Below are 121,896 nucleotides of genomic sequence, written 5' to 3'. Positions count from 1 at the left end.
TTTACTTCCTGTATTTATTTATTGGCATAACATTATAATTATTTTATCCATTTATATTATGTGTTAGTATTTATCTTGGCAGTTTCAGTCCTCCATACCCTAGGCTCTTTGTTACACAAAATAATCAAACCATTCCAACTTTGACTATCACAATATAAGATTTGTTCGTCAAATGGATGATAAAAACAAAATTTGGAGTGAACTGATGAATTTGATCATTTTGGCAAAAATGTATTTGCACAAGTAATTTTAAAATCAATCGGATTTTCCAGAATAGCGAAACACCTTCATTCCTGACTGATCGTTTGTTTGTACTTACTTATTCAATGATTTGTGGTTAGCTAATCTTTAATGTCTGCTTTCTTTTATAATATTTGAATGGGACGTTCAGTTAAAAAACATGCATCTGCTATTTGTTTCCGTTTCTTCCACGTGTGTCCCTGTTTGCAGTGAACGCATTTCCTTAGCAACGCGTATCTGAACCAGGAAGTACTTGCACGTATGCTTTAGCTAACAAACTGTGGAGAGCACAGAGCAGCGAGAGTGTAGGACAGCAAAGTTTTTGGAGTTTAAATCATAGGTACAGCTCCTGTTCAGGGTTATTAGACACGTGTCAGGGAACGTGTTGGTCAGCAGGCAGCTCTGTCGCTGAAAGGAAGGGAGGGCGAGCTGTAAGTTGGGATGGTTTTCTTGTTGTGTCAGTGAGCTTTTGGCTAACTTGCTAACGACAACACAACTAGCTGCACTTGAAATAACATATTTTTTTGCGCTGCCTTTTTAATTAATCAAACAGACTTTAACCCAAAGTAACAAACGCCGGTTTGGTAACGCATACCATTAGCTGACGTGCGTAATTATTCATTTACAAGAGTAACTATTTGGATAGTTACTAATAATGTAAACTGTGCTATTTGTGTAGATCTGTGAAGATTGAAACTACATTTAATGCACAACATTGACTACACCGTAGATGTTAATTGCAATATAGCTAAGCTGTTTTTGAGATAAAGTGAACTCAACGTTACTCCTCCACTTCCTTTACTATTGCTAATTTTCTGAAAGCGTGATGTGTGGCCTCAGCGGTACACAGAGATGAGGGCTACAGTTCATCAGAACCGTTAACTCATTGCGCTGTATTATGCCTAGTTGATAATGATCGTATTTCTTCTTCTGCCATAGGTGTACCAGGAAAATGATTTTCTTACTACTGTTTGACAGGCAGTGACAGGCTTGTCAAGTTATGTAGGGGTTATGGAAAGCCTAATGAATTGTACAGAAGAGCAGCAACCCTCCTCCCTTCTGACCAACTCGTGGTCCAAAAAACAAGAAGCGAGCAAGACTCAAGAGCCAAAAAGTGTTGGTGGATTTGTTTTAGTGCATGCAGGTGAGTGCACACTTCTTAACCAACATAAAGAGATGAACAAACACAGTTTAAAATAGTGCACAGTTATATTGGTCCAGCCACCATGCCCTGAAACAATAAGGCCAGAGGAGTCACTTTATAAAAGAATTAGATAAAAATAATATAATATTCAGATATTGTTTACCATATATTTAATTGGATACAGTGCAAAGATAGCTTAGAAGTACTGGAAACGGGATTTTTGATTGATAACATATATCACATATTCTTATCTTAAACTTGATACCTATAATACGGTGCATTTGGAATACATTTGATAAAAGTAATTGGGGCCTGTCATCACTGTGGTTTCGGTGGCTTAACAGTTCAGGGCCACCTTTGTCTCATTTCTTGTTTCATGATTCACCAGATGCCTTCACTGGGTTTCAGGTCTGGATTTCAAGCCGACCCCCTTTAGCACAGGGACTGTTATTACAGAGTTTTTCCAAAAATAACAACATTTCCGAGCATTTCCGTTATCTCCATTTAATTTAGGGTTAATGAAGATTTGTGAGTGAATTTAGTTTTATTTACATGTTACATAGCATCCCAACATTGTCTGGAGCAGTCAACAATCACCTTTCCATTACTGGTCCATTTTAATTTTTTTTTCTCTGTTATTTGCTTTCAGGAGCAGGATACCACGCTGAATCTAAAGCCAAGGAGTACAAGCATGCTTGTAAAAGAGCCTGCCAGCGAGTGAGTTTGATTGTTTTTTGGTTTTCACATTTTTTTGTGTACAACCCTCTTTTTCCGAGGGTAGTGTTTATAGATGAACTGTTGATTCACACTTGACCGTGTTTACATTTACTATAAAGTAGAGCATTTAAACACTCACCTGAAAGAATGAAAGAATTTTGTTTATCTTTACAAAAAACCCCATCTTGGTCTATAAGAGTTATGCTGAGACCCCTGTAAGGATCTAATAATACATGTTTTCTGTGTATCTACATATATATATATATATATGTGTGTGTGTGTGTGTACTGTATGTTTTTTTTTCTCATCCATAAAATAAAGTGGATATAATTCACTCATCTTATTTATCTAATCTAATAGTTTTAGTTTGCTCTGATTCACTTTGGTTCAACAACAAATTATCTAGATAACTTAAAAGAAAAGATCTCTTAACTAAATATCTGCACAGTGTGGCACTCTGCCCTTGTCTTATTAATGTTTTCATAAAGTATTTGAATTTTCCCTTTTTTTTTTCTCTCTAACAGTCTTGTTTGGTACACAGAAAGTTTTGCAAACCTGTATCTTTTTGGATTTAGTTTGAAATATGACGACACTATTATTTTCTTGAGGTTTTCTCAGGTCACAAAGGTTAGAAAGGAGCATCTGTGGATAGCTGTCATTCCATATATTTTCAGTGGTATTCCAGTTTGTGTTTTTGGCTGTATTACTCCAGCACTTTCATGTTTTTCTTTTGAGGTTATTCCAGTTTTTATTTGGCTGTATCGGATTCATTTTCTCAAAGAAGAGAAGTCTTGATTTTCTGGCATTCTCTTGCAGGGTATTTGGTTTCAGTTATTGTTCCTTCCATCCTCACAATTTTAAAAAACAAACACGGTGCTGCCATCATTATGGCTTTACAGAAGAGCAGTGTTATAAGAGCGGTGTTGTATTATATATAATTAACTGCGTCTGTGTCCACCAGATGCCCTACTGTGCATTTCAGACAAAAAGTATGTGTGTATGTATGTAATTTCAAGTGTTTATTCTTAAGTGTACATGGTTTGTCTAGATAATCAGGATTTATATAATCAAAGTCAGGATGTAAGAAAAATGAAAAAAACACATCTTGTATCACCTGGTGACTAACTGATGAAGAAAGATAGTGACATAATTTGACCAAAGCTGCTGTTGCTTTGACTCGGGAGCTCTTACTTTCTTGACTGTATCTTTTTTTTTTCCTAGGCTGTGGACCAACTCAAAGCTGGGGCACATGCAGTGGAAGCAGTAACTGCAGCACTGGTTGAACTAGAGGTTGGTCGGTCATAAATCATGTATGATGATATAAAGTCAGAGTTTGAGCCATGAGCTGACACAAAGTCTTAATGGGCTGATTTTCTAATAATGTTTGACTTATTCAGCCGTCTGACAAAAGGACCTGTAAAATACGTGAATGAGTGCAGCTTCATGAGGAAACCAGCTGTATTTATATATGCACTTAACTTTCGCTTTTTTAAAAAAAAGATGGAACTTGTCTGTAACATTATCTGTCAGTTTTAAGATGCTCGATTCTGTACAGTTTTGTTTGGACTAACACGTCTACATGTATTTTAAAAGTTCAGTTTTGGTTTGACAAACGCTAAAATGAATCTTTTTCTAAATCCATGAAACTTGACTAATAGTACTGCAGTGGTATTCTATAGCCAGCTTTTATTATCCTGAAATCAAAGAAAGACAACATTAACAATATCTGCAATCTTGCAGACTGACAACATTGTATATGTTCCAGGGTCTGATTACTATTATTTTACTGATTATGTTACCACAGCTGAGATTTTTACCATATAAAGTTGTAACATAGTAATGTCTTCTTTTTTTTTTTAGCCTCTTCCTACATTTGGTCTTTAGATAATGAAAGGTTTTGCTTGAATAAAATAGTTTCAAAGAGCCGGTTTTGTCCTATATACATGAACACATCGTCCTCAACTAAAGGGTCACAAGTGTTCAAAGATAAAGAGGGCATATTAGCTCTATCGGTGGATGAAATTCCATAATGCTACTACTTCAGAGCGTATTAGAAAGTCACCCTTTCTGACATGGCTTCACTGAAGAGATTCATTTCCTTCACTTAAAACTGACAGTGTGGCTCATCACAAATATTGTTTAATTCTCGACTTGTATGTTTTAATTGTTTCCAGGACTCTGCTTTTACAAATGCTGGTCTGGGCTCCAACCTTAATTTGTCTGGGGAAATTGAATGTGATGCAAGTATCATGGATGGAAAGTCGCTTCATTTTGGTTCAGTAGGAGCTCTAAGTGGTGAGTCACTACATAAGTGCTAACAAAAAGGAACTACCCTTCTCTTTTTTCTTTTCCTTTGTTTCGTACCTTGAGTAGAATTAAGAAGTGCGATTTTTAAGTATGATCACTGAATTCTTGTAGAGGTTTCAGCAAAAGTATTTTCTTTGTAGGGCTCAGTAATGATATATAATTATATTATTATTCATTTATTTAAGGTGTCTTGATTTGATTACAGTGTATTATTATGACTTGGAAATAGCTGTTGGCTCTGATAATTCTGACTTTATCCTCAGGTATTAAGAACCCAGTGTTGGTTGCAAACCATCTGCTGAGTGAGGCACAGAAAGGGAAGCTATCAGCTGGCAGAATACCACCCTGGTGATTATCACGGTTCATAATCATATACTAATAATAATCATAATCAATAATTATAAACCTGTTGTTAATTTGTTTCTTTATTCATTTATTTTTTAGCTTTTTAGTGGGGCGAGGGGCACATGATTGGGCAGTCAGCCATGGAATACCCCCATGCCCTTCAGAGAAGATGACCACAAGTGAGTGTTGTTGCACTAACTTTCAAACATACGGTATCTGGGAAATGTATGGTGAAACCAACCAAAATGCTGTGGTGAAAAAATAATAATATTATATACATATGTTCGGTAGACATGCTTTACTTTATGTGGATGCAGTAGGACAAGATTATTTTGTCACACCCAGAGTTCAGTTTATCCGCATACAAGAGGAACAAGCGAAAGATGGAGCTGGCAGAGAGAATGGACACAGGACATAGTCAGGCAAAGAAAAGACGACAATCAAGTGAAAATGTGAGTTCTATGTTATCAGTTCCAAAATGAATGATTAATTAAATGGCAATCAGTGTACTCCTTCTCATTTGTGTCACATCAGTCAGAATTGATTCCTGCTGATTTTAGGTGTATTCCTTTCAGCAAAGAAAGGAGAGAAAGGTTGAATTCTGACCTGAAGGATCTGTTGTGCTGCAAAAAAAAAAAAATGCTCTGTTGTTGGGGATGACTAATAAAGTCGTATGGATCAGATCTGATCCATAATCTAATATTGAGTCACTGAAATTAAATTAGAAATCTTTATCTTGCAAATCAGTTAAAAACCATGTAATTAACATTGGAATAAAGAGTACAGATTGTAATTAATACCTTATATGGTGAGCAAAGCATTACTCTAACTGCATATGTAACAGAAGTACTTCACTTTAAGTAAATAGCTCAAGTAGTCATAAATTGAAATGAGAATAATGCATTTTGTAATTTTTTTTCTTAACACTTGCTGTCAAATACTCTTGTATAGTCGTGGTCCGTTGAATACATTTTCACTGTGTAAAAAAGAAGTGAGCAAGCAGAAAGCTGTAAGTAAAGGGACAATGTGCTCGAGTGGCTGTAGTAAGAGCATGTAGTTTTGTCACATGCTTTACTGAGAATTCTACAAAGACCCATACTTTTAACAAAAAGACTTTGAATGTTCTAAACCAGTTGTCCTGCATAGTGTATTACAGTAGGGCATCAAACTGAGTTAAAAAGGCAGTGAACACTGAGCAGGATTAGGAGATTTTTACAAAGAAGTGTGTGAGCGGCTCTGAAACCAAGACATCAAATTATTTTCAGTCATTTATACTATCACAGGCTCTGAGGGCGATCAAAGGAGATTACATTACCTGGTTATGCAGAGTTCCTACAAAGAATTAGCGTTTCAAGAGTGTGAGGGCCCCATGCAGTGCAACTGTAGAGTGGCCTCATGATGAGCTGAGCTGAAAGCGTTTGAGAGCAGAGTTATTATTCTGCTCCAAACTCACTGGTAATGGAAGCAGCCCAGAAGAGGGTGGGAAAGTTTATGTTGGTTCAGTTGGGAATTTTGCTAAATAGAATTTAACAAGTCACCAGTCATACTTCATTTGACTGGTTTATGAATTGTATTTTGGTTTATTCAGTTCAACTCCATCAGTGCACAATATTAATGATATGTTAATCGAAAAAAAAGCAAACAACTCCGATGGACCGCTTGTTTATTCAAATGACTTATGTTTCGGTGATTGAATTTTGTGTCAAGTGGTTGTTTCACTTCATAACAGTGAAAGGTTGTTTACAAAAGTGCTCGACCTATGTTGAGATTAATATGGGACAATTTGGTCCAGTTAAGCTACCGCTGACTTGAACATAACTGATACTCTGACTGTAATTTGTTGTTAAAACTTTAAAGATATAATACCTTGTTCTTAAGTTTACCTTTGCAATTGAGATATTTGGTCGTTTATCAGGAAATAACATAATTTTGTATCAAGAATGACTATTAGAGACTGGGTTCATTTAAAAAAAAAAAAAAAGAATAGTATTTTTTTAATTCTCATCTACAATGCTACAATGTCCTTTTTATCCTTTTGTCTTTTTATCAGGCAATAATATCATCTCCATTCCTTTTTATGGTTAATGTAGGCACATGTTTCCTTATAGCTAAAATGTTTAGGGAGATCTAAAGCATATTAACATAATTCCAAAGATGCTTCCATGTTTTACAGTCATTACTTCTTGTGGATTTTTCATTGAAAGGGACTAATAATGAATGACACAATGATTTTTCATTTAAAAATATCTGGCTGTGGTTCTTTTTGGCCTCAGAAGCCTGGAGACGGGGCTGATTTAGAGGAGCAGAAGATGGATGAGAAACGCTCTTTCGTTGTTTTTTTCATTATTTTCCACTTTGCCTTTTTAGTCCAATGTTTAATCAGCGTCTTTAGTTTCTGGTAGGAGTGGAATCCTGATCATGCATCATAATGCCAATTTGCACATTCACTGTTATATTCATCATGCAGTCTGACTCATGATGGTTGACAAACAAATCACTTCCAACGCAAATTGCAATCAGGGAAGGAAACAGCCGATTGAAATGACAAGACTGATTTTTCTTTAAAACTTAATAAAAGATGAAGGGAAAGGAAGGGTGATTCATAATTTCATGCAGTGCTTGTTTATTTCTGTAAATATTCTCAGTCAGAGATCACAAATTTGGTTCAGAATGTGAATGATTGGATTGCTTCTTCTCTGTGCTGCCTAAATTCTCAAGTGATTCTTTTTTTTTTCCATTTGTATATGTTTTCAGCTCATGTGACTCTTTTCCTTACTGTGATGTAGGAAAATGGCTCAGGGTGCCTCGACACAGTTGGAGCTGTTGTGGTAGACTTGGAAGGGAATGTAGCTGCAGCGGTGTCCAGTGGAGGTCTAGCGATGAAACATCCCGGCAGGGTTGGCCAGGTAGTGAGGCTCACTTTTATTTCTTTTCTTTTCTTTGTCCATATCATCATCCTCCACATGAAAACTCCTTTGAATGATATTTTCTTTGTGTTTCTGTTGAACAGTTTAAACTGGGTCCTTTTTTTAAGAAGATACATATCAGCGCCATGCCACCTAATTTCCTTATGACCTGTTTCGTTCTCTTAGGCACCAAAAATGTGTCTAAAACTATGGAGCTCTGCTTTAGGGATACTTAGCACATGGCATGAAAAATTTGTAGTATTTTTTTTTTATGTATTTAATTGGATAAGCAAGTAACCTATTTATTTTTTTATTTTTCAGTGCAACAAAATTGAATTAAAATTCAAATGTGGGCTCTGACTTGGTCATTCCTTAAAACCCTTCCTTCTTTTTGAACAATCCTATGGTGGATGTGTGCTTTCGATCATTATTATGTCGTTACTTCCGTTTCACATTTAAAAAATTCAAAATCCAGAACAGGGATCTCAAACTCGGTGCTCGAGGGCCGCTGTCCTGCAGGTTTTAGATGTTTCCCCGCTTCATCACACCTGATTCAGATTAAATGCGCCTGTTCAAAAGATTGTTAAATTCTGCACAAACCAGCTAATGAGGTATCGATCTGAATCAGGTGTGTTGAGTTGTGTTTCAGGATGGGAGGGGGTGCAGCTGCACCCCTAGTTCCGACATCTATGCGTCACATGCAGCAAACACAACTTTCTCCGGTAAACAGTGTGAGAAAGATCCATATCTCAACAGTTCCATATCTGGGGTGCATATACGCTTCTTCTCCGTAACAAGTCTAGGTTTACACCATCTGTTGTTGACGAGCACTGCAGTCCCTCCTCCTTTCCTCTTGCTGCTCTGTCTGCCCGTATAGTCTCCAGAGGAGAAACGTTGGACTCTGCAGCCTTGTCTCGGTGAAACACATTGTAGTTCATTCAAGATGTCTCCGCTTGATCCTCGTAAGCACTCCAATCTCTTTAATTTCATTTGACAATGAAGGGCAGAAAAAACCCTTTGCACCTTCTCGTCATCCTAGAAATCTTCTGTTTAACATGTCTGGATTTGGCCAAAACTCAATCAGCTACTCCCGCATGTAACCAACTTACCTTTTGGCATTACCTGCAGAAATCTTTCAAGCAGCACATTATCCAAAGTATCGTGAACAAAAGCTGTGCTTTCATTTAAACAGAGCGAAGTAGAAAAAGATGGAGAAAAAAAATTTGGGGGAACTTTTACACTTCCTTTTTCATCAAAGATTTTCTGTGGATTTAAAAAAACAAAAACAAATCTAAATTAATGGGATTATTTAAAATACCGTACCGGACTCAAAGGCTTTCACAACCCTTTTCTATGAAGGTGTTTAATAACTCTAGAACGTTGCTTAATGACACCAAACACAACAAAGACGACTTCAGACCCAAAACTGAGAGGTTTAAATAAGACATGTTCCACCTTTCAATCCCTCCCCATGGTTGACTTTTTGAAATCTTTTTTTGCATCTTGTTTTGGTTTGCACAGCCCACACATTTTTAAGCATGTCAAGCCCCCCAAATAACTGTAATAACTTGAGGCCAAACAGCTGTTTAAATATCATAAGTATAACAAAGACACTGATCAAAAAGAAAGTGACCTCTTAATGACTCAAGGAAAATATGATTGACTTACAATCTAGTGAGAGAATAATTTTTACTTTTGGAGCCATCTCTTAATGATTCTCAGGGAATGATTCTGCAGTTCAAAGCACCTCCACATAGTAGACTTCACTTTTCAGAGTCTGTGGTTACGTCAGTCTTTTATACAGCCTCTGCCAGAAACACAATACTATTAGTTAGAATGTGTCTGCTACATGTGTAAATGGGTGATTTCTTGCCAATGCATTTGCCAAAATGTTCTCGGGGCGTAGTTTCAGAGCTTCAAGTCCCTTTTGTCGCCAAAAGCTGATTAATCAGTACACCTTAGGAAAGACTGAACACAGCAGCTTGGAGTTTTCAGCAAGCAGCTGTTACCACTGAAGCCCCCCCCCCAGCTTTCTGTTCTCCTCCTTTTTTATTCTCTCTTTACTATTTAAGTCTAGTATTTCCTTTGCTTGATACAATAAATACAGCGAAACCTTTTGTTCTTAATACAGATTTTATGAATTAATGAGGCATTCTACTACAGATATGTTTACACCTATACCAGACACTTGTTTTTATTGTAAATGCAAATGTCTGTGCAGAAAGTCTTTGTTGTTGGTTTCCCCTAATGGTAGCAGAACTGGGAAACAAGTACAATGTGGGTCTGAAGAGAATGAATCTGAAACATTCACTGCCTTAACCTAATTACCACTTTTCTTGTTAAGAAAACCTTTTGCTCGCGGCAATACAGCTGTGAGTCTAGCATGTTGTTCTAGTTTGGTTAAAGATATTGAAATGTAAGTTGGGCTGAAATTAAGTTTTTTTTTATTTTCTGTTCTTTAATTTGATCATTTGAGAATGTATGATACTTTAAATTTTATTCAAACCAAAAACCAAACTCTGTTTCAAACTCCTTTTTTTTTCTTTTTTTTTTGTAGGCTGCTCATTATGGATGTGGCTGCTGGGCTGAAAATGCCTGTAATATGAATCCTTACTCCACAGCAGTGAGTACCTCAGGTATACCACCACGTTTTCCAAACCACCACTTTACATTTGTGTGTGTTTTTCAGTTAAAGTCTGTGCCATGTTTTCTCCCACTGTTACAGTTTACCACCAGCCTGCCTTTTGTTTTTAGACTGAGTCAAGCTTAAAAGAAGCTTGATAATACTTTCCAATGACCTCCAACCAATCCTGCTGACTGATTCTCATCAGTCACTTCCTCAGCTGATTGAGTCATCATACTCCTCTCTTTGTTAGTCAGCTGCGTGCCAGGTGCATTGCAAAGCTCTTTGGATTTGCAGTGACATTTGACATGGGACACCTGCTGTAGATATTAAAGGAGAAACCCTCTGAGGGCAATGCAACCACAACAAATTTGCTATAGTTGTCTAGATTCAGACTGTTGCATCACAGAAATTAGAGCCTTAAAAACTTTACATTAAGATGATTGAACTCATTGTACTATTATGGATAAGATGGTTTACTATCTGGAAAAAAAAAAACGGCAACACATATGTGTTGCATTCACATATGCAACAACTGTACAACATATTGTTTTTTATTTTTTTATTTTTATCACTGATATGACACAAAATTAGAAAAAATATGGAATCGATAACTATTAGCCCTTGTTTCAACGCCTCTGACTTTAACGACAGCTTGAATTCGCATCACTAATTAAATCATTCATACGGTTTGAACTTTCTCATTTAGCAATTAACATAGTAATAGACCTTTATGTTTACCTCTTACGACCTTTCCAAATTTTTTTTTTACTCAAATTGTAGACACAGCTGACTGGGAACACCCAAAATCTTTTGCCTTGCTTCAAATTGAATTACCTTCTTGAAGGATTTTTATATTCTTTTGTCTTTGTTTCCACTGACAGCTCTATTGTTGGGGTCATGTTTTGGTCTGCAGGGGGGCCCTCTTTTAACTGCAGACTAATTTACTTATATAGACTTGCACAGGTATTTGTTTTAGATTCAAATTACAATATATAAAGTAATTGTAATAAATTACAATTACTTTGCCTGATCAGAAAGAAAGATTGCGAAACATAACGATTTCATTAAGACCATTTTAACTAAGCATTTTAAATGAAAGTAGCTTTTCATTTGTCTAATTTTGAATTTGAGGTAGAGAGTCCATATAAGCCTTCCGTTTTAAGATGTGTAGTCGTCTGCGATGTAGCTTCTGGGGGACATTGAAAAAGCCTTTGATGTGGATCTGTAGCCTAATGCATCTGTGCAGATGAGCTGATTTAATCAGACGGGCTGCATTTTACAAGCGGGAAAGCTTACTGGGATATATGATCCACAGCAACTGCTGAGACGTTTATGGAAATGTAACAACAAAAAACTAACCAAAGCTAATGTTTGCAATTGTATTAACATTTTACCGTGCTGATATCATAACTTGGGTTCTGTAGGCCCAATATGCTCTCTGATACCTGAGAAAACAAAGCATATGTACTTCTGTCTGGCAGAGCTGCAACAAACACTGAGAATAAATCACTTTTAGGTAGTATTAATAGCCTTATGGTTTTCATCTGAGTTTTGTTCAATATATTTGTATCTGTGACCAAATTGATCCCAAGTTGCCAGTTTTGTTGAAACAGAAGTTCTATTTGTTGGTTTGCAGGCTTAAAAGCGACAGTGATAAACCCATTTTAGCTGAATTATCTGTTACTTGTTGCATTAATCATGCAGCATAAGACCAATGTATTAATAATTGTCTGCTGTTCTTCTGTTATCCCAGGGAGATCATGTGGAGATGGTTGATCTGTATGCATTTCCACCTCACCCTGTCTTCCTATATTGTGGCTTTGTGCTTTGATGTTACCAACAAAAAGCAAGCCTTATGGGTTTGGAAAGCATAATGTGTGTGTTCCAGTGCAACACCTGTTTTTAATTTCCTAACATGAAAGGCGTTTCAATCAAAAGAAATGGAAAAAAAAAAAAAACAACAATAATTTTCACCCTGTCACCAGGAGTATGATCCTCACCCTTTGTCACCCTTTCTGCCTTTCACCTCACAAACAGCCACACACTTGTCCTCCCTCACACCCCTTCCATTATAGTCAGTTTCGTAATATGTGGGTCTTAGTTTTACTGTTTCATCTGTCCCTTACTTTGCTGTGGTCAGTGAGAGAGCAACTCTTCAACATCACTGTGTACTCTTCTTGCCCCTGATTGCCATGAACTGTGTCTACTTTTGTCTTTTGCATTTCTGTGAAAGATTCCAACAAATATTTTAGACTTTGGGTTTCTTCCTGCACTTCCAATTCAGCTCTGCTGAATATTCAGTCCCTCTTTGACAGAGCAGTTTATGGTAAATAGGGCAAAAGGCGTAGTGCATGGCCGGTCCAACCTTCTGCTTTCTTTTAGAAAGAACTTGAAATTACTCCAGGCATTTGGTCTCCACAGTTACCAACCTGCATTCAGCTCTGTTGTAGTTACCTGATGTTTTATAGGAACCTTCATTTGTGTTTACAGAAACAATGAGGCTATATTCCCCTGCCTTAATGGCTTTTCAAAAGAGCTTTGCCAGATGAGTTTTATTTTCACTTTACTTTCCCCTTGACTATGGGCAAACTTTACATTTCGGGAGGATTATTTTTGTTGGCATGCAGCAAGCATTCAGTACATGTATCTTTCTTAGAAACAACAAAGCACTGATTTTTATCTTAGCACTTGAAGCTCTAAGTGAGAAATAATAAAGTGCAACTCTTATATTTTTATGTGAAATTTAGTCATGGGTGAGGTTGGAGATTGTGAAAGCTGCTGCTTGATTTTTATGGTTCCTGGTTTGTTATATGCTAAATGCTATAAAAAAAAAAAGGCTTTGTTTCTCTCTTTGGAGCATCTACAACATGCAGTTTGAGTGAAGAATATGAGACAGATTCAGGTTTTGATTAGAGTCACCTAGAGCGAAACCTGCTGGGACTTTTCTTATCCCAACTTTCATACTCCATTAATACATCTGTGTAATCTAAGGACAATGAAAATGTTGATTTTACATTTGGCACTGAGTCCCTACCCAGCTCTACTGCTGTTTCATTTCTTAACTCTCCTGTGAGGCTGTAGTCTGATAAAGAATTATCTCCACTTATAAATAAATAAATTTTTTTGCTTGGCCATTTGAGCCTTAGTTGGTCAAATTCTGACCATTTTTTTCTTTAAATAGCATATTTGCACAATAGTGATATATGTTACATGCATGCACGCATTCCCTGTATGGCACCTGATAATAAAGAATTTACAGAAACGAGACAATCCTGTGTGGAGTCCCAGGCTAGCTGGGATCGAGACAGAGAAAGCTAAAACCCAAATGCTCCTTCAGCAAGGTTTGAGGAGTTTATTTTGACAAACGTTCAACTGCTGCCAGTGTTACCTGAATTGAAAAGCACTGGATTACACCTATAAGGATATGCCAGAATAACTACTGCAGCATTAGATTTTGCCAGTTAGCTGAAAAAAGAGAGTATTCATGGTAATTGGGAGATCTTTGTTGATACTGATTTCTCTATTGATAAACATCAAGTCAAAACTGCCACATACAGTTAATTTTTATTTGTCGATCTTTTATGCCTCTCGGATTCTTGGATGAAGGCCATATGAACCACATGCACTACAATTCTATTCAAGTTTAATTGACATATGTTTGTTTGGTACATGTATGCGTGTGTCTTTTTCTAGGGTGTGGGGAGCATCTGATTCGCACCATGCTGGCTCGGGAATGCTCTGCTGCCATGCAGTCTGAAGATGCCCACCAAGCACTGCTGGAGGCTATGCAAAACAAGTTCATCAGTGAGTCACCCACATACAGCCTGATCGCTGCTGCTTTCCATACACAGATTTTTGCTCGCCAAGAACGTGTTTGCATGTACTTTGAATTGCCTTGTGTACGAATTGTGCTCTACAAATAAACTTGCCTTGCCTTTGTGAGAAAAACAGTGAGAGAATTAAACAAGCAGATGTTGCTTGACATGAGAAACGAGTGAACAACTGGAAACACTGGAAATAAAAGAATCAGAAGAGACAACTTTTTGATTTATGGTTCCTTTTCACTGTTTAAACAAGACTTTCAGATGTTCCTCACATCATAGCTGACAGCCTAAGATAATTTTAGAAGGCAAAGTTGTTTTGTCGAATGTTTATTTTAGGATGTAATTTTGCTATATTCTCAGAAGTGGTCAGTTTTAGAAAGCCTTGTTAAGAATGTTTGCTGTGCCTGGGAATGACCAGTGGGATGGTTCAGAGAAGAGGAGGGTAGAACAAATGGAAACGTGGTGGTTTGCCTTGATCTGGCCTCTGGAAGTTCGTCCCAGTTCGGCTCTGTAATGGATATCTGTAACACTGAAGACAGGCTGAATGAAGTCACTTTGAAGTTATTTCTTCTGTTGTTTGATTTCAAGATGCACATCTAGTTCAGCAAAGCTCCATAAATCCTGCCTTAGCAGAACAAATGATGACAGTGTCTGTGACTTAATGGAAGTTCAGTGGGAGGCCCGCACTGTTGCGGCACTTTCAAGATTTGTCAGGTTCTCTTGAGAAAATGCCTTCAGTGACATCATCAGATTTCTTCAAAAATCTTTGATAAACTAAAATACACTAATATTGTCCACTAACTGTAGTAAGCTAAATAATGGTGAATATCACTGCAAACGTGTAACCACATACATGTTTACAACAAGATGGAAACATGTCAGAGTAATTGTCGACTGTTTAGCAAAAGAAAGTTCAGGACCTTTTTAAAATGAAACCAATAGCAGGATTTTGCATAAATGTTTTCAAACTATGCAAACAATAATTGTGTTAGGAACGCGGAAAGAAAATCCGTGTGAAATTTGAAAGAAAAACAATGGAATGCAGATACAATATTTTCGTGAAACGCACCATTTGGTCCTGTTTAATCTTCATTTGTTGCTGCGTGGAGATGTTGCAAGACATGTTCCAGCTGTTTGTAGTTTGTTCTTTTCCCAAACCAAGCCTATTTTATTTTATTGCACCACTCTAATCACCCAGTCCCACAGTTTCTGCATCCACAACACCTCACTCACATTGGAAATTTAATCAAAGAGCAGGAACAGTGCTTCCTGTACACTGAGGTTGTTTTAAGGTTGTTTGTATGTTTTTCATAACATTTTTTAGTGGAGGTTCAATACTTTCTTACTTCACTGATGATATTTTGTTACAGTAGTGCAATTAGTGTGGTGATTTGAAATAACACTACCTTATTATGTTGGCCACATAAATGTAGTCAAACATTTTTATTTAGGCTGACAGTCTGCTAATGAATATAAATAAATCGGGCCAGAATGATTACTTTCAGGTGTTTAACTTGGCTTTCAGGCTAATAACTTGAATGGATTTGTTCTTCTTGTAGATCACTTTGATTAGATTAAAGGGATAGTTCGCCTCTTTTGACATGAAGCTGTATGACATCCCATACTAGCAATATCGTTTATGAACATTGACTTACCCCCTCCTGCGTCCTGTGAGCCGAGTTCCAGCTGAGTTTTGGCGTTGACGAAAGTAGTCCGGCTAGTTGGCTGAGGCTTAAAAAAATATTTTCTCTCCCTTCGTATCACTGCATGCAGCCACCTGCTGATAGCCGCGCCTGTTACAGTGTTTGCTGCTCGGAAGCAGGGGACTGCTCGGTCTGCACTTCGGTCTGCACAGCACGCAGTGATACGAGGGGAGAGAAAATAGCGCCAAACGATTGTGAGGTCTAACTTTTTCCTGGAGAATGATTTTGTGATGCAAATGTATTACTCTTTTGAACGCATATTGTTTTGAGAAGCAAAACGCTTTATTTTTTTAAACCCCAGCCAACTAGCCGGACTACTTTCGTCAACGCCAAAACGAGGCTGGAACTCGGCTCACTGTACGCAGTGGGGGGTAAGAAAATGTTCATAAACGATATTGCTAGTATGGGATGTCATACAGCTTCATGTCAAAAGAGCCGAACTATCCCTTTAAGAGGGGTGTGTTTTTTCCCTATTTTTTTCCTTGTGCTGTTTTTGGTTTGATGTGTTTCGCGTGGAAAACCAAAAGTATATACTTTTAGTATAAAATATAATTAATTGATTAAGGAGACGCATGTTTAGTCAACCCAAGTGTGCTGCTTCTTTGTGTATCCAGGCTCACCGTTTCTGGCCAGTGAAGATCGTGTCTTGGGTGGAGTAATTGTCCTGAGGTGCTGCAGATGTTCGGAAGCTCAGCCATCTCAAAATATTCAGGGTTTATTGGGTAAGACGTTCATAAATTGAAGTCAAATCACACTCAAATCTCTACTGATGATTGTTGGCAAATATTTGGCTTTGTGAAAATCTGACGTTCTATCAGAAGATAAGTAGGAAGAGGGGAAAGAGGAACTGTGGCTCCCTTGGCAGGTGGTTTGTGTTTTAACCTCTGCAATCAGGCTCTGGTTTCACACCCTTCATCTGGTACTCAAAGAGAGACCTCACACTCCGGAATCAACTGCTAATCCTCAGACAAGTGTCTCCTACTGAATACTGCCCGCTTTGACTGATTGTATTGATGGATCTGGTTTCTCTACCTGAAGCTTAAGAAAAGGCTCCTTCTTTTTCCAAAGCTGCCGGCATGGAATTCAGCTCAGTCTGTCCAAAGTTTTAGTCACATGACTCACTTCTAAGATTTAAAGTTACTTTTGCTGTTCAGGTTAATTTCCCCATGTAAAATTCGGTCATTGACAAAAGTTGAGAAGATGTGTAATAAGGAGTGAATGAAGCATGCATTTTAATTTAAACATGGCAGCAGTAAAAGAGTTATTTGCATAATGTATTTTGTCTGATTATGTCAGTGATAAAATCTGACAAAGGGGCTCTTACTTATGAACATACTGGTCAAGTTTTATCATCCGTAGCCCTTTTGCACAGAGACTGTCAGACTTGACCGTCGATTTGAAAGATTAAACACTTTCTAATCACATCCTTTTTGTAATAGGGCCGCCAATCATCTCTCATGATCTTCTACCCTCCTCTTTGATGTCATATCTGCTTGTCATACACTTTCATGTTAATGGTAATCCTCACAGTTCATTACATTACCAAATGGGATTTTCTGGTGCATCTCGAGAACTCTTATTTCTGTCAGTCTGGGGAAATATTACTTTCAGTCCGTAACGTAGAGTTTTTAGTCCCTGAACTGTTCTGCCTGCTTTATGTTATAACTAAATCTTTTCATCTGTGTTTTGTCACAGTGGAGTTCCTATGGAGTCACACCACAGAGAGTATGTGCGTTGGCTACATGTCTGCACAAGATAGCAAAGCAAAGGTGAGGTACCCACTTAGCCAGAAGAAACAAATGTTTGCTCTTTAAATGTGTCATGATAATAATAAGTGTGCTTTTTTTTTATTTAGAATGTCAAAAAAAAGTCAATCTCATTATTGTTTTGACTCATATGCCAATAAATTGATATGTTGCTTGAGAAAAAGGAAATTTCCCAACATTTTTATGCCTCATTATCTACAGCAGTCGGGGCCGGAAACTTTAGGTTTTGGGGTGTCTGTGAGTCTGAACATTCACGTGTCCCATTGTCATGAAAAGGAATGCCATGAGAAAATATGTTGCAAACTTTTACTCTGACTGAAGGATTAAATGATTAGAATGTGGTGTTTTTCTTTCCAAGTTTTCAACCTTTACATGCATAAATAATCTAGGTAACACTGAACTGTGTTATGGCCTCTTTAAGACTTCACCATCTGTCCCGTAAGCAACTCAGATGACAAACAACTCTCAATAACTGGCACAATGGAGCTTATATAAATTGCAGCTGAAACATTTGGTGGATGCATGCAATCACCGTATGATCATTTTAGTAAAAATCTTAATCTAGTTTTTACATGCATCCTGTGAATTTAACCGCTCAGTATTGCTTCTTAAGCAAAAAGGCTTAATGATTTAGTTTCCCAGCTCCCAGTGGAGTGTCAGCTCGGTCTTATTTGTTTGGATAATGTTTCTCTGTCACTCTTTATGAAGAGAAGGCACTTACTGTTATTGAAGTCTGGTTCAGATTTCAAAGTGTTTGCCCTCCGTTTTCTGTCCCCCACCCTTCCTATTCTCTCACACATGGTCTGACTCTTTCATCAGCTCTTCTTTCTGGTCAATACCTTGTCCTAAAGTTTACTGAAAATTATGCACCAATGGTGACTTCAATATCAATCTGCGCATTAGTCAGACGTGCTTGGTGTTAGGGTGGAATGTAAGCGTGCAAGCTCTCCTGTCATACCTGTGCCAATGTCGAGAATTTCTTCCAACACAGTAAACTGTGTACTTTAAATGACCAAACATGGTTCTTGATTGTCTGTTTTTGTTTTGTTTACATTTTTACCTCATCTATTCATATTTGGAGGCTAAATAGTCACTGAACCAGTCATCCAGCAGCACTTGATCAAGATAAGTTGCAAAATATTTTTTGCAGTATGAATGTGCTCAGTGGGTCCAGATCCAGGAATATCATCTGTCAGCAGTGGTTTCTAGATCTCTGGGGGGAGGGTATCCACTTCCTCTTGAGGGGCCATTGGTGATAGTGATATTGAAGAGTGCAGCCAGGATCACAGCTGCTCCACCAAACCTCACACATCTCTATCACAGAGTGAGCAGCTTGTTGTGGGATTCGAGCTGTGAAGCTCTGATGCACCTCTGTGCTTTGGCCATCTGCACACCAGAGCAGCTGGCTGTTCTGTCCGTCATGCCTCCAGACTGGGTGCAAAACAAGACTTAACTCACTGATCCCCAGCTGGGACCAGAGCTGGTCTTTGCTCACTGCTTACCGCCGATTCTTGTCCACTAAGAGGGTGCCGTGTTTTTTCTCCAGTTGAGAAAAAGCTAGAGATCTGAGTGTTCAGGCTCCGGCCATGTCCGCTGTGCTATGTAAGCTATGGAGGCCCACAAAGTGCCACCTGTCTGGCCATAGCCTTGACAATAAACCTAAAGGGAAGTTCTGCTTCAAAGACAGAGAAGAAAACAATAGAAGAAGTGTCTTTGGGTTACTATAGTCCTCATGAGAATCACAGTCTTTATTATTTTGCCACACTAGAAACAGAACGGTAAGCATTGAGCAAAGTTTTCCACTTTTTTTCATAAATGTGTAAAACAAGTTTATAGAAAGTTTATGAAGAATGTACAGGATTATTTATTGCACTTTATTATTTTGCCTGAATAGTTTATATACATTTAAGCACATAGCGCATATAGAACCAAAGTCATTTACAGCCTCAGCTGCTATTCCTCAAACATTCCTCCCATTCCTGTTGGCTGGCTATTTCTACCCAGCCTGAGTTCATCTTCCACTGCTTTTCTGTGATAAGGACATGAAAGGGCTGATACACAGTAGCAAGAGTATTTAGGACAGAGGTCAGAGTGGATTTGTATCAACTCGTCCTCTTGTTAACAGTTTTAATTAACTGTTTTAATTCTCTGTTTTATGTTTATATGTTTTAGAGGAACCTGAAGAAAAGGGAGCTGTAGCTCAGTTGCTTTTCAAACCAATGTTGTTTTGTGGAAAATTGAGTGTGTATCCCATTCTTTTTGACATTACTCTGAAAGATAACAGTAGTGCTGCTGCTGAGGAAGAGCATCTGGTTTCATTCATACGCTCACCTGTGTTTACACTGGATCAGCATCAGAACATCAGGCTATGTTTTACAGACCGACACAGAGCTGCATGAACGAGCCAACAGTAGTGGAACTTCTGAGACAGACTATTGTTTTATGATTGTCATGATCAAACAAGAAAGACAGATGTAGGATTCACAATACCACCACCACAGCCCAGTTTCGTCCTCCTGGACATCATTAACACAATAAAGATTTTCTGCTCAAATTGTGTAAAGCCAGAAAAAAACAAATTGCATGCAATCCAGGCTTCCTGGTTATTGTCTGCTTTGTGCAACAATTGTCTTTTATGATCGTAGATCCTGTTTTTATTATTCATCTTGTGAGGAGCATAAATAGCATAGGATTGTCTTTTTTATGATTCTCAGAGAAGAATGTGAAAACCACAACAAAAACACAACTGCATAGTCATAGAGCTGCATTTATGCCTTTGGTCTACAGTGTGGTGTTAATGTGTGGTTTGTCTAGGTCCTAAACACATTCATATCACCAAAGAATGTTGTTTTCCTCAACAGATACAATGGAGCGTTGTTTTTTTTTTCATGTATGTTTTGACTCAGCCGTTGTCCTGTCATGTGGTTATTTCGGTCATCGGGTAACAAGTTGTCAACAAGCTCAGTGCAGGTTTGCGTGCCTTCAATTTTTTTCTGTCTATCCCAGCTGTTATATAACTCTGTATTACTTTGCACTTCTTTCAACTCTCTTGACTTTATGAGGAGTTGATGCTGCATCTTAAAAAAAAATAGACTGAGTCCATATTGGACCATTAGGTGAGTTATTGCACATCTTGAGTTAGATTTTGAGATGGACACCAGGACCCTAAATAGGAAATCAGAAAATTGGTAGAAAATTTGTATTTTAATACTAAGACTATGCTTTCAATTGAAATGATGATGCTATGTGTGTTTCATCTTCACTACCTGAAAAAAGCTGCCATTGAAATGAACTAAACTTCAGACATTAATTCACTTAAAAACAGCTGCTGACTAATATTAACACCACTGAGCCAAAATCATAGTCAAGTTGGAGTTTGACACCTTGTGTTCGATTTTTGAGTTGGTCCTTTTTGGACCGTTGTTGGAAGTTATGTTATTGTGTACAAAGCTGTTTTCACTTATGCACTGAAAATTTCCAGAAATGTTCCAGAGGGGTTGTATGGTTAAATGCACAGTCCACAACATTTACTCCTGGCTGAGATTTTTTTTTCAGCTTTCTGGGAAGAAGTCCCGAAAATCAATGGGGGGGACCCACGTGTCAATACAGTAGCAGATCCTCCAGAGCATTCACAGTGAACAAGCAGGCCAATACAAATTACTGTCCCATACATGCTAATGTGTATGTTGCTTTACAGTTACTCAAAGGTATTGTCTCCGTCTCCATGTAATTAGGTGTCAATTTCAAAATCAAAATACGAATCAATAAGCATAGTCTGCCTTTCTGAGCATACTACAAATGTCAATTTCCTCAGAGTATGCGCTGTGCCCTGCATCCCCAGTTCTCTACATAGATGCCTAGTAATAATGTTTCCAGCTTTCACAATTCATCTCGCCCTGTGATGGACGGGCGACCTGTCCAGGGTGTATCCCGCCTCTCGCCCAATGACGGCTGGGATAGGCTCCAGCCCCCCAGCGACCCCACAGTTGGATTAAGCGGATATAGAAAATGGATGGATGGATGGATAATTCGTCTCCAGTAGAGAATCTCCCACTGTGGAGTGTTCATTTAAAAATCAACTGCGGAAGAAGTCCAAACTTCATTCTCCACAGATACAGTGCATGTGTGAAAAGTGGATCGGTGTGTCCATAGTGTCTACATGACTGAATTCCATCACTTTATACACGCTGATTGACATTCATTTTGCATTTCTAGTCTGAAAAGTCTTCAGTGTGGTAGGGATTTTAGAGAACATTGCAAAGCTCTTACCATCTGGCATGCAGACATGAAAAGGAAAACATTTAGCATGTCTCCATAAGTTGATTATGACTCAGCTATGGACCTCATCTCAAGCAGCTTGAAGGTCTTTCCTTAACCTTATCCTTGGAAGATGAAGGGAAGAAGATGAACCCTGAGACATGTACTGGAGGCATAATGGCCCCCGAGAGTATTGCCATGTGTGTTTGGCCTTGTCTGGCTTATGTCCCATTGTAGTGACAGTTGCCCTCAGGGTGCTCAAGGCCATCGTCTGAGCCGACACAAAGGAGTACCAGTCAACTTCTGCATCTGGAGGAGTGATGTCAGGCTAAGCAGTTGCCTAGTTAATAAGTGGATGTACTCTTCCCCCATGAAGTCAATATTACCCTCTGGGGGGGGGGTGGGGGGGGGGGCATTAGAAGGAGGATGACGCAGGGCAACATTGTCACCTTTGATCCCCCTGTGGAAGTATCACTCCTGTCTTCACAGCTGTGTTTGTCCCTTCCCCCTCTTCTTGCTCCTTTCCATCTCTGCTCAAACAGAAAACATTAGCAATCTGTTCCTTTTCTCCATTTGCTCAGTCTCTACAGATACACTGACACGGCATCTTTGGACTTCAGGGGTAAAATCACATGATTCATCAATAAAAGTGTGTTACTTCTCTCTGTTTGCACTGATTTTTTTTTTTTTTTTTTTTTTTCATATTCCTTTTACACTCAGATTCATCCTTTATCTCCAGCTCACCTGTGTAGAACCTTGTGGGTTCTGGTGCCCCCTGTCTCCATGGGAAAAATCAAGGCGACTCTTTTCTGTAGTTTTTAAAGTGATAATTTTTTTTCTCCATTCTTGCTTGGTAGACGATAATATTCGAGCATAATTAAAGCTCGTATAGAGTTCATTAGGCCTTCACAAATTTGCAAAATCCCTACACCATGTGCGTTAAAGCCTTTCCATAATACTTATCTTCAACATTGAACTGTGCATTTATAATAAACATGATGACAGTCTTTAGTCTGAAGGATGCAGTGTCCATGATTTCCAAAAGAATTAAAAATTTTCAGTCATTAGACCACAGGACAGTTTTTCTCTCTGCCTAATTTTCTATGAACTGACCAAAGACACTGAAGAGGCAGTACTTTTATGTTGTTTTGACTTGCATTTGAGGATGCAGTTCTACTGTGTTCACGAACAAGGATTTTCAGAAGTACTCCTAAGTCCGTGCAGGGATTTCCACCACAGATTTGCGTCTGCTTTTAATGCACTGCTGCCTGAGGGACTGAAGATCAGGACCACTCAGTATCGGTTTTCAGCTTTGTTCCATGTCTAGTTCTGTGGATTCTCGGAAGTTTTTAATAAAAATGTCGGTCAGTGTATGTTTTGGTCATTGAATCTTCCGTTCAGAGATGAGTGTTAAAAAACAAAAAACAAGCTTTGATATGTTTCAACTACACCCCCCATCTTCATTCTTATATTTCGGTTTTGCCTTTTTATGTTCACTGTGGCATCACTTATTGGTTTTTCAGAGCAAGAAGTTAAAATACTTGCATCAGAGGGAGGAGCGTTGCCTGCCAATGCTAACTAGTTACCTAGCTTTGTTGAGAGGGTGCATTCATAATCACGTTAAGTATATTAATTGCGATGCTAGTTGTCTCCCCTTCTCTGTTTAAGAAAAAAAAGATATGACCAGTCAACTGAAGAACAAGTCCAAACTGGAATTAACCAAAAAATGATGTTTGAAAAGCTAAGGAACACAACAAAACTGTCTGTGGAAATGTATTCCTCACTCCACTGCCAAGAAGTAGTCATAAATCAACACAATTTGCTTGCAACTTGAATTTAATGTTGAATGAACCTCCTGTCCTGTCTACTTCGGGATCGGGGTCATGGAAATCTGAGGGGAGATTACTGGAAGGAACAGTCTGAACAGTGTTTTGATACTGGACCTTCTGTCTGGGACTATGGACTTATTACATGATGTTTCGTATTAAATTCGTTGACAAGTGCACCTCATTCCTGACTGCTCTTCACATTTTGGCAATTCTTGTATGTGTCTTTTGTTGCCTGCAGACACACATATCCAGATTACCACCTGGGACCGTTCCTGGACAGTCTTTGGCCATAGAGGGAGGGGTGTGTCGGCTGATGGGCGTAGTGGAGTGAACCCCATTCTCCCCAACCACTTTCCTTCCGTCTGTGCTTCTTCGGCAATACTCACATACAAACTCAACACATGCACACATGTTCACACACACATGCACAGCCCCCTCACCTTCCCACAGTCTGTATGATGCCAGAGGTAATAAGCTTTCATTGTTTTAACAGGTGTTCAGGAAGGAGTCAGAAGCGTTAGCTTCTACTTAGTGCACTTACAGGACTTCCCTTTGGGCACTGTCTGCCTCCAGCATGTACTCTATGCCAGTTTACCCACGAGCTCTCCAGTGTCACCTGGATTAAACTTGATGCAGCATTGCCTTGATGCACCATTTTTCTTTACGTTTTCCAGCTAAAAGTGGCGTCTTTTCTTTTGTACATAAGCTATAATTTAGGGAACCAGGGTGGATGTTCATGTTACTTTCTGTTACTGAACAGATGTGACAGTTTTAGATTTTTAGTAAGTTGAAATGCAGGAACTTATTTTGCTCTTAAAATGCTTTCCAATATTAAAAAAAAGATGTCAGATTGCACCTTGTGGAATGCCTACTACTTAAGCTTATTGTCATGAAGAATTTATAGCTGTGAGAGTTGAGCAGTGAGGATAAAAGTAATGCCAACATTACTAAATCAACCTCCACATCTCTGTATTCACATATTTGTCCTCCAGCATACTGTACAATGTAGCATAATGTGTGTATTAGATAATGAGACATTTCTATAACCATTGAATGCCATTGGATGCTTTGCTTCTTGTTTTAAAATGTGAATACATAGCTATAGCAAGATAACTTTTTCCCTGACAGTTGGCGAGTTGATTAAGGAGGGAGCTATGCACTTCCAGAATGATGTTTCTAAACGCATACACACACACACACTATCACATCTGCCACCAAAACTTGACTGTTACCCATCATGTAAAAATTGCAGTTTATATTTATATAGTCCCATTGACAGATGTATTTTCTCTATAAAGAGAAAAATCAAAAAACTAATGTATGCATCAAGCCCATGAAATGGTGCTGTTGAATTTTACTTGAAAAGGGTAATTATCTGAATTGATATTTCCGTTGGGATAATGATTTTGCTGATTTAACTTTTTCACTTGGTTACAAAGAATTCTTGTCCCAACAAAACCGCAGTAGAGCTCCTTTATTGTTTACATGAAATTGCAACTAACGTTAAATGGTATAAGCTATAGAAATCATACATGCACCAGTTTCTGCAGTGCTGAGAAACAAAATAAAGCTTATGTTGCTACATTTTTGTGTTTGTTTGAAATGATTTAACTATATGATATGAGATATATACATTTAGCTACACAGCAGTGCTTGAAAGTTTTTGAAGCCTTTTTTTCTGTGTTTGCAGTTTTCTTTATTCATATCATTTCATACCTACAAGTTCATAATGTATATATAACTATATATCTATATATAGATATATAGATATAGGGAAACTGTCCAATATCAGATAAATGTAAATAAAAATGCATTGTTCTCTCAGTATCAGGTGTGACTCCATTGTGCAGCAATAACTAACTAACCATTTTATTAACTCTTGATCAGCTCTGGTCTTCCGTATAGAACTTTTCCACCTCTGGGATGTTGGTGGGTTTCCTCACATGGACTGGCCACTTAAGCTACTAATCCTTGATTGAGATTAATGTCAGAACATGACCATTCCATATCATTAACCTTTTTCTTTTTCTAACAATCCTTTGGTGGTTACTTTCTCCAAATGTAATGCTCATGTTTATGACAAAAATTTAGTTTCATCTGTCTGGAAAAAAAACAAAACGTTTTGTTGACAGGAACCTCAGCAAACTGCAGACTTTGATAGATCCTGTTGATTAAGAACACTTTATTCTAAATTCACTCAGTTCAAGTAACAGCTTTCTCAGGGTTACATGTTGTGGTCACTTACAGATATATAATATTTGATAATTTTCTTCACTAAAAACTGACTTACCATAATGTTTTTGTTTTATTGGAATCAACTGATCTTTTCCAGAGAAAATTTTTTGAGTTTGGACAGACGTAAATCTACTACCAACAGTATGTAGTCAAGAAAGAAATAACATGACAGGTAACTTTTGAGTGAACTGTTGATTAGAGAAGGCTATAACGTCAGCTGTATCAGTCTTCTGGGCAAGACTTTGTCCAGCTTCTGACTCTGGACTGAGGCCACTGTGGTGTCTGACAGGAATGTACATATGAGCTGCAAAAAGATGAATGCTCACAGTTTGAAGGAAGAAATGCCTCCCTCTCAGTGCATTACGCCCGATTGTAAGATTGGACCACGTATTGATGATATCCTGCCTATCATATGTCACAGTTGTTTGACGTTTAATGTGCAAAACGTGTTTCACAGGTCAGGAGAATTGCATTTTTAGTTGAGAAGATGCTGTAAATGTTTTGGTATTTCACAGCCATCTGACCGTAGTTTGATCTTGGGAGCCCATTCGAAGAAAGGTTAATGTAGCCTTGTTTCTAATTTCACATACAGCCACCATTCTCCATTGGCATGATTATGTGTTATTATAGAGCACTCTCTTTTACCAGAGCTAATCTGTGCTGCTAGGAGACTCTGTCCCCTACTTGGCATAGAACTGACCACTTCAAACATCATCCCTCTCTGTTCTGGATCCCCTCATCTTTGAAAGAGGATCCTGGGTCTTTTAAAAAAATGCACCAGGTCCTGTGCCATTCAAGGTGTATCCATTGCCTTTCGCTCAGCAAAGCTCTTAAATGCAAAACAGACGGTGGAGCAAATAAAGATCAAAGGCAGCAGCCTTGCCTGTCTGCCCCGCTGTCCTCACATGCCAAGCGGTGCTGTCACCGTGAGTCATGGCTATGCAGCTTCCGTGCTCCTGTCAACTCCCCTCCCCTCCCCTCTCACTAACTCAGGGCCACCAGCCCCTCTACTCTGTCACACCAACGCACTCTGTAGCAGAGTCAACCAACAACATTCACACACACAGTTAAAAAGAGACAGTGTATGGAGCTCCCCTTTGGACACTAAGTGAAGCTTTTCCCTGGGCTTGTGTTTGCTTTGTTTGTGTACCTGAGTATATGTTTCCACCATGCACATAGTCACTCCAAATCAACATTTCTGTGTCATGATTTTATGGATTCTAAATAAAGGCTTCCTCTTTAAAGCTCTTTGTTTTTGATTTTCACTGACCTCTGTTGGCATGTGTTGCCAGCAGAGCATAGATTGGTTGTAAATTTGTCATAAAAGTAGTTGAATGAAACTGGAATTGAAAAATGATACAACTTTAATTGGGGCAAGAGGTTATATCCATCATTGTAGTACAACTGTTAATGTGAATTAAAACAGGTGCATGTTATTTTTGCTTTACTTTGAACTATAGAAGACATGAGCAAGCAGCAGGTGTCACTCAATCTAATAGATGCATCTAAAGGGGTAATGTTCTGTACAGTGGTATTATATGTCCAGGAGAAGCTGAGCATGCAGGTATTGAGTTTGTCTTTGTTCTGCTGTAGATGGTGTAGCTGCAGACCACTGCATCTCAGCAATGTCCTTGCAACAAGGGTTAAGTAAGGCACCGTGCCCTCTCGGATGTTCCAAATGTACTTGTCCTGTTTGTTCAGCTGTACACGCAGGCGTATTTGCCCCCCACCCCCACAACCTACTCCTCCCCTGTGTCGCTTTGCCAAAGATGCGAGCCTATGGCAGACAGAGTGCCACTGGCACAGCCCCCTGTTTTGTCAGTAAAGTGTAGGTGGTGGGCGGCTGCTAGATAAGCAAACTCCCTGTCCAGGTCAGCTCTTTAGAAGAATTAGAATTAGAAGCCGAAAGAAAAACCTTTTAATTAGGTTTACCATACAGTTATGGCCCTGCGGTATTGCGGGCCAGACACTTCCTGCATTGTGCTACACCACCCATAAAGTAGCAGTACGAAGGAGGGAGTGAAAGAAAGTGAGGGAAAGAGGCTAAAAATGGCTCTGCCACATCTGCACCACACCACAAAACAAGGAGATGTGTGATTGCCACTATGCAGCGTACTTATTTACTTACTGAAGCATTCACGGTGAGCTCCAGAAACAAACCACCTGAACTTGTTTTGATGTAAAGAATTTTTTTCCACATTAGCAGCTGTTCTCCAAAACCCTCTCAAATCTCGTTGTTGACACATCCAAAAGTCCATTGCTTTGTTCTTCTTTTAAATCTCACTTGTTTTCTTATTCCTACAGTTAGCTCTTTTGTGGATGTCTGCTTAGAAATCCCACAGCCAGCACTGTTAAACTCAGTCTAAAACCGTGTAAATACATTGGACATAATTTCCTTCTCATAACAAAAATAGAGGCAAAATACCAAAAATCATATCTTAGTGATGCTTAATGAGCCCTTTCGGATCCTTGACAATACACCACTAATATGGTGCTTTGCAGTCTTTGAAACATACCAGAATGGAGTCCTGGAAATAGTAACACAAAAGTGAGGCCCCGCAGTCAGCACAGCAGATTTTCTTCACACAAGCTGGTCTACACTTAGACTGCCCCTATTCTACATTTTCATGCCAAATACATTCTCCAACTTTGAATCTATCGGTCTTCCTAGCAGTGCCTCAGCAAAAGAATTGCAGTGCAAGTTGTACTAGTGCTGCTAGGGGAGGCAAAATGAGAGATGAAAAGGGAGGAGGGTGCAACAGTAATTGCCTGCGCTCAAGACACGTGGAGCCTGTCTGGAGAAGAGATACGTGGTGGGGGTAGGGTGTGGGGGAATGGAAGTATGTCATCAATTTGAGCTTGGCACTAATGTTTGAAAATAAAGAAGAACATCTCACTTTGATCTCCCTGGCCTGTTCAGCAGACACTCTGCTAAGATAACGATCCACGCCGGTTACTTTAATCTTCGCATTAAACCATGCTTTAACTCGGGGGGCAGAAGATCCAAAAAACAGAGCTTAACACAGTAAGGGCACTGTACAGACGGTGAAGTAGAAATATACTAAAAAAGAAAGTACCTGTGAGATATACAGTGGGTTGTTGAGGGTGCGATGTTGACAAAAGGCTGTGTTTGGGATAAATGGGTCGATAGATGCCCAAGAAGGAATTTTGTATGAATAGGGAGACAAATAGATGGTTGCAAGTAGCGCCTCAGGGGTGCGAAACGTGCTGGGGCCTGTTGCATTATAAAGACGAGCCCTGCACTTAGCCAGCTGTGCAGCACACAAGACTGCAGGAATGAGGGCACCATGAATGGTTTTCTCTGTGTGACAGTAACTGCAGCACTCAGTAAAGATGGAATGGTCAGAGGTCCCTGCTCTGGACAAACAGCAATGAGTGTGTGTGTGAGCACGTGTGTGCACTGAGAAATTACTCAGGAATGTGAGGACACATGCCAAAGACAAAGAATTTGAGTCACATTCAAGGGAACTTTACTCTCCTCACCCACTGAAGAAATATCACAACCCCATCAAAAGACCCGGGCCTGACGGTCACACGGCTGGGATCTAATGAAGTCTTATGGCTTTCCTGTGAAGATTGCAGAGATTTTTTTTTATTTCATAATCTGACACAATCATTGATTTTTAAAAAATTTATTTATAGATTTATATCTCAAAAACCCTTTCTTACAGTTGAATTCAAACATTCTTTATGCTCTATTGTAATTCATTCCTATCTTGAGACAGATATGCACAATAATGGCTAATCATGAACAAGAGAGGAATCTTATATCCCATACGCATGAATGTGACTGAGAAGCCCCAGTCATAGACACTCATCCTGGATACAGCTACAATTCAATAAATACTTTACAAAAATAATGCAGGCTTTTTACAGTGAAGAACTGCCTCAGAGACACAAGGGGCACAGTTAAATTACGATGGTAAAATAATGAAAATAAAAATGTGCATGCTAAATAAACATATCCACAGGCTTAGATGAAAACCTGGACATTATGACTGACAAACTGAGGAAAACCGGACAACCCTGTTCTCTGTCCCCCTTACCTCAAACACATTCCTAAGGGATCTCATTATTCTATTACCACAGGCCTCTCAGATTCACCAAACAAACAGGACATGATCTAAATGGACATTTCTACTAATTGTTTTCCCTTTTAAGAATATGAAGCCAGCTCTCCCTTTAGTGACTCAAATCTGAATTAAGCTATTCAGCGATATAAGTGGCAAAGATTCAGAGCCATATTTTGTTTTCAAAAATATATGATAAAGCAACATTTTGTGCTTGGTTATGGTGAAGTCAAGGAAAGCTGCATATGGGTAAGGAGATTTTTTTTCCCTTCTTTGTTCAAATATTTTAATTCTTAATTTTAAGTCTTTCATAAGAGCCTAAAGTTCATGTTATCTGACCTAAAAATCCATTTTTGAGGATTAGCTGAACATTTAAGCTGTGTATACTTTTTGTTGCTTCACTCTACATGGGACTAGAATTCTCTTGCTTCTTCAAATTGTTTGTAGTAGTCCTCATCCTGAGGATTGTCTGGACACTTCTGCCCATTGTTTGGTGGCCTGGCTTGGTTGTAGCGGCTCCAGTCTCCTTTGCAGATGATCCAGGGCAAGATGTCCACCTTATAGTGCAGGTCAGCGGAGAACTCTGTGCTGATGAGGTTGGGTGTGCCGGCACCTTTGCCGCGAGTGATAAGCTTCATGTTGTCATCATAGCAGCAGTGCTGCGCAGCCAGCGTAGTGGATTCGAGGGTCAGCATGGAGCGGATGCAATAGCGAGCTGTCGGCTTGTAGATTTCAAGCTTCTCTTTTGGCCCGCTGGCGTCTTTCCACCGGAAATCTCGGCGTGTGGGGGCATCATGTACATCTGCCATGCTGTACGCCACCTCGGTTGGATAAGAGCAAGGGCAGCTAGGAAGGTCGTTGGCCACCTTGGTCATGTACTTTTTCAAGAACTCGCTCTTGCAGTTCATCCATCGCTCGCAGCTGTCTGTGTCTGGAAGAAATGAAGATTTTATCAGATGCTTCATCTCCTCTCACTTTCAAACATTAGTGGAAGAAACCAGCAGCATGACGAGAACAAATATTGAACATGAAGATGTGTTTTCACTGAGGTTATTAAGAACAGGCAGAATAAGAGAGAGTGGGCAGCAGCGTACCATGCTCTTCCTGCCCTGCTGCAGATTTTCATTGCTGCACAGTAATGGAGCATAACGAGTGAGCATGAGGAAAGCTAAGCGCCTGCAAGAGCAGTACCACATGGATTAACCGCCTTTGATATAGTAAATACGTCTGAATGAAGGATAGCGTGGAGTACAACAAAAGCAGACAGAATCTTACCAACACCAAAGAGCTCTGTGGCATTGAACTCATTTGTTCCAGCTAATAGGCTCACTTCAGTAGCTGCTGTTTTGAAGGCATCTTCAATACCTTTAGGGAGATGAACGCACAGTGAAAGGTGAAACAAAATTAAGAAAGACTGCTATATCAAAAAATATTGACTTTACTGATGTGGATAAATTTGCATGCTGTATGCACAGAAAAACAAGATATTACCTGGGCAGTTGGGCATATCACAAGTTCTGGACTCTGTGGCTGTGCAGGCATAACCGCAAGACCTGGTTCTCTTCTGGTTGCCATTTCCACATGTGACACTGCATGCTGACCAGTTACTCCAGTCTCCCTCACCATCCATGTAGTCTTGGATTAGAGAGAAAGAAAGATCCTCAGCTCTGATGTAGACCACATGCTGAACTTACCTGGGCCTGTTAGCATGCCTCACTAATAATGAAAGGGGTTAGGACATGAAAAGAGAGGTGGTATAGCACACTTTGACTTTGCTACTCAAAGCAGATACCACCAAAGTTCAAAGTAAAGGGCATAGTATGAGTTCAGTTAGTGAAGAGGCTTATTCCAACAAAGCCAGAATGAATCCATGCTGCTTTTTACAAATAGAAATCTTTAGGACATTCCCGGCACAGGACACTACTAAGCTGCTCTATTTGTTATTCAGTCGTCTGACGATGCAGGTTTTAAATGACAAGAAGTCCTCTTGACTCCAATTATCACTGAACACATTACTGTACCATGTATACTGTACATTAAAAAATTTACAGAGGGTATCACCTTATTCCACCACCACCATCAATATCCCGCACGCATACATCTTGAAAGCAGCGCTCCATTGATGAAAAGAATCAATGTGGGCATTTTGGTATGGAAGAATTTTTGGCTGGGCTCCAAACCATCCTATACACCCCCTGCTGCCATCTGCCCCTCATTATGAGCATTTTGTATTGATACAAGCCACAAAGCACTCCCCCAACCCCTGTTTCTAGTGCATTTCAGGGAGGCGGTGGCAGTTCAGACAACAGAATTTAGAGAAACTTGTGCTCAGACCGCCAACTGAATGTACCATCAATGGCCTGTGATGGATGACTGCCTCTGTCTGTCCACAATTATGATTATTAAGTTTAAAGCTAAGACAGTTATGATGATGGAATATTTCCCTGTCCACTAGTGTGGTATAAAATAAGGGAATACTGAAAGCTGACCACAGTGATAAGCCAGAAACATTTAGCATGGGTTATGGTTTTACAAAATATATAAAATCTCCCTCTTAAGCGCTTGTTGTGCAAGTAAATAAAATGATATTTTTCATAGCACACACATTCCTGTTCAACCATGTTGGTTTGGGCATGCTTCAACATGGGCCACACTGTATGACAGTAGGTGTAAATTCTTTCACGGCAGATTTATCTGTAGGGTTACTTTTGACGAGAGTTGTGTGAATTGTTTGGAAGCGTAACAATGCTTCCGGCTCCATGACTGTGACTTAAGTTTGGTGTTGTGAGGCGCCTAAGCTGTGCAATGACGCGAGCTCCGCAACACAGAAGAATCCATCTCATAAAAGAGTGTTAAAGGCTCCCAAAGGTTTGCCTGGGATGACTGCACTTATTATGGTGACAGCCTAAATCAGCAAATCTGCAAATTACAGATTCCACATCAGACTGTGGCCATCTGTAGACTAGGGCTCAAATAAGAGCCTGTGGAGCCAGGGCAATATCCTGCAATGTGCATTCACTCCCCTCTTGTCACTCTCACCATATTCAGTTTGAGCTTTGCTTCCCCTCCTGTCCCAGTTTGGTGGTGGCCTGAGGAAGTTGCTATCCTCATTTTTTTTCCCATAGGAGCGATCATGGTCCTCTGTTTGATGAGTGGACGAAGAGGAGGAGGACGAAGAAGTGTGAGGCCACCAGTTTCTCCAGTTAGGAGAGGCCCAGTTGGGCTTGCTTTCCTTACGGAGGCCTTTCTCTGGTTCGTGACCCTCTAGTCCATCCACCACTTCAATGGTCACCTGTATTAAGAGAACACAAATCAAAGTCTATACTCCTCATTGAAGAGACATATACAGTTTTTAACAGAGACAGAGAATTGTATGTAGTAAGGTGGCACTTTCTGTTGGCCCTACACACAACATCTCCCCCTCCCCTTGCTGTCCTAACACATGTGCCTCCCAGATGAAGCGGGAACACCACCCCCACCCCACAGTCACCCACCCACCTCTTGGGCTCTCTCCACCTAAACACAAAGTTCAAAGGGCTACTCAGCCTCCTCCAGACCATGAAAGCCAGATGAATCCCAGGATCAAAGACACCCCCTCCCTCTCCTCCCCTGCTCCCACAGCCTCACGCCCTTGCTCAATTGGTTGCTTTGCTCTCTTCCCACATCTTGAGATGTTAATACACTTTGTTCGTGCTCAAATTTAGCAGTGATGCCCTAAGAAATGGAAAGACCCCCTTGCTGGATTAGAGAGGAGAATAATTTAAACATGGCAGCGGTCACTAAACTATCTGCATCACTGAGGGACTTTTGGGTAAGAGCTTTCCACACATTTACATAAACTGCCATCCATGTTCCTGCACACTGGTTAGTAACGAGGCCTTAGTGGTTAGTTTCTGCCTTTCAGCTGTCATTATGATTGACGTGGTGTCTATCCATTTAATCTGGGCTTTACAAAGAACCAGAAAGTGTGAAAAGGAACAAGAGGAGAAGTAAGAAGGAAGAGAGAGAGAAAAGGTGTAGTGATGTGCACCAAATTATTCCCCTTCTTCCTGTTTGCTCTTTCTGCCATGCAGGCTTGAGTAGCCATGTCTTAAGTTAGCAAAAGCATCAAAGTGTACTGGCAGGTGCTCAGACACACACGGTCACCTGTATGTTAGGATTCTGTCCATTGAGATCAGCTTTGGAGAGGTCTGGGAAATTGTGCAGATCTAGGAGGAAAGCTCCAGGGCCGTCCCTGTGTACATTGCTGCCTTGTGCCCAGGGGAGGGTTGCCGGCTGATGGGCCAACCGGTGCTCTGGACCAGACCTCCGGTCCTCAGGAACCAGTTGGGAAGAAGAGCTACTTCTGGCATTCACATTTTTGTGCTGAGGAGAGAAAGGCACATAATGTTAATTAATTGCTGATGTTTTTGTGTTTATGCTGTATGAAAGACTTTCTGTCAAGACTCTTTTATATTAACAGATCCCTGTTTGCCACTTGGCATCGAAAGAGTCTACACACTCAGCAGCATTAGATTGATTTCTCATGTTGACAGAGGTTCATGTGACCATGACCTCCGTCGTAAATCCTTCGGACAGTGGACTCTTGACTGAAAGCCCAGAAAGGAGCCAAGGAAGCAGTGGAACAATCATCACGCTGTGTTCTTTGTGTCCTTCTGCTTCCACTGAAACATTATCTTTCCACAAGCTGCATTCAGATCAATTGTCACAGCTGTACTATACTGTATATTATTCCATTTCTAACTAACAAAGTATACTGCTGCTCTACCATGGTATGTTGAGGACATATATAGCATGTTCTGGCGCTGGCTGGTAGAAAAGAGCTATGTAAGACTGATGGTTTTCCTGCACTGGGCTACATGGAGAAACCTAAGCAAACATTGCAAAATAACTGCATCCGCCTTCTTGAAGACAGAAAAACGTTTGGTCTTCTGACAGGAGTGTTGTAAATATATCCTAAAACGACAGTTGAGGCATATGTGCTCTATCAGGTATGCACAGAAGGAACAATTATTCCTAAATTGGACACACAGCCATAAGTAGTTTGCAATCATCCATTCTGGGGTGGTAGAAAATAAGATCAAACAAAGGCATCAATCATGTTCCTTGTTTTCTTTTTTCATGTCCCATTTCTTCCTCACCAGTGTTTTTGTGGCCAGGCTGAGGCCTGAGAATATGGAAGCAGTGCTGCAAGGTTGCGGTGGCCAGTCACAGACAAAGTGTCAGCTCAGCCACATTGTGGTGGGTATAAAAGCCCCCAGTGGAGCTGTTTGTGTCCAACCAAGGTGCACTCTGGGGCATTATAGGCGCTGTAAATGGAGCTGCACAGCATGGGAGGAAGCATTATAAATGTACATGTAACTTGTATTCAGCAGCTGAGGGAACAGCAGCTGCATTACTTCATTCTTCATTCACAACCAGAGACCAGATGGACTTCATATAATGATATGAGGATTTCGGATAACGTACAAACGTTCACATCACATTTTCTAATGTCAGAGTATGCTATAATTAAAATGATTATACACCCAGCCATAATTTTTGGGAAGAAGACTGGAGGATTCTGTAGCCACCAAATAAAAAGACAAAAAGGTTTCAGTGTAGACAAGACGATGAGTTCTTTATGAGAATTTATGTTCAGAATATAATATTTGAGGGAGAAAAAGATTCATAAAAACAAGATTCCAGTTAAAACCCACAAATGTCTTGTTTCTATAACCAAACACTTATGGCTGAGAGCTCAGAGAATGAAACATTTCAGAAGCACAGTTTGTGGATCAGCTATCTACTCTTTATGTGAACATCACAGGACTCTCTTTGGTTCTATCACAAGTACTTGGACTTTGAGATGCCCATGTGATAACCCTGCCTTTCAAGTTCCCAGTCTTCAGATTTCACTCAATGGTTGTAATTGAGCTCCGCTGAGGGAGCAACCCCAACAGAGCACTCACAGGTTTAATCACAATGAGAACCCAAACATACAACAGGTGTTTCATGTGGGTGCTTAATATTCTTAGGAATTGTAGTAACTTTTATCTCTAGATTGCAAAAGTTTTACTGTTTTTTAGATGATACGGTTTCACGTTTTCTTTTTAATCTGCCGTTTGAAAACATTGAACTATTGCAGATTTCAGGGTTGCAGAAGAAATCATGAGACTGGAAAGAGTTTGAATTCACAGAATCAGAATGCAGATCAAGAAAAGTGAAACAAATACCGTTGACTGATTTGACTTTTAAATATAAAGAGCGTGTATAAAAATTGTCAGGTAAAAAAAAATCCCACTAAAAGCAGGCAGATTAATCCTTCAGTATCCTCACACACTAATCCCATCTAAATCTACTCGCCTAACATATTTTGCAATATTATACATGGCAAATTATTTAATCCTGACACTAATCCTCGCATTTCAAAGCCTTCTGATTAAACTCGGACTGAAGCCTGCCTTTAAACAGTTTGTCAGTTTAAAGAAGCCATTCGTTCAGCAGCACTAATGTGGTTTACGTTAAGGCCATATAGTTATGTTGGAAATAGGATACAAATGCATGATATGAGAGAACTGCTGACACCCATATGAAGCCTCTAACCTTCCTCCTGTGAGTTCCATGCCTCAATGGTCGTACAAATCGTTGTTATCACCACAGCCGCTTTGAAACAATACAGCTGCCTGTCACAGTTATATCACTACATATTCTGTTTTCATGCTTATCATAGCAGCATCAAATCCATACACCAAATACGATACAATACAACAAAGAGTTGCTGCACCTATATGACTTAATAATGTCAGAATGTTCATTATTCTTACATGAAATAGCCACCATCTATTGGCCATTATCAGCCACCACAGATTTTGGCCACTTTATACTTAATTCTCTTAAAGTTCGCCATTTGTGGATGAAAATATATATATATATATATATATATATATATATATATATATATATATATATATTTAGCCTGTGAGCAAGTGTTGGGCACATTTTCTTTTCAAATAAAATATTAAAATCAGACAATGCCATCGATATCGAAACAGTATGTGTCAGATAACCTGTGCGTTTGGTGAGCTGCAGAGTGACCAGCAGTTTCTCCTCATTCTTGGCAACTTTGTCTGCATACTTACTAAAAGAAAACAATTTATAAACCATAGCTTCATTTGTTTTCTTCCCTGCACCTCTGCACGCTGCAGCTGTTGGCTGTGTGTGGACCATGAGTCATTTTACATGTAAACACATTGTGCATCTCTGTCGCCTTGAAAAACACCAACAGTAAGTGTAACTGTAACCAAAAACAAAGGGCTTTTGTAAATTCAAAAATTGATATAATTTGGTACATCAAAGCCTTCTGAGACTTTGTGGTGCATTCAAGTACACCTTACAAACTTAGTAATCTGCTTGATTAATGACTACGACGTTGTTTGAGACGAATGAAATTGCCTTTCTTTATCTTTTTCTTTTTTGCTCATTCTGCTCTTGTTCCTTCACTCGTACAGATGCCACATATTAAAGCGTTTAAACGGATAAGTTTAGACTTTCTTTTTACAACTGATGTTTTCACAAAACAGACAGTAAAATAACTTTAAAAAAGGGACCCTAATAAAAGTGGATATTTATAGAAGATACTAAGATATGTATATTGCTCTGCTTTCTGTCTCTAATACAGGGATATCATTTTTTGGCCATATTGCCCAGCACTAAGATGAACAGGCAAATCTTAGAAAATAAGGTTGAACCTGCTCAGCCAAAGAAGAACCAATGCTAATTTTCTATCTGTGAACACATCCAAGCTTTCTCTGTTTTAGGTGTTAGTAAAGCATTCAAATTAAATGCAACTATGAAAACATTCTGGGACTATACTGCTGAAAAAGGTCAGCAGTTAAAAGTTAATGTAAAGACTTTTTACGTTTTTTGTTTAAATAACAATTTCAGTAGAACCTTATCATGAAAATCAGAGGAATAGAAAATCACAGTCTGACATCAGATGGAAATTAAGTGATTATTAGTTATGTCAATTCTGTCAACTCCTCAAATCAGCATCTTCTTGTCTTTCCAAATAAATCCCAGTGGAGTTTGGAACACAAGTTGATGAGAAAAATATTGTGCGCGTACGTATGTGTCGCCACCCCAGTTACACAGTCATATTTTAACAGTGCACACGAGAAAACTAATTTGAATATTAGATAATCAACAGTGCTTTGCTTTGATGGCGGGCTGCTTTATAGTCCCTATCGCTCATCTAAGAGGAACGTGCTTTAATTTGGAGATCAAAAGTGACACACTAGTCCTCAATTCATTTGGGGCCTCCCAGGATGTCACCCCCCACTTCCAAAAGCCATGAAAGAACACTTGCAACCACAAGCAACCCCCTTTCCCTCCTCACAGTATCTGCCCTTCCTTTCCCGCTTCCCCCTTTTTCACTTTGTGAGGAGCCGCTTAAAGGGGCATGACTCTATTTTCAATTGGGACCAACACAGGGGTCCCCCCACTCCCCACCCCCCCACCAGGGAGGCTGGCAGGAAATGAATGCAGTCCACATTGTGCCAGATGCCTTTTAGCACAACACTTAATGTAAGTGGAGGACAAAATCATCCTTGCCCTGTCACACACTTCATACTGGGTATATGCAAATGTTTATGTACCTAATTAAAGTCATAAAAACATTCTAGAAAATATATTTCAAAAAGAAAAGAAATAAATAAGCACAATGGTAGAAAATCCTTAATTTTGTGCAGTTTCAGTAAAAATGTTGCACTGTCACAGTGACTGAATCTCCCATCTTTTTGTTGGCGGGATGATGCGTCTTGGACTTCCATCCACTTCAGGTGCACGGAGCCGCATCCTGATGTTTGCCATTTTGAAGATGACACTTTGGGAAAACAATACACGCCCTGGGCTGTGACAAGTATGGCTGAAAGATGAAATCACCGTCTTCAATAGAGCGTTAGTGAAGCATATCTGCACATAGACTGAGCATTTATGTGCAAAAAAAACCCATTTAAGGCTTGTCAAGAGAGCATCATTGGAAAGAATATCGATGCAAATTCGGACAAGTGACAAAGGGGATGTTGAAGTTGGGATGGTAGGCGTCTGTTTAGTTTTTCTACTTTGATTCTTCAGGCGAAATTCCCTGCTGCCCCTATACCTGCTCATCCAATTCAACATTTGGCTTGGGGACAAAAATTCAATGAATTCCTGGAATATTTCCTCAGCTTTGCAAGGCCTAACATCCAAAAAAACACAGGCTAGCATATACGCAGCCCAATCCACAGTGATGGCAATGATAGTGCAGATAAGAAAAATGACCCACTATTCTTTTTTGAGGTAAACATTATTTCCATTCATTTCATTCATTAATAAGGTATTTATGGGGGGACATAATTCCAGTGAGCATACATACCCATTTATCACCGGGAGAGGACAAGAGCTTCAGTAGTATGCTATATATACATCAAAAAGCAGCTGAAGGATGCTTAACATCTAAAAAAAATCTGTTGATCCCAGACCTGTCTTAACCCTGGGGGCAGGATTTGGCTTTCTGATGTTAAAATGGGCAGATAAATACGTGTAACTTATCTCAAGTGGTGTCACGTTGACAATAGTCTCCCTTATGAAATTTGCTGAGGCATGCTTCAACCTGGATCATAACTGAGTAACTGAATAAGTGAAAAAAAAGAGAGTAAATTACTAAATTGAAAATCATCAAACTCAATATGAATAAATTTAATCCAGTTGTGTGGCATCGAGAGTGTAGAATTAGATAAAACAATTTAAAGTTTAGGCTTGATCAGGAACTGACGGAAGTCAGTTTGCTGTCAGACTATTCTTCAAACACACTCCAGGAAATCTTGGCAGAAAAGGGGCACCTTCGGGGGCTCAGCTCTGACCCTCTGCTTTATCAAGTAAGCGCCCGGATGACAGAGGTGAGCCCATGATGACAGAGAAGTGCCTGAAGCTAGCATTTAACCCCAGACAATAGGGAGGTGTGTCTGGTGTGTGTGTGGGGGGGGGCTGATCTCTGACCCTGGATCATCTTCTCTCTCTCTGACGGCTCATCACCATTTCCAGGGGGGCACTTTTGGCACTCTACATCCATGCGTATGCCAAATCCCAAACACTCCCCATAAGCCCCAGGGGAATGGTGAGTTTAATTTAGCAAACCTGGGTTATTGCCTCTCAGGAGCATGTTATCCGTTACCAGAAGAGACTTCTTAGATATCACATTTTGCATCAAATTTCCCCCCAAGACATCTCCCTCAAAGTCAGCACCTCACGAGTGGCTGAGTTGTAAACTCACCTCTGTAAGCGTTGTGTCCTGATCCAGGCTCAGAGTTACATTTCCTTGAGGCAGCGGATTGCTCCGCAGCACTGTAATGTGCAAGGTAAGCAGCAGAAGTCCCAGGAGCAGCAGCAGTTCCGCAGCCAGTCGCACCATCCTTTTGATGCGACCGCTCTTTGGAGGTAGCGGTGAGGCCGGAGCTTCGACCCCGCCTCCACCCTGTGCAGAGACTCCAATCTCCGGATCCGCCGGGGAAGAGGAGCCGCAACACCACTTCGGAGCCACTTCGGGAATCAGAATTGCAAAATTGAAGGGAAAAGGATCGTAGGGAGGCTGTCAGACAATTTGGAAAAGTGTCGTAGGTTATTTTGGATCCAGACCTTTTTCTTTGTAAATGTTGATGTTGTCTTGAATATTGAATGTTCAAATAGTTTTATTCAAGCCTAATGAGATAGTAAAAAAGTCAATACTGAGGTGCCAATGGAAACAGCAGCCTATAGAGCTGATTCGGCGTGCAGTATTAACACTTTCCGCTCCTGTTGCGCCCTCGTCAAATCTCCAAGATCAGGAAACTTGCAGCTGCGTTGCCCCGTGGTGTCCCTGCCACATTCTCAGCCTCATGCCACAGGTTTCCTCACTTCCACTTTATCCGCTCTACACATTTCTTGATTTGTCCGCATTCTGCGAGACCTAATCTAGCGCATTACTCTGCAAAAACTTTAGAGTAAAAGCACAGGTATGGCTGCTTAAAAAGAAAACAAACTAGATCTTCCGAGTTAAAACTTCGCAGCAGGAGTTCAGTCTGGTTCAATATTCATCCATTGCTGCGGATTGTGGGCCCACAGGAATGAAGACACGGGGTGGCGTGCGCTGGAGGAAACAAGTCAAACCATATCAAACTACAGCTCACTCAGACACACGCTGCTCTTGTTGTGTGCTCTTGAGGTGGTTTTATACTAAACGCCCCTGTGCTGGCGCCCTCCCCCTGATTAACTCTTTCGTCCCTTTGAACCAGTCCTCACCACACTCAAGTGTGTCAAACACTGTGGGAGATGGAGAGGGCGAACACCGAGAAGTTATGCTGTGTTTGGCACTGCAGAAGAGATCCGCAAGTGCTTTCTGCGTAGCCTACAGGATTATCTGACATAAACGTACCTTTAAAGGTATAAAGTGGTGAGTTTATGTGAAACTTTATAACATTTGAGTTTCTCAAGAGCATGCCAACCAATTAAGCCTTACACAAATTAACATTAAAACATATAGTCTCGCAAAAAGGACTCCCGGATCAACTGGTTGTCCATTGAAGGCGCAGAGCACGGCAGTGCGTCGCAGCTCAGAGGAGACAGTTCGGAGCTTTGCACGAGATCTTCCTCACATGTTGACGTGAGTACAGCAGCAGTCTCTTCAGTCTGTGAGTAAAACGGAAATAAGCTGTAACACTTCACTTGAGCAAGACAAATGGTGCTTAATGTGATTAGTCCACGTGAGACTTTTCATTGTCCTCTTCAAAGGACAGGCCACTGTGTCAAATTATGCACCAAGCAGGGATGCTGCAGCCTCATCGCGGGTGAATGTTCACTGAGCCTCGAATCGTATCTCATCGGATTGAACCCTGTACATTCACTCAAGTGTGGAACAACTCTGGCTTTCAACAGCAGAAAGGGATGAGTAAAATGGAATAATGAAACACCTTTGATTACCCTACACAATAATGAGGAAAACTAACTTGATCATTAAAACACTTTTATTCCAAATACAGCAGTCCAATGGCGGACAAGGTCAAATGTCTCATTTGGACAAAAATACACTTCATTATGCTCTATGTTAGGTACAGTAGTTCCCACCACAAAGCTTTACAGCAATCTTTAGTTGTACTTACTCCACGCAGAGCATAGCTGTCCAAAGCATGTAAATCTGTGCTTTGTCTGCTGCACTTCAAAACTGCCTCTCTCGAAATTGAAAAAGCTCTTTGTAAATGGAAAACAGAGCAGCGAGAATGACTTTCCTGCTTTGGACACAGTGGTGGACATCAAAGGCGTAGCAGAGGATCCCCCTTCAGAATAGCAGCTACATGCCATTCCAATAAGTGCAGTGTATTTGGATCTGCAGTTCAAAAGAGGCTGGTGCAGGCAGGCAGGTCTCTAGGGGCCGTACCACCAGTAGTCTGCCTGCACAGATGTTTTGAATGCCAGCGCAGGCCATTTGCCACTTCTGCTGAAGCTGAAGGCAGTTGCAAGTGATTAGGAGGAAGTATAGCCAGGCTCGTGCTTCCCACCTTGCCTTACTGTCATGTGTACAAGTTAGTCATTTTGCCTAGCCCGAATGTTTCTGCCACTTGTACCTTTAATATCTGAATAATATGAATGAGTGAAAAACAAAAAATCAAAATGATGTTTAACAATAAAAATGATCATTTCTATGAAGGCTTGTCCCATGATGCTCCTCGTGTTATTATTACTTCATGTTTGTATTGCTGCGCTGTAGTAATACACTGATGAGGGCAAAGTTTAACTGCTAGTTGCACTTTTCCTTTAACGGTTACCAATAGAGGAGTCATACGGTTTGAGAAGTCACTGAGTTCCAGATAACTGTAACTACACAACCTAAGCAAAAACTCACCCGTATAAGATTTTCTTCCTCAAAATTAATTCTCATACATTCAAAAAATCTAGAACAAGTCATTTCCTGCTGTGCAGAAATGCTGCTGGTAAGTCCCAGCAAGTTTGAGTTTGCCTTTCTCAATAATCGCATTGGGGATTAGTATTTGAACACCTCGTGTCTGTGACAAACTCTCTCATGTTTGAGAATAAATTCAAGCTTTTCAGTTTCTCTTTACACACATCTGCTTTCTGCCGTAAACACACAACAAAGCTAACAATGTTCACATTTAGACTAAAGGTGAAAGTAAACAAAAATGAATAATAATAATTCATTATTAATAGCAGACATCCGGAGCACATTAGCGCACACTAATGCAACATATGAGGCCACCTTTCAGCTTCTCCTCCAGATCATTATGGAATGGTGCATTAGCATGATGTCACAGATTTGATGATTAAAGAAGCTGTTTCCTATTGTTTCTGTCTATAGGAGCCAGATGTGAAGTATTCACTTATAGAACAAAGTGATCCAGTATAGAGAGCAGTTTTTTCCTATTATTAGTTTTTTTTTGCTACATCTAAGTTTATAGTTTACGTACCAAGCTTTCCCAAGAGCTTCATACAGTAGTTTTTATTTCATCTTGTAAAATGCAGTCACTATGTTATTTATGGAGAAGCGAACACAAACATTGTCATGTCCTGAGGAAAAACAAGAATCAACTCGACCTAATCTGACACATTGTAAAAACACATATATCATCCATCTATAATCCTTCCTGTGTTAATCAAATGATTACCCCATACCATGAGAATTTAGAGTTCAGCACTAATTGCTAGGTTAGGTTTCTGTTGGCTCAGGTGCTGCATACTCTGCATGCTTACCTTCGCAACTGTTACGCAGTTTGTGTGTGAAACAGAACAGCAGGTCTTTAAAACATCAACAATTAAGCTGTTTAGACTTGGTGAGCATGAGCAGTGTAGCCACAAAACACGCCGTAACACCTTTTTTATTTGTCTAGATTTGACTGCATGTCAAAGAAGTAATTGCTCCAAGATCTATTATATACAGGAAGGCTATCATTTACCATGGAGATGAAAGTGGTGTTACGCTGAGGAAATTTTTATCACAATAGTTCGCCAAGGAACACAGACGCTGTCATCTTTTGCTCAGTCTGTTCAGCTGTGAGTAAAGTAAATAATCATGGATCAGGAAATTAGAACATATACTAAAGGGAGGCTCAGGGCTCCTAGAAACATGTCAGCAGGACAATTAATCAACGGTTCTGTTCAAAAGGGGATTCGGGAAGTTTAAGTGCACAGTTTAAAAAAAAAGGAAGAAATCAGCAGGCTCAATAATTTAGCAATCTTACAGTAAAGTACAGTACAAATGTTTGTGCCTTCACAATACAAAGCAAAAGGGAGTCCTTACATCAAGTTCTTAGCTGCACTGTATACATCTCTAATGATTACTATTAATTGATCAGATATTAATTAATGAGAAGCAAAAATTTCTTCCATAAAAAGTTTCAAATGTCTAAATGTAGACATGGTGACATAACGTTGTAGAAATGTGAGCCCTCTTCTGAGCCGGAATTTCAAAACGGTCTTCAAATGTGACACTAAAGGAGCTTAACTCCTAAACTGAATGAACAATATGAGAATTTTCTCAGTGTGTAATAACTAAATAGCTCAGGCTATTTTATATGATATTTGAGGCTGAACTCAGTCCAGCAATGTGAGTGCAGTAATTTCCCATAAATATAAAAAAAAATAAAGGTATTAAGAAATCATTTTCAAGAGTCCACATGGTTCCTCTTTAAAAGGAGTGAAAAATGTTATTCTGCAAAATCATAATGTGTTACAAACATATAAAAAGCAGCTGCCAAACATTTGGTCTTTCCTCTGCTGTGATATATAGGTGTTACCCTACAGTGTGTGTTTATGTGCAGTGGCATGGACACTTAGTTTTGACACTATGAAGTTAAAGTGTCAAGGGTCATTTCAGCTGTCCAACTCAAAGTCTGTTTCTTCATAGAGGTCAGTCCGAGGAGAATATTTCCGCCGTGAGAACTTCAGGCAGAGAGAGTCTCCCACCTCATTCAGATGTTGCAGCACCTGGGGGAAACAAAAATTCTCAGAACACGACCCAAGTTTCATTCAGGGTGAAAAAAAACCCTCTAAAACCTCAAGGATTGATGTCACGTTGGTACATTTCTCTGTGTGTTCACCTGGTTCAGCATATCTCTGGTGTGCGCTGCAGACACACAAAAGCGAGCTCGGGCCTCCGTAATAGGTGTGGCTGGAAAGCCAACTACCACTACACCTATTTTTCTCTTCAGCATTTCTCGAGAGAAAGCCCTGGTCAGCAACAAAAAAAGAGACAACCATCAGTTATAAAACACACCAATAGACAAATGACAACAGGGAAGTGTAACTGAGTAGAGAACTGAATCTGGACATCATATAAAAAGTCAGGTAATGCTGCTCCTTCTAACTCCACCAAATCCTCAGTCATGCAGAGGAGAAATGTGTTTTGAGTGACTTGTGAAAGTTTCTGCCATTTGTAAAAGTTTTGACAGTCTTCAGGGATACCTGGTGAGTTTATTTTTAATAAAGCAAAGCACACAAAGTTGCTATCTCAAAGTTGCAAAATGTTTGGAGAAATAAATTATAATATGCTCTGAAAATGGTTTACATAACTCATGAATGTATGTAGTTTTCTATATTCTGCATGTTCAAGAATCTAAAGAAACAATTTTTTCCTTAAACTTTTCACAATAACATTAGTGTTATTACAAGCTCAAAATACTTGATATTTTGAAAATCCTGAAAGTCATATCTCAACAAGGAGTGTAATTATTTTAGAGACAATTGTTTTTTCAAATGATATTTAGTACTTGAGATTGCAACAAGTTGGTACAACTTTTTATGCCCATGATAAAAGAGCAATGTAAAATCCAAGGTCACACAACAGGACCCCCTGATTATGCAATTAGAGATTAGGATCAGCCTTTTCATGGATATAAATTGTGACTTGCAGTGAAAGACACTTTATTTCAAATTGATTATATACCTGAGTGGCTCAAACAATCCACTGTTATATCTAATCAATACCTCATGTTCCCTCTTAAGTGGTTACAGACTATGTTAGCCTGCGCTTCTGATTCTTGGAAAACTTTGAAATGGCTGCCATCTAAATTAATTAGAGATGATGTCTGCTGAGCTGACCAGAAATTGCTTGTGACGATAATGAATGCTGAGGTTAATATTTACCCTTTTGAAACAAGTTCAAGCACAATGACTATCCAGATAGTTTTCCTACACTACCGTAAGCAAGAGTTTTAATGTACTTACACAACTTTGCCTGGCATATAGAGCAGGACAGGAACCACAGGGGAGTCATCATTGCCGTAGATGATGAAGCCCATCTCCTTCAGCTTCGCTCTGAAGTATCTAGTGTTCTCTGCCAGTTGGCGGATCCGTCTAATGCCTGCAATTAAAAGAAAGACACCACCAGATGTACATGAGTAAAGCAACAACTTTCTGCTTTTCCCTGGATATTTCCACTGTTCCCTGCAGGAAGCAGCGTTACATATCAGTATTAACTAATGTGGTAGGAGTTCCTTGCAGTGGCGTCTTATCCCGAGTCCTGTGCCTCCATCTGGGCCATTCCAACCTCCGCTATAAAGTCACTCATGATTAAAAGTCAGCTGCAGCAGCAGATGGTTCATTTTGTCAGCCTGACAGCATGGTATACACACTAGTTTGTTGCCAGAATCGGGGCTCACAAATTGGCTGTGATGGATTTTGCACAACATTAGTGACTGCCACTGAAGCTTTGCCATAACTGAAACTGAATATAAATAACACTTAACCATCACATGTACAGCCATTTCAAATGAACATATTAGAAAGCACATAAAAGGCAGCAGAGGCAATCTGCTCTGCTGCCCCCCTGTGATCCCCTATAATGTGAATCGCTGGGGATCCAGCTCGCTCTCTTTGGCATGGCCCAGCCCTGGAACACAGCGCTGTGTCCCTGTGATTACCTGGGAAAAGATTGGCAGTTCTTTCAAAGAGATGTAAGAGAGCACTTTAAATCCCCTTATCTCAGCAAAGCAAAGAGAGAAAGAACAAGTATAAGGAGGTTAGGGAGAGAAAAAAAACAACATTCGGACATCTGCCAAAAAGCACAGGCCCCATTTTGTAAATTGCTCCTCTCCGCTAAGATAGAGGCCGTGGAGGTCAAAAACCTGCTGCCAGACAAAGAAGTCATATGAGTGGGTGAGAACGTGTGGATGTTGCTGCCTGTCAGAGTAATGCAAAATTTAACATCAAAGTGAAAGATGAAGAAGACAGAGACAGCCTGAGAGAAAGAGATAGAAATTCTTATCAGGCAGATATTCAAAGAGTTTCTTGTCACTGTGAGCTTTCTTAGTCTTTTGATTGACACTGAACTGATGTTGTGAAGCCTTTACTGTTGCTGTGTCCCCCTCTCCTCTCTATAAGACAGGTCAAGACGGATTTTTCCACAACAGCTATTTTACTGTGCTACGTCAGATGCAAAGTATTTCTGATTCAGAGCTAGATGGAAGTTACTCATCTCTGCGTGAACCTAAAATAAATCTGGACTGTAACACACTCGACTTTAGTTCTGATCCTGTTTAACCCATTATAGCACTCTACCAAAGACATGTTTATTTTTATGTGCCACACAGCTTACATGGCTGCCTGTTTTGTTTCCCTTATACTTTAGGTCCTACAAATATCTGTCATTTACTTACTATCACTTACCACTAGACATCCTCCTCCCTCTACAGCTGCTTCTGTTACCAGAGCCACAACTACTACACAAGAGGAATTGGTGTGGTTGAACCGTGACTTGCCCGGTAACGACTGCTTTCCTGCCCTTGTGTCTGATGCCATTAAAGCAGTAACTTTTCAGTGGAACAGCATTCCTCTCAACACACACATGAAAATGCTCCGGGCCTGCAAGACTCCCCTCTCCTTACCACTGCAGACCTTTGTAATTGATTCCATATTTTCTGACCAAGCAGCTGTTTGTATTTTCCTGCAGGTCTTGCTCCTAATGTTAACAGTGGTATTGTCCTCGGAATTTGGTTTGCTGTTGTTTCAATAAAAAAAGAAAAAGTATGGATAGGATATAAAAATCTGTTTAACCAGGCAGTAAAGAACAGTAAATGGATAACTAGAAAACCCTCACACAGGTATTCTCTTTTGTGATATACAAATACACAAGTAAAGCCATTATAAATATCTGGATATTCTAACCCATGTCCCACCTCTATACCTAATCTCATGAAAATCTTCCCTTTAGATTTCATGCAATCCTGAGGAGAGATGAACACAAACATGTCTAAACATATCTGATTAGTGGTGTAAACAAATGGAGACTTCTTACCCTCAGTCATCCCATCTTTACCCATGATGCACTTCATGGCACGTATGATTTGCTCTGTAACTGCAGGGGCCATGGCTGAGGCATACACTGCACTGTGAGAATGATTACGCAGGTAGTCCACCAGCTCCTGCAATGTTAGACACAGTGTCACACAGACATCAGCACGGATACTATATGTCTACAGTCAATAAAACGTGAAGAAACTTTGGTGGTTGATGTCTTCACAGATTTAAAAAGATCTCACACGTAACTAAGTGTGGCCCTGCAGTTGTATTTTAGCACCACTAGAGAGAGCTCATGTACGCTTAACACCTGAAAAGTAATTAAAATACCTAAGGTCATTTCTCTGTCACTATGACTATCTTGGCATTGACTGTGAAATAGTTCTGGATTCTTTCCCACTCTCCACTCAGGGGGAGCTGGCCCACTAATTTGAGAAATAACCAACAACTAAATGAGCCAGAATGAGGATTGTCAAGCTCATTATTCTGAAATTTCAGCAGGAGATTAATTTGCCAGTGGCTGACAAGAGAGAAGCAGCATTTCAGGGAAGTGAGTTGGTCATGGGTCCTATAGTACGTGTGTGTAAGCAGTCTGAGGTTTGGAGCAGGCCAAGAGCTGTGATGAGCTACTGCTCAGTGGTGGCGAGCGGGTGCGGGGTGATGACATGTAGCCGGAGATGATGTTTGGCCACCATTTCCACTCACCACCATCTGTCTCAACTGGGCGGGGGTTTCGGCTCCCTCCAACACACGAGGGGAAAGGATTTTTGTGGAAATGCTCAAAAAGTAGGATAGGAACCCTAGAACAACCTGACATCTGTTCTCATTTAAGGAAGGAGATTTTCACAACTTTGTGGTCCTGCAGGATTTCGGTGTGACCAAGATAAGCCATTTATGAGAACATGTCCAAAATCTATCTCATGCCTGGGGCATCGCAGAGGGTTTTCTAAGCCACATAGTGGTTGTGGTACTGGTGTGGCAAACATTTTGACAAAGCCACAGCACCGGAAATGGGGCCAGAACAGAACACACACTAGTCCATACTTGGCTTTTAGCAAATACATTTAACAGTCTCTATAATGCAAGTGCACTTCAGGTTTTGAGCAAGGAGTGAATTAAAAAAACCTCCTTTATGCAAGGTTAACATAAATAAATTAGAAGGAGCTGAGTCAATATTAATTAGGGTATTTATTTCTGGTGCTCTCATAAATAGCCATAACATGACTGTTTTCCAGAACACATCTGCTGAGTCTTTTTTTTGGTAAACCCTAATCCACTTAATGCAGGATTTGAGGGACTTCATCACAACAACAAAAATGTCAAATTTTAAGAGTTTTTCTTTCTTTTCCTGCCTCTTTCCTTCAAGAGTTTTACTACAGCCAGCTGTCAAACCAGGCGGCATGTTCATACTTCAAACATTATCATGCTTGTTAAATCATCCTGTATAAATCTGGAGCGCAGTTCCGATCCTTGCCACAAGAAGGGGCTGGCCTTCTGCCAGCTTTACCTTCTTATTATGGCAGAGCAGGATAGAGCCAACATAAGGCAAAGGCAGGAAGGGTCCCTTTCTCACTACCTAATTCAAACAACGAGGCTGTTCCTCTGTTGCTTTCTAATCAACTGCCACAGAACCAGTGTGGTTATGTACTAAAGTGTACTTTTTAATGGAGTAAAAAGGAATTTAAAAGACCCAGATTTACAGCTTATGGGAACATTTGTTGGACATGTGAGGGCTACAAAGAGGTGGCACGTGATGGAGTTTGTATGATCAACTCCCGTTCATCTTTGAATACAAACCTGGTCAAAAAAAAGTCTTAATATATAATCCCACAGTATATTTCAAGACTTTGATTGATATGTTTTATCTCGCTTTGGAGCTAAATTACAGTAGTTAATGCTATTATGAAGACAATGTTTACCAAGCTATTTAAACAATGTCAAGAAAGTATCAAAAAGTCAGCTTAGCTATTGGATTTTCTGTAACGGTAACTGATGGCTATTGGAAGTGTTTCAATGCGATCAATCCCACCTACTTATTGCGAAATCTATCCTGATCCTTTGTGGGTCCAGGAGGAGGATTATTTTTGTACATCAACGTGACTAATTTTTTTCCTGACTAAAGAATCAACAGGTCTACGGCATAGTTTCTCTTTCACAGGTGCACTAAAAACTGCTGAAATGAAAGGAAATGAAAACAGCGATGATGGATGATTTTAGTTTTTACTAAAGGCAGGGTTGTTAACAAGAGTACCAACACACTGGCGTTTTGGTTTAGAAAAAAAAGGAGTGAAAAAAGATGATAGTATTTTCTGTCTCAGTCTGATTTTGCTGAACAGAACAGGTCATGTATCCAGTACTTTCCAGAGATAAATGGTGAAAGGGCTAGAAAATCTGTCCTGTTCGTACTGTAAACAAATGCTGAGGATCTTTGTGACTTGTCATCTGCCTCTCTGTAAACAAACATTTGTTTATTACATTACGTATTGGTTTATTACATAGCACTTTAAATAGCCTTGTTAAACAGTGCTTTTTACAAATAGCTCGGCCAGTATTTTCTCTCTCCTTTCTACACTGCCACCTATCCAACAAAACAAGAAAGTTAAAACTTTCTTTAAGGGGCTTCCTTTACAGCAACGAAATATAGAATTTTAGATATTTGATAAATTCATACACAACAGTAGTAAAAAACAAAACACTGTATACAAAAAGTACAGCAAATAATAGTATACAAATACAAAGATGTTGACTACCAATGATAATATGAAAGTAGAGAAAGCAAATGGTAACCTTTTTCCCTGCGATATAGCCTCCAGCAGCTCCAAAGCTCTTTGTGAAAGTCCCCATCATCACATCCACATCAGCTGGGTTCACATTAAACAGTTCAGTCACACCCCTCCCAGATGGTCCCACTGCCCCAATACTATGGGCTTCATCCAGGTAAAGATATGCTTTATACTTCTTCTTCAGGGCGATGATATCAGGTAGTCGCACGACTGAGCCCTCCATGCTAATGACACAGAATCATGCAAAGAATACAGTTAAAAATGAAGAAATATAGAAACAGGTTTCACTATTAAAAACCAAATGAGTAGTTAAGAAAAGAATCTGACTGAAAATAACATCATTCACTGCAGAGTATCTCTACATCTTTAAAAATATAGTATATTTGACCTGTCAAAGGTTTCTGGGAATCGTTCGGCTCTTTTTTCACTTTACTCCCTCCTCTCTCATTTATCCCCTCTAATACAAACATATTAAGGCTACAAAGAGACCGCATGAGTGATTATATAACTGGTGAATGGAGCAATCACTTTTCTATTTACAATGGCTGAGAATGTCTGTGACCAAAATGACAGAAGACAGAGTTAAACCAGGACGTTGTGGACATCAAAGACAAGTCTGGGATATAGCTAAAGTTTGCTTATCCCGTCTGTTTGATGTCACAGGGACTTGATAGATAGAGCATTTGTTCTTTTAGGAGCTATCCTAATAGGCGTTGTTTGATGTCTGAGGTTGATATTACACATTAATTTAAGGTTTAATTTGTGTTGTGGTTCTAGTCCATGTAATAATACTGTTGATCATGTTTAAGGCTTGCCTCTTATTTGATAGCTATATTTCATAAAACAATGAATAAACCTGATAATGTTGTATTTCAGTGGACATAAACTGAAATGGACATGCAGTTGAGGGCAAAAAGAAGCATGAGAGGAAAAAGAAAATGGCTGTGGTAAACAGTTGGAGTTGGGGGTGTTGCCAAATCAATCTCAGTGGTTCCATTTGGCCTTGATTTGAAGCTAATGAGCAGATGGAGAGGGTCACCAAGACTCAGGATAGCTCACTGCCAGGAGAGACACACAATACCTTTCTCCTCTCCCTAGAAATCAAATGCTACCCAACCACACACACGCATACACCCACACCTAGCTGCAATTACACACATACAATCTATTAATCAAAGGTTAGGAAGGAAAAGCAACTGAAAAAGAGACCATTACAGGGACCAATAAGCACAGACTCACTTCGTCTGGCCGTACAAAACCCAGCTAAAGACCAACTCAAAGCTCATAGAGACAAAGACTGATCCAAGAGGTGTAATATTGCAACTACTGTATAGCAGTCTGTGGGTTGTGTAATGACAGCTGACCTATAGATGCCTTCCACCATGATGAGGATCTTTTTCCATGGCCTGTGGGTCCGAGGCTGCCCTGAGCAAACTGCCTCTTTTAGCAGCTTCTCCAGACTGTTCATGTCTGACACAGATGCGCACACATGCACAACAAGCACAGGAGAGTAAAAGAGAAAGACAGTGAAAAAGCAGTCAAGAACTAACCAGTATCAATACATTTAAAAGCAAGATGGTATGTCTACATTACTGGATTAACAGGTACAACAGGATCTCCAAACATTCAACACGTTATATGTAAACAATGCAATTCAATAGAGTGAAGCAATAATCAGATACTATCTTGCAGGGAAAAACAACTCCACGCAAACAACAGAATATACTGCAGTAATTTCCCCAGGGAAAAGCAGTTTACAGAGTAAACAGAGCACTACTTGATTTGACAGAAACACGTTGCATAAATTAATAACACAAAATACCATTGGATTCTAGGACCTGCAGTGTGTCTGTCAGATAGGATTAATAAAGACCTATCCAGAGCATTTAAAAACTAGATTCTGTATAATAATTTCTCAGTAACATTTTTTTGTACAATTAATGTGACATTGTCTAGGAGCTTCTGTTCCACACCAGCTGATGGCAGTATTGGCTAGCTGTAATTATTTTGGACTACCATTCAAAGCATGACAACAATTCCACCATTTCTTACCAAGCCACAAGGAAACCTATCATAGTTAATAATCACTCTAAATGCATGAGTATCACTGCCTCAACACAAAATCAGGTTTACTTAAGAGGCAGCAGATATTCCTTCCTGAAGCTTAAGAGCAAATTACCAATATCTGGGTGGACAGCAGTCAAGAACGAGGAAAAAAAATTACCTCACACTTTAGATGTTGTTTAAGATAAGCTATGACTTGATATGAAACATTGTATGACTGGATTGTTATTTTGGCCTCCATGTGAGACATTTGCACCCAGTTTTCTTTGCTCTGCCCTCAAGGTGCATTATTGCTACTTGATAATAAACAATAGATGAATAAATATAAGCTTGAAATAACTAGAAAAAAAGAGGAATGCAAACAGTAAAAAACCCAGCAACCTTTAAGACAACTTCTGACATTCAAGCCTGATGATGCGGGACAGCACAAACCAGTTTACTTTCTTTCTGGTATGAAATTCCCTCTCTATTGAAGACACACCACTTGAGCATTTTATGTGCTGTGAAGTAGAGATCTCAGAAGAACAGCACTTGTACTAATAAATAACATTACAAAGAGATCTCAATTTATTGAAGGTTTTAATCCTGTAACCCTCTCACTAAATATCCTGCTGATAAAGTAGCTCATGAGTGTCTGGTGCAGTAGGTTTAGTTGAAGGAGGGGTCAGCAGCTCAGGTGCCAGAGGGTTTCTTGCCTTCAGACAGGCCTCTGGGGTCTGCTTGGAGGACCCATAACTGAGTGAGCTTGTACCTGTCAGGACACATTTGCTGCTAGGGTTCTGGCTTGTCTGTGCTGCTTTTGAAAAAACAGGGACGCCTCTCATGCAAGTGCAATGGATGTTGTATCATTTATGCTTAGAAATGTTTGATATAATAGTGAGAAGAAAAAAAGAGTTTGAATAAAACCACATTTTTATATTAATAAACGTCTGTTTTGTTTTTCCGCTGCTTATGGATGACACACAGCTGTGACCGAACCTGTTTCATTAAGGCTTTTACATTTGCTGCTCTAAACAAAGAATGTTAAGTAGGTCTCTCCCCAAAGCAAATCCTGTACAGCTCAAAAAGTAAATTGCTTCTCACAGCACCAACAGTCTGGAATGAAGATAAACTAGAGGATGAAAGCAGCACTGGCTACAAAGAAACACTGAAGCTTCATCATCAGACACGATAAAAGTATCAGTAGCTTGTTCTCAGGGATACCGTTCAGAGGCAATAAGTCTTAGACACCACTTATGTTGTTAACGCAGTAATAAATGATACAATACTTTCATTCTAAGGCAAGGTTCATTGTAAGGCTTGTGATTAAATGTGAAAGTTTCCGGACTTACTATTGTGTTTGAACACGCGGATTGATGCTCCTGACAGTCTGGCCCCCAAGATGAGAGATGTATGATTGAGCTCATCACTTAGTATCAAACAACCCTGGAAATCATACATTTCAAATCAAAGTGTGATAGCAGAATATAATTTTCCAGCAAGTTCCTGCAATGTCTTCTACAAATTCCTTAGTAAACTTGATCGTAATCTTTGATTTTCAATAAGATGAGAACATGGGCACAGATATAGGACACATTGAGATGAACACATTGAAATTGCTTGTTTCTCTTCATGTATTTCAACATAGAAACAAGAAATCCTGTTGTGCAATGTGCTCCTGCATAAGGTGCAGTATGATAAAAAGGATTCATGCGGGCACTTACTTGTAAGATCACTTCTATTGCCCTGCCCCATTCATGTCTTTACCACAACTATCTATGTCTAGGTCCCCTGTGTATGGACAGAAAATTGCTGTTTTTCCTCTTTGATGTCTGATGAAATTCTGACCCACAGACATATTACAATTTTCATGTAGAAAGTACAGTGCTTCATATTCCATTAAAATCAGCATGCAAATTAATTCTGTTGTTCCACAAAATTCTCTCCAGAGCATTAGCATATATAACACTGCAGCTCCAAGCATTTGACTGCATTAATCTGAATGGAGTCTTGTAGAGGGTGTGTTGACACTGTCTCAGTGACAGATATGCTCAGTTTGGCCTGGGGTCCAGCTGACCTGGTTGCCAGTCTACCAACAGCTGTCACTCTGATGTTTCTCTGCCTGCAGAGTGAGGTCTGTCCTGGCACACCCTGTCCCTGACAGACAGAGTTGGCAGGGAGGGTTGACCCCCAGCCTTTACAAAGTTAGCGTAAGGGCTGCCTGAGGGAGTGCCACACCTCTTGAGCCGCATAAATGACCCTGCTCTCATCACTTAAACTGTCAACCTCCTCTTCCTCCTGTCCAGTTCAATCACAGATAGTCATGCTTTGTGTTGCCTCTAGTTACTGTCGGCCCGCTCTGTGAGCCGGTCTGGTGTGCTGAGAGGCCAGAGTATGAGTAGTCACACCCTAAAGTAGTGCTTATAACTAAAGTCTGTGTGTCAGAAATCAGCCATGTATGCTCAAAGCCCTCTCCTTCAGGCCACTGTAATATTTAATTATAATTTCAAATAACTGGAGTGGTTGGGAGTTGTTCGCAGCTGAGTTTAGTTGGCTGTTATTAATTAAGGCCATATGCAAAAGAGGAACAAAAGCTAAGCTAGTTAGATTAATAATGGCTGTGCTTTGAAAACTATACCCAAACACAGTCAGATTTACTTTAGCCAATGTGTGACAATTGATGTGTAAAATCACATACCTTTCCAACGAGTGCTGGAATGTTCATTGAGTTGGTGGCAAAACCCATCCCAAAACTCATGGAGGACTCCACCCCAAGGAAACTGGCCACAAGTTCTTCCAGCTCCTCGTGTATGTGCAGGTTACCTAAAAGGTGAAAATAGAAAGTCGCAAGTCTTGTCTCAAGAGTTGATTTTGACAGAGACAAAAGTCTTGTGATATAAAGAAAGAGACACAAACCCCTGGATTAGCATCAGTGCCACTTGCTCTCTTGGGATTTGTAATTTGGCTCATATATTCCTTTTCATCACAATTATTATTAGTTTAGGTCCTGCAAGATCTCAAATTGTTCTACAGCACAATACAGGGCTGAGGCATTTGGTTTTATACCAATGTGACGAGTGGTGGTGGTCAGCTAATACAGTTTGGTTACATTTGAGAGGAAGGTGGTGAAAGCTTTCTATAAACTCTACTTATTTCTGCTGGCATCTGGCAAAGGGCAGTGTTATATCCAAACAAACCACATAGCACATAACACATTTTAATACACATACAGATATATTCACTCGGATATTGGAATAGCAGTACAGTAACTAGCAATTATACAATTAAGAAATACAAGAAGTATTTTAATTAATAAAGTAAGATACTCAGTATACACAGTATCTCACTCCATACATTATCATAAATATGGTGCATTCCTTACATATACATTGAGTGTAGTCATTTAGATCAAAGTGAATAAGAATCAGTAACCATACTAAGCATGTATTTAAGTTCAAATGGACATATGTTTCAGACTGGTTTGGAAAATAGCAATTGATTGATGGGTATAAAACTATAATGAAGTGAAGCAACTCTGTCTTTATGAGGATTTCCATTTGTTGCTTTCCATCAGGCGTTGCGTCAAGTTAGATCGATTTTTACATTTTCTTGACCACTCAGGCACACAGCTCCTGCTGGCATATGGAGCTTTTTAAATCAGACTGCACTGGATTTTTTTCTCTATAGAGAACATCTCCCTAAACCATAGCTTAGGCATGCCTTGCCTTCTTATTGATATATTAACCTTTGACCTGCCCTAAGTCTGTATATTCTTCGGGTTAGAGCTAATTGATTAAGCTAACCTTGCTTAGTAGTATAAGCTAAAAAAATTAAAAAGAAATAAAAAAAAACACCTACATCTTCTGAAACAAAGTTTGTGCCATCAAAATATTAAATAATTGTAAGCATGTGACTGAGTTTTTTTTTTTTAAATAAAGCATTTACAGCAAGACAAGGAAAAAAACAAAACAAATTAAAAAAGAGTTAATCATTTCCATCATTAATCACGTTTAGCACATAGTTTTATGTAAAGGTGCAAAACAGCTCCATTACATTAGCATCTTATTATATGCATTGAGGTATTTTTAAAAACTATGAGTTCCTTAGCTACACCTAATTGTCATCTATCTAAAGCTTTAAAATACAAGATTATCTATCTGGTAGTATGTTAATGATTGCAGGACAAGCAGGAACAATGAGCTATCCATTAATGCCGCCCCATGAATGTGTGACACCAGTGTTTATTAAGAGGGTGTGCTTCCAGTGCACTTTGTCTCTATAAGTGAAAAAAGAAAAAAAACACACTTAATGCGCACTCCCTGTGCAGCCATAACTTTTTCATGAATACTGGTGACAATACTAATTCAAAGAAGAACCATATAATGTAGAATAAAAGACATTTTAAGAATAGCCACACATTAAGTAGGCTTTAACAATCCCAAGTGGATGTTAAAGGAACACATAAGAGTGAAGTGTCACAAACGAATTACAAATGCTTTTTTTAAATCTTTTTTAGTGATTTTTTTTAAATTAAATTGAGTGCGAGTAAATTGAAAAAAAAAAAAACAATTCCCGAATAATTCAATTTTGAGGATTTTCTGTGCATCACCAGTACAGAGTGCTGTGTTGGTGATGGCAGCATCATTGCTCCTACAGAGACACTGGGATGTTTAATTATTTATGCCTGATACAGTCTCATGAGAGAAATGCTTGTTTTTCTTGGACCCTCTTGGTGAGCCAGCTGAAACACACATTAGAAACCCAGACAAAAACATTCCAATTTTGGAAGAGACATAAACATATGAATAAATGACATGAATGAATAATGGATGGTTTGGGTGTAGTTGGGGTAGGGTGGGAGAGTGGTACTCTGACAAACATGCGTAAAAATGACAATTGCATGTCTTTAAATTCTTCTGGTTTTCTTCATCAAACTACTGATATCACGCAGCCCTAGACTGAAACTGCTTATATGATAGCTGCTCTTCTATAAGCCTGCTCTAAGCAGATATACAGGCAGCAGAAGTGTAATGTAATAAACATCACTAACTGAGAGAAAAAGTACTATTTATCAAGAAAACTTTATTTTAAGTGTGGCCAGCTTTGTGAGCTGCATGATGTTTACCCATCAAAAAGTTTCTATGAATTACACACAGCTGATTGCCAATTAGTAGATTTTCCTCCTCCAACATTTCTGTGCCAGAATATAAGATTTTCACAGCCACTTAAACATCATCAGAAGCTGTATTCAAGTTCAAAGGATATAACACCATTCAAAATTCATCAGATCCCACTTTCTGATCTTTACTGTTGTAACACATCCATGTATATTCTGTTTGCATCCTGCTTAATCTGCAAGGATTTGTTTAATGATGTCACATGTTCCACTATAACACTGCTTCTCTATTGCGGACCAATATGTGTCTCAACTCATGCCCATAGAACATTATCTAAGAAAAGCTGAATAATTAATTGATATATCATTGGAGTCACTGACAGATAATTAAAGATAGAATTAGCAAGAAATATAAGAAATCATTACATATGCAATGTGGTGTGGAAAATAAAGCTTTCTCTCCAGCTTGTTTCTCAATCCACTTATGGTCTGACCAAGAAACTTTTTATAGATGCACGTATAAGAAGATTAAGCACTTTATACTACCATACAGCTCTTTAAAGCCTGAACTTCAAATGGACATTTTATGCTCAAGATAAATTGAATGTCCTTGTTGAAGCTAGCTCAAGATGGAAAGTGGAACACAACCTCAATTTATCTGTAAAACTGAAAATGGACCACAAACTCACCAATTTCCTGTCTTGAGCTGCAAACCCCAGCTCCATACTGCTGCACTTTATCTGCCACAGTTGTCAGGAAATCAGCATTATTCTCACCAAAGCCCAGGTAGTTGTAGGAGCCCATGTTGATGACATTATGTATCGTCTTCCCAGTAAACCTTGAAGCACAGGCACAGTATATACTTTAGGATTTATTAATTGTTCCTGTTCTTCACTACACAGAATCACACACACTAAGCTAATTAACTACCTGCTATGAGAAGTTAGACTCATTCAATGAAATATGTTATTTGTGAATCAGAAATGAGTAGTGCTGTTAAAGTTCCCATGGCATGGTATAGTAGCGGCGCTTTAAATGGGCTTTCGGAGGCTTCAGGATGTTATACCCCCAGCCGTTCTCAAAATTCACCCGAAAAACGCAGATTTGGCCTCTTAGAAGAAAGCAGCATTTCAGCGCTCTCTCCAGTGCCCTGTTTTCCTAATGAGAAGCAAGGAGGAGCGCGAGGGGTGTGTCATGGCTGAATGGGGGCGTGTCTAATTCTCTGTTTTGGCTCCGCGCATGTTAGCTGCCTGCTAGTAGGAAAAAAAATAGAAATGGCAGGTGAGCAAACCATCGTACCTTTCGCCTTCAACCCGGAATCGGACCCTGAAGCCGAGGCGCAGGCAGTTCAGCAACAAACTGCAGATCAGCAGCGCCTTCAGCAAAACGTCTCAGAATGGTGAGTTTGAAATGTTGTCTGGAAACGTTTATGGTCGGGTCGGTCCGAACCACTGAGGTGCGCAGATACTAGCAGTCGCTTAGCCTACGGTAGCCTAATTAGAGCAGAAATTGTAGTCACTACATCAGGACTAGAGATGTTTAACTCGAATCTTTTGGGTGATCCGGGCTGATCGGATCATTTCGAGGAGGGGATCCGAGTTATACGGATCACTTGAGTCACGTATTTAAAAAAAAAAAAAAAAAACTTTCTGCCGTTTAGTGGCTATGCGCCTCGCCTTTTTTTTTTGTCCCATTTATCAATTCATTTTGATAAATCAAAGAGCAGCCTACGGCTACAAGTTCATTCATTTATTTTTGTCAAGTAATAATTCAATGCCATTTTATCTGAAAGCCAGACACAACAGCTAGTGTGTGCATTTACACAGCGACAAATGTGGTAGCATTAGGTGAGGCAATGCTGAGTTTAGACCTACAAGTAAACAACATGGAATGATCTTGCCCTCCCTATATCACTAAATGATTCTTTTTCAACGGCTGTACAAGATGCATGAAGCCACGCTGACCGAGCCTGTAGCGAGCTACAGAGGCTTCAGCAGTCAGATGGGTTGACGAGTCGACAATCCTTGCTGCCGGCAGAATCGAAACTTAAAAAGATCCGAGTTGGCACGGATCCGCTACTTGCCCGTCTGACCGCTGAATCGCGGGCTCTGAGTGACTCAGCGGGTCAGACGGGCAAGTAGCGGATCCGTGCCAACTCGGATCATTTTAAGTTTCGATTCTGCCGCGTGACTCGTCTGGCCGTGAGTCACCCAGAGCCGGCATGATTCGCCAGACTCAGGCACCCGCTTCCACACAGAAACAACTCAATATACGATCTGACCGAGCAAGGATCCGTCATGAAGTGGCTGGCTTAACTAGAGAAAAAAATGCAACGCTACGAAGTTGGAACATAAGTGGTGGTGTGCAGGGCCGTTTCTAGCTTTGTGGGGGCCCTAAGCAAGATGCTGTTTGGGGGCCCCTAGTTTGTCAAACTACAATGAAGAGATTCCTAACCATTTAGATGGAACACTAAGATCTATTACACTTTATGAGCAAAACAGGCTAGAGTTTAAATGAAACATCTTAAGTTGAACCAGTCAGGCAAGTGAAACTAATAAGAATATATAATACAAAGAAAACAATAAATAAAAGATTTTGAGTTTTTTTAAAATATTAAACTGTAATGTACAGCGTCCCTTTAAAGATTGTACCCAATTACAAAGTAGATAGATACTTTATTGATCCCGAAGGAAATTCAAGCATCCAGTAGCAGACATAAAGCAATAAAAAATGTTTATACAATTATAAACACTTTAAAAACAATCTAAGAATTTAAAAAACTATTTAAAAAAAACAGTTTAAAAATCTAAAGTGACCAGTGAAATAAGACCAAAGTGAAATATAAAGTGACCAGTGAAATAAGACCAAAGTGAAATATAAAGTGACCAGGGAAATACAGAAGCGCCATCACTTAAAGCTGTTGTACATCCTGATGGCCAGAGGAACAAAAGAGTTTTGGAAGTTGTCACTTTTAAGAAGTTTCTGCATTTATCTACACATTGTACTAGTTAAAGTAATAAAACTAAGAAAAATGATCCACTGGCAGTGGATCACTGCCACAATATTCTAAAATAATCAACAGGATGCCTAATATTTGTATATCACTTAAAAAACTAACAGTAGAACACTTCTAATTAGAGCCCTATAAATAACACACCAAACTTAGTAAATGAATCCTTAGTAATGCCAAAATCGTGTCACATACCTGAGAGACAACTTCCACTGAGCAATGACAGAGCAGGACAACAACATGCCTCCCTCCCTGCTAGAATCTGAATAAACTGGAGTCAGTCAGTCATTCCCGTGGCAGGACTGACTGTCATACTCATCTTATATAAGCAAACTTTCACGAGGCAAACACTGAAGCCGAGTTTATAACGAACAAATCCCAGCCAGCTACACAACATTTATCCGAGACTAGCTAGCAGGACAAATAAACACAAAAAACGTCCCACCTCCAGCTATCCAGCCCACATCACCCAACACATGCCTTACCTTTATTCTCGGGCCGTTTTTCTTCCTCCATTTTTCCGCGCCACTAATATAACTTCTTTATGATGCCATTACGGCGTTTGTCTTGTTAACTTTTCTCGCTTTTTAGGGGAATGATGGGTAGATGTCAATCATTTCCTGTCACACCTGTTGGCGGCCTGCTACGCCACTCAACGTGTGACAGTGCTGTACTTTACACAAACTCTACACACGGTCGCCAGCATTCGTAGATTTTGTTCATAACTCCAAACTTTTCGTCAAATCCAATCGCTAACCAAGCCTAGGTTGCTGACGTTAGCTGAGGTTAGTTGGCAGCAATATCACTGAACGTTGGGTTAGCAAAACAATTACACCAAAAACACGAACTTACCAGCAAGGGATGCACGAGCGTCATCTCTCCGTTTTCTTTTCTTTCTTTTGTCAGCGCCAGAATCATGTGGCCTTTTACTTGACATTCTAAATCTTCTTCACTGTTAACGGGCATAACTCGGAAAACGTCAGGTAGGAGGATGCTCCACCACCTCCGATGCGGTAACTTTGAAGACTGTACCATTTCAGGAAGGGGGGGGGGGGGGGGTATAGATAAGGTAAACACATCTAATTTGCCCGAATCGAGTAATAGGGCACACAATTAAGAAAAACGCTGGGCCTGTTCATGACTAATTTATATAATTTCTTTCATGTAATAATATAATAACTATCATGACATTTTTTTTACAACCTTAATTTTGGGGGCCCCCGCCAGGTACTTGGGGCCCTACGCGCTCTGCGTACTCTGCGTATGCGGAGCGGCGGGCCTGGTGGTGTGGCTCATTTATGCAACTAAGAGTTGCGAGCGAGCAGAGAGATAGAGCCGAGCGCGAGCAGAGTGAGCCGTTCGAGCAGTTACGAGTCAGTGGGGATTCGTCCCGTCCGGACGGATCGCAAGTCAGGACGGATCGCAAGTCCGGGCGGATCAGTAGGGGGCATGGCTCACTTAACCGGCTCGTGACAAACGGGGCGGGAGTTAGGTTTCGTTTCACTCAGTGTGTCTGTGACTGTGTGTTCGTGACTGAACACCATGCTTGAGAAAGACCGTAGCCTAGTAGGCAACTAAAGAGGGAACACACACACACATATATATATATATATATATATATATATATATATTCCGGTTTAATCTTTTTTTTAATTTTTTTTTTAAGGCGGATCAAATGCATGCCACCATCCGGTCTGCCCGGGTGACGTATTTATCCGGGTTGAAAACCGGATAACCCGGATTTTGTTACAGCTCTAATCAGGACTACCTAAAATATTATTTTTGCTTACAAAACGTATAAGTTCCCAACTTATTTTGCAATGTGGGCACGTATTTGCAGTGCTAACATTAGTGAGTATGGCTGCTGGCATCTCCAGTCTCTACACCAAGTAACTTTCTCAATGTCGCCTTGCATTGTACAACAGTAACACTGCCAAAGTATTTCCCATAGTACACATTGCCAACATGCAAATGATTCTCCACCCAGTGTTGACATAAGGGGAGCGATTTATAACCAAGTTTTCTAGACAAAAAGGTTTACATGCTATAATATACAAAAAAAAAAAAAAAACATACCTCATCATATCCTGACCAGGTGCTGGATCCAAAGGGTAACTACACGAAGTGAAACTTATGCTACATATTTCTGTGTACACCTTTTTTAGTATCCTATCTTCACTGGGAACAGCCAGCTGTGCGTTGCCCATGTAGTTATACAGTAACCTATGGCATGCAAAAAACATGATAGTATTCTGACCAGCATGTAATTATTCTCATGCTCACCTGTTAACTCATTTACTTGCCACTAAAGATGTTTCATTGTTATATTTGCCGGCATTACCTGAAAACAGAATATCATTACACTGCCTTTTTTTTAAATAATAGGTGTCAATGTGGAATTTGCGAGATAATGCCCACAGAAAGGGAGAATAGATGCTGCATGGAGATCCCTCAGGTAACACTGTAAACATTTGGATCTACCTGTTTGGCAGTTTACGCCTGAGAAGAACCCATCGGTAAGCGTTGTAAAATAATCACTCATAGCCACATACATAGAGTTTACAGTACACCCACCCAACAGAGCCTGATAATTCAACTATGCAGACAGTATGAAGAGTGTTTGTAGATTTATTTACAAGACATTATTAAAACACAATCAAGAATAATCCATAGGAATATGTAAATATGTACAACATAGCAATAACAGAAGAACAACAACATTCTCTGCAAGTGTCATTTTTTTCTATCTGTTCTTCCAGGCGCTTCAGGTATTTGGCCTACAGGCAGTTCGTGGCGTGGTGCTGGGGCTTTTTGGGTCGCCGGATCAGAGTGGTCATTCCTGCCTGTGTGGTCCTGCGTATCCGTGCCGAGTACCCCGATGATGAAGGACACTGCACCGGGTTTAGACTGCCTCGCATGTGAAAAATTAGGTCCATCAGGACATCCACATACCCTTTCACACAGAACATTCATACACACTGTACACGCACAACATTTGTATATTTCAGTTAGTCATTTGTACATTTCAATGTTTATTTATATATTTATATTTGTTCTATATATATATTTATGTTTGTTTAGATTTCTATTTCTCACATTTTTTGTATTCCTATTTGTTGGAATTAACCTCAGTAAATTTGATAAAGGCAAAAGTAGTAGACTTGAATTCTTGAACTTTTGAGGTCTTACCAAAGGTTGGCTTAGTCTTTTGACGTTTGACTGTGCATTCTCCCTTCTTGAATTTGGGAAAGGAGATTTTGAAGAGAGGTACACCGTCTGCTGTCTGGGCCTGTGGTCGGTTTGCATTTTCATTAAAGTGGATCGCCGCCAAGTACAGTCTGAAAGTACAAGAAACAATGTGTAAACGGTGTTTCTCACAGAATTTTCATTTGTCATGGTGGTGGGGGTTAGCTGGTAGAGACACATGCATCATCATGGGAAAGCATATGAAAAGCTCTTTTCCAAAATGCTATAGAAGCTGTTCTCATTACTTTTCTTTTTAAATCTGATTTCAAGCATCAGGAAAGTGATATCAGCTGAGATTTACATAACATGTTGAAACATTTAAATGCTGCTTTTAATGGTAGTAACAAATAAAACAATATTTTTGAAAGTAGGTATAAAACATTTTGGAAAAAGCTTTTCATATATTGTGAAGTTTCATAGGAACTATGATCTGAAAACCCCCTAAAAGTATACATTTTTTGGTAAATCAAATATAAATTACATTCACAAGACAATCTTTTCAGGGGACCTGGTCTAGGTGTTTTGTGCCTTATAGTGCTGGAGAAACTCGGCTTAATTATGACCTTTCAGACAACAAAAACTTTCAACAACTACAAGGTAAAACATCTCACCTGCAAAGCATTCCACTATAGAGAAAGACAACATTCTTCGGTGTGGCTGCAGTCCTATTGACAATGGGGTCAGTCTGGCAGGCAGCATCCCTGCTCCGGGATGTCTGGACGTGAGCACTTGATGTGCTGGCCAGTGAAGAGTGAACCTGATGCAGACAGAGAGCACACATCTCATGGTTCGAAAGCCGAGCGTTACACTCGTGATAAACTGACGAGTCACGACAGATTTGAAGTAAAACTGTGTTCGAATTGACAGATACGTAATGGTGTATGTTCGAGGGAAGTCAGCAAACGTTTGCTAAACATCCTTCACCCAGCCACAACACCCGATCGCATATCACAAACGAAAGACGCAGAAACGACTCGACGTTTAAAAAAAAAAAAAAAAAAGTCACCAAACCGTAACAAATGCTTTCAAAATATAAAGTCACCAATCTAAAGAAAGGCTTACAAAATATGAATTGTTATCGTCGGGCGTCATTTTCCGTGTAACAGACGTATCTAGCCGCAGAACATAACTAGACTTGCTTACCGAAGTATTCATGCTGTATGTAGTCCCCTACACGTAAGATACTTGGTCAAAAGACAAATGTCTTGTTTTACAACCAATTTTCCAAATCTAACCAGTTTAACAGAGTATTGGTTTTGTAGCGCAGTGTAGGTTTCATGGAAAATACCTCCACAGCTAATGTTGGCTAGTTAGCTGTCACCCATAAAGTGCTAGCGGCTAGCAAATAATTATGACTTACTTGATCGGTGTGGGTAGCTGATGGACCGGCAAGGCTTGGCACTGATCCAGGCTTCAACTTCAGGTGTAGGGTTGTGAAAACATTCCTCTGAAATGTGTCGCGCAAACACTGACGCTCTTTGGGACATGCATGGGCACCCGTCCCTCTAAATGAAATGAGCCATTCCGTTTTCAAAGGGTCAGAGGATGGAAGCGGAAACATATTCTTCTCTTCATCTTCACATCCTGGCACAGTACATTTCGCATGGTAAAGTCGTTTGGAAGCCATTGCTGTATAGTAACTGTCTCGGTCTACTCCACATGAGTTGGGCGGGTAAGATACAGGTAGTTTACCAGCAGTGGGTGGAGACAGAGGGCGTGGCGGAGAGAGGGGGTGGGAAATTTTGATGAGCTCTATCCTGGCATGACGTCATGCCAGGAGCCTTGAGTCAACGAGACAATTCGAGGCGCTCTGTTCAAAACACGGAGGAAATGCTGTACTGCTCTGTGAATACATTTCGCAATTTCTACTCACTGGGGTGACTTAAGGAGGCTAGAGAAACTCATTTTAAGGCTCAAAAACCTCTGAAAGTGAAATTTTCATGCCATGGGACCTTTAAAATGTTTATATATGGTGAGCAGCCGTGAATGCATGCAGAAAGAACACGTATTTCACCCACTTCATTGAACATTTTGAAGTCATTTTATCCAGAATTGAGAGATTAGCTTGCAATATGCTGTATTATGCACACACACAAATATGATAAAGGTAATTAAGTGGGGAAAAAGTGGAATTTCCTATGGTAATAATATATTTCAATAAGGCAAGATCAGGTAAATATCACCAAAGTTCACACGGTCAGTCAAGAGCACACATCCCAGTTGTGGTGTACATCCTCTGAATTTGGAAGTATTTAAAGAGAACTTCTCCATTTCATGGAGTCAAGTGACCTACTTCTTCTACTAACTCATGTGAACCTTCATATCACTTTATAAATTCAACACACTTAACCACAAAAGTCAAGCAGACGGCTCCATATCTACTTCTTCCAGTCACATTAAACCTCTTTAAACATGAAATCCACGCTTACCTCTTTACCGATTCAGAAAATCATTTCCCTTCCCTGTGGCTCTGCTCATATTCTTTCTAATAATAAATTCTTTAACCCTGCAGTACAGCACGGAGGAATACCAATTGTGGTCCATAAACTCATTGACATATTTGCATATGACATATTTGCTCATGACAAATACCCATGCTGCCATCATTGCCATGATTTTATAGACATGCGATATATGCAGCTAATCAAATGAATCTTGGTTGTCCACTTTCAAGCCCGAGGAGAGAGCAAGATATATGATTAAGTTAAAAAACATTTCCTCGCTTGTTCAAAGCTGAAGAAGCATTTGCAATAGATAGATAGATAGATAGATAGATAGATAGATAGATAGTGTCAGAAAACATACAACCCAAAGAGGCTTGAACATTAACTACTTTCTTTCTTTCACTGCCACCATGCTGAAATAGTAACTGTTATTCACTTAAGTGGCTCATCAGTGTGTATGACTTTAAGCCTACAATGTGTTCCAGCTATGTATGTCCATCAAAGGTGATTAGGTTACAGTACCTGAATGTCCAGTTGTAGTCATCAGACACTCTCTCCATCAGGTCAAAGACAGGTCCCGGCAGGCTGCATATGGGGCGGTTCCAATTGTCTCGTACTCTCATGTACAAGTTACGAGTGTAAAAGTTTTCAAAATCTTGATAAAGTGGAACAAAATCCTGAGAACGAAGAAACATTTTTTTAATGACTTTACAATTAGCCAGAGCTTGGATGAAATAAGTCATTCTACTCATTGAAACCGCATTTTCAGTTGGGACATTTGTAAGTGAGTCTGGTCAAAGTCCTTATGTTTCCATGCTTGATTCAGTCCTCAGACTAATTAACTGATGATGCTCATGTTTTTACCAAGATTATTTGAGATCTTGCCCTCATTAACCTCTCTGTTTATTTGATCAAGTGAGAACATCACCATGACCAAGACCTCGAGCAGAAAAGCTTTATTTCCTTTCCTTTATACTGTAGATGACTGTTGTTCAAATTCAATTCAATTCAAAAATACTTTATTTATCCCAGAGGGAAATTAAATGTTGATGTAACTCAATTAAATCAAGGAGTTATTATAGATGCTGATGGCTGTGGGCAGGAATGATTTCCTGTAGCGGTCCGTTTTGCATCCAAACTGAAGAAGCCTTTGACTGAAGAGACTCTGTTTTCCGATAACAGTCTCATGGAGAGGATGTTCAGGGTTGTCCATAATTCTCTTGATTTTATGCAAAATCCTTCTTTGCATTATTGTCTCCAGAGGTTCCACAGTCATCCCCAGAACAGAACCAGCCTTCCTTATCAGGTTGTTGAGTCTTTTTAGGTCCCTGGTTCTGATGCTGCTGCCCCAACAGATGACGCAAGAGGAAATGACGCTCTCAACAACAGACTTGTAGAATATCTGCAACATCTTGTTGCAAACCTTGAAGGACCTTAGCTTCCTCAAGAAGTACAGTCTGCTCTGTCCTTTCCTCGTCCTGCTGGGGGACTTCAATGCTCACGTGGGCAATGACAGTGAGACCTGGAGGGGCGTGATTGGGAGGAACGGCCCCCCCGATCTGAATCAGAGTGGTGTTTTGTTGTTGGACTTCTGTGCTCGTCACGGACTGTCCATAACGAACACCATGTTCAGGCATAAGGGTGTCCATATGTGCACTTGGCACCAGGACACCCTAGGCCGCAGCTCGATGATCGACTTTGTAGTCGTATCGTCGGACTTGCGGCCGTATGTCCTGGACACTCGGGTGAAGAGAGGAGCGGAGCTGTCAACTGATCACCACCTGGTAGTGAGTTGGCTCCGCTGGTGGGGGAGGAAGCCGGTCAGACCTGGCAGGCCCAAACGTATTGTGAGGGTCTGTTGGGAACGGCTGGCGGAATCCCCTGGGAGGAGGCCCCGGGGAAGACCCAGGACACGTTGGAGAGACTATGTTTCTCGGCTGGCCTGGGAACGCCTCGGGGTCCCCCAAGAAGAGCTGGAGGAAGTGGCCGGGGACAGGGACGTCTGGGTCTCTTTGCTTAAGCTGCTGCCCCCGCGACCCGATCCCCGGACCAGCGGAAGATAATGGATGGATGGATGGATGGATGGATGGATGGATGGATGGCTTCACTGTTGTGTCTCCAGTCCAGTCTGTTGTCCAGATGAACACCAAGGTATTTATATTCCTCAACCACCTCCACTTCTTCTCCCATGATGGAAACGGGGTTTGATCTGACCCTGTTTCTCCTGAAATCTACAATCATCTCCTTTATTTTGTTAACATTCAAGATGAGATGATTGTTCCCACACCATGCCACAAAGCGGTCCACCAGCTCTCTGTACTCAGCTTCTTGTCCATCTCTGATACACCCGACCACTGCAGAGTCATCTGAATATTTCTGTAGATGACAGGAGTCTGACTTGTACTGGAAGTCTGAAGTGTACAGAGTGAAAAGGAATGGTGAGAGTACAGTCCCCTGTGGTGCTCCTGTGCTGCTGATCACCTAGTCTTCTGGAGTTTCAGACGAAGCAGATCAGGCTGAATTGTGTCAAATGCACTGGAGAAATCAAAGAACATGATCCTCACAGTGCTGCCTGCTTTGTCCAGATGACAGTGGGTTTGTTGAAGCAGGTGTATGATAGCGTCTTCAACCCCAACTCCATGGCGATAAGCAAACTGCAGGGGGTCCTGATATGTGCTGGTTTGCTTACACAGGTGGGTCAACAGGAGTCTCTCCAGGACCTTCATGATGTGGGATGTCAGGGCAACAGGTCTGTAGTCATTGATGACTGAAGGGTGAGTTTTCTTTGGTACCGGAACCAGACAGGATGTTTTCCACAACAGTGGTACCTTCTCTTGGGCCAAGCTGAGGTTGAAAAGGTGTTGCAGAATCCCACAGAGCTGCTCTGCACAGGCCTTCAGGACTCGGGGGCGGACACCATCTGGACCTGCAGCCTTGTTCCGGTTCAGTCTCTCCAACTGCCTCTTCACCTGACTTCTAGAAACAGAAAAGTGGGAGGGGGAGGCAAAGGGGACAGCAGCATCTCCTGATTGGGTTGAAGACAAACTAGTGGAAGCAGAAGAATCCATGACTGAGGTGGAGGTGGAGATGTTACAGGAAAGCTGTGGGTCAGAGGAGGGTGGGATGTCTCTTTGGCTGGGAACAGGAGGTGAGGATGGTGAGCTTGTTCCTGAACTGAACCTGTTGAAGAATGTGTTCAGCTCATTTGCTCTGTCCAGACTTCCATCCATCTGATCCTCCCTCTGCTTGAGGCCTGTGATCTTCTTCATTCCTGACCACACATCTCTGATATTGTTCCTCTGCAGTTTACTCTCAAGCTTCTTTCTATACACCTCCTTGCTCTCTCTGATCTTGACTTTGAGCTGCTTCTGTATACTCCTCAGTAACTCCCTGTCTCACTCCCTAAAGGCTCTTTTTTTCTTGTTCAATAGTTCCTTTAGCTCACTGGTGATTCAGGGTTTGTTATTAGGGAAGCATCTCACTGTTCTGGTGGGAATGGTGTTGTCCACACAGAAGTTTATATAGTCAGTCACACACTCAGTCATGGCATTAATGTCCTCTCCATGTGGCTTACAAAGAGAAATCCAATCGGTTGCATCAAAACAACCCTGTAAGGCTTCTTCAGCTTCCTCTGACCACTTTCTAACAGTCTTTTTTGTGACAGGTAGTCTCTGGACAAGGGGTTTATATGCTGAACACAGAAAAACAAGGTTGTGATCTGATTTACCCAGGGGAGGTCTTGATTTGGAAATGTATGAATCCTTGACATTTGTGTAAAACAAATCCAATGTCTTGTTTTCTCTGGTAGAGCAGCTGACAAACTGTTGAAAAGTTGGCAGTGTAGCAGAGAGTGAGGCATGATTAAAATCACCAGATATTGCCACAAAAGAATTGGGGTGTTGTGTCTGTATCTTAGCAACAGCGGAACTGATGACATCACATGCAGTGTCGGCAACAGCTGAGGGTGAAATGTAAACAGCCACCAAAACAACACTGGTGAACTCTCTTGGCAAATAATATGGACGAAAACTTACTGCCAATAGTTCAATGTCAGGACTGCAGAGACGACTCTTCACAGTAACATGTCCTGGGTGACACCATCTGTTGTTGACAAGCACTGCCAATCCACCCCTTTCCTTTTCCTGCTACTCTTTAAATCTCGATCTGCTCGTACAGTCAGGAAGCCCGGCAGAGAGACGCTGGAGTCGGGGATATGATCCTGCAGCCATGTCTCAGTAAAACACATAATGCTACATTCCCGATATTCTTGCTGAGTCCTTGTCAAGGCTAGAAGTTCATCCAACTTGTTAGCTAACGATCTTACATTGCCCATGATGAAGGATGGCAGAGATGGTTTGAACTTCTTCTTTCTTTCTCTCCTCTTTGCTCCTGCTCTGCATCCACGACGCCTCCTTTTCAATTCCAGTGGGATTTCTGGCTTCAGTTGTCAAATTATTTCTGCTTTTCCAATGTTAATCAGCTGCTCCCTGTTGTAAACCACCTTGTTGCTATGGTTATGCATCATAACAAAAGAGTAAAATATACAAAAGTATTGGGAAAAATCAATCCAGCTGCACAGCATCCAAGGCAGGAAGGAACAGTTGTCCAAAAAATGCAATTTCTTCCAAGAAAAAACAGGAATGAAATTTAGAAAAAAGAAAAATCTCAATGTGAGGTACAGAGCTACTCCAACGTGCTGCCACCCTCAGCAGCGCATACTAGAACAACATTCTAGAACTGTGTTACACACAGGGAAAAACTCTCTGCTTATTATTTATATTGACTACTTTCTTTTTTTTTTTATACTAAAGGGAATAGTGTTTTCTAATTTTGACTATAACAAAAAACAAGAATTTGGCAGCTACAAACATTTGAATGGCAGTTTTGGATTTTGGAAATGAAATCTATGGTAGCACAAAAGCTCTCAAATAGCAGTGCTGAGACCTTATATAAAATCAGAAGCACAGTAACAAAGAAAGAACTTGAATCCTCTGAGATTTAATTAGATCTTCAACACATATTCTCTTTGGTGTCCTGCTTCACCCATGGCAACGTTACAGTGCATAAGAACACAAAGGAGAGAAGGAGAGGGAGAGCTTAAGGAAAAAATTGAAATAATTGGGGGCAAACAAAACATATTGAGGCTGTGTGCATGTTTGGGTGCATGTGTGTGTCCATGGCATGTGTTAGCCCACAATATGCTTTTGAGTGCGCTGACTGCATGTTTTGCCTACCTTCTGTTCCTCTCTTTCCTGGGCTACGTGGCACTTCTCTAAGCCCACAGCTCTGAGGAAATCTCTGAAGTAACCAAAAAGGGTTACAAGGCCAAAGCCTAGGTATGTCATGACAGCCACATACATGGGGGCCTGTTCAAAGGACTCTTGACTGCTCTGCCTGGAAGCAAAACCAGTTCCGGGGCCATTTTTCTGTAAGATGTCCACACAAGATATTTAACTTTGCAGATGAGAACACAACAGTGCACAATCATTTAAAAAAAAAAAAAAAGACTCTTTTCATATGAAGGTTTGCAGGTTACATTCCCATTAACCTGGAAAGAATGGAAGTCAGACAGTGGCCCATAAGTCAATACCACATATAATCCACCAAACCAAGAAAAACTTGGGGACAATCTACAGTTATGTCACATAGTTATGCTAGTTAAAGGATAATTTACTGAATATTCATAATAATAATTGCCTAAACCAGTTTAGAAGACACCTCTGTACCTGATGAGGAGTCAGTTTAGCATGCTTGCACCCCAGCTAGCATGTAACTAAAAATGGCACTGATATACAAAGATAAAGACCTACTAGAATGATGATAAAAAACTAATGAGAAAGAAAGAAAAAAAGGAAACTTTGCTTGCTACCAACTTAAGCCAAAGTGTGAAAAAGCAAAAGTTATCTAAAGAATTACAATGATTCCTTATGTTAGTCAACAAAAATGATTTTAGCATACTCAGCTTTATGTGTGATTTTCTGTATTTTTTCAAAGGAAAGATGGAAAATGCCAACAGAAGTAAGATCTAATGAGAATAAGGCATTTTTCCAGAACATGGTACAGTACAATACAGCACAGTTCAATTTGGCACATCTATTTCTTGCATTATTTTCACTGCAAACAACATGAACATCAATGTTTATCATCGCAGCATGCATGAAACTTCAGTGACACAAAAACAAGACATGCAACTTCCCAGTGGGTGTACTTTTCCCGACTCAACACAACAAACTTTTACACAGTAGGGTTTGAATAACTTTGGGAATGATCAAAACAACAGAGTGCTACAGAGCTAAACTCTAAAAAAGCTGAGAAAAAATATTGATCTATAAATCCATACTCATAGTTGATGAACATGTTCAAGTATTTATGAGTCATGCACATCCATGCACACAAATATCTGGGACTTATCTTGTACACTGTGTGCTGAAGTTTCCAAGTTTCCAGGTCAAAGTCAAGTCAAGTAAAGTATAGTATAGTATAGTATAGTACAGTACAGTACAGTACAGCTTGGTTCACTTGGAACCTCTACTGAGGCAGCACCAAAAAAGTGTCAGTTACATGGTACTACCTACAATGGAATAAATAAATAAATAAATACAAATAATAATTGACCATACAGCTCTCTACTGCACTGTACAATGTAATGCAATGGAAAAAATACCTATTTTCATGCAGTACAATCAGTTTCATTTTGGTTGTCAGGGAAGCCTCTCACTACTGGCCTGTAAAAAGATTGCGTATATATGACACTTCTGCTTTGGCTTCACTTTTGAAATTTAGTGCTTTAGCCAATTATCTACACATTCTATGGTTGATTGTAATGGTCCAGGTGGTTGCACCAGTTTTATAGGGTAAGACTGTAGTCCAATGCTTTGACCCTGCCCACACATTAATGTGAACTCTCAAAAACAACAATAAACAGACTTGTGTCACTGACTTTTTAAACCAGTTAGATCACAGATTACCTTGTATCATCTGTGCATTGATAGGATTAAAGATTATTATGAAACACATATTAGTATTCTTAAAAATCAACTACTGTGATCAAGTGCACTGTTCAAAATCAAAGTAGCTAGGCAACCAAAGCATATTTTCAAAACGTTGTGAGAGCCTTCATAAGGAGACATGAAGTTTTGGTATAAACATTTTTCACCCCACCGGTTACTAATCACACTGGTAAAGGCTGTCTGCACCTAAAAATGATAGAACCAAGGCTAAAGTAATTAGTAACTCCAAAATATGCAATTTCATGTTAAACTGACTCCAATGAAAAATGTCCAGTTGTGTTGGATAGTGCAAGGAAAATATGTCACCAGTAACTGGGATATTCCTTAAAATCATCTATAAATACAAGATTTTTAAGGACAGCGGAGATTATTTAGGCAGTGCTGTAAAAATCTAGTCATCAGCACTTGCCACAGTCACTGAAACAGGTGCTATGATAGTAGTTTAGAGTTTAACCCAGTTATCAAACAGGAAGTCCTAAAACTCCCAGTAAGTGACTGGAATAGAGATTTACGACAATTACTAAATTCAAGATAGCTTTCACGAGTCTTTTCCTCCATAAAAAACTCTGATGTACAATGCCAATATTTTATAGTAGTGATATTTAACTAAAAGGCCTAATATATTCAATTGGTTCAAGGTAATTTGAAGCTTATTTGTCATCTATATGGAATAGAGTCCATAAAATAATTAAAGTGATGTTACCCATACAATGAACTAAAAGATGGACATTGTATGGATTAGAAATCCTGTGGTCTCAGGACAGATGAACAGCAAGCTGGAAAAAAGCACACCTGCTCTCCTGACACCTTGAGTCAAGGCAAAGAAAACCTGATTTCAGGAAGAAGAAGCATTTTCAGGTGGGGTCATAATGACTTTTTGTCCATTTTAGAGGAACTATGTCCCTTAGACTGCAGTGTATTTAAAACATGCGATTGTGTATCTGGAACAGCTACAAAAGTGTAGCCCACAGATTGTGAGATTAAACACTAATTATCATTTTATCACTTTTATAGGTGTAGCGACTTTCTTTTTTTCTTTTCTTATTGTGGGAAAATATGGGTTACACTGGACTCAGTCAGGGGACAGACAGAGTTCCCTAACTTTGTTACAGAGCCTACGTCACGAACATCACATCAGGTGAGAATCCCCAGTGAAAACAACATGTCCACACGTCCAATACCTGGCAACGTCTACGGGGCAGGCGCACCCACTTCCCAAGAATTACACCGCATATCATTTCTGTCAACACAATTCAAACATACCTCTTTCCTCTTGTGACAGAGATTTCCCCGGGTATCTCGACATTTTACCCCATTCTTGTATAGTTGTGGTTTTAAGTCGCCGTCAGCCGTCCTTGCCATATTTGTAAAAGCACGGGAGCGACTGTCTCTTCTGGTCTCTACAGCTGCCGGCTATACAACCGGTGTGCTTTACTGAACTTCCAAAGGTGACTTCCTCTTTCGGTTGTTTTGGTTCAGCCTCTTTTGAATTGTTATGTGAACAGCGCTCGTATTCGAGGCTTCCTCAGAGAAGCCACGTTTTTTTAAAAAAACTCCGTTTTCTGTTTCGATACCGTGTAAATGTGACAACTTCTCTTTATTACAGAACAAAACTTGGGAGCTGTACTAAATAATATTTTCCTTTAAAAAGATAGCTGCTCCAATGTGACATCTCAGAAAAACAAGTTATTTTCTTATAGATTATTTTTCATCGTCTTTTAATGCTTATACATAAATACTTGGCTGCATTCAGATGGAAATGTGCTAATCTCTCCTGTGCATTATTAGACTGCTTCAGTCACTGGTCTTAAGATCAAGAGATTACAAAATATGGCAACTTTGGAAATAGGATTTAGTGTTGTGCAACTACAAACCGGTTTTTATTTCAAATAATCTCCACCCACTCTGGAAATATTGAAAACCAAGCTATGGAATATAGCTCTGCAATGTGTATTTTTATTGTGATATATTACTACAGTGACTGAGACAAATGTTTGTTCTGTCATTTGTTTGCCTAAATAGATCAGACTCAAGGCTTGGAAAGCGCAATAAATGTGAGTCACTTCTAATTTTGTTGGCAGTTGATACTTCCTGTAGTTTTATTTGATCTTTTGGCGTAGTCAAACCAGTGGTGGCATAGCAGTACTACACATAAAAATGTGTCATTAGATTTTATGTTTTCAATAATATATTGCAAAACAATAATAGTGGACATCAGGGCCATAACAGACATAACAGATTGACTTTGACATTGCACAATTTATGCCAAAATTAGTTTAAGAATATATGCATACAGTGTAACATGGAATTGGAGCAAGTTTAGCAGCTGATTCGTAACATAGGGGCTTGACCTTAGACTCACTCTGACAGACTGCTGTCCTGAGTGTCCTGTGCTAAGTGTGTAATAGTCCAGGCCATCCTAATGATAGTTTTATACCCCCTAGTTTGCTGGTTTTGTTTGATGTTTCAGCTTTGTAGCAGGAACTTGCGATACAATATGCCATTACATTATGCATTTATCTCTTCAAGTGGATCATTTACTTAAGTCACACGGACACTTTCATAATTTAAATCAGAATAGCCTTGTGAAGACACTTCTGTTTCCGGGCTTCTGACAGTTTGGTGTCCACTGGCATTTTTGAGATTTCCCTTTTCTGGCAAACACAAAGAGACTACTTGTTTGTAAAAGGTCAACACCCACTCAGTGGTCTTGTGGTTCACTTAGTTTGTGGGTACACAGTAAACTGAAACATGCACAGCACTGGAGTGTCTAGTGTAATAAGAAGTGCAAAAAGTTTTTTTTCTTTCTTGTGGTTCAACTGCTCTGTAGAAAACAGGCCAAAAGATAAGTGTTAAGTGAAACATTTAGTTTGGAATGCAAGTGCATGTCTGAACATTATTCTGTGAGAGTAGGAATGCTACGTGCTTTTTGTTTACTTTCTTCATGGCGTCTCTCCGGCTTTCTCTGTCTGATATCTCCCATCTACGTGTCTTGTAACACAAAGCACTGTAGTTAGTGAGTGATATCCCTCACAACCATTCACCATTTTACATAATTTTCTCCTTTCCCAACTCACCGCAATTGGTATTTGTTTTTTTTCTTTAACATGTTTTCAAAGTTTTTAAATCATTATTTAAATTGCAAAGCTACTACCACGATGCATTCTTTGAATGCAATGTATGATGATTTGGTTTAAAATTTTAGGGCCTTGTGGGATGACTCATGCCATCTGCCATCATTTCTCAGCTGCCTTTACTTGTCACTAACTTATTTATCAGAGCTTAATTTGTCTAACAACGAGTGAAGCAGTGAGTTAAGGACATGTGATGACTGTGGATAAGCTGGCCTTGATCCAGAGCAGCACATAGAAGTCTTATTAAATCAAATATATTTGCAGATCTTACTTTCTCTCTGCTCAGCTTTGATTCTTGAATGGAGCCCTCACAGTGGCTGGTTCCTCCTTCCCCTCACTAAACAATTGCTTCATACCCATGGGACCAGATGTAACCTACATCTGTCAGGCTTCATTAGCTGCATCAATCTGGACAGCGCTGTTTTTTTTTATTTTTTATACACAAGTGTTTTTCTTTAATTACGTTTAATTCAGTTCATCAGTTTGAAATTGTCACCACTGAACTTTAAGTTGGATTTTATCTGGTAGCTGAACATGCTGTAATTCTCTCTGTGGATGATAGAAAAAAAAAGATATTTTACATTTTACACCTCAGTGAGCATCTTTTATGTTTAGCAGTTTGACTGAAGATTGAACTTCATTACTTTACTCGAAATGTTATAATTTCCTGATAGGGTTCTTGTGTTTCTCACTCTGGCTTCTGTTCTCTATGTTTACGATTATTATACACTGTCTAAGATGTGATCAATTATTTTGAAACCTCAATGAAAGAGATGTCCATGAATACAGATGGATGGTGAAACAGTCCACATGGGGAATGAGATCCCCACAGTATCCAGTGGGACATTTCCATCTACACTGCTTTCATGTGGATGTCATGTTAAATGGGTTTTCCTGAAATACATAATGAATACTAATCCATATTTGATCTGCCTGCATGTTTTTAATAGACTTACATTCACAGTGTTGCTAGTCTGGCTAATTATTTATATGCCTCATGGATTTCTCTCTGCTTGGATGTTGATTAAAGAAGAATCACATTATGTTTGTTCATAAAACACTTTGTAGAGTCCAGAATGCTCACGCCAATAAAATATTTTTGATAAGTGGCCAAGAACAGATAGTGGGTTGTCCTGCCATCTTGTGGCAGTGCAGGGGACAGCAGTCTCCCCTCCCATCACTTACTCTTCACCTCAGCTGTCCCTGTAATGAAATAAAGGAGCAAATACAGCATGATGGGATTAGCAAATAGACAGGCATTCACTGACATGTAGTATCTGCTTACTGTAATGCTTAAAGCAGAGCACATCCAGAATTTGGGCAGTTGTTTATGGATGAACTCCTGTCATGCCACGGAAGCCGGTTGTAAAGCATAGCTATATTTAAACTTCCCCTGGGGTGCCATTAAATCATGTAATTTCTTCGTCAGGCCTGGCTGACCTCATTTTAATATCCACATAGACTGCACTGAGGGAGTAAAAAAAATAAAATGTTGAATATTAATTTGAATCAACGGTGCAATCTTACATTTACATTTTGAATGTAAGCACGACAGCAGACATTCTTATCATGTAAAACTCATGTACAGAATAAACTCAAATTTGGATGTTGTGATAGCAGAAGTGTGTTTTGTAGTATTTGCCAAAAAGTTTACTGTTTGCTACTTGCTCACCTTGAGCATGTGACACACACACTCAAACCTTTTAAACATTTCAGTGGCTTACTTAATTAATGCCTAACTACTTCACAGATTTGAGAACAGATATCATCCCAGAAGAGCTGTTTAAAATGAACTGAACTGCTTGATACCGCAGTATTGTTCTTGTCCAACACCAAGAATTTCTGAAAACATGAAGTCACCCACAACTCTATCAGTCGGATAATAAAATGTAACTTTTTCTTAGATTTTCCTTCTGTAAAATGAAAAATGTGTGAAAAAAGTGGAGGTGGGGAGCTGTGGAAAATGACTTTGTATTACAGCCTTGTGGACCAAAGAAAAAGAGAGACATTCTATATACCTTAAGGTATCTAGTAGATGAATTAGTTTTTATGTGACAATATGAACTATTATTTCTTTCTCACTTTACACATGTCCTCAATTAGTCCTGTGTGCCAGTGGAAATCTTGATCTGTTATCTCTTGCACATGCAGCACTTCTAACCTTGAGTGGGTGTTCAGATCCACAGGGGATGGAAGATTCCCATTTCTATTTTGTAGCAAGCAGGAGAACTGGGGAAAGTCAGTCTTAGAGACAGATATTTATAGAGAGTGGAAGAGATTCAGAGTGTGGCTCGAAAGGGTAAAGTTAAAGGGAGAGGTAGAATAAGAAAGAAGGATGATGACTGAGTTTTCAAGTGGCAAAGGGAGATGATGGTGAATGAGGATTTAGAAATTGTTGGTGCTACAGACAAGACTAGGGGCATTTTAGACCACACTTTCCATTTCTGTATCTCTGCAGGCCAGGTTAACACTTTATAGTCTGCATTGACCCTAATTAAATCCTGCAGATATCGTGTGTGACTCACTTTCGGGCTAGAGGAAGTGCCCTTCTCGGATATTTCCTGTATTTGTATGTCCTTTGTTTCCCTACTGTCTCACGTACTCCTTTCTTCATAAATGTAACTTTACTGTGATGATATTAAAAGTAGATTATTTAAGCTACAAGAGAGAATATAAGATATTTTTATGCTGCAGTAATATTCTAGCTGACTGTTGGAAAGTCACTTAAAGTCAATGTTAAATAACTAAACCTGTAGATATACAAGGTATAAAGATTATGAATTTAGTCATTACCATCTTAAGATTATGTCACTAAGCAGACAGCCAAACTCGTAAAAAACCTTCTCCAAATCAAATTTGCCAAAATCTGTAGCCTATTTTCTGCTTTGACAAGTGAGGCGACCATTTGTTACAGACGCCCAGGAATCTATTGGCCTTATGACACTGAATCTGTGCAAGGCTCCAGACTCCCGGCAAGCCTCCCCCTCAGATGTAATTACTGTTTCCCATCTACCGTGAATGTCCCGACCAGGCCCACTGAGACTCTGGACTAAATCTCCTTGATGTTGTCAGTTAGCTAGGTAGCTGGACAGACCAAAAAAAAAAGAAAGAAAAAAAGGGCTGGGCCTCCTGAAAGTTAGCTTTGCTCCAGGGTAATTGATGTTGGTTTTAACGGATGGTTTCTCCTCCCACACTGGGCATTTCTAAAATCATTGTCACACTGGGCAAATGTGTCCAGGAGGATAGATGAGAGTTTACTGTGTTCAGGATAGGGTGGAAAAAATGTTGTCTTCTGTGATGTGCACACAGTGGGGCAGAGCACACAGCCATTTTCATGCTTTAGAAGGTGTGAGTTCATTGGAGCTGGGCTTTCGAGAAAAAGAATAAATGAGAATATGTGAAGCGAGATATTACTTAGAGTTTAGATTTCAGTGAATCTACTTCTATCTATTGTTTATGGCAAGGGAATATCCATATATATTGTTAGTTTGATCAATCATTTTGACACCGGATATGAATTGTTAATAATACTGAAATCATCAGCAACATAAAACATGATTGTGTCACATATTACAGTCTAAAGAAAGTAGGTAAGAAGCACTTGGAATGCTAACAATGTTCACGATTGAGATGGTGAGATATTACCATCTCTCTAAAATAAGAAGTGTTCAGACTAGTTTCACCGAAGAAAACTGACAATGTTTTGTGCTTCTTTTTCATTTATGTCCTTTTACAGGACAAGAAATAGACAGAGTAATAAAATATTATATTCCATTGAGCTTTGTAGCAGTCTAAGAGTGACGGAAGAGGAAAGGTGCTGATTTTCTCAGTCCATCTAGTTTGCAATATCATTTTTCCTAAACAGATGTCCTGAAATAAACACTTTTCAAAACAGGGCTTGACTTTGGAAACAAAAATAAAGTAACAATCGAAGTAACGAACCAGAAAAAAACAGCAGTTCATTATGCAATATAAGCATGATACAAAAATAAGTTAGTACCAAATGTGCAGAAATGGAGTATAAAACAATGATAAAGCACAAACAGTAAATTTAATCATGTACAGTCATACACAGCCGTGCATATCACTGCATCAGTCTACAAGATGAGTGGGACCAGTTGTGCTTGGAGCTGGTGTGCCCGGCAATCAAAGAGAGAGAGAGAGAAATAAAACGAGCATGAGAGACGGATAGCTGAAGGGTTTTTTAAAGCCTGCTTAGTCGAGCACAATTATTATGAGAGTATCAATCTACATTACGACACACTGCTGTTCCACTCATTTACAACACTTTGCCTGTCCTCAGTGGAAAGATTACAGTTACTCTATTTTAGAGTCACATTCAGTGTCTGTTACTCCTCCAGCTTCAGCTGAAATGTGTCCTAAGTCATACAAAGCTTTGACTCCTTGGTACTGCATTGCAGGGCTTCTGTTTGCTCCTGTGTGGCAATCCATGGCAAGAACTTGACACTGGTGCCTCTTGTTTCCCTAAAACTCTGTGCCAATGCAGTGGCTAATGTAATCTGGACTCTCACTTTCACAATCAAGGAATTAGGGCAGTTTTTACATGTAGAGAGAAGGCTGGAGAAGGATGATTAAATTGTTAGGAAGACAGCCGTATTAGCGGGTGAGGTTTTGTTACCCATTTCTTTTGTTTTAACATAAACATGAAATTTCAGAGCTCTATTATATTTTGACACTTCTTGAGGACTTTTTATTGAGTTGACACTTTTCTTTATAACACCTTGGAAGAGTTGTGGAGAAGAACGGGTCAATAATTGCAAACTCCTAGAACAAAAGGGGAAGGTACTGGTTCACTTTTAGCCCATGACAAAGGGAACAATGAAACAAATTAATGCATTTTCCTTAGTATTTCTCACGCGTCTTGTGTAAACTTTAGACCGTCACGGTAGTAGATGGACTTAGTGTACAGTAAGTCTACCAGTTAGTATTAAACATCTTTGAATGCTCACTGTACTTTGCCTAAGTATGCCCTGTGTGCTGTGTCATCCAGTTCATTTCACTGCTGTGGTGGAAAACTCTTACAATATTCATTGATGCTTAAAAATATCTTGCCTCTGAGTTAGTGCTAAAAGCCAAAGTGGTAAAACTTCACAGTTTTGTTGAGTAAAGCTCCATTTGTGCTTTGTGGTGCACTCTTGTACACACAAAATATTTTTGAATTTCTCCCACTGGGGGATGAAAAAAGTATTTTTCTATTCTATTCTATTCTATTCTATTCTATTCTATTCTATTCTATTCTATTCTATTATGTGCTTAAAGCTGGTGATGTAGAATTTGGCCTAATACCTCTTGTAATTATGGTGGCTATTTTCATTTTCATGGAAATTACAGGAAGTTTTTCCATCTGTCCTAAATAGTATTTTAGGCTAAGCAAAAAAAAAGGAAAAAAAGAAGCACCTCTTCAGTATTGTACCACAGATTTAGTGATCATGAATTGATTTAGCAAAAATGCTTCCTTTATGTATGATAAAAATTAAAGTGGTAATTGGGTTGGCATTTGGTGATTTTCACGCTCTTGATTTAGCATCTCTCAATCTGCAGCTGGAAAGAGGGTAAAGAGAGTGACATCGGCTGGCTGTGACACTGGCGGCATCAGGCCTGTGAGCTTGAAGGGAAAGCAGAAGGGCTGCGTGCAGAAAGAAGAGGGGGGAAAGGGAAAGGTGACTGACTGACGTGCATGTGTTAACGCCCCTTCAATTTTAAATGCTGAAGGGGAACAAGGGTGGCTTGTTAATTGGGCCGGGATGTAAAAGTCCCTGTCACTCATCATCATCTTCACTAATGTGTTTGGAGGCAAAAACAGTTGAAGCATTGAACTGAGTGATTAGTCAGATGAGTCGGGGGAGCTGAGTGAGGGATGCATTTTTCACATAAAACATATTTTGTAAGATTAAAAAACATCTTCAGCAGCTGAACTGAAAGATGTTCGTTTTAATTATTGGGACATCCGTGCATTCACAGAGTAATTACAGATGACAGCCCTGTAAGAAGGGTTTTTTTTTTCTTTTATCTTTTACAACCTATTGAACTGTGAATCACTTGCTTAATATGAGCAATGGAGTCTATTGTCATGGTGGTCATAATAAAGTAGAGGTCTTGGCCTTCCAATATCTATATTCTTTTATTCTGACCTTCATTTGCTCCTATCTCGCAGAATCCCTCATGTGTTTGTCCTGAGGGAAATAATGGCAGAGAGAAGGTGAGTGGAATGCCGCCTCTGGAATTGACTGTAAAATTAACAGGGGACATGTTATTCTAGCATGCTGCTTATCCAGTGTGAAAAACAGATAGTGACAGCGATAACAAAGCTGGTGATGGCACAATAACTCCTCTTGCTATTGTTGTATTTACCACATTTTTTAAATTTATTGATTGACTTACTTATTTATTTGATTTCTATTTTTCCTGTCCAATCCAGTGGAATAACTCTGTTTCAGCATTTGTAACATGAAAAGGGTTATGTGATGAAAAGGTGATTTGATTTTACACAACAGATTCTTTAAGCATTGGTTTGAAATAGATGTGGAGTTTCATCTCTTATGATTATGCTAAATGTGCCACACGATTAAGTTAAAATGGTACCAAACATACTAAACCCTTTGATAATAGTGGTGAGCAGGGTTTCTTCCAATCACTTTCTGACTTTGAGTATAACAGTTGCAAAAATAATTATCCACCCAAAGCTGACTAGTTATATGGTCTAATTCAAGTGGCTTTTAAGATCTTATTTCTATAACCTAATTATAACCTTCTAACTGGGAAAACAACAATTATGCCAGTGGAATTAGCATGAAATGACATCCCTGAACTGCAGTCATGCAGCAGGTGGATAATTGGCCATAGGCTGTACATTGGGCACTCTGAGGGACTGTCCTTGTCTCTTGATGGGGGCAATGTCCGCTTCTCAGGGCAGCCTTATCAGCTGATCGCCCTCTGAGACAGATGCACCACTTTATAATTAACTAAGTGAGCCCAGCAGGGTCAGAGAGATGCTATCGCTCTGTAGTGAACTAGCTCTGCAGAAGTTGCAATTAGACAAATAGAGTAAGTATGTCCCTTCTCTTTTTGCCTGTTTGCTTTTGTACTGATTTCATAAGATGTGAAAGTATGTAAATTATTAACATGCAGAGAGGTGCCGGTGAGAGATGAAAGTTTTATTGCTGAGAATGAAAGTGGACTACAGAGGCCTCTTTGGTGTTAATTGAGGTGTAATGTGATGTTTCACTGGCACCTCATGCATCCCTTCCCAGTCCACTAAATGAAATTCCTGATGATTATTCTTTAATAGCTTCAGTTATTTGTGCACTTTAACGTTGTGTGAGCAAAGAAGCAATTGTGGTGGTAAAAAGCACATATACACAGTGAACATTCTCCATAAAACTCTGAAAATATCTAAGTCTATTGTTCACAACCATTGGCTGAAAATGATCAAATATCTGCAGTATGACTTGGAAGAGGCTGTAAATATCAGAGGCACTGCATCTCTTTTGTGCCTTATAAAATCAATAAGTCGTGCATGTGTCCATTCATATCATATAAAACTCTTAGACATTCACACACCACCATTTTGATTATTTTCCTGAAAACCTTTTTTCACTAAACCCAGCAGCTTGAAATTAAATTCTATTTAAAGGAGCAAACTCACACAGTCACAATTCACATTTAATGTCTGACTTGTTATGCAACTTGAGTGTTGCATATAGATGGGACATTTTCATCTCGAAACACGTTATTTACAACAAATAATTTTGAGCGTTAGACCATTATTAAAATGTTGCTTTGGGCTTTTAAACCATGAATTGCTCCTGATATCTCCAGAGTAAAAAATAAATCCCCCCAAACAATCTGGATAAAATACATAAAGTTTATTATAAGACAACAAAAATTTAGTTTGTGAACTGTCCCTTTAATAGAAAAATCAGTGACCCCATTCAAGGATGCAGGTGTTGGATTTGACTGATGACAAAAGGATTTGTTGCAGGTGCAGGTCAGTGGAGACTTTTGTTTTCCAACGTAGACATGTCGATGCACGGTCCTGTATCCGACTAAACAGATCTTTCTTTAGCGACCTTTCTGCATTGGTGCCATGGCACTGCAGTTAATGAATGTTTAATGGGAGTACTGGCTGTTTTGGGCCTGCCAGGGTGGATTTGCAGCCTGATAGAAACATACTAACTAAAAGGCAAAGCGGAGGTTAAAAACAATGGGTGCAACTAACACAAGAAGTCAGACAATCTGACAAGTAAATACCCTTTACACCCACAGAAATCAACAGAGTATTGGGTGAAAGAGGCATGCAGTTATGCACACAGAAACACAAATGCTCACTCTCACACATTTCATCACTTAAAGGTAGGGTAGGAGATCCTGGATTTTGAGTCCAGCGAAGCTGCATTTTGAAAATACACAGGTAAAAAGTCCCAACCCTTTTCTTCACTTTCCCCCGAAGGCACGCCTCTAGAGTACATGAACGCGCACGAGCACGAAGGTGCACGAGCGCTGTTCTGACAGCAAGCATCGATCGTTGCCGTATTTAGTATTTAGTATTTAGTTTATGCTAACTATACGTTTAATAATGCTAGGTGCTAGCCAAGCTGGCTCTAGTTTAGCTTCCTGCCAAGCTTCGTTCACGGAGCAGGGTACGCGCACAGGGGGAAGGAGGGGGAAGGAGGGGGAGGGAGGAGCAGATTGCAGTTTGATAGACGGCATCAGTATCCAATCATTGTGAACGGTCCGTTCACAATGATTGGATACTGTTTTTCCTAGATTGTACGTTCTAGAGGCCACTAAAACTTTTCATATTTGTGTCAAAACTTTTAATTAATTGGTTGCAATGGGGGTGTGAAGAGTATTTCAAGCAATATGTAAAAAAATGTTCCAGAAAAAGATCCCCTACCCCGCCTTTAATGTTGGATCTCAAGCCCTATTCAGCTATTAGAGGCGCCACAACCCACATAATATTAAAGTCATCAGATATCTCTCACGAGCAGCAAATTGATAACTATACGGCAATTATAACAAATACACATGTAGAATGAAAGGAGTTAAATTACCATGTGGAAAATGAAAGAGCTGAAACAACAGGATGTGGTGAAGAGTTGTCACAGAAATGTCTTTTTGCACAACCCATATCCACAGTCTCTGTATCTGAATATTTCCCACTTATTACAAACACTTAAGACATAAAAGATAATGATGATAAACAGAAACAGTTCGCACAAAGAAATTATGTCATTAAAATACATTTGGAAAGGTAGTAAAAATGATTTTTTTTAAAGTAGCAATGTGTGAGGGAGTGCTGGTTTGGCAGGGAAAAATGAAAGTGAACGAAAATGATTGAATTTAAATTTAAAAAAAATTATAGAAAACAAAGCAATGTTTGACTATAAAGCAACAAGCAACAGGAAATAAAAGTCATAATTAAAATGCTCGACTTTTCATTTCTGTCTGACAGCATCCCCTTCTTCTGGAGAAGACAGTATGAAGGGTCAGAGTGAATGTGTTTGAATGGGAAAAGAGAGGAACGAAGGCTACATTCATTTTCCAAGTGAAGAGAAACTTTTTACTTCTGAGGTTTTACATTTTACTGCCAGGGTGGCATGAAGAGATAAAAACTTTTTAGCCCTGAGCTGAAATCTAAATCAAGGAGGGAGCAAATCCATGAGCAGTTCTAATAGAGGGGATGGCACATGAATATATCTTTAATAAAATGTTCTAATTTTCAACTGCTACATGCAGTGCCTCAAAGAATCAGATTTTATTCTGAATTTCTTGCGTTAAACTGTGAAATTGGAATTAAATTTTGTGGATAAATACATTATTATATCAACAAAAAAGGCTTGCTAGTTCGATGGTGGAAAAAACTTTTTATAATTGTAACAAACACAAAATCACAAGCAATCTTTTTTTCTATGGAATGGACTTTGACTTAGCCACTCAAAGTTATTTGATTGTTTTTCCTTAAATCAGTCAAGCAGCAATGTCTGAGATGTCACAATATAAGGCCATAAATTGTGAAATTGTAATGTGATGTTATAGCGAATCCTAACCACATATTTTTTCCTTTCCAGTCCTAATCATGTATACTATGTTAGGTTAAATACATACATATATTTATGCAATTGAGATTGGTATCAAAGCATAGTAGAAAAGTGAAAGAAGTTTAGACAATGTTGGCTTGGGTGGGTCTCAAACTGGTATGTACCAAAGGGTATGCACTAATTTTGTTACTGTAAAACTCTTTCAGAACCTGGATTAGATTAATATGCACTGTATCAGTGTGGAATGTTTGGCTACATACATTCTGGAGAGAGACAGAAATCTTTTTTTGGGGCCCAAAAAAAAAGAAAAAAAAAAAAAGAAAAAAAAAAAAAAAAAAAGGAATATGCGCATTAGTCCGCAAATATGTCCAAATGTTTCAGGCATGCACGCCAATCAGGATGAATTGATTTGAGAATCATCACCGGTCAGCTGAATGACAGCCAGTGTAACACGGCTCTGGTTTAACCTTATTTTGTTTAAACTTGGCCAGTATAGACATGGCAACGTGTGAAATTGCTATTTAGATAGAGTTGAATGTAACGAATGGGTTATAAACGTGACGTTTTGGGGTAAACTTTCGTTTAGACTGATTTAACTTGACACTCGCCAGATGAATGGGCTCCGCCTTGTGGTTTATCCGCAATAAATGAGAGACTGGGAAAGTAGAGGTGGGTGTGGGTGGGTTGCTGGGGGGGGGCATTCAGAGAATTTTGTCCCGGGCCCAGCCAAACCTGTCAGCGGCCCTGCTCCCAGTTCCCTATTTATTTTCCAGGCTCCCCTTTCAGTTTGTGATTTCTTTCCCGATATCACCATTCCCTTGCCACGTCAAACTACGCCTTTAAAGATAAGTGTTTTTCATGTAGTCTTTTGTTTCGTTTTGTCACAATAATATTCATGTATGTATCCCACAGTTTAGTCTTGTTATCCGGCTCAGCCACGCTTTTTGTTTTGTCTTAAGTTATAAATAAACCACGTTTTGCTTTTTACATCTTTTGAGTCTGCATCCGTGTCCTGCCAACCCACCACACGACAGTTTTATGGTATTTTAAGAAACCTGTCACAAAACGTATATATATATAAGATCATGTGATACTAAAATCTTGATGATAATTGGCAGCACCAGATCTTGATTAAGGGCTTCATAACAAAGAGGATGCAAGGACCACTTTTTCTGCATTTCAGTTTTCAAATTTCGGAGAATTCTTTAGATTGGTTTCAACAATCTGGACAGTTTTGTGCAGCACAATAACATAAATTCCAAAAGTGTATTTATACACTCACCAGCCACTTTATTACGTAGACCTGTTCAATTGCATGTTAACACAAAAAGCTAATCAGCCAATGACATGGCCGCCACATGCTGAAGTTCAAAACGAGCATCAGAATGGGGAAAATGGGGAAAAATGTTGCCTGGTCTGACCAGTCTCAATTTCAGCTGCAACATTCAGATGGTAGGGTCAGTGTCAATGTCCGTCCCTTTATGACCACAGTAGACCCATCATCTGATGGCTACTTCCAGCAGGATGATGCACCATGTCACAAAGCTCATATCATCTCAAACTGGTTTCTTGAACATGACAATGAGTTCACTGTACTCCAATGGCCTCCACAGTCACCAGGTCTCAATCCAATAGAACACCTTTGGGATGTGGTGGAACGGGACATTTGCATCAAAGATGTGCAGCCGAAAAATTTGCAGCAACTGCGTGATGCTATCATGTCAATATGGAGCATAAAATGTCTGAGGACTGTTTCCAACACCTTGATGAAAGAATGCCACGAAGAATGAAGGCAGTTCTGAAGGCAAAAGGGGGTCCAACCTTTTACTAGCAAGGTGTACCTAATAAAGTGGCCGGTGAGTGTATGTATATGAAGACTGTCATCTGATAATATTATATATACATATATATATCATATATATCATTTGCTTTTTAAATATTCAAACCTTACCTTGAGGTGATGCTTGAATCTCTCTATGGTGAGAGAAGCACTGAGGAGGGAAACAGGTGATAGAGCCCTTACTGTCTGGGCTGGGGCTATGATGCATAAAGTAGGCCTCATTGATAATGCATTAGGGGATGAAATCCATCAGGACCACATTCATTTGATGCATGAAGCAGACCTCTATGCATAAAAGTGTGCATGGCCTCTCTTTCACTGAACCTATGGCCAGGTTACATGGGGGCTGCCCTTCCCACTTGCCACAGAGCACAGCAGCTCATAGCGCATGGACACAGCAGTTCCCCCAAGACTTTTGTTCTGCAGAAGTTCTTAAAAAGAACAATTAAACATTTATGAGTCATCTTTTTTAAGGGTGACATATTGTTGGCTTATGTTGGCCTCCCTGCCTCTTCTTATTCATGTCACTTTTCCCATGATACACATTTCATCTTAGTTTGCTCACTTGATTTGGGTAAAAAAAAACAAAAAACAATGTGGAGCGACTACCAAATGTCCCCCTGCAGAGAAAGGATTGACATTTCTCTCTAGTTGTTGTGTGTCTGACCTTTGAAAATATCACAGATTAAATCTTTAATTATTTATGATAGCTAGTTGTGGTGATGAGAGAAGGGAGGCGATATTGCCACATGTGAGGGTATTCCTTCTATAGAAGAACAATTAATTCTGTCTGGAACTCTGAAAAGAAGTAGTGACCTCTTTTTAACATTGTTTAGTACTACAGCAACAACTTTCAGATTTCTGTAGATTCTCACTTCACTTGTCCTTGTGCAGTTAACATTCCTGAGACATTAATTTAAAGATAATTAAATAATTATGATGCAATGAATGATATACAATTGAGAAAATAACTGTACAATATGTAAAAAAAATAATTGTCCCTGGAGAGTAGTTTAACCAGTGTTTGATATGCAAATTCTCTTTTTCATCGGTGCAGCCAGTAAAATGTTGGAGGGAGACACAAGGAAATGGTCTGACACCTTAATTAAAAAGTGTTAACATGTATCATTCCACACTACCTTATAAATGAAAGGCATCATTTAGATTGATCCCCAGCATCTGTGAGTGTAAATCAGAGTAATATTCAAAACTCAAGGGCATGCCTGAAAATTACAGATAAGAATTCAGAGCAGTATCTGCATAATGACATTCCAGTTGATAAAGTTGGAGATCAGCATTTGGAAAATGGCCACTCTCAGGTGCTGTTTACACATACCCGGGTATTTTGATAAACGAAGACCTTTCCCTTCGTTTGTGCCTTTCGTTTATACACAAACGGAGTTTTTCCCTTCGAAAACGAAGCCTAAAAAAAACTCCGGCAAAAGTGGAGATTTTTTAAAAACTCCGCTTAGCGTTTGTGTATAAACTGGTTGAAAGAGACAAAAACTGAGTTTTTGAGGAGTTGTCGTAATAGTACAGAGCCCTGCCCCTATCCGCCATGTTGGCAGGATGCTAGCGTGAAAACGCCATTCTCTCCGTCCATTGCTTATCTGGCAAGCATGGAGGTACTAGCAGCATTTCTGTTGTTGAGAGCTATGCTCGCTTGTGTGATTTTGAAAATTACAGTCATACAATGTATTGACCAACAGAGACGCATTACTAGGGCTCGGAGGCAGAAGAAGCTTAGCTTTAGCTTTTTTTTTGCAGTTCTTCCTGTCAGCAGTTCTCTATTAGGCTTCTGATTGGCTTGTGTGGAATTCTCATTGTTCTAACACTGCCACCGTCAGGCTTGGCGTAATTTAACAGCTCTTGATAGTGTATTTATGCTGATCAATGTAGACGTGTTTTTTTTTTTAAACGGGGCTGTGTGCACCTAGTTTTTTTTTAAAACGAAGGTTAGAAAAAATGCATTTATCAAAATACCTGGGTATGTGTAAACAGCACCTCAGAGTGGAAGTGAACACCAAGGTATTTGTATGAAAAATGAATGACTGCAGAGTTTTACCTCTAAAATGGTTGAAGTGCTTATAGTTGTTGTTTTCTTTTTAGAAAAAACAAAAAACTTTGGTTGAAGGCAATAAAGATATAAGTCTGCACTTTTAATCTTCAGTGCTCATGCCAGTTAAAGGGGAACTCCGGGGCATTTGAAGCGCATTTCCATTGCTAGAGGTTGTCAAATACTGATAGTAGGACACAGACAGGTGCAAATCGGCGCTCCCTGTGTGGAGATAGCGCTGTTCACTCAGCCTGTCATGCGAGGCTAATACGTGGTGGCTAAGGGGCAAGCGCTAACCCTTCCACGTAAAACAACAACTTGCACACTGCAGAAATGTCACACCACTTTATAAACCATCCGACAATAAAGTCACAAGCCTTACCATCAAAACCATATGCATGGTTCTCACATTACTGGCATGGGGACGTTACAAAACAACTTTATAAACAGCATGTAACTCACCGGCTGGTTGTAGGCTCGCGCATGTGAAAGCCTAAAAGAGTCGATGGACGATAATCCCATATACAAAACAATTATTTTCTCTAGAAAAACTGCGTTCAAGTATTTAAAACATTACAACAATATTACTGGGCATGTATTGTATAGGTTATCATAGGCACTGATGTTCATTAATCAGAATGAGAACAGCACTTAGCACAGACTTATCTCTGTGATATCCGTTGTACATAAACATAGCTCACAAAGTAAATAAAAAAAAAAAAGAAAAAAATGTCTTTTATTGTGTGGCTAAAACAGCACCGTACTTTTATTTCAAGAAGGAACAAGTGTGAAAAACTCAGCTTGTCACAAAGACAGCATGCAACAGTGAAGAGATCGTTATATGGTATTTATTTTCATGAATGCAAGAGACTATTTTATATCTATATTCTGAGCCTCAGCACAGAACTAACACAGGGTGGTAAACATTAAATTAACAGTATATGAGAGTTCCAGGGGTTACATTAACAACCCCCGCTGAGAATGACCTAATTAACTGACTAAAGAAAGGGTGAAATACTGGAGTCTGCACCACAGCATGAGAGGTCATACCACTGATGTCACCTCAAGTTTGTGTTTTGTGTAAAGACTGTACCCAACTGTACTGTGGAAAGAGCTGTTTGAGGCATTTTGAGCTGTTATTAACACAAAATACAAATACAATTCTGCCCCTCTATTAAAAATTGCTTTTTAGATTTCTTGGCAGAATGATCTATATCAATATAATTTCCTTTCTGGATAAATGAAGGATTTTTTCATTTATTTAGGTTTTTGCCTGTAAATAAATGTTCTTCCATTTGCTTTGACTGTATTGTATATTGGGATCTTGATTTGCCGTCTGTACGGTTAACATTTGATTGGTTTTAAGCATGGTCACGAGGAACGTTGTGCCGCATATTACGATGCTGATTTGGGGCATGGCTACCACAGTAATCTTGTTCAGTCTTTATTAGTTACACTGCTCAAATTATTCTTCAGCATCCACAGTACGGTGCAAAAGCAAGATGTTGAAGATTAAAAGAATTACTTGGAATTTGAAAAAAGACTGCATTTAAGGCTTTAGATGACCCAGTTTCCAGGCATGCATCCAGCGGCTTAGACGCTCCGGAGGCTTTTAAATGTAGTATTGTGGATTCATCCTGCTGAGTGTGTATTTGTATATCTGTATTTGTTTGCGTGCATGTGTTCAAATGTGTGTTGCTTTTGTCTGCATAGACAAACATAGATGCAAATTCTCTCTGGTTTTTATGTTCTTCCTATGCAGCTTTTTTTTCACGTGTCTGTTTTACTCATCCATAGATCTCATAAAAACTGTGACCTAGTTATAATCAACCCCCTCAAACGAGAAAAAAAAAGGTATTTTAAAGAACACGGCATCCATCAGTCTGCTCTGCTTGTCAACATGCAGCTGCTCCTCGCGTTAAAGTTGGGTTTCTAATAGAGGGAGATATAATGGATTCCCTGCTCCATGGCGACAAACAGGGCAGGCTCTCAGAGAAATGTGAAAGACAAGTGATGGAATAAATAAGCCTGTCTCGAGGTGGTCTCCTGGCTGACAGGTGTTTTACACGAAGAACATGAGGTCTGGAGATGGGGAGCTTCTATTACAGCTGAAATTAGTATCCCACATTAAACAGCATAAAGACAGAAAAAAAGAGAATCACTGGACCATGGTTTTTGCATCCGAAGCAGCACGACAGACATGCTTGAGAGGAAATCAGATTGAACTTGTTCAGATAACCTCTTGTAAGACATTATAGGGTATCATTTACAATTTGCCAAACAACTTACATGATCTGCTTTGAGATGAATGAGCACCCACAACCCATGCCACTACTCAGAATCTTCACCATCTTCCAGGATCCTTATTGCTCTCTCCGTTTATTCTAATGATCAGATTTTATGTTCTCATGCATGTATTTCGATGTGGGAATACAGAAAGTAAAACATTTTTCTTTGAAATTAAAGCTTGATTCATGGATGATGTAGTTAGTCATAATCAGCAAACTTCGACCATTTTGTGTCTGATTGGATCATTTTAGCATTCACTTTTTTATGAGATTGATTTTGTCTGAAAAACCTCTGAGAAGATCAAGATCCTCTTAGCATGTATCTGATTGCATAATGATGAGCTCAAGCAACTGAAGCTCACATTTTGTCAAAGTAGCTGTTAAGTATGAACGGGAAAAATTTATTCAAGGATATCAAGTAAGGATAGATATGACTGCAGGCAGAGAAGTAATGCTTCGTTGAAAGGAAAATCATAATTTGCTCACAATGATGAATCAAAGTTATAGAGGTTAAATCTCTAGATTTCAATCAGCCTTTTCAGTTGTGTTTAGGTAGCTCAAAACCCCAGTTAGTTTTACACAAATAGCTTAAAATGAACACTACCTGGAGGGCTCATTTGTCTTAATTTTATAGTACTGACAAATCAGACCTTCTTCTTTTAACTACTCTAATTTTAGTTTTACAGAATGCGTAGGTTTAAAAAGTCCATTGAACATTCCACTCCCACTTAAGTATTCCATAAACTAAACACTTCAAACTAGAAAAAAAAAAAAAAAAATAGAGAATAATAATCGTGGACTGGCGGCCTGTCCAGGGTGTACCCTGCCTCTCGCCCATTGACCGCTGGGATAGGCTCCAGCCCCCCCGCGACCCCAACCTACGGATTCAGCGGTATAGAAAATGGATGGATAATAATCGTTGCATGTACAAAACTTTGCCACACATCTAAGTCTGCCCCTTTGGTAGTTTCTACAGTCTGCGTAGCTTGTTGTAGACTTTCACCCACAGGCTTTGCGATTTATATATGCTCTCCATCTTACATACACAGCAACTCTTATATCTGCCCACAGATTCTCCGATGTGTTGTAAGTCAGGGCACTTTGACGACCATGCAGAAAGCCTCAGTTTTCATTCAGTAGTTCATAGGGAATTTTTTTTATTCAGTCTCTTTTCAGCGTCATTTTCTGTACTGAATGCATGAAATCTGTTAAGTTGAATCTTTTGTTTCTTGTATCTGTACAGTGTTTTTTTTTTTAGTTTTTTTAGTTACTTTCTTTCAACATATGTAGATGATTTGTTGTCATAGCACATGTGTGCACAAAAATGTTTTCACAGTAGGCTACTGTTTATTTAAAAAAAATTGTTTTGACTAAAGGCTGGACATGCGGTTGCGTCATGATAACTCTCATATTTAAACTTCATGTGTGCTTTAGTGATGCACAGGGGAACTGTGTCTCACCACTCCTTTGTCAGCTAAACTTTCACCAGGTTTTGTTTTATTTTTAATTTCTACAGATACAGAGTGTGAGCTGAAAGTCAAGATGTTCCTCTTCTTGTCGTGACTTCCAGTTCCTCTTAAGTATAATTTCATAATTGCATTTCAGTTTGTGGAAATTGCATGCTGGGAGTGTTTGATTTAATCTTTATAGATTTATAGTTTATAGTTTTGCAGGCATTCATCACTAGATCAGAGGAGTCATGTTGTAGCGTAGCGTACGTGACTATAAGCAGGAGGAATTCAGGCACATTATTGAGCAAACTGTCATCCATCAACTGAGCCACTGTCAGAAAAATGATTAAGTTTTGGAATTGTCATTAGCAAAGAGTTCCTAATAACAGTTTATTATAAAATTAATTAAAAGAAAAAATCTGAGACTTAAGAATAAGAAGGGGACCCATTTGACCCATTTTACATTACGATAGACCATAAACAAATATGATTTCCCTGTTTCCCAAACATTGACCCATTGCTCTTATTGTGTAATGTTTGCTGACATTGTATATTGGTCAACATCTCATTGCGCACAACATTTATTTCTATATCTACATGTTCATTCTGCAGTCTTCTTGACTCCAACTTTAACAAAAGCACAAAGTAACAGAATATTAAGAATATTTTTTAATAGATTAAGACTTTCATGTGTTTCTCCTGCGAAACAGCTGCATCCCCGTTTCTTAATAGCACAATGCAGCTGTGCTGATGTGTTGTTTCCTCACCCTCCCTGTGGGAGGTGTGAACCAGGGGAGGGGAAGCATAGAGAAAGGCACAAGAGGAGGCAGAGAACACACAATGCAGTGAACCTCAGAGAGCACAATGCTTGCGTCCTTTTGTTCAGGAGATCAAAGGTTCCATTTTTTGTAGAGGAAATGAGGCATTAGTAATCCAATACCCATGATACACTGAACAGTATGTCTAATAAGTTGATTAGATGTTGGGCTCATCATGCAGAGCTGCACTCAAAGGTTATAGCAGAATCCACACACACTCATTACTCATTACTGATTTTGTTTGATGAATCAAAGCAAACCCACCTCCAGGTTGGGATGCAAGGAGACAAACTGTGCCTCCAGGGTTACTGTAGTATCTAGATAAAGCATAAACATCGCCGCAAAGAGTCTTATGAACTTTGTGGAGACTAAGAAGAAAACTGCATCTTGGAATATGAGGAACAACTAATTATGCACTTAATTATGTGAATGTACTTATGACAGGACATCATTTCTCGATCTTTGTCTGAATGGTAGTGCTGTTAAGAATCTTACTGGCATACCGTTGTACCCTGGGGCTCGGGTATTACATGCACTGCAAACATGTTAAAGCTTCTAAACCCTCGCCTCCGCAGAGCTGATCTGACTGCACAATCATCCTCCTCACTCTGAGCTTCACAACTTGCTACAGGGCCTCGATTCTCCCAGGAAGCTGACTACTTACTTCCAGATCAACAGGACCCTGCAGTGCCCGTCAAGGTCGGACCAAGAGTAAATTTGTCAGCTTGCTTCTGTGTACACTGGATCACCTGGGAGCCAACACTGTAGCTCACCATTAGTTCAGGGAGTCAGACTATTTTTAGAGAAAGACAAATCTAAACTACATCAGAAGTAATTGTATTGTTCATAACATTTGAGGTCCTTGATGACACATTGCATCCTCCCAAACACACACACACACACCCCAACTCTGAACCCGACTTATATACACAAACATACTACACATCAGTCAATTTCAAGGGGGATATTAAGGACCTAGAATCATGGAATACCATGAGGGAAGAGCCGATTAATTTAGCCCCTGGCAGTTCTTCACCCTTACCTATCATCATTGCATCACTTTTCAGTCTTATACAGAGGTGTGCTGCCAACGCGCTGCTGACACATCAAAGGGCTGCGGCAAATCCACACTCCTCCTTGGAACCTCACAGCTATGTCACTGCCGTTCTGGAGCTGGTCTAAGAGATGCAATGAGACTCCTGTGCATGACTAAGGACCTTTGCAGACATGTTAAGAATATTCTCTTTTTCCAATTTTAATGACTTGAAGTTATCTGACAAGTCCATAGGTAGAGGTTTCCTTGTACTGTGTGGCTTGGTTAATTTTGAAAGTTAAAGTGAGATTTTACCTTGTAGCACCCACAGTTGCAGATTACATTATTTATTTTCATTATATTTTTATTTATATTTTTATTTACATGACATTATTTGATTTTTTTAAATTTACATACATTATTTACATTCATGTGTAATATTTTTTTACATGACATTTTATGTGCCGACAGTTTTTCTTGGGTCAGTGAATTACACTCTGCTTTGCGGTGGTCTGTTCTAGTTCATTCTGGTCTCATTTGGTGTGGTCTGCTTTGTCCACCTTTCACAGCGGTAATGGGAGGTCAGGTCTCCAAATTGTATTATTATTATGATTATTGTTTTGCATTTTTTTATTAGCTTCATGTCCACATTTTTTATCTACATGACATTTTTGGAAAGTTTATGATGGTTGCGTTCCGCACTTTGTATTAAGAATGTTCAATAAAGGTCTATTATATACATTTTATTGTGCTAGCAGCAGTTACTGGTGAACTTTCACTATACCTTTTTTGCCAAACTATCTGCAGAGAATGACTTGGTTTTGTCAACAAAATTAATCAGGAAAGCCCACAGTTGCAAATATGCAACATTGCCTAAAATGATCAAAAATAGCCCAATTCCAAAAATATTGGTTTATTACCACCCAAAAAGATGCAAGAAGAGGCAAAATATTTTTTTTCAATTATTATTCATATGCTTGGGTGCTACAAGGTTAAAGGGGAAGTTCAGTTTTTTTAAACCTGGACCTTATTTCTGGCATAATATACTTTCATCTACTCACCGATAACAGTTTGGTGAAATTCGGCTTCCTCCAGAAGATATTTAGATTCCTCGAGATCTGCGTACATCCATATAACGGGAGTGAACAGGGCATAGACAATACAGCCTCTAAATAAAGCATTATCTGTCTTTGTTATCCTGCCATGTTGCACAAAACTAACAGTAGCAAACTCTGTGTGAAGTTAGCTGCCAAACCGAACTTAATCGTGACTATAAGGTGTCCACATTAAGGGCTATTTTTTTTCTTAAGTGCAGTATATTTTCAGACCCAAACTTTTTACTCAAATTAACTTCTCATCTCAACCTTAGTCCACTTTATGTGAAGTCTGTATCTAAACACCAGGGCAAACTATTAGACAGTAAAGCCTTCCATTCAGTGCAGTCATAAAATATAACAAATCCTCATCTTTTACAGTAAAGTGTTACAAAGACAAAAGGCGGATAGAATTAATAATGACATTTCCTCACTATTTCTTCCATGCCTTTCAATCAATATTCATGGAGGTCGAATGGCCAACAAAGGTTCACAGATATCTTGCAGATATGCAGATACAGCTGACACAACTGTTTTTGCAGGAGCAGCATTAACACAAAGTAAGTTAAGTTCAAACGGGGGACTCATGTATTGCTACTGGGATTGCCTATTTACCTTTACACAGTCTCTTCCCCTATCTGTTTTTTTACAGTTGGCCAAAAGAGTTATGGCTCTAAATTGAATTCTATCTTGATGCATTTCTTCCACAGGGCTCGCTAATTAAGAATTTAATTATGGCTGAGAGCATAAAACAAGGGAAAAAAACCTCCTCATGTTTAAAACATTTTGATTCGCCATCTCTCTCTTATTCTCCATCCACCTCTGTCTCCTTTTCTCTGCTATCCTCCCTAAGTGTGTTTTTTTTAGATTTTCGAGGTGAACTGAAAGAAAGACATACAGTATGCTAAAATGGTAGACAAAAAGGACTATACTAGAAATTCTCAAGAGAGAGAATGCAATGCATGCATAATCAATGAGATTGAGGAGATTGGGATGCCTGTAGATGTTATTAAAGTTATAGGCCTGTTTGCCTTGAATAAAAAATTTCATTGCCTGGATCCCCAAAAATGAAATTAATAATTGACACTTTTAGAAGATGATAAAAAGCACAACTTTATTTGCATTCTGTGTTTGACTTTTCTTTTTTTTTTTTACCTTGAATATCAATAAGAGCACCGCTTAAAGGCTTGTTTCACAATTATGACTGTGTTTCCTCTTGTTTTAGCATTTTGCAAATGGCCGCCTGGCGAATCATAACCCTGCCTTGTCTATCTCCACATTGTGGGCTGTCCTGTTAACACCTTTTTCCTCTTTCCCGTTCACGGACCCTATCCTCCTGTCTCCTGTGGCCCAACCCCAGCTCTCCACCAGCTATTTGTAACAAGTAGGCCTTTCAAAGAGCTATGACCTCCAAGTGTGGTTGCTGGGTTTCTGAGAGCTGGGTGCCAGTTCTGATTGGATGCCTGGAGAGCAAGAAGGCCATGGTCAAGGTGAGTAATACTAGCTCCTTTGTGGTCTTGAGGTCAGACATTCTCTCATGGCAATCAGAAAAGCAATAAAAAAAGAGAGGGAGGTCTCTGCCAGGGGCCGTCCAAGCCAGACATCCAGCAGAAGTGATGGAGCCAGACTTTTGACAGGCCTTCAAGGACAATATTTAATGTCTCCACTCCAACAATGTCATTAGGTTAACACAATAGCATGAAATTCGTCTTCTGATGTCTATATTACCAGCACAGTCTTAAAAGAAAATGTGCAATAAGTGCTTTGTCCAAATGTCCTGTTGCAATAAAGGGAGAGAAATTGTGAGATAAGGTTTTTCATTGCAAGTCGTTTTTTCAGAAATGTTCTGGCAACCTGTAACCTAATAATCAAGTCAAACTATTTGTTTTTTGTTCCTAACTCCAACAGAACTTGACTGCCAGCGTAGTCAAAAAGGTTGTTTGACGATATTGGATCAGACAACTTGGTTTTCTTGTAAGATGTTCTGTGGTCTAATGCAAAGTCTCTTGGAACATGTAATAGTAGTGCAATATCACATCTGTGACAGTTTCACATACAGTAATGCATTGACACACAAGGCTTTGAAAAACAGAATAGTAACCATACACAACCTCATTTTGAAATTGTGTAACTCCAGTACATGCATAAACAGTCTGTGACAACTGCATCATCAGATGGTTAACTTGACCCCTCACTCCAGCGAGCTTAAAGGGGAACTCCGGGGCATTTGAAGCGCATTTCCATTGCTAGAGGTTGTCAAAGACTGATAGTAGGACACAGACAGGTGCAAATTTGTGCTCCCTGTGTGGAGATCGCGCTGTTCGCACACCCTGTCATGCGAGGCTAATACGTGGTGGCTAAGGGGCAAGAGCTAACCCTTCCACGTAAAACAACAACTTGCACACTGCAGTCACACCACTTTATAAACCATCCGACAATAAAGTCACAAGCCTTACCATCAAAACCATATGCATGGTTCTCACATTACTGGCATGGGGACGTTACAAAACAACTTTATAAACAGCATGTAACTCACCGGTTATTTGTACGCTCACGCATGTGAAAGCCCAAAAGAGTCGATGGACGATAATCCCATATACAAAACAATTATCTTCTCTAGAAAAACTGTGTTCAAGTATTTAAAACATTAAAACAATATTACTGGGCATGTATTGTTGTAATGTTTTAAATACTTGAACGCAGTTTTTCTAGAGAAGATAATTGTTTTGTATATGGGAGTATCGTCCATCGACTCTTTTGGGCTTTCACATGCGCGAGCGTACAAATAACCGGTGAGTTACATGCTGTTTATAAAGTTGTTTTGTAACGTCCCCATGCCAGTAATGTGAGAACCATGCATATGGTTTTGATGGTAAGGCTTGTGACTTTATTGTCGGATGGTTTATAAAGTGGTGTGACGTTTCTGCTGTGTGCAAGTTGTTGTTTTACGTGGAAGGGTTAGCTCTTGCCCCTTAGCCACCACGTATTAGCCTCGCATGACAGGGTGTGCGAACAGCGCGATCTCCACACAGGGAGCGCAGATTTGCACCTGTCTGTGTCCTACTATCAGTATTTGAGAACCTCTAGCAATGGAAATGCGCTTCAAATGACCTGAGTTCCCCTTTAAAACTGATTCTCTGGGCTTGATAAATCTCAAAGTTGGCGTCTGAGCTGGTATGTTGCCAGATCTGGTGATGGTGTCATATTTCAGATTCACTCTTCTCAAAATGTATCCATTTTTTTTGTTCTCATTATTCCTCTGCTGTTTGGGTAGACAGCCCAAGGAAGTACTGCAAATTCTGGCATCAAGCGAAGATGCACTTCTGTGATGAATTAGCTGGCTAGTTGCTTGTGTAAGGCTTATACACTGCGCAGGTCTATTTATAACATTTGAAAGTTAGGGGTAAAGTCAGCTTTTCCTCGCCTTGTATACTCACCCCAATTGTGTCATGGAAAGGTGATTTTAGAGTAACAGTAACAGTAAATACATGAAAAACTGTTTCATAGCCCATCACCAGAATTCAGTAAAATACAGTTCTCTGCCTTTAAATTTGTTTTAAACAACTACTATCTAACACATAACATGCTTCCATTAGAGTCTTTCTTTACAAAGACATTAATGGTTCTTACAAGGACTTTAATATGGAACATTAACATAGCAGCCATAACTCAGCCAGTAACTCAGTGGAACTACATATCTCTTTTCCAACTGATGTATTTTCAATTTCCATGTTATGATCTACTTTTTTAGGATAACAGAATTTGGTTGTTGATATGTTTTGAGTTGCATACCTATTCACAATGAGTGGCTTGTAAACAAGATATTTATGATAAACTGCATGGTATGAGACATACATGATGAAAAATGGTTATATCTTTTTACAAATATGATTAAATACTTTAACAATAATGACCCAGACAATTATGAATAAAACAGAACTCCTAATACTTTCACAAGTAGATTTCTGCCTCATTTATGGCTAAAGGAATGCCACTGTGATTCCAAGAAAGGCAAGAGAGAGTATTATGTTACGCCCCTAATCTTACTCTGAACATATTATAATTCATGAAAGGATGTATTTACTCAATAACAATCTTACTTTCATAATAAAGATGATAAGGAGCACTAATCTTTTTCTCTTCAAAGTATTGCATATGCATGGAATGGATGCACAATTAATATGTTCAGAAATTGGTAATTAATACAAAGGCTGGCATGCACAGTCGTATAATTTAATTTATTAAGTCTTTCTGCTCTGAATTAAATCAGTCTGCAGTAAAACCACTTTGCATTTTAATGTGTTCTTTCACAAGCTTTTGTTGGAGTTTCCTTCTTTCCCTCATGCTCACTTTGCCTGTTTCACTTTTGGAAGGATTTTAATGAAGATTATCAGACTGGAGCTGATGATGATTCTATTTCCCTGGATTTGATTAAGCTGTTTTTCCATCTGGCGTTTGAGCACCTGGAGTAAGCCTCCACAAATTTCTAATCCCTCTCTTTCCAACATTTAGTATTTTTCTGAATATGTTTAATAAATCTATAACTACATTATAATTCATTTACATTACATTTGCTTCAATATTACTACTCTGATTAGCTATTGTGAGTTAAAATTGATCTTTCCAACATGAATCTAAGCACTAAACATTGATATGACAACTCTCATTGAAACGTGAACGGCCTGAGATGCCAGATTAGTTAACACAGTGCAGCACAGAGTACCTCAACTACAGATGTGTCAAACAGGAGGGGAGGAGTATGCCATGGGCAATGTAAACAGCAGCCAATTACCTGTAAGGGGGGGGGGGGGGGGAAATTCCTGCTAAACACATACACACAACATTGATATCAACCACAGATCTGGCATTAGGCATGGTGTTTACCAAGCATTCTTTCCTTTGTTGTTATTTTTTCACTTTATATAATTCAATAGCTTTACTTTGATTTAAGATTCTCTGGACCAAGTACAGAAAGAAAGTAAAAGAAGGACTTACCATCAAGATGTTTCCTGATGTCAGCTTTAGGCGAGTTTGACAAAGATCAAAGTTAATTTTAATTTTTTTCTTAATTTTAGACGATTTCTGGTTTGTTATTCATTATGTTAAAATCAAAGAAAATGTGCACTTAAGTTATCTGTTGCTTTCACTTTTGGATCAACTTGTTCTTAGACATTCACAGCTTTTAAAATAAGTATCTTCTTTTAAACAAACATATGCTCATGTGTACCAAGTTGTATTTTTGATAGTCAGATTTGGCAAGTTGGCATATCTTACAAACGTGGTGAATTATATATCTTTAAGAAGACTCCTATTAAGCTCTGACTTTCTGCAGCTATCAGTTCTTTGGGAAAAGAAAGTAAATCATGTCTAACCGCTAAGAGGAGAGGAGATGACATTTAAGAGAGGAATGATGGGTCTAAATGATTACTTGGGTACGCAGCTAAGAAATTCAGGCCACAACATTTTGATGTTGCTGCTGGGCAAATATGTTTAGTGAAAGATGTTCCCACAAGACTGAGTCAACTCAGTCCTGCAGCCAAAGTTGTTATATAATGTTGCTTATATTATCAAAAACAGTACATCTGTAAACACCACACACTCCGGTGCGAGTATCTCTATCCTTTCAAAGTGGTTCTATATGCTTGCACACAAATAGAAAAATTAAAACTGAATAAATAGCATATTTTCACAGAAGTTGAAGTAAGAGAGGTGATTAAATTCAAGCTGTCTGCACTGCATGCTTATTTTCCCTCCTGTCTATAATTATTCAGCTTTATTACATTTAGAGGTGCCTGAAGATCAAAATAGGTTTAAGTTGGTGTGGTCAGACATGATCACAGATCATGTCTGAAGGTAGCTCAATATACAACAGTATATTTACTTGTTTGAGTGGACTGGAGGGCTCTTGTTAAGGCTTGTGTTTCTGTTCTGTTAAAAACATTTCACAATACTTTGTTTGCTCGGTGCTCTTGGTGGATCATGGGATTTTTGTAACATTCTCTCCAAAACAGTCTCTTAAGTTTTGTTCTAGTGGTGCTAGCCTTTCTGTATTTTTGATTTTTGGCTGGCAGGTTTTCTATTTAGTTATATTTGTTTCTATATTTTCAATAGCTCCTCTAGTCTTTAGGTTCAGTCATTTTTGTACTATTTTTGGTTATTTTGTCATTTGATTTCAATAATTTAAAGATTATCCTTGTTAGTTTTGAAAGCTGCTTCCTTGTGGTTCCTTTATTTTACTCACCTTTTCCCCTTGAAAGCCGGGCTGCCTTTTTTTATTAAGTGATATTGGTGATGATTGAGCCCTGAATGGAGCATATAAAAACATTCTTGTGATAGTGGACAGGGTGTTTTAAGAGATTTATCTCCTTTTGAATTCAGCCGGCTGTAAAGTTGGTATTTCTTGTTGCATGGGAAGTGGAGCTTGTAAGCATGCCGTCAAGAGTTATAATCTGTGATGGCTATAATATCACTGACAGAGGGAACGTGTCTCCCTGGAGTCCATAGTCAATTTTCACTGTGGAATGTGGCAATTTTGATATGATGTAAGTCTGTTTTGTGCTCCTAGGCAGAACACGAGCACCATTGTCTCAAGGGTTTCTCAAGGCGGTCATACTTTATGAAGCAGAAAGCCTAAATCTCATTAACTGTAAGTGCTATAAGGGTGACACACAAGTCGGCAGTGGCTTTGCTGTGTAGGAAGCCCAGTGTGCCCAGAACCACTACTACCACAAAAGCCAGTACCCATCAAAGCTTCCCAGGGGTTTAAATTAACCACACCCCTGTCTTTTTGTGGCTCTGAAGCCACTTCATTTCTACTGCATAGGGTTACACCATGTCTCTAGTGGTAGGGCTTACTTAAAGCCCATCCCACATGTTCTACTGTACCAAGACAGGAGCTATCTTTGAAAATAACCTTGAGAAAGTAGGGCTGAAAAGGAGGGTTTTGGTACACTTGATTTGTCTCCTCTATTATAAGACTACATGATTTTGCCTCTCCAGAGAGCCCATCACAGCGGAACTGAAACTGAATACTGCCCCCCTAAAACTATTGGTAAACCAACAATGCATTTAATGGTTGGACTTAACGCTGCACAGTTATGCAAGAAAATAATAGTGAATGGATGACAAAGAAATGATACATAACAAAGCACATTGTCAACCAGAGAAATATGTTCTAGTTTTATGTACTCATAGCACAAAGTTGAAACTTTATGCTTTGCCATGAAAATGGGTGCTTTCAAAACAAGCTCTTTAATATACCAATGGGGAAGCCTGCCCAAAGTCTTATAAAGCCAAAAGATGAAACAATCTCTGAGAGAATGCTATGTTTGACAGTCTCCATTCTATAGTACGCACATTCATGTTTCTGTATGGTCAAACTGAACTCTGTGAATCCTAATACCTCTAATACCCTGTTATAGACACACTTTCTAATGTCTATCAGAGCTGCCCTGTGGCTAACACTGCTATCAGCTCTGTGATGCTTGCCATGAAATATTCACTATACCAGGAGACATGTTCAGACTGCGGGGAACAGTGCTTGAATATGCTGTTCCCATATCAGACCTGGCTAACAGAAGTTGATGTTTACTTTGATCATCTGCTGGGCCTTCTGAAGAATGTTTTTACCATACCAACCTTCTTTCTTTTTTTTCTTTTTTTTTTACAAATTCAGCCTTTATGTCACACTACACTGGCACCATTCATATGACTTCAATCCTAACTTGCTTCTGTGTATGAAAAAACACTAAATGAATGATGAAAATAACATAATGGATATATACTGAGAGAAATTAAAGAGGAAGCATCAGTTTAAAAAGGGGCTTAAGCACTGGCTCATGATAAGTGGTCAGTGGATAAAGAGTGTATATAGTATGTTAAAGAAATTATGTTGGTTCAGGGCCTCAGCTGTAAAGACACAATAAATTAACAGAAAGATTATCACTGCCCAGGCAGTGATGATTAATCTCACTTTAGGGTTTTTTACTCGCAAGCTGGCTAGCACCATGTTGTAAAGTCAGGCAACATTTGCTTGGTCATTTATTCATTAGAAAGATGTAAAGAAAGTCCATGAACACTTAATGTTGTGTTTTAGTGCTCAATAGATTAAGGAAAGAATGATATTTGAAGAGTATCTAATTTGTGGCATTCGCAGTTGGACAAATGTGTAGACAAAACAAGATGTCTTTGATCAACCATGCACTGTATGGGTCACTATTCTTTTTACAGTTGAACGTGTACTACAGTTGTATGTCACAAAAGGTATCTGCTTTACCCATACAGTGGAAATTAAGTACTTTTGCCTCAGTCACTATAACTGGATAATTAAAAAACATTAAACTACTTGAAAGGGCAATACCATTGATTATCTTGTAACAATGCAATGCTTTGCTCAAAAACACTCCCTGGGCAGAACAATGTGCCAAACCAGAAACCTTGCTGTGAGGCGTCAGTGTTAACCACCAAGCCTCTTGTGGTTATTATAAGGGCCACTATTCTCCTCTTCTACAATGTAGTAAGAAAGTCCAGGACAAGGACAAGGTTTGTCAAGGACAAACTACCTCCCAGAGACAAGACAAATGGTACATGTGTTGTCCATACTGGTCAAATAATGAGAAGCACTAAGGCTATATTCAATTGTCCTTCAGTGTCTTGGGCCAAAACACGTGCCCTACCCTGTCAGTAACTATTGGCAAACTGGTTAAGGTCCCTGAACTAATCAATAGAATTACAGTCTTTCTGAAGACAAGCAGCTTTGTGAGCTGTATACTTTATCACTTGGTGCAATTTATCTGTTGGTTTGCTGTTATTTTTTTCCTGTGCCATAAAGCAGAAGTATCTTTTGAACATTGTGCCTTTGCTTGTTTTTTTATTTAGTTTGTTTTTGGTTTTGTACCCACAGAAATGTTCTATGCATGAGACTGGGTGGATAAGTGGCTAATATTGACTTTTGAACTAAAATGTCATTGAAAACTGAAAGACAAGGCTTTCTATAAGGAAAATGACTAGCTGTGACAGCAGAGGGTGGTTATTGAACATGCCACTTGTCTCACCAGTAAAAATCAAATCAATGATGGACCCACCAAAAATTCTCAGTTGAGACTTAGCTCCGCTTTTACAACAACATATATTAGATCTTTTTAAACAAATCTTACATTTTTGAGTTCTTGAAGTGCACATAATTATATAGGAGTCCTTATATTTGAATTGCTTTAATGAGTGTAGTTTGGAGCTGTCGTCCTTGCATCAAGAGGCTGAAGTGTTGTTCTTCCAACACCTGCTGTCTTGGGAGAAGCAAGCCCTTTAAAGAAAACGCCTCGTAAGAGAATCAATTACCTACTCATACAGTCTGTCATAGTAGTAATCACCACTGAATGGAGATCAGGTTGCACTCATGACCAATCAGCATGACAAGCAATCAGAAAAGATAAGACCATTAAATTTAATTGCAAATGGTGCAAATAAGCGGGCAAAGAGTTTTGCTCATTTTGCGAGTTTGGGGAAAAAAAAAAACCTTGACAGCTGTGGACAGCTGTAAAAAGCCTCCCCTCCATGAATTATTTTGTCTAAAAAAGCATAACACAGTAAAATGAATACAGAAGAAATAGAAGAAATATGCCTAAATGTAAACCCCTTTACTGTTAATAGGGAGAGAAATGAAAATATAAACAGGACAGTAAGAATTTAAAAAAAATTTACAGTGTGTACTTCGTTTGACTCACACTTACTCACACAGTTAGCACAGCTGCTGTGATCAAGGTCAACTCTCATCCTCCAGACCTGATTTTCCTTGTCGGTATTCCAGGCACCTCGGAAAATGCTGGCAACATTTTGCACTTGGTAGATACCTCCCACCCCCAATAGGGCACAGAGATGAGACGCAGTCTGAATAGTCGATTCTTCCAACCTGTGGTCAGCATTCCACATGCGTCCCTTGGAGCTAAACGCTCTTCCTCTGCTCTCCTTTTAAGTTGTCTGACAGGAAGGATGTGATATTGCACCTGGCCTCTTTCATGACTCCCTCCCCCTTCGGCACTGCCTTGTCATGGAGCTGTTCCACCACTCTATAGTAATTGTTCATTCTCTCTTGCTCTCATTCCGCTCTGACACCTCCTCTCTGTAGAGCTCCAGTCATCGTGCTTTGAGAAAAAAGGACAACTCGTTATTCAAACTGTTAAATGGATGAGTTCATGTTCAAGAACAGTTCAGCACCCCAGGATACAGAAAATGAAATATGCTATAAATCTGTTTTGATCTGGGCAGAGTTTCACTGCAGCAGACCTCTTTGAAACCAGAGTGAGGAACATAACATTTTCCTGCTCAGCTTCAATAATTCAGTGTTGTTTTAATGAATCCCAGTCAACGGAAACTACCTGGCAAAGGATCTCAGTCAAACTTCCTCTTTATATCTAATAACTCCCATGGGACTTTCGGGTTCAGGCCTAATGCACCTCTGAGTCCAGCTTTTGTAATAAGTGCCCTGTACCCAAATGTTAATTGGCAATCTGAAAGGAATCAGAAGCAAATAACAAAATAAACCCACTCAGACAAGGATTACAAATGACTAAAGATCAATTAAAAAAAATGGAAATAAAAAAAAGAAAAACAAGGAGTGTTAGTGTGTTCCATAAGAGGAAACTTCACACGAATATGAGATGACATGGTTATGAATTCACAGAAAGAAGTGGCACAGACTATGAGCAATGTGACAGGGCACCGAGCAGATCCTAACAGAGCGCTCTGCAGGAGGGTGTGTAAACCAGACCCAGAAAACAGTGTTTTAGTCTGATGGTGGTGAAGAGCTAGCCCGAACAAGAGGCAAAATGAGGAAAAGGATGAGCTGAGACCTAATGGAAGGTAATAACTTGGATAACTAGGAGAGGAGAAGCTGGAAAAAGCAAAAAATACACTGTCTTACTGTCATTAACCTACAGTAAATCTCCAGTGAACTAGTACAAGATATAACATATTATGTATTGAACTAAAAGCATTTAAGTTGAATTTAACTGATAGTAGGACTAGGGTTAGTGTATGCAGTAAATGGACAGTCCATTATATGTTAACTAGTACAAAGTATGTAGCATATTTCCTTCTAGACCTCTGTTCTTATTCTTTTCATGTTTCCTTTATGGTGATCATATTCTTCCAACTGCAATAGTACTTCCATCTCTAGAAGCAGATTAATTTGTCAAATTGTCTACATCCAAAATCAAAGATGTGATTAAGTGATTATTTCTAAGTCATTGTGTTCATTGTCCATTATCCTCCTTTCACACACACAAGTGATTAGGGATTCATTATAACACGACCTGTCAATGTGCAGCCTGTGTGTGCACTAGATCAGTGGTGATTCTCCTGCATGGAGCCTTCATGGCCTTGTCGTGTGGCGAGGGAGTGTGCAGGGAAGGAGCGAGCAGATTAAAGCAGCTTTGTCTGTACGTAAGTGGATTATCAGCAGGTAGAGTGCTCCCTGTGTTTTTGCAGCAATTGTGTTAGCGCGCTTCCTGCCCAGCCACAGAGAGGACCATCTGCCATTTAGCTCTGATCGATGGTCCCAAGCAAACGTCAGCCTCTTCTACACAGAACACCTGCTGAATCCTGATCAGACAGTTGGCTCATAAAAGTGAAACCCATCACTTTGCCACGATAGCATCTATGTCTTGCTGCTGAGGTTCAAACACACACATTCAAAACTGTAAAACAAGGTACGTGTTGACATTGCTCTATTACTTACTGCACCAGTTAGACATTTTTTAAAACGTCTCATTATGTACAACATTGCACTCATTGCTCATTATATCAGAGAACGGACTGTAATATAACATTTTGACTGGCATCAAATTGATGTAGCTGTGCCAGCTCTTAACAGGATTGTGTGTTTTGAAGCAGAAGCTCACCAGGTGACAAAGTACTCCATGCCAGAGAAATGGTGAGGCAGAACAGAAAAGAAAACCAGAAGGAGGTAAATCGGAATAAATACGAGCTGCAGTGTAAAGACAGTTCACTGTAAAATTGATATGTTGTTTTTTACAGAGGATATCAAAGACATTCTGTTGTCCCATGGATCAGACCAGAGGAAGAGATGACAACCTTTCATGTGTCAAGCTGGGAGACATGAATAAAAAGAAGAAAAATATACTGTATCTATATCCATAAAGTATATATATATCTATATATATATAGATATATATATATATATAGATATATATATATATATATATGTATACATGTATATATACATATATACATATATGTATGTCTTTGTGTGTGTGTACACACACGGCTGCTGAAAAAATGTTTGTCCAAAGGATATTACAATCTTTGATGATGAAAATAAACAATCATCAACCATGGCAGGATGTGCAAAACTATTGTTGCAGACACTATTGTCACACTATTATACATTTGCATTTAGAAATGTTGGATGTAGCTACAACATTGTTTTTTATCTGAAAATCCTAAAAGTTACTGGCTGAATATGCTGTTACAGGATATGAGGTTGGCACGCTGAAGAATCATCACTTTTGTTGCTCCAGTGTGTCTGCCTATCCTATAATTTTACATGGTTACCTCTATAATCTAAAACAAACTGTAATGTTCTAAACTTAATTCTTCACTTTATGATGTCGTCATGGTCTGAGCATAACATATACATAGCTGACACTTAAGAACCATTTGTAATTGCTCGAATCTATAAACTCTATTAATAAGAAAGCAGATTTTTGTTTTATATAAAAAACATGTTGTCAACCTCCTTAAATTATATCTCATTTTTTATCGTCTAGATACATGTGTGTAGATATGACTAAAATGTGATGGTTTGAAGGTTTCATCTAATTTAGTTAACTATCACCCACTTTTTTTTCATTTTACAGACAGCTTTTTTTTTTCTCATAAAAAACTCTTGAATCTTTTTTCCCATTAAGACTTTTATACACTCGACATCGACTATGGTGTGCTAGTGTCAGTCATGCAACAAAAACAGGTTTTGTGGCAGTGTGAAGGCTATTGACCCTCTGTGTGACAGGCCTACTCTCCAGATCAGAAGTCTTGATAGCTCTCAAAAGGCAGCCAGGAGAAAGACCCTGTCTTCTCCTGACAACCATCTCTTACCACCCATCACTTTATCTCATCAAGGCTGACAAGAAAATAAATTAAAACGCAGCAAATGCAGGGAAAATAGAAGATATTTTCTGACAATCATGTTTGTCATGAATTAGGTCCATAATTTCATGCATTTTAAGAGTGATTACACTTGATGCACATCTGGGGTATAGCACCATTGTGCTGGTGCCTTTCAAATAATCAAACGGTCAGTTCAATCACGTTGATGTGATACACATGCAAAATTTAACATGTGGAAAGACTTTGATTTGGAAAATCAGATTTTTTGGATGGTGGCTTTTTCAAACATTAAATTATTGAATTAAATTTAAGTATTAGCAGCTAATGTAATTGTTGACTTTCCTTTATTACAATCATTGATTTTTGCCTATATTTCTAAAAAAAAATGTTGTCTACTGAAATTCAAAGTGAAAACAAGGTAATTATAAAAACTGATAACCGACCTATTAAACAGGTAAATTTGCCACAAAATACACTATTAAATAATACTAGGTACTTCTTCAGTGACATACTCTTTAAAAGAGTTTGGCTTAAGTTTTTTGTTACTGTATTCAAATTTGAATCCACAAATGATTCAAGTCAATGCCTAAATTGGAATAATAGTGTTTTTGTCACGCCCATGGACTCTCGTTTTTAGTTTCACGTTTTAGGTTATGTTTTTGTTTTCAGTCCATGTTTAGTTTTTGTCATGTTTAAAGCTGGACATACACTGTGCGATTTTTGGCCCGATGTCGACAAGATTTTCACTCGTGCGACTATTTTGGAGATCGGGCCGAGTTTTGGCTCAATCGTGCGTCTCGCATCGTGTAGTATACATGGGGTAACGACAAACGATTAAGCCCTCCTGACCACCTCCCGATCGATCGGATGAAAATCAAACTTGTTTGAAATCCTGGTCGCCCCTCGTGAGGCTCTCGCACAGTTGAAGCAGTTGCACGAGCCGATTTACCTCATCCTGTCACACTACGCATGCGCAAACATAGGTACGGAAGAGAAAATTGTAGAGATAGGATTTATGGCTCTTTTGGGGGATCCAGCTCTTTATGGCTCGTTCCTTTCAAAGAGCTGTTCAAAAAACTGGCTCGTTTGGCTTATACATATTACTTTTCCCTCACGTTCTATGTGTGCGTGTGTCGGCGTGGCGCCGCTTGGGCGCTTATTTTCGCGCCACGAAGGCCTCCCCCCCATACAGAAGTGTCAGTGCTCACTGAGACACTCACTGCTCATGTGAAGGGCACGTGCAAGCTGCCTGCGCCCTACCCCTCCTACTCTAGTTGTCCTATGTGGGGGGAATCCGCAACTAGATGTCCCCTGGGAGCTGCGTGAAACACGCATGAGTAAAAAAAAGAAAGAAAAAAAAAGAACGAGAAATAGAACGGCTTCCGCGCCGCCGCGACTCGGCTCCGTTCGTTCATATCAAAGAGCCGTTCAAAAGAACCGGCTCGTTCGCGAACGTCACAACACTAGAAAATTGTCAACAGAGGAAGAAGAAGACAACAGAACAGCATGGCAGCGACCGGCGACCGAGTCCGACGTGTCGTGCAGTGTGAGCAGCCAGATCGCATCAGACCATCGGGTCGTACAGTGTGAGAACAGGAATCGTGAGCTGTGACGTTTTAACCCTTGCGATTCACTCGTACAGTATGAGCAGCAGCTGAATACCGCGATTGAAAAAATCGCACAGTGTATGCCCAGCTTTAGTTTCCCTGCACTCTGTTTATTAGTTCACTCACTTCACCTGTGTTTTTTCCCTCAGCTGCACTCACTCTCCAATCACTCTCACTCCCTATTTAGTTTCCAGTCTCCCCTCTTAGTTTGCCGGATCTTTGTTTGCCATCCATGCATGATTCCTGCTTACTCCATGTTCCTTGATTTCACGAAGCTAAGTATTTATTTATTCCATGGCATGAAAGTCTTTTGTTTATTTTTCCCAGTTATGTTTTTTGAATCCGGCTCAGCCGCGCTTTTGGTTTGAACTTTATTTTATTTGTTAAATAAATTCAGTTGTCCTTTAAAGTCCGCATCCATGTCCTCCATCCTCACCCAATCTGACGGTTTTATTTATTCTCCTGTTGAAAAATTATGTAAACGAGAGACAAAGGACTACAACGAATTGTCTTAGAGATGCTAATAATATTATAACCTCCCACAGAAAAGAGCAAAACCTTCATTTGCCATCAAAACAAACAAACAGTTTCTACACTGAGACCCTGGAGGAAACCAGTCCTCAGAAAAACTCAGAGCAGTAGTGATATTATGAGTCATCTTGGACATTACTTAAAATGTGTTATCATTATTGCTTATGCAAAGTCTTACTGCCTTTTGTCCCTTGTTTATTTGTCTCTAATTTTATTTTTTTATTTGTAAAAAGAAAAAAACAATTGGTGAAAATTAAAATTCATTATAGATCAGAATTTGGGATCAGGATGAAACATTTGGGCTCAACTGGGCATATTATAAGTGTAAACAAATGTACAATCTTATATATCTGCTATATTACTCAACAATAACTCAGCCATAACAAAGGAAAAAAGAGCTGATGGAGTGTTTTATTTATCTATCAAAACTATAGCATCTATTAAAGTATTCATTCTTTTTCTTTTACACTATTGACCCTGCTTCACCCACTTTTCCCCTTGCTGACTAACTGTGTGGAATTTTATTTATATGTAGGGTCGTTGTAACATTGCCCATCAGTGGTTGGTTCTAGTTTTTGAGTCAGCCAGGCCTGCCTTTGAAGAAAATTAGACTGTTACCCCTGTCTTGGGATATGGTTAGGATTATCCACTGCTCACCTCATTTCAGCTGCTTAAATTCCCAGGTAAGCTGTCATTGTGCCCACCTATGAATTCATGTAAGAAACTTGTCACTGTCAGTATGTTTGCATAACGTTAAAAGAAATGTAATCATTGTCTTAGATTGACTTAAATTGGACTTTTAGAATATATGTAAACATGTTATAACTTAAATCATTCTAAATCGAATTTCTCAAAGCTGGACTGACACACAGATTATGCAGTTGGGAGTCGATTGAACTGGCACAGTTCCTGTCCCATGCTTTGACCCTGTAGTAGCAGAAAAAAATTAAAGGAAGACGAAGCCAGTAACAGGAAAGAAGTATAAGGGATTGCATGAATCCAATTTGTAAAAATAAATCTTATAATAATAAAGCGTACAGCATACACAAAATGTATTGGGCTTTGAAGTTGTACAATTCATCGCTTCACATGGGACCAGTTTGCTGCCGATCAAATTGTTTGTCAGTTGTTTTAGTCTTTGAACTATTAGGTAAACCCAAAACAGACCAACAAGACCTAACGAGCTGAGATGGGGTATATTGCCATATATCTTTGTGGATATATTTAGGTAAATAAACGGATTCCTCTCCTGTGCCTGTATACTGTGGCAAGAGCAATGGCCCAAATGGCGATGAAGCAATATCCATAGTTTATCTTTACTGTGGAGAAAAACATAAAATGTTTCACTTTTTGCAATTATTAGTTGAAGTACTTGTCTGTGCTATCTTATCAGCATGCACCAGCTTTACAAACTCAAAAATACTTTAAGGTCTGGTCAATCTTTACCATCTGGTTGTTTGTTATGTTAGATCCCTTTATTCCCAATTGAGCTTGGTCATAACACACTTTCCCACTGGTAAAAATCAGGTCCTCTTACAGGTCTCCTTGTTGATGGTGTATGTCAGAGTAAAAACCTAGCCATAAAAAAACAAGAGAATTACCTGTGGACCTGCTGGGTGGCAGAATATGTTTGGAGAAAGGATATTAATGCAGCATTTAAAGTGCCTAAGAGCATAACCCCCCAATCGTTGTATAATAAAGAAGTTTGAAACTAACCATAAACTCCCTGGCAGTGTTGTGCCAGTTCACAGCATTTCTGAACTAGTTCAAGTTCAGTTCATACATACTCAAAGTGAACAGTTCATGTTCAAAGTTCACAATTTTAATTCTGAACTAGTTCAAAGTTCAGTTCATTTTACTTTTTTCGTGAGATATTCAAATAAATACTTTTTTTCACACTACGAGCTAGAAATCACTATAGGTTCTTTGAAACTGCTCATTGTAGACATTTGCTCATGACACTGCAATTGTGGGTTTCTTACCAGGTGATGAAACTTGCAGCAGTACAGACAAGGTAGACCAGTTCTATCTTAGTGCAATGAAATCTATTAGCATTTAATTAAAAAAAGAATATATAATATGAAATGCCGTAGGGGTCTTGGTTTGCAAGAGTGTAAAATTGTTTTAAATGTTCATAAGGAGAATCGGTGTCTGTCTCCGTGCCATCACTTCCACTAGCCTTTTTTTTTTAATTGCAGCGCGCTCTCTCTCGCTCGCTCGCTCGCTCCTCCAGCCCTCCGCGCTCTCGTCGTTGCCTGCTACGTGGCGTTGTTATGCCTACCCCGCTCTGCTGCAATTCATCACGGGTAAAGTCGTGCGGAAGCCAGTATGTTATTCAACTATTCTCAGCCGGACACTACGTTGCCCGCAATGCATTGCGCACACAATGTCAAAACCATTTCTGTCTAGTGATACATGATTTAAGCGGCACCAGCGAGAATACAGGAGGGAGGAACTTTCTCTCGTTGCGTTTCAAAAGAGAAAACAGATGTCACTCAGTTTTCAATAGAAAACAAATTCCAACGTTCATTTACAGTGATGTCTGCCGTTCATGACACATAATGTGAACTAATTCACGTTCAAGTTCTTTATTAAAAAATGTGTTGCGTTCAGTTCAACGTTCGCGAAAAAATGAGCGTGTTCAATGAACGCGTTCTTTTGAACTCGTTCATGCACAACACTGCTCCCTGGCTACTCAGTGCCAAATTGAGAAATCTGCAGTGAAGGGCAGTGGTATCCATGTAACCAGTAAATTAAAGGGATAGTTTGCCTCTTTTGACATGAAGCTGTATGACATTCCATATTAGCAATATCATTTATGAACATTGACTGACCCCCCGCTGCGTCCTGTGAGCCGAGTTCCAGCTGAGTTTTGCGTTCCACGAAGGTAGTCCGGCTAGTTGGCTGGGGTCAAAAAAATAAAGCGTTTTGCTTCTCAAAAAAATATCCGTTCAAAAGAGTAATACATTTGCGTCACAAAATGTTGTCCAGGAAAAAGTCAGACCTCACTTCGCTTGGCGCTATTTTTGCCTCCCTTGATATCAATGTGTCCAATGTAAAACTGTGCAGACCGAAGAGCAGACCGAGCAGTAAACACCGTAACAGGTGCAGCTATCGCTAGGTGGCTAGGGAGTGCTTTATTTTTTTGACCCCAGCCAACTAGCCGGACTATCTTCGTGGACGCCAAAACTCAGCTGGAACTCGGCTCACAGGACGCAGCGGGGGGTAAGTCAATGTTCATAAATGATATTGCTAATATGGGATGTCATACAGCTTCATGTCAAAAGAGGCGAACTATCCCTTTAAGGGTTTGTGAATGAGATGCAAAGGATCTTTTGTGGGGATGGAAGAACCTTACAGAAAGAAGCCTGTTGGTGTAAAAAGAAACTATTCCTAAACGTCACATGAAAGCCAGCTGTGAATTTGCCAAAAGGCATCTGAATTATTCTCAGAGTATGAGAAGCAAAATCCTCTCTGATAAAACAAAGACTGAATTGTTTGCCCACATTTCCCAACAGAGTGTGAGGAAACCAGGCACTGAGCACTAATAACAACCTCACAATCAAACATGGTGATGGAAGCATCATTCTCTGGGGAATGTTTTCTGGTAAAATGGGTTCTAAGATTGGTCAAATTAAAGAAAAGGATGGAGACAGAACAATACTGAGCAAGACTAAATAAAAGCCATCCTCAGAATACTTGTGCTGCTTGTCATGCTTGACGTAAATGTTTCATTTCAATGAAAGAAGGACTTGAAGCATACCACCAAAAAGAAACAGGAATGGCTTTTGGAAAAGTCCTTGAAACGTCTGAAGTAACACATCCAGAGTCTAACCAACTGAGTCTGAATGATCTTGCCAAGAGCAACACGAGAAACCTCTGAAGGAAAGGTGTTCAAAACCAGTTTAATTGTTTCCAAAGAGACTAGCTGTTTTGACATTTAGCGTCAAGAGGCTGCATGAAAGGATAAAATAAGTTTTACATGCAATATGATTAAAAGAAAAAGAAAATGATTGAGCGATTGAACAATTTTACAGTATTTCCTGAGAATTACTCTGGAGAAATTTGGGGAAAATAGCACCAAATACTTTTCATTTCTTTAATTTCTTCTGAGCTTGCCTTTTACGAAATGCGAAGGTGGAATTCATACCTTCAACACCAGCAAAAATGACACGACTGTCCTACAAATTTTAGTTAGCATATTTAGATCTAACATTAACAGAAATATTACTGTGTAAACAAACTAAATTAACAATAGCATTATCCATTTTTTACCATAACAAAGTTCACATAACAAATAGCCACCATGGCCATTTCCATCTTAACGCACATGCAGTGCTTTTTCCTGCCCTTACCATGAGTGCTGAGGCACTGATGTAACTAAAACACACACCCACTCACAGAACTGCAGACAGGTAGAATGGATTTCACTGCAGAGCCCAGAATTCTTATTTCAAATCATCACAGAAGATCAGTACAACTCAACGGTAATATTTATTCTCTGAATGGTTAAATGGTTAACCCCAGGAGTTTTTTTTGCTGAATTCTAACAGCCATCCATTTCAGTCATCAGAAACCAAAAGGATATGGCTGTCTGTTAGATAAAGCCGTCCCTCATCTGCCTTTCCTCTCCCTTCCATCCATCCCAATTTGACCCAGAGCTGCTTTCATCTCCTTCCTCTCAGTACAAAGGGAATGCTGTGCTGCTGTTGATACCCAGCCAGCCAAGAAAAGAGCCCACCACTCAGACACTGACTAACAAAATATAAAATCCCACACCCAGTTTCAACTCTCTCTCACTAGGATTTCTTTCTCTCTGTCCTAAATGCACAGGTTTCAATTTTATGGGAAATACATTTTGCTGTTACTGCGGTCCCGTTCATTTTTTGGGATGCAGGATTACAGTTTATCCAGGCTCTGACAGACTGGTGTCCCACTGACCCTCCAAAGCCAGCAATTTAGCACAGTTATTTATGGAGCAAGGAGAACACATCCTCAAATCTTGCTCCTCTCTGCTGGACAGCTACAGAGGCCATTCACATTCATATCTCAGCCCCTCCTGCTTGGTGAGCATGGCACTTTCTCTGTGAGGCACAATCCTATTGCTCCTCTTAGGTCTCATGGTTTGGTGATAAGAGCAGCCTGGCAGAATATGTAAGAGTGGTAGTTCTGAGCCTCCTCTTGCTGCGGTAGGTGGCTTTACCATAGGAAGAATGCTCCACAGAACTTTTGCTGTCATCGTTTCAGTGGGTCCAGTTACTGAAGAAAGGTTTGCATGTTTGTAGGAAATGAAATTGCACTAGAAAAATAAACAAAAATATGAATGTCGAACATCAAGGGACAAGAGTCAATGAAATTGACTTTCTGATTCATATAGAAAACTAGATAGATTTAGTTTTAAAAAATAATTTATGAAATCATACTTCTGTTTTGCATCATATACCAAAAAGTGGTAGCGCATCTCATCCTTCTCTAACCAACTGAAAGAAGGTTAATGTGATCTCAATGGAACCAGCTCTTTTATTTCAGATGGCCATGTGCTATTTTGCATGTTATTGCTCTGGCCTTGGATTACCTTACAATGTTAACTGTATGTTTATATACAATTGTTATACACAGCCTTGATTCCAAGTTTAATCTTAGACAATTTGTGTGTCATCTGACAGGGTGATTCCTTGTAGCATATGTTAAGTGTGAGTGTGCTGACAGTGCTCTTAACCCTCTCATCAAAGTACCAGTTTGCCTCTGAACCCCACCCCATTTTTACACTGTGGCTAATTATAAATAAAAGGCCAGCATGAGCAGTAGAAAAAGCCCCCACTCTACGACTTTAGCCCTGACAGAGTAAGAGAAAGGGTAGAGGAGAAAAAGGGAATTAGGAATATGGTATTTTTCCTTTTCTACTTTCACTTCTCCTTCTCACCCTGATTCATCTGCATGTTTTAGATAGTTTCTCCAATTACTGAGGCAGTACCCCCAACTGCTTCTCTATCCGCTACCAGGGGGTTAAGTATTGGGGTGTGTGAGGAGATGAGAAAATGGAAGGATTCTGAGAACAGTGTGTGCTTGAATTAATGGTTTGAATTAGTTGTTCCACAGGATGAAGTAAAATTTAAAGAGCACACTGTTATTTTGTTGTGTTCTCTCTGCTGGTATGAAACCCACAAACAAACTTGCTGTATGATCTGTAAATGGATCTCTATGCACTGTACAATCAGGATATGGTGCAAATCATTTGCCTTCAGGTTGCTTGTAGGTGTTGTACACCCATGTAAAACATCCATCTCTGTGTATCTGTGTAAGTCATTGACTATCACACAAATAAGATCCACTGATTTACACTCACATTTTAGATTAATGCCAAAGGCCATAAGACAACCCTCACACCATTTCTCTTTTTCTTTATTTTACAGCAGCTCCACATTGGAATAAGCAGTGGTAGAGCTGACAACATGGTGAGGGTGACAGGAACCTGGCAGGGACAATAGATTGGTGATTATGGTCACCTTTTCCCACAAATTGGAGTGGAGGTATACATATATATGTATCACTATATTAGCCTTGATGAAAATAGGGCTGATATATGTGAAAGTTGAGTATACTCAGCTTAATCGTAATTAAGTATTAACTTACATTTCCACCTGAAAAGCTTTTCTTCAGGTTTGCTTCAGCCAATTTCTCCTCGAAATCTAGAGTCATTGTTGCCTTTTCAGTTGTCATTAGTTTCCTCTAAAATAGCAGGAGCCTGTAACCCCCCCCCCCCACACACACACACACACATAGCTAATCTCCTCTTTCCTTGCAAGCCAGTATCACCTCCGTCCTTGCTCTGCTGCTCACTTTCAGCTGAGATTAGAATGTATGAATTCATCAGGCTGACTGTGACTGCAGTAGTTTAAAATTAACACATGTGAGGCATATATCAAGCTCTGCATGCTCCACCTCCACAGATACACTAACACTTTATTTTTGTGTTGACCGCGTAATTCTTACTTGTCCATGATTTAGAACTGAGAATTGCTTCAAAATCCCCTCCTCTACCCTGCATTCATGCACAGAAATGCAATTGGGAGGCATGTCACAGGTTCTTATGAATAGAAATGGATAACATTATGGAGGTTTCATTTCAACCATGTAATGCTGCTGTCATTTCTACTTTTCCAAGCCCAGTGCATGTGCACAAGAGTGATATCCTCCAAAGCCCATGCGAGAAATAAGCAATAAGTTGTGCAACATCCTAAGAATATGAAATCAGGCAGTGCAGATGGAAACAAATTTCCATGTGTGGGTATACAACGCCATTAAAATCATGCTGTGGTCATGGGAGGAGTAAGTGTGATTACATGGTCGAAGTTGGAACCAGCCTAATTTACTTCTAGAAATGTTGCCTTGAAATGATTTACTGTGTTAGAGAAAAAGTACTTACCTTCAGTGACAGTACTGTGAGAGAAAGCATTTCCCTAATGTGGTAATATCACTGCATTACTAATTAGTTAATGACCTCTATGATGGCAGTCTGGATGTTAGACATTTGAGACTTTCAACTAAAGAGTATGCCAGAGTCGTACCAGCATGCATTTTGATAACAGGGTCAGACAGAGAGGCTTAGTATTTGGGCTGCACAATGAATTTACCAAGCACCATATTAACCTTCAGGTACATCTAATTGTTGGGAAATTGAATGCAGCTCTCAGTGAGGGGGGAGGATCAATATATCGAACAGGCCTGGCTTACAACCTCTAATCCTGCAAATCTTGTTGAGGACCTGTAGTGCTGTATTGAATATCTGAGTAACCGAATGACTTAGGTAGCGTTGCTTAAGCATAATTTATGTAATACATCTTCCTCTGGCCACATTAGTTTCGATTGGTGTCTATCTTTTTTCAAGAACAGTTTACCTTTCTTCCATCAGAACATATTTAGAGTCAATGCCCAATGACTACAAGGCATGGATACTCTTTACCCTTGCAGCCCTATCTGCTGCTTGCAAAAACTATTGTGTCCCGGTTTTCTTTGATCTGCGCAGATCTTATCATGGATCATCTTGAGCTGAATAGTGATTATACACAGCTATAGAAATATCAGAAGCTCCTGATCACTTATGTCTCAGCCACAGACAAATCCAATGTAGCACAGTTAATTGAAGTCAGTCCTTGATCAAAACTTGTGTAAAGCCTTTACAAACAGTATACTCTACTTCTCACATATTCAATGTTTATCATGAAAACAAACTGCCTTGTGTCTTTGTTTACAACTTGTGAAGCTCCATTCGCTTCAATTTGTTTTGTTTAAAAAAAACAAACAATACTCAGTTACTTTAAATAATATAATTTCTTCTCTAATCCCTTCAAAAACAGATTCTGAATGTGCAAGTTTCTAAAATCTCTTGTTATCTGTCCAGAGTGAAGCTTTCCTAAAGCCCTTTTTCTGTCCTTTCAATCACAGGTTACTGTGCCACTTGTCATCTGCAGTCAGACCTATTATGGATAGGCTTCCCTGAGGCCACCTCTTTGTCTTTAGAGGTTCGATTGAATTAGAGTGACACCTGGCAAGGATCCTTAGCTGTAACGGACCTTCTTTTCATCCCATCCCTCTTATCAGCCTAATAGACCACTGATGAAATATTACAAACACAGCTTCTTCTCTGTGCTTTGCTGAACTCTGTTTTGCAATGGAAGAAACAAGTCGCTGGGGCATGAGACTTTATTGATATAGCAAATTGAAAAGAAGTTAGTAATGAATAACATAAGGAAATAGTAGACTGCTATCCTTTCATATTGTAGTCACTGGATGAATTACACATGAAATTACATAAGCTCCTTAATCAAATTAAATATGGTTAGCCAGTCGTGCACATGTGGGGTAGTGGCGGGTGGTGATATTTTTAACCTCTAGGAAAAAATGGCACCATCATACACA

The 121,896-nt window shown here is 39.5% G+C and overlaps 3 protein-coding genes and 1 long non-coding RNA gene across 6 annotated transcripts; 1 reads left to right on the top strand and 3 right to left on the bottom strand.

The window, feature by feature from the left end:
* Nucleotides 1-497: 497 nt before the first annotated feature.
* On the top strand, nucleotides 498-27,143 carry tasp1 (taspase, threonine aspartase, 1). Of its 3 annotated transcripts, none has more exons than XM_075476769.1 (14): nucleotides 498-580; nucleotides 1,180-1,384; nucleotides 2,034-2,101; nucleotides 3,323-3,391; nucleotides 4,276-4,396; nucleotides 4,672-4,756; nucleotides 4,853-4,932; nucleotides 5,099-5,205; nucleotides 7,540-7,659; nucleotides 10,217-10,295; nucleotides 13,979-14,089; nucleotides 16,427-16,534; nucleotides 17,508-17,581; nucleotides 23,903-27,143. In XM_075476769.1, the coding sequence occupies exons 2-14, from the start codon at nucleotides 1,252-1,254 to the stop codon at nucleotides 23,993-23,995; spliced, it is 1,248 nt and encodes a 415-aa protein (XP_075332884.1). In that variant the 5' UTR covers nucleotides 498-580; nucleotides 1,180-1,251; the 3' UTR covers nucleotides 23,996-27,143. The 3 variants fall into 3 exon arrangements, with proteins under 3 accessions (XP_075332884.1, XP_075332875.1, XP_075332893.1); XM_075476760.1 differs by lacking the exon at nucleotides 498-580 and adding an exon at nucleotides 582-671; XM_075476778.1 differs by lacking the exon at nucleotides 498-580 and adding an exon at nucleotides 603-671 and having other exon boundaries at nucleotides 1,219-1,384.
* Nucleotides 27,144-29,536: 2,393 nt separating this feature from the next.
* ism1 (isthmin 1) lies at nucleotides 29,537-41,200 on the bottom strand. The gene is made up of 6 exons (XM_075476748.1): nucleotides 40,282-41,200; nucleotides 34,137-34,355; nucleotides 33,030-33,282; nucleotides 31,482-31,625; nucleotides 31,266-31,355; nucleotides 29,537-30,921 (listed from the first exon to the last, which is right to left on the bottom strand). Exons 1-6 carry the CDS (start codon nucleotides 40,417-40,419, stop codon nucleotides 30,404-30,406), a joined length of 1,362 nt encoding a protein of 453 aa, XP_075332863.1. The 5' UTR covers nucleotides 40,420-41,200; the 3' UTR covers nucleotides 29,537-30,403.
* Nucleotides 41,201-43,854: 2,654 nt separating this feature from the next.
* sptlc3 (serine palmitoyltransferase, long chain base subunit 3) lies at nucleotides 43,855-75,405 on the bottom strand. Its single transcript, XM_075476733.1, has 12 exons — nucleotides 75,203-75,405; nucleotides 72,164-72,355; nucleotides 67,452-67,606; nucleotides 58,919-59,067; nucleotides 55,812-55,936; nucleotides 54,466-54,559; nucleotides 52,435-52,540; nucleotides 51,075-51,294; nucleotides 48,286-48,412; nucleotides 46,218-46,353; nucleotides 45,092-45,221; nucleotides 43,855-44,978 (listed from the first exon to the last, which is right to left on the bottom strand). Exons 1-12 carry the CDS (start codon nucleotides 75,299-75,301, stop codon nucleotides 44,865-44,867), a joined length of 1,647 nt encoding a protein of 548 aa, XP_075332848.1. The 5' UTR covers nucleotides 75,302-75,405; the 3' UTR covers nucleotides 43,855-44,864.
* Nucleotides 64,490-65,937, bottom strand: LOC142399308 (uncharacterized). Its single transcript, XR_012772861.1, has 3 exons — nucleotides 65,846-65,937; nucleotides 65,097-65,242; nucleotides 64,490-64,577 (listed from the first exon to the last, which is right to left on the bottom strand). It is a non-coding gene; the product is annotated as an uncharacterized LOC142399308 (long non-coding RNA).
* Nucleotides 75,406-121,896: the final 46,491 nt, after the last annotated feature.

This window comes from Odontesthes bonariensis, chromosome 2 (assembly GCF_027942865.1).
Source record: "Odontesthes bonariensis isolate fOdoBon6 chromosome 2, fOdoBon6.hap1, whole genome shotgun sequence".
Taxonomy (NCBI): Eukaryota; Metazoa; Chordata; class Actinopteri; order Atheriniformes; family Atherinopsidae; genus Odontesthes; species Odontesthes bonariensis.
The sequence above is the reverse complement of the archived record's forward strand: the minus strand, read 5'-3'. Positions and strand labels throughout refer to the sequence as shown.

Bases quoted from the DNA above. Each gene is read 5' to 3' on its own strand.
- tasp1 (XM_075476769.1), top strand. From the start codon at position 1,252: ATGGAAAGCCTAATGAATTGTACAGAAGAGCAGCAACCCTCCTCCCTT. The intron at 4,397-4,671 runs GTGAGTCACTAC...CTTTATCCTCAG, and splicing joins TTCAGTAGGAGCTCTAAGTG to GTATTAAGAACCCAGTGTTG. The intron at 17,582-23,902 runs GTGAGGTACCCA...TGTTGCCTGCAG, and splicing joins CACAAGATAGCAAAGCAAAG to ACACACATATCCAGATTACC.
- ism1 (XM_075476748.1), bottom strand. From the start codon at position 40,419: ATGGTGCGACTGGCTGCGGAACTGCTGCTGCTCCTGGGACTTCTGCTG. The intron at 31,356-31,481 runs GTAATATCTTGT...ATCTCCCTAAAG, and splicing joins TGATATGCCCAACTGCCCAG to GTATTGAAGATGCCTTCAAA. The intron at 30,922-31,265 runs GTAAGATTCTGT...CATTTCTTCCAG, and splicing joins CACAGAGCTCTTTGGTGTTG to ACACAGACAGCTGCGAGCGA.
- sptlc3 (XM_075476733.1), bottom strand. From the start codon at position 75,301: ATGGCAAGGACGGCTGACGGCGACTTAAAACCACAACTATACAAGAAT. The intron at 46,354-48,285 runs GTAAGAAGTCTC...TTTTAATTGCAG, and splicing joins TAAAGATGGGATGACTGAGG to GCATTAGACGGATCCGCCAA. The intron at 45,222-46,217 runs GTAAGTACATTA...GTTGCTGACCAG, and splicing joins TATATGCCAGGCAAAGTTGT to GGCTTTCTCTCGAGAAATGC.